Below are 120,193 nucleotides of genomic sequence, written 5' to 3' on the forward strand. Positions count from 1 at the left end.
AGAGTCTTCATTGCTTGACGGCATTTCAAACACAACAGAGCCAGCAAGCCAGTTTTAATCCACAATACGAAATAAGGTTTTTTTTAACAAGTGATGCTGAGGAAGATTTTGGTCTGGAAATGTCACAATTATAGAAGATGTGATGTTGACAGAGATGCATTTGAAAATCAAATTGACTTTCTAACGCACCTAGGTCTTGCATTTGAATTATTGGTGCAAGGAGTGGAAAAGCCAATGTAAGCATCACTTGTGAAAATATAGCCTTGAAGCGCAGTTGCTCTTGGCTATAACTAAACATTAAAAGCTTCCCCAAAGAGGGTTGCCTTCAGATGTCTTCTAAAAGTCTGGTAGTGGTTTTTCTCTTTGACATTTGGTGGGAGGGCGTTCCACAGGGTGGGCGCCACTACCAAGAAGGCCCTCTGCCTGGTTCCCTGTAACTTGGCTTCTCGCAGTGAGGGAACTGCCAGAAGGCCCTCAGCGCTGGACCTCAGTGTCCAGGCAGAATGATGGGGGTGGAGATCCTCCTTCAGGTATACTGGACCGAGGCCGTTTAGGGCTCTAAAGGTCAGCACCAACACTTTGAATTGTGCTCGGAAACGTACTGGGAGCCAGTGTAGGTCTTTCAAGACCAGTGTTCTGTGGTCTTGGCGGCCGCTCCGTCACCAGTCTAGCTGCCACATTGTGGATTAGTTGTAGTTTCTGGGTCACCTTCAAAGGTAGCCCCTCATAGATCGCATTGCAGTAGTCCAAGCGAGAGATAACTAGAGCATGCACCACTCTGACGAGACAGTCCGCAGGCAGGTAGGGTCTCAGCCTGCGTACCAGATGGAGCTGATAAACAGCTGCCCTGGACACAGAATTGACCTGTGCCTTCATGGACAGCTGTGAGTCCAGAATGACTCCCAAGCGGCGCACCTGGTCCTTCAGGGGCACAGTTACCCCATTCAGGACCAGGGAGTCCTCCACACCTGCCCGCCTCCTGTCCCCCAGAAACAGTACTTCTGTCTTGTCAGGATTCAACGTCAATCTGTTAACCGCCATCCATCTTTCAACCGCCTCCAGACACTCACACAGGACCTTCACCGCCTTCACTGGTCCACTGAACAGACATAAATCCATCCAATGTTGTCCCCTCCACACATCACTGGAGAAATGCAGATGGTGGAAGACAGCAGTCTTTGAATTCAGCATATTCTCAGTTTTGGAATATGCTTGGAAGATCTGTTAACATAAACTGAGAATGCATGCTAGAGGAAACATTGGCAAAAGAGGATAAGCTGTCTTTCTTGCAACTCCTCTGCCTGCAACTAATCATCTGATTGTGGATCTCTTCGTAAGTTTGTGTTGAACTCCCAGTTGGGTCTGAACAATACTACTGGAAATGTGTTAAATCACATATCTAACAGACTTAATACAGAATAGAAAAACATAAGCATTTCTGGTATAACCCTCTAGTTTTACTGATTTAAAATATCAAAACAATGCTTGCCCTCCTTTTTTTGTCTTCAAACACAATGACATGATCCTTTTCTATGTGGGCTTTTTCACTACTCCCCAGAACGTGTGAACAGGTGTGAATTCAATAGTTGTGATAATAGCAGCTCTTGGGGGGTGTATTTGCTTTGGGAAACTCATACATGGGGAACAGGTTACATGCCATGACCCCTGTGCAAATCAGACAATCTGTGACTGCTTTTCAGAAAAGTATATCAGAAGATCCAGGCCATAGCTGTCAACCGTCCCTTATTTGGCAGGAAAGTCCCTTATCCCAGCGCCGTGTCCCACTGCTGTCCCGGATTGATGATGTCCCTTAAATTCCCCGGGTTTCAAAGGAAGCAGCTCTTCTCCCTCCCTCCCTCCCTCCCTGCCGGCCAGGGAGGAGGGAGGCTCCAACTGTGTTGCTTGGCTGCGTTGCTCACCCAATAAGGAGTCTAAGAACGACTGGGGGGTGGAGCTTGCATGCCTTGTGCCGATCAAATTGGCCGTGTTGCCTGGGGACTCGCCTTTGCTCAGCACTTCCCAGCGGAGAGGCGACGGTGGTTTTCCTTGCTGCATCCCCTTTGCCGGGTTGCTGCGCTGAGGGAACCACCGCTTGAGGCTTCGTTTGCTGCTGGTTGACTACAGTCCCTTATTTTGGCTGCTGATCCCTTATTTTCGAGGCTGCTGGTCCCTTATTTTCAAATCTGTGACAGCTATGATCCAGGCACAGATGTTAGATGCATTTGGCCCTCACTGGAAGACTTCAAAGGTTTAAGTAAGAAAGAATGAGGTGCGAAAGGAGGCAATTTGCTACAGGCTGTCCTTGCAAGCCTGAAATGTTTGTTTTTGTGATTTTAGAAGTCAATGCACTAGTTGTTCATTGACAGTGCAATTATAGGAGTCGCCGTTTGCCTAAAGCAGAAATATAAAATTATTCCTAACTGAGCATCAAAACTGTAGACCCAAGGGACTATGAAATGAGGTTCAGCAATAATGAAAGAGGAATATAGTCTGGCAAAGGTTGTTGTATTGGAGATTTGGAAGAATGGCAAGAATGGTATTATGGGGAATCTGTAAAGATGGGAGATTGTGAAAGGCAGTTCCAGCTCTCATTCGTAGAAAGATTCAGCCTTCCGTTTTGTTATTTGGGCATGCACATATTTGCAAGCAAGATAGGGCCAAGTTTAGAAACCATCTGAGCTAGTGGCAACCCCCATATTTTGTGATGATGATGATGATGATGATGACGACGACGACGATAATAATAATAATAATAATAATAATAATAATAATAATAATAATAATAATTATTTATTATTTGTACCCCGCCCATCTGGCTGGGTTTCCCCAGCCACTCTGGGCGGCTTCCAACAAAGATGAAAGATACACTAAAATGAAAGATACACTAAATTATGATTTCCATATGCCAATTCTGCTTCACATGAAGCTCTTCCTTTTGAGTCCTTAACCTATCACAAATCAACTTAATCTGAAGGACCTAAATTCTAATACTAAGAGGTTGAAAAGCTTTTTTCTGTCCACTGCAGCCAACCACTCAGTTCATAATTTCTGGTAAACATTCTACTCACTCATGTTCAGTTTGATTGTGCTGTGGTGATAGTTTCTGAGTGGCTAGACAGCACTGACATCCTGCACCAGATCAGATCTGACAGTTCAAAGGCAGCTCACTGTTCTAAGGCACCATCATTTATCACAACTTTGGTGGGGCAGACCAGACAGGACCTCACAAGTTCAACCGGGGAGAATGGGAATTTTTGCCCTCCGGAATCAGGACCACTCTTCCTAGCTTGAAAAATAATAATGGCGAAGACAGTTTGTCTCAACAAGATCCTGAATCATGGGACAAAGCAATGTAGAGGCTTTTGGAAAACTGACACAACCGCTTCCCCCGATTCATGACGGGAAAGATCAACAGTTGGAAGTATGAAGGACACAACACCATTTATGTTGGGACAACATCATGGGGGGGGGGTGAATTACCACACTCAGGAAAGAACCATCAATCCAGTCGGAGTACCTCACTTTATAAAGTACTTAATATATTAACATGAATTGAAACTGTAAGATGGTAGCCGTGGTATAAGGGATTATTATCTTGAAGGGAATGTAATTGAAATTATTAAGCTCTTGGAACGCAGAAAATAAAAAAAACAAAGAGGAAGTCATCAAATCTAGCACATGAGGAGGCCACTTTAACTAAATTGTAGAATTTGGTATATAAACAATTGGTTTTAATGATTGTATTAACTGGATAAAATTGGCATTGCTATAACAAGGCTGTTATTGGAATGATATTGGAAAAGCAATAAAAATATTTATTCTTAAAGAGAGAGAATTTTTGCCCTACACAAATCATGGCACCACACCTTGTGTAAGTGTAAGTAACCCATTCATTCCCAGATTTAGGGTTGAAATAATGGCCAGACGAGGCTCTTTGGGTTTGGTTGGCTATGTCATCTATACAATGCAACAGAAAGAACTCCCATCAGCTGTCACAACTGTCTTTGGCATTAGCGAGACAACGGCTGATTGTGTGAGAGAGGTTCTGCCACCGATACGCAGCCAAAGTATTCAGAGTACCAGCAATTTAGCCACATTATTATTTAGAGTTCTATGGTGGTGGAAGTGGCAAGGTCAGGTTGAGAACACTACTGAAAGCCCATAGGCACATATGTACATTTAGGCAGACTTATTAGGGTGCCATTCACTTTCCGTAGACAGGGGCTATGGCAACCAAAAGCAATGCTCATTGCCAGAACACTAAAAAAGTATAAGGCAGACACTGCTGAATCTACAGGCCAGATTTGCCTCTTCAAGAAGTAGGGGCAGGTTATACCAAACTTACGGATGAGCAGAGATAGCTAAGCGCAAGGTTTGGTTCCTAGGCTGAGTTGTGCATTGCATAAATGTGTTCAGAGGTTGTTATGCCACCCATATTTGGGTCCTGTTCCAGTGATGACACACAGACACGCAAAAATGAAGGCACTTTATGAACAAAATCCATTGGGTCATTAGAGGGGTTCCACACTAGGAGAACTTAAAAATGGAAAGCATAGTGCTGGTGGTCAACAAGGCAAATCTTTAAAAAAGGTAGTATAAACACCAACAATTGGGAAACACTGGCCTGCGAGCGCTCCAACTGGAGAACAGCCTTTACCAAAGGTGTCATGGGCTTTGAAGACACTCAAACTCAGGACGCAAGGGAGAAACGTGCTAAGAGGAAGGCATGCTTGGCAAATCCACACCATGATCAACTCCTGCCCGGAAACCTATGTCCCCACTGTGGAAGGACGTGTGGGTCCAGAATTGGTCTCCACAGTCACTTACGGACTCATTGTTAAAACCGTGTTTATGGAAGACAATCTTACTCAGCTCTGAGGCATCATCGAAGAAGACACTAGGAGAACCTTTTTGCCCTTTGAGACGTAAATGTTTGCTTGTAGAGCTGCTGGCTCCCATGGCTACTTCATTCCAGTTATGGTGAGCTGAGCTTGGTATTGTTAACAGTTTTCTATCAGGCCAATGAATAAAACCACAGATGAAGACTACATCAAAAAGAGTGCCGTGAGATGAACGGTGGCGCCGATGGCCTTTTGTCTTTGAAGACTTTAATGTGTTTTTTTATGGGTTCTCCTGAATGACATGTGGAGCATGCTGTTAGTCTAACATGATGTTGGAAATAATATTCACTTTATGAACTATGGGCCACTCTCATTCCCAACCCCACACCCCCCGCTCATTCAAATTGGGCTATAAAGCATGATTTAATTCTCTAGAAATCATTTAGCGTAGTGACAACACAGGAGGGGGGGGGGGAAGAAGATTAAAAGGCACAAGCAGTCATTTTCTTTCACTTTTTTCCTAATACTTTATATTATTCTGTGTTATGCAGTTTAATGAAATCACTGAAAACAGCTAGAAAATATTATACCAATTTCTGTACACTTTACACCTCTATTCTACACCTTCCCACGATACACATTTTAGCTTCAGGAGAAATGTACAGCATAGAAATTTTTAAAAAATACATTCCGTGTCCACACACACTCAGTTCCAATAAGTACATTCTGTAAATCAAATTTAATCTATATTACTAATCAATTTGTTTTTATTGCTGGGACATAGTTGGATGCTGCCATTCTTAGGTATAGCAATGTCTGAGGCAGGAAGAGTACCAACACTGACAAGGCATTAAGTAGTTAAAAATAAAAATAAAAATATTTTGGCTTTTGTGAATTATTCTTACCACTTTATTTGGCTGAGATCTTATTGTGTGCATGGAGGTTGCAATGGCTCCTCTTGCTCTGTGCTAGGAATAAGACTATGGATGCTTTCAGGATGTCACTATTTGGGGGGCGAGATTCAATCATATACCTGCGAATTCGGGTTGTGCAATTAAAGTTGATTTGGCGATCTTGCGCAATAAACTCCCCTCCCCTCAGATTGGACTTTTTTTTGCAGTAAGGAAAGTGATGGGGAAATTCAGTGTGGAATAACCAACGGCCTGGTGCAATCTTGTACAACTTCCCCACAAACAAATTAGAATGAATGCTCCGTGACATCACCAACGTCTAACCTCCCTGCGAATTTGTGCAAACAAATCAATAAAAAGGTCGTCTGGTAGAGACCTATCAGTGACATTTGTCTTCCATGAAATACACCCTCTCTTGGATACAGAGAAAGTAGAAGCTGCCTTCTCCATGTTGGTTGGAGGAATAATGAGGGCAACAGCCATTCTCATCTTGACCCTACCAATTTTTCTGAAAATTTTACACAGAAAACATCCCGTCTTTGCGTCAATGGGCAGAGACCTACTTTTTGCCCTTGAGCATTTCTGGTTCTAGAAAGAATCGCTTCCTCCTTTGAGTTCTTCCCTTATTGCATCTTTGAAACGGTACCCTCAAACATTTTACCTAATTTCTATCGAGGCGGTTTAAAAACAAAACAAAACAAAACGAGGAAATACGTTAAATGGGGTTTCCCTTTAAAAAGCAGACTCTTCTGACCCACCCAAACTCAGTGCAACCAGAAATGTACTTATCATTTCTGATATATCACATTTTAAAGTTTAAAACATTCTGATTTCCCTCGAGATATACGTCATGCAAAGTTGCTGTTTATTAAAGTAAGTTATAGAAGAAGCTGTAACCTTGGTTGTTGTTGCTGTTTTTTTGTGACGGGCGCTACAGACACATGCCAAATCTGTGTTGCATTGCTGCTTGCATTGTACTGTACAGTTCACAAATCTGACATCTTTAAAAAGCAGCGGTTACTTTTAATGGCAGGCTGTCTATATTTATGCCACTAGCAGTTGGTTGAAGGAGCATTTTTGTTTCCCCTGCTGCTTTCAGCCAAACTTGCCACTTAGAGTTATCTGTCTTTTTGCATATTGCTTTTCTGAAGCATAGATTTTGGTGCACATAGTAGCATACAGGTGTGTTGCCATAGAAATAGAAGCCTCCATTTTGCCTCTGTGAAACGAGTCGGCAAAAGCTAGAGCTTGAATAAAGGAAACAAAGAATAATAAACAAAGCTATACATGGTGACAAAAATATAATAATATAAAATTAAACCAGAAGGATTTCTACTGCATATACAGATGTCTGGCACAGAACTGCAGGTTATATATACATCAGCGCAGATGATATTTCAACAATTTACATATATTACACTGGGCTCAGGGTTCAAAATACTTCAAGTCTTTTTGCTGGCTTAAGAAGGAAATGAGGATAAAAGAACAGGTCATAGTTATCAGATGCACCGAGATTCTTTCAGACAGTTGACAGAATGAGGTACATCGAAAAAGTGCAAGGTCAGAGAGCCTACTTGGCAGTGCCGTGTGTTTGCATGCATGCAAAAATTTCCTCTTCATGCATTATAGCAAGCAGGTTTTTCCCCCCACATTTTTCTTTCAGTATTATTAATCAATATGTCATGGTAAAACGAATGCATACCTGTCCATGAAATACTGAAAAATGCATTCAAGTAAAATTTCTGCACTTAGCTGTATCATGAAGTATTACTATACTTTTGTTAATATTTCGGGGGGCGGGGCAAGGGGGGTTCGGATATTCTATTTACGACACACACCGGACAAGCTATATTGTTATGCGTTTAAAGTTCCTGTGCTTATGTAGGTAACCTGGGCAAGACAGAGAGAGGGCAGGAGGGGAGAGGGTGGTCCGTCCTGAACTCCTAGGCTGTCGGGCAAACGTACGCGCCTTTAGAGCAGTCCGCCGTAACCTCCTGCATTTAGCACCGTCACTCTAAAAGCATGTCAGGGGAAAAGAAGGGAGCCTTTGTTTGTACATCTGTACAAAGCAAATGAAGAGGGGTGGGATGAAATGATGGAACGGGGGGGGGGGGGGAAATAAAACAAAACAAAAGGCAACCTGCAAATAAACAATGGCAAAACTCCCACAAAACACAGGCAGAAAAGATTTTGGGGAGGAACGAAATAAACGCGGGGCGGGTTTTATTATTATTATTATTATTATTCTTCGCGCAGCTGCAGGCAGTAACGGTGGAAGCGTAGCTGGAAAAACATTCGCTCTAGAATAGAATGCGTCATCCCGGGCAGTGTGTAGTCTTCGGCGACACCCACATGCTTGAATCCCAAAGACTCGTACAACTTGTGCGCCGCCACCTTCACCGCCGTGGTTCCCAGTACAATCGACGAGTAGTTATTGACCATGGCAAACTCAACCACCTTCCGACCCAGGGCTTTGGCGATCCCTTTTCCGCGGTATTTGGAGTCGACCGACATGCGGCGCAGTTCCACCGTGTTGTCTTCCTCGTTGCCCCTCGCGGCTACGATGCCCACCACGTTGCCGTTCAACACGGCCACCCAGAAGCAGGAACCTGCAGGTACAAAGCAACATGTGAATCTGGGAAACAAAACACAAAAGGCTTCTTCAAATACACATCTCTGGGGTTTATTAGACGTTTTCCCTATTTCTTTCTGAGCTCACAGACGGACAGTCAATACCAAACAGTTCGCCCTCGAGAGAAAAAACCAAGCAGAGGCGGCACTTTTCTAGAAGGTTCCCTCTGACATTTCTGCGCTTGCGTTCCTGCGAGCTCCATCAGTGGTTCTTGATACCTAGTGTAAAAAAAAACCTGTGACCCTGAAGAACCATAAAATTGTCTGTGTAACTCTTGTCACCTGAGAATTTTATGAATGCCTCTACAGTGGTACCTTGGTTCACAAACGCCTTGGTACTCAAACGCCTTGGTTCCCAAACGCTGAAAACCCAGAAGTAAGTGTTCCAGTTGTCGAACACTTTTTGGAAGCCGAACGTCTGATGTGGCTGTTAGCTACTGTTTCCAGGGCGCCTGCACCAATCAGAAGCTGCGCCTTGGATTTCGAATATTTCAGAAGTCAAGTGAACTTCCAGAACAGATTAAGTTTGGTGCTTTTGTTTTTGCTATTTATTTGGCATTTTTGAGGCTTTTTCTGTTAATTCGTTTTTGTGGCCCTGTGGAACCCAGTTCAGCTACTGATTGATTGTATGACTGCGGAAATGGATAAAAGCCCCCCATCCAAATAACAACTATCATCAGTGCAGGTAATAAATAAAATTTTAATTCTGATCATCTACAATACTGTCTTATTTATTTTATAATACAGTACATTGATTATTGCTTTCATTTTATGGCTCAATGGTCTCGTTAGACAGTAAAATTCATGTTAAATTGCTGTTTTAGGGTTTGTTTTTAAAAGTCTGGAACGGATTAATCCATTTTGCATTACTTGCTATGAGAAAGCGCGCCTTGGTTTTGGAATGGACTTCCAGAACGGATTAAGTTTGAGAACCAAGGTATCACTGTATATTGCAGTTTTTTCCTCACTACGGTATAGTAGAGCCTCAACCTTTTTCTAGCAAGGCCTGATGAATGTCTTACTCACACAATGCAGTGAGGGCTTGGGGCTGCAATGATGGACCCGGCAGGCCAGGAAAATGTATTTTCCTGTCCAGTGGAGTTTGCAATGCTCCAATTTTTCTCATCTTCAGCTAAGAGCGTAAGATGACAGCCCTCCTCCGCAATACACCCTCATCGTCTGTTTCTATTTAGCTGTTATGAATGACAGAACTCCCTTCCATTAATTTGCTCCTGTTCTTCATTTGTAATGAGACAACGAATTTGGTTTGGTTTTTTTAAAATTTAACTTGCCAAACTGGCATCAAAAGTGAGCCGTCCTTTTGGGCAGACCGGCAGGTGCCCTTGTTTATTTTTCCTCATCCAGTCGCTCGCTTAACGTAGGATGAAACCAGTCACTTGGTCATCACCAGTTGCCTTCCCTGTCCTGCAAACAGGTGAGGAATATCTCACCATACTTCTGCAATAATCAGAAATCTAGAAGAGCAAAGAAAGATCAGCACACCTTAGCAGGATGATACAGATGGCACCAAGTGGTAAAATACGAACTTCCACGTACACCATGGCAAAAACCACAAGGTATGTTTTCCTTCTGTTATCATGGTACATACAGCACAGTTTGAATTTCTTTTTAAGCTTTGAGGTTTGTTTGCCTTTTCCTAGAAGTTACTTTGGAACTCAGCTAATGAATGATGCAATTTCTTATATTTCTTAAGCGCTTCTGGGTCTGCTGCAGAAACTAATGTACTGATGTTCACTCAGAAGTAAGCCTCATTAATCAACAAGGCTTGCTCCCAGGTAAGTGGGGATAGCATTGCAACCTAAATGATATTTTGAGAGCTCTGAGTGAACATGACCCTCTGATATCGCTCCACAATTTGATTTGATTTTTGTCTTAGAATAGATTTGAAAGGCAGGAAGAAAAGTTGTCATCCGTTTCTCACTAATTTGTGCCGTAGTAATCCAGCGCTTCTCACCGTCATAGCCCAAGATTTGAGGCTAGGCTTTGAAATAATATTCACAGGGACGAGAAACGCACGTACATTTAAATATTATTTCTGCTAAATCAGAAGGCAAACATTACGGGTAATAATATTCACAAACAAACGAATGCATTCTTAAAGAGTGAAACACCCCTGTGAAGTTTAACTTTGCTTCTTCTCTCTCCTTGCAAGCTATTTGATGGACTTTATTATAGAGGTTCCAAATCTATAAGGCCCTGGACCTTATAAAACTCTCCGAGGTCACTGATACATTATACATTGTCCCCCACATCTCACCACACAATTCAGCCAGTCCATGCCCTTAACGGAGCAAAGAGCATAGCTTGCAAATGGTTCTCTCTCAGTGTTAAGTTGTGGGTGAACATATCAGACAACAGCGATTCTTCAAACAGCTCTTGTTTATTCACAGGCCAGAACAGAACTGAACTGAAGGGTTCAGTCAGCCTGCTTATATAGAGCTCCACTACGACGTAACTGTAACAATTTTCTAAAACTATCCAATCACTGAACGTCACTTTCAATCCCTTATTTGCATAATTATCTACAGTATCCCCCTGCTGGCCCAGGGTGAGAACTTCAGTACATAACACTCAGGATCGGTTCCCACATGGTAACGATAAAAAAGGACGGAAGCTAAAATAAAAATAAACTTTGTGTGTTCGTAGTTCATTGGGATTGCTTGAGCAGGAAAAACAGCGACGGGGTCAGGATCCGGCATCCTGAGGCTGCTGCTGGGCCACAAAACCTTAACCCCCCCCCCCCAATAATTTGCAAAAACTATAAAGCAGGAAGTGTTTTATGAGAGACAATGTACGGTATCGGATCATTACAGTTGAGGACAAGCTGTGATAGGAATTTTATGGTCTTAGATATATGGTAATGTTCATAAGCGTACCAACCAAGCACATTCATAGATCAGCACAGGAAGACCGACCTGGAACCATTTTGATTCCTAAACTGAGCAAATGTTTTCTCTGCAAGGTCAAAGTGGGAAACCTCCCATTGTCTCCTTCCTCACAAATCCTGTCTTAAGGACACATTTAAGATATGAACAGGGTGTGATCCTGTGACATGGCCCAGGAACTAAGTATTTATCATTACAAAAGACTGGCAATCCAATCAAGTAACCTGCCAGACAGGAGATAAACAAGGACCGGAGAAAAACAACATTCAAATTTCTGTTTAGACCACCTTTTCTGTGATGTAGGTGTGATGTATCTGAGGGGTGGTCTTAGGTTACACCCCTTCTGTGATGTATGTATGATGTTTCTGGGGGTGGTCTTGATCTACAGGGTGGCAATTTCAAAAGTCTTTATAAGGCCTTGCACACCATTGTTCTGGGTCCCTCCTCTCTCCTGCGGGTGAGGGGAGCACCCTGTTGCAACAGATCAATAAAGATCAAGCTTACTAGCTGCTTTGCTTCTCAATATTCTCTGGTTGGCCTCTGTTTTTTTCTCCTACCAATAGGGAACCTATGTAAGGACTCTATATGGGCTCTTGGATACCCCATAAGGGAAAAGGGCAATTTTTATTTACAGCAAAGCAAGGACTTGCGCATAGAAAGTACAACTCTCAAACACTAGAGCAAAATGTGGCTTTCTGGAGTGCTGTCATAGGCTGACTGAGTTAATTACTTCTATGCTAACTCCGACTGCTTCGTTAGGCGTTTGCATTTCTATATTTGTGGGAGATTTCCTGATGTTTGCCTGTTTTGGTCTTCTGCTTGCTGCAGCCAAATGTATATACAGTATCCTGAGCTTTTACAGTTTCTTTGCTTGTTTTTCCAGGACACGGGAAGTCTTAGCAAACTGTTATCTAAAGATAATACTAGAGCAAGATGCCTATCTTCAATAACTGGATGATCTGGCGCCTTCCTTGCTTGGCGGCTACCTGACTAGTAGGTTTCAAAGGGAATGGAAGTGCAGGAAAATCCAGAAACTAATAGTAATAACTAATGAGACTGATTAAATTGCATACAACATTCGCTGAGTCTTGGTCCCCTGTTTCTCAGCTTGTCATATGGAATAGCCTGCTTCATATATGCTTGACACTGATGGAGACGTTATAGTTTTCATAGTACATCAAAATTTTATTTGTTTTCCTACAGAGCTGTTGTTTTTATTTTATTTTTTTGCCTGCTCCTCAGAAACTGGCAAAACCAAAGAGATGTTCCATTGGGAGCTGCAATTTCATTTTTGCATGCTGATGATTTTTTAAACAGATGGCGTAATGAAAACACATATGTGGCTATTTTGGCATTCTGAAATCTTTGTTCTGGTATTATTAACGATTTGCCCTCAATTTAAAATTTAAAAAAATACATATAATATTGTTTCTGACTCTACAATTCTATGATTCCACATATCTGTTTTGCCCTTTTCACGGAGGAAGGATGTAAATAAGCTAGCCGTCTTGCAAATGAACTCCAAGTCTTGCATACTACAGATTTTATAAAAATCACAGAGATCCTATAGGACTTTAGTGTTTGGTTTTTCTATACATTTCCAGAAAAGGTCTGTTAAAAGCACAATCACGAGTTACCTATCAAAGGCAGGTTAAAACCAAAAGCATCCAGGTGTATTAAAAGCTACAGAATGAACTAACTTAAGACAATTTCCCCCAAAAAAGGGGAAAGGAGCTGCCTGGGCAATAAACATTTTAAGCAGAGGCCACAGGAAAGCCTGTCTTCACTAAGGCCTAATTTTAATGTGATGCACGGTAATTAAGATGTTACTCTTGAAGCCTTGCATGTATCCAGTATTTCAACTGACCACCTCAGCCGTGAATGCAGTATTGGGATGCTAGAAATCTGTAGCTTGGTTGGGCATGTTAATCATGACAAAAGAAAGAAAAAACCGCAATGTAAAATCACACAGAAAAATTTTGTGCTCAACAGCGCCATCTGGTGTTGCATGTTTAAACAAATTTAAACATGCAACACCATGCTTTTTGACTAATGCAGCCGAGTCCATACCCTCAGTCAGAATGCATCCAAAAGAAATCAAAACCATGCTTTAAGTTTTCAATATACCAAGCTATCATGATTCACAGTTCTCACATTGAGCCATAAACTCAATCTATTTCTAGTCCCGAATCAGTACAACCATAGTCACAAGTCTGTAAACTCCAAAAGGTTAGGACAGGATGAGCTAAAATAAAAATAAAAATCTTTGCTTCTCCTAACCCAGGAAGTATTATTATTTTTAACCCTTAGCACCAGCACCCGTAACTTTTTCAACCAAGATTTCTGCACACTTGCTACCCAAAATTTCACCATACATATACTTGCCACAGTTCCCATTGATGGATTAAAAAACACAATGCTTTACTTATTAACTCATGAATATAACCCAACAAGGTAGTTCATGGCTTCTCTGGTAGATCATAGCTCATCATTGATGGAATCAAGCCTTGTCAGAGGAATGTGCCACTCTCCAGGCACCGGCTGATTTCCTTGTTGACCTCCCCGTCTGCGACTCCCGGCAGGAAACAGGCGAGGTCTCTTATCGGCGATCCTTCTCAAACGTGAGAAGAACACACCACTCCTTCACTCTCCTCCCTGCTATCCCCAGGGAGGGGAAAGAGATAGACAGAAATATATTTACATGCCTTTATTTCTGTCTTTTGCAGCAGTACAGAGAAACAAGTCTGCACTCTCTTTACATCAACAGCAGAGAGAGAGATAGACTCCACCCCTGTACTTCCAGTACAGGTCAGATGACACACTGAGCTAACATCCAGTGCTCAGTACAGTGAATGGACTGTCCCCTTTTCCCACGGTAACAGTCACAAACATCAACATCCTGTTTGGCTTTCCAGCCACCTGCTGAAGCTGATGCTCGCTGCTGCATTGCTCCTTTTTGGTAACAATCATATCGTACACTAACAGCAGCACCATTTTAAAAATAGGTTTATTTTAGGAGAGCCCTGCTAAGTAAGCAGATACGTTCCCCTTCAGACCATTATCAATATGCATAGTTTTGCTAATTTTTCAAGATGTAAAATACTGAGATACCATTTAAAATAAGACTACATTAACATAGCACAGGGTGAGAATACCTTTTATTATTTCCAGTTGCTCAGCTTAACTGAATTCCACATTTCTCTATTACTGCTTTGAATATATCACCCCAATCCTGTTTTCTCAAGAAATTGCTTCTTAAATAGAGAACTATTTTTTAAAAAGTTTTAATTTTTTTAATTTTTTAATTTTTTTAATTGTACACTCTTTACACCAGAGGATTTTACAACCCAAATAAACCACAATACTGTACAAACAAGAACATGATTTTGCTTTTCATTCATGTTAATCTCCTTCTTTTAACTCCTTGTTCTTAACCTCTTAAATCACATATATTTCCAAATGCCCCCCTATACCTCCCTTCCCCCGGTTCCCATTACCTCCCTTCACCCATCAACCTAATATTGTTTCCCATTGTGTTAACAAAAGTCTGTATTTGTTGTTCCATACATTTCATTTTATTGTCTTGTATCCTTGCGCATTCTACCTACCACATATTAAATTTAAGCTCCAAAACCAAATATTTTCATCAACTGTTTTTTATGTCTTTATTTAGGAATGTTGCTAAATAAAAACTAAAGATTATATGAAAAAATCGGAAAAAACAACAACCAAATTCTGTGTTTCTCCTCCTGTCGTTTATCATTATCATTAACTTTTCAGATAAGTGTTTACTCTCCACGCAAACATTTCAGCAAATACCGTATTTTTTGCTCTATAGGACAAACTTTTCCCCCTCCCAAAATGGAGGGGAAATGTGTGTGTGTCTTATGGAGCAAATGCAGGCTCCTTGGCTTCAGCAATAGCAACGTGAAGCCTCCGAAGCGCAGAGGGAGAGCTCCCCCCGCACTACGGAGGCTTCATGTTGCTTTCGCAGAAGCCACCTGAAGCCCCTGGAGCGCAGCGCCAACTTCTGGTGCGCTTCAGGGGCTTCAGGCAGCTATCCACAAGCCTTCGGAGCGCAGCAGGAATTCCCGCTGCGCTCCGAAGGCTTGCGGATAGCCGTCTGAAGCTTGGAGAGTGAGAGGGGTCGCTGCACACCAATCCCTCTTGCTCTCCAGGCTTCGCTTCGCTGGAGAGGCGCCGCACAGTTTTCCCTCTCTGCACAGCACCTCTTCAGCGAAGCAGGAAGAGAAATGGAAGGGGCTCCGTTTCTCCTGCTGCTTCGCTGAAGGGGCGCTGAGCAGAGAGGGGGAGAATTTTTTTCCCCTGCTCTCCCCCTCCTATGGTCCGGTGCGTCCTATAGAGCGAAAAATACGGTACATTAACCAGTTCCCAGAAAATCAGCAGACTCTTCCAGATATACCAGGTACAAGCGATGCCAAATGGGTAAGTTCACGACCACGTGGTATCACATTCAGTTGAGGGCTTACAACCTGAGCCACAGATAAAGTCATTTCCTTACAGTTGGCTTTAGCAGCCAGGATTACCTCTAAACCTGTCCCAACCAAAACCTGGTACAAATTCCAGTTTTCCAGCAACTGGGGCGAAATTGTGATTTGACATTCAAATAAGTGAATTCAAATACGAACTCAAATAATAAGAATTCAAAAAAGTGGTACTTTTCTATTTTCCGGTGTGTTTTTTCCCCCAGTGAGAGAGCGCAGGCAGTATATAATTTCTAAAAGAAGCAGATATGTATGCATGTATTTTTTTTTATTCAGGGGTGACCAGTTCATAATAGTCCCAGTCGTTGTCTCCCCCACACCCAGCCTCTTCCAGGTTATAATCCAGGCACAGGCAGCCTTTGGCCCTCCAGATGTTTTGGACTACAATTCCCTTCATCCCTGACCACTGGTCCTGTTAGCTAGGGATCATGGGAGTTGTAGGCCAAAACATCTGGAGGGCCGAAGGTTGCCTATGCCTGTTATAATCACTCATACACCACTGGTCTTCCTGCTTAGAGTATACGTTGCAGTGGCAGCAATCCCACTTGCTGTTCTGGCTTCTGTGATAGCTGCACAGCCTGCATTCGCTCCATAAGACGCACAGACATTTCCCCTTACTTTTTAGGAGGGGACAAGTGCGTCTTATAGAGCGAAAAATACGGTACGCCTTCTGCATGGAGTCCCTGAATCCCGTCAGAATTTACTCGAGATTTTGCTGATCTCACTGACGCTGCAATTATGATCTCAGCGAGAGCAGCTCAGCCGACATAGCCCTCTGGAGACTGGGTGGGAAGCAGCGGGCGGGTTTCGTTGCTTTGGCACAGATCACAAGAAGAGAGTTTGCTTTCCTGGGCTCTCCCTCCTGCTGCCCCATACATTCGCCTTGCTCTTTCTTATCCCACTTTCAGCCCCAGTGTTTCTGCCCCCTCTCAGCCCCCTAGTCTTGCTCTTTCTCCCACAGCCACCAAAATCCCACACGTGGGTCTGTGCCAAGTGTGTGCTCTGCCAATCTGACCCCAGGCCCCAACCTGTAACCCCAGGTACCACTGTAAAGTTGTGGCCTATTTGACCCATTCATTACTCATTCCCCTGTCTGGTTTTTGCACTAAATGTAAAAAAAGAAAAAGGTAAAGGACCCCTGGACGGTTAAGTCCAGTCAAAGGCGATTATGGGGTTGTGGCGCTCATCTCACTTTTAGGCAGAGGGAGCCGGCGTTTGTCCACAGCTTTCTGGGTCATGTGGCCAGCATGAATGAACCGCTTCTGGCGCAATGAGACACCGTGATGGAAACCAGAGCGCACGGAAACGCTGTTTACCTTCCCGCTGAGGCGGTACCTATTTATCTACTTGCACTGATGTGCTTTCAAGGTGCTAGGTTGGCAGGAGCTGGGACAGAGCAATGGGAGCTCACTCCATCGTGGGGATTTGAACCGCTGACCTTCCAATCAGCAAGCCCAAGAGGCTCAGTGGTTTAGACCACAACGCCACCTGCATCCTGGTTATTTTTCTATATCAGGGAGTCACAGGGCCCTGCCATGCAACTATTGACCTTGTGAAGTGACCCATGGATCAAGACTTGATTTTAAGTTTCAGTATTCTGAAAACTGGGACGCGGGTGGCGCTGTGGTCTAAACCACTGAGCCTAGGACTTGCCGATCAGAAGGTCGGCGGTTCGAATTCCCACGACGGGGTGAGCTCCCGTTGCTCGGTCCCTGCTCCTGCCAACCTAGCAGTTCGAAAGCACGTCAAAGTGCAAGTAGATAAATAGGTACCGCTCCGGCGGGAAGGTAAACGGCGTTTCTGTGCGCTGCTCTGTTTCGCCAGAAGCGGCTTAGTCATGCTGGCCACATGACCCGGAAGCTGTACGCCGGCTCCCTCGGCCAATAAAGCGAGATGAGTGCCACAACCCCAGAGTCGGCCACGACTGGACCTAACAGTCAGGGGTCCCTTTACCTTTATTCTGAAAACTAGACTGGAAGGGAGCTATATTAGGGGGAGAGAACGAAAATGCTGAGAAGTTGCATTTTCTCCTCAACTGAGGCCAACAGCAACTTGGTGAGGGTTAAGTAGGAAAAAGCTGTAGTAGATAGTCTCTCAGCTCTGCTGCTCTGACCCAATTCAAGTTTCTTCTTCTTCTTTAAGGTTTGGACAGTAATGGAGGGCAGTTTTTTTTAAAGGAAGGAGATTTCACATGCAGAGACACTTCCTCTTCCTTCTAAACCAGGAGGGTTGATGGCAATGTGGGGAAGGAGCTGGAGGAAAAAACCTTTAAATGTAAACAACACTTGTAAACAGGCAGAGAACCAGTGGGCGCCCCCAGGAACCAGCATTGCTGGGTCGGATTGCCAGGGTGCCCCTTCATGGCTGATTCTTCGGCGATCAGCCTTCTTTATGGTCCAGCTCTCACTTTCATACATCACTACTGGGAAAACCATAGTTAAAGCCATGGTTTTCCCCGTAGTGATGTATGGAAGTGAGAGCTGGACCATAAAGAAGGCTGATCGCCGAAGAATTGATGCTTTTGAATTATGGTGCTGGAGGAGACTCCTCCTGAGAGTCCCATGGACTGCAAGAAGATCAAACCTCTCCATTCTGAAGGAAATCAGCCCAGAGTGCTCACTGGAAGGACAGACCCTGAAGCTGAGGCTCCAATACTTTGGCCACCTCATGAGAAGAGAAGACTCCCTGGAAAAGACTCTGATGTTGGGAAAGATGGAGGGCACAAGGAGAAGGGGACAACAGAGGACGAGATTTTTGGACAGTGTTCTCGAAGCTACCAGCATGAGTTTGACCAAACTGCGGGAGGCAGTGGAAGACAGGAGGGCCTGGCATGCTCTGGTCCAGGGGGTCACAAAGAGTCGGACACGACTAAACAACAACAAATTGCCAGGGTGACAGTATGGTCTGTGAGCCAAGCCCTGAGATCAGAGGTTTCTGCTGGGTGTTCAAATCATCTGTTGCAGGTGTTGCTGACAACCCATCAGCTTGCGATGCAGACAGAAAGTGATGGAGCCAGCAGTCACTGGAAGAGGGTTACTGCGTTCCTTGGAGACCGGGGAAACTGAACGGGCGAAGAGACAAATGCACACGCAATCTGTTAATTTGGAAAAAGGCAAACTCCGTTTTTAATACAAAAAGAGAATTTCTAATAATAACTTGAAGAAACTTTGAAAGAAAGAAACGGGGTGGGGGGAGCCTCTGGAACGTATACTGTACAAATATGCATTGCCTTTTTCTGCAAAATAGTCCGTAGAATATTCTCTGTGACGTCCTGGAGATTTCCTTCAAGAAAGGCAGGCTCTGTAGGTGTGTTTGGTTCAGCAGGAGCATGGGGGTGGTCCTTGATCTCCCCGTACCCCAAGGATGCTGGTTCTGCAGGAATTAAAAACCCACCGTGTTATTGTTTCCGCTGCCCCTCAACACCAGAATACACTGCTGTGCGCATTTCTATCCCAGGGCGTGTGGTTCTTATTTAAGCTACTGGACTCGGCTCGAAGAACATTATCTGGAAAGCCCTTCTGCTCTTAGCTATTTGTAAGGTGCAATCCTACACCCAGCTGAGGGGCCGCAAGAAGCAACGCCAGGGCCGCTCAGGTGTGCTGGTCAGGACGCCCATGGAACGTATTCTGTGTTCTGCCTGTGATGGGGCAGGTGTGTTCCAGGTGGTGTTGGCAGCGGGGAGGGCATGGCACCACGGGATCCTAAGCTTCCATGTTTTCTGACAGATGCCCAACCAGTGCCTGAAATAATGCCAGCCCTGGGACTGGTGTGGTCAACTCCCTCCCACCATAGTCCAAGGACGAGTGGAAGTTGCCTCCTCACCCCCCCCCCCCAACAATTTATTCAATACCAGCAAACTTTGCTACTTCATTGCTCTTAACATCTTGCGCTTGAGATGCGAGGGTCTGGTTGGAGCTACAGAGGCAGAGCAGACGAGCGCTCTTTGTCCACAAAGCAGATTTCAAGTAACTTGTGATACGGTGCTGGTTCTGCTGTCGCCGTTCTGGCTGCTCCTGCAACACAGGAGAGGAGATCTGGAATCAGTTGCTTTGCCCTGAATGCATTTTGTACTTAACACCCCCCCCCAAGCTTGCTTGCAAGCAGACACGCAGTGGATGTCGCCAAGAGTTAAGAGGAAGCCGTCATCCTTACTCTTCCACATCCAAAACATGGCTGTCCAGGTCTGACAGGACAGCGCAAGCATCAGCAAAGGAGGAGAAGAGTAAGAGAACGAAAGAGAGGTGAGTAGTTGTAAGCACTAGCCCAGAACTTCCCAAACTTGGGTTTCCAGCGGCTGTTGGACTACAACTCCCATCATCCCTAACTAAATAGGAGGCATAGGCAAATTCAGATGTTTTGGGACTACAACTCCCATGATCCCTAGCTAACAGGACCAGTGGTTAGGGATCATGGGAATTGTAGTCCCAAAACATCTGGAGGGCTTAGTTTGCCTATGCCTGCTAAACAGGACCAGTGGTCAGGGATGATGGGAACTGTAGTCCAAAAACAGCTAGAGACCTAAGTTTGGGAAACCCTGTACTAGCCTGTCCGTGGTCTTTCATTCTCCATATGCTTCCTGCTGCCAGTCCAAATGTCCAACCCAAAGAACAGTCAAGTTATGTGGCCTGACCCCCTTCCCACACCATTCATTTGCAGAAACCTACCTTGGTTCTAGAAGCCAACATTGGAAGGTGCTGTGGCTACTCTTTTTCTCCACCTGAAAAGATAGAAAAGAAATCATCTGCACTAGCTTCGAGAATCAACCTCTACTTTCCCCTTATCCTTTCAGGAATCTACTCCTCCCCCAGGCTCATCTCCTCCTGCCTCCAACCATCAAACACGTCCACCGTAACCCATGAAAAACGCAGCCTACGTCCACTTAACCCCAACAAAATCTCACACTACAGTTATGGACTTTCAGGCTGCCCAACCCATTAGCTTGCTGACTGCACAATAACCATTGTACTTACCAGTTGAAAGCTGATGGAGGCCTGTCGTCTGCAGCAGAGAGCTTCATACGTGGCCCAGCATCCTGGAAACCCCACATGTCTGAAGGGTCTAGGAGGTCATGGCTAGTGAAAGGTCCACGGTGAGTGGAAGCCATCACCATAGCTGATGCCTGGGGGGTGTTTTCTCCTCCGTCAGTGCTAATGACTTCTGCAAACAAAGAAGGCCTCTCTACACAACCACTCTGATGCAATTAATGCACAGTGTCCAGGAAGCAAAACGTACACCATTGAGACATGTTATGTGTGAAATACGGTTCAGGCCCAACAATGGAACCATCGGGATTCTAAGATGGGTACCCAGTAGAAAGTAATCCCATTTCCATTTCGATATTACCTAACAAACACCCCCCCCCCCCGGAAGAAGCATCAATACGACCTATAGCAAGTGAGTTTGGAAAAAAAACTGTGTGGAAATAAAAATATCAACTAAAGCCTTTGTTTTTTGAAATATCTGAAAAGAAAAGAAAATGCTCTCTTGTGACGCAGTTTTTAATCGGGATCTGCCATTATGAGACAGACTATGTTGCGAGATTAATAGTCATAGGGGGAGGCGAGCCATTACTCTGTTATCATGTTTGTATTCTAAGTCTGACTTGGCAAATCTTCCCTTGAAGGCTAATTTATGGTGCAACTTGTCTGGGAAAATTAATGATTTTATTTCATCGGAACTGAGAAAGAGGGCGTCTGCCACCCGAGGAGGACTTTTGGATCAGCGTCTGAAGATTTATTGCAAACAAAAGACTTACCAGCTTTAAATAAAAGGGAGAGCCTTACAAAGTTCACACAGAAGCATAATATTGCTTACTTCAACTCGCCTGTGGAAACAACTCAGAGGCTATTAAGAAGAAAAAGGATAACAACAAGAAGATTGAAAGATGGGACTGGTGAACACTAAGAGCAGCAGAAATATGAGATGATTGGACCCTACTGAACTCGAAGCATGGGGACCAACAAAAATTTATAATTTGGCAAAATATTGGATATGTATTGGTATAATTTGGAATAATTAATGTGATATGATTGGACTGTTAAATGGAATACTTAATAAAAATTATTATTAAAAAAAGAGAAAGTAATCCCATTTCCCACATCGTCAGATTGGAATAAACATCAAACTCTCACCAAGATGAAGAGAAGAGTCTGGATTTGATATCCTGCTTTATCACTACCCTAAGGAGTCTCAAAGCGGCTAACATTCTCCTTTCCCTTCCTCCCCCACAACAAACACTCTGTGAGGTGAGTGGGGCTGAGAGACTTTGGAGAAGTGTGACCAGCCCAAGGTCACCCAGCAGCTGCAGGTGGAGGAGCGGGGAAGCGAACCCGGTTCATCAGATTACGAGTCCACCACTCTTAACCACTACACCACACTGGCTCTTTGATGCTTCCATGCATCTCGGATGTCCCAAACGATTTGATGGTATAGTCTGAAACTGACCCAAATGTCCTTATCAAGCCATGCTTTCCCTGAAAATAAAGGAACAGAGGGAGCATTTTTCACTTAAACTCCTAGTCATGTTTGGTGTGTATGTGGTCTCCTTTCTGATCTCACTGGGAGGGTGCGGAGAGGGCCTCCCCATCTTAGGCACTGCCTTCAGAGTGAGTCTCAATCTCTCCCACCCCTATAATTACTGAAGAAAACAAGATACAAAGGCTGCTTGCAATCCATTTGTGTATAGCTGGCCCCAATTCTCGAGTGAGTCACTGGTGGCAATTTTAATTCTGATTCACTGTACACAGGCACACAAAGTTGCATCTTTCACCAACACTCGGGGGGTGGGGTGGTTTGTTCTTCAATAGGCCTCAGTGTAGCACCATCGGCAAATTTTAAGGCCAGATTGCTTGTGCCTGGTGGTCTCTTAGTGTAGGTACATTGAAAGAGAGAGAGACTAAGAGAAGAAAATAGGACCAGCAGCCAAACATTATCTAAGACAAAGCTGACAATTCCTGTATAACGGGTGGTGCTGTGGGTTAAACCACAGAGCCTAGGACTTGCCAATGAGAAGGCTGGTGGTTCGAATCCCCGTGACGGGGTGAGCTCCCATTGCTCGGTCCCTGCTCCTGCCCACCTAGCAGTTTGAAAGCACCTCAAAGTGCAAGTAGATAAACAGGTACCACTCCGGTGGGGAGGTAAACGGTGTTTCCATCCGCTGCTCTGGTTCGCCAGAAGTGGCTTAGTCATGCTGGCCACATGACATGGAAGCTGTACGCCGGCTCCCTCCGCCAATAAAGCGAGATGAGCGCCGCAACCCCAGAGCCGGCCACGACTGGACCTAATGGACCTTACACCTTTCACTCAATTTTGCAATGCAAATTGCTTCAAACATTTGCTAAATCTTGGGTCTCCATTGTCTGAAGTGCAATATATTGTTATATATTGCCAGCTTTTCTTCTCTGCAGTACCCATGACAATTTCTAAGATTTCCAGATGTGTCCCCCAGGCCCATAATATATTTGTCTACAAACCATCCGTTCTTGCCTCTCCTACGTCTGAGGAAGATGCAGATAAAAGTCTGTGTGAATTATACATTATCCTTTAGGGTCAACGAGATGCCCTAGTCCACTTGCCCCATATGAACCTGACCCCAAACACCGTTCCACTTTGGAGAACCTCCTCTGTGTTTGCTTGAAGTAGGGGAGATAGGCAGGGCCCTCCTTTTCGTCACGTGATGGCTCTGTTTTTACTACAATAAGGTCTGCATTTCAGGACAGAGTTCAACATCAGGAGGAGCCAAATGCCTTCTGAACATAGCTGTCAACTTACAGATTTGAAAATAAGGGACCAGTAGCCTCGAAAATAAGGGACCAGCAGACAAAATAACGGATTTTCCAAACACAGGTATGTTCAACTTCTGAGGCCCTCTGAGCCAAAGGCAGAAAGCCCAGCCTGCAGCCAAACGTAGCCTCAAGCAGTGGTTCCCACAGCGCAGCAACCCGGCAACCTGTCACCTCTCTGCTGGGAAGCGCTGAGCAACGCGGCCGATTTGATCGGCACAAGGCATGCAAGCTCCACCCCCCAGTCGTTCTTAGACTCCTTTTTGGGTGAGCAACACAGTTGGAGCCTTCCTCCTCCCTGGCCGGCAGGGAGGGAGGGAGAGGAGCTGCTTCCTTTGAAACCTGGGAAATTTAAGGGACATCATCAATAAGGGACAGCAGCGGGAAACGGCGCTGGGATAAGGGACTTTCCCGCCAAATAAGGGACGGTTGACAGCTATCCTTTTGAATCCGGCCTTGTTGAGTAACCTAACAGCTGTTTTTCATAGTAACCAAAGTACCCAAGGTGTTCAAAGGTGGTCCCATGTACAGCATATTGCAATTGGCCCGTCTAGAGGTTATCCACCAACAGGTGTTGTGAGCCAGAAGTCAGCTTCACCTGCTAGAGGAGGCGAAGGGACTCCACCTGCCGCTGATCAGCCTTCAAGGAGACCGAGAAGGCCCTGATGGGAACGAGTTGGCTCCGGCCTTCTTAAAGAGAGCCCTCAGCAGCAGTGAGATGCTGGAAACGATTGTGGTCCATGGCTCTAGCTGGCTGCATTTTGCTCTCCATCCTGGACCCTTGGGCTCTGTGATCATCTGGGTTCCCTGACCTCTGGACTGTCTGACTTTGAATGCGGAGTCTGCTTTCAGGCGAGTGTTCCTTAGAGACTCCCAACACCTGCTCGCTCAGCAATGGGACTCGAATAATAATAATAATAATAATAATAATAATAATAATAATATATTTTTATTTATACCCCACCCTCCCTGGGCTCAGGGACGCGGGTGGCACTGTGGGTTAAAGCACAGAGCCTAGGACTACAAGGGAAGTCCTATTTATACCCCTTCACTGCTTTGAACAACATCAGCAATGGACGCTAAAATCATCTGCCTCAAAAGATAGACACTATTTCTTTCCTGCTTTGCACAGGTAATTCCTACGGCTCCTTAACCAGGTGTTAAGAGATAGAATGATGCAACATAGCAAACAAGTCATTTGTCGCAAGGCCAAAGTTCCTCTCACAATGCTTAGACGCTCCTGCGGCGCTTTTTCAAACTGCTTTGACCTTTTCGTTTTTTTGCTTTGTTTTCAAAGGCAGTCAACACGACTGCTGCTCGGGGGTGTATTTTTACAGCTCCCAGTGAGAAATGGGACGTACCAGCCATGTTAAATTTATGTCAAGCTGGAAAAGAGGGATGTCTACGGGGTGCGCCAATCTGCTGCACAATGAGTAGAGCTGATATGGCAAGTCTGTGCCTCTGCTTTTGATGTATGTTTCCGCCATCAGTCAGGTCGCAACTACGCAACGGTCTGGGTTGAAAACATTTGCACATTTCAGATGAGACAGTTGCATCGCATCAATGTTGTGTGAAGCTGCTGTCCACCCCCCCCCTGAGTGTGAGCCCACCCCCAGGGTTGTACAGTCCCTGAAGACCCCTTAATGTTGAGAGATACCGTATTTTTCACACCATAAGATGCACCTAGTTTTTAGAGGAGGAAAACAAGAAAAAAAAATATTCTGAACGAAACAGTGGATGTATGATTTTTGTGGTTCATGCTGTGGCCACAGACATGATATGTGATTTGACGGCCTGTTTGGGGTAGCCCAATGCAAAAATCCTGAGAATCCATGTGAATCCGTGCCATTGCGACCCCACGAAACAGTAGATGTGTCATTTTTTTGATACAGGCTATAGCTATGGACATGCTATGTGATCTGATGGTGAATTTGGTGTGACCCAGTGCAAAAATCGTAAGGATCCATGTGCTTTTACCTCCCTCCTCCCAGGTAGCCTCCTTTATCTCTAGAGTCCCTTATCTCCCCTCCTGATCACTTGCTGATCAGCTGCTCAGTGGCTTCGTTTCAACACCCCTTTCCCTCTTTCTAAAAAAAAAGGCATGATCTGCTTTTTGCCCCTGGGCAATTCGGCTCCAGGGGCCATGCATACACTCCATAAGACGCACAGACATTTCCTCTTACTTTTTAGGAGGAAAAAAGTGCATCTTATGGAGCAAAAAATACGGTAACTGTGGAAGCAAAGAACCTTTTATCCATGTACAATTGATAAGCCTGAACTTTCAGATCCATTGCGTAACGAATAGAAGAAGAAGAAGAGTTTGGATTTGATATCCTGCTTTATCACTACCCTAAGGAGTCTCAAAGTGGCTAACATTCTCCTTTCCCTTCCTCCCCCACAACAAACACTCTGTGAGGTGCGTGGGGCTGAGATACTTCAAGAAGTGTGACTGGCCGAAGGTCACCCAGCAGCTGCATGTGGAGGAGCGGGGAATCGAACCCAGTTCACCAGATTACAAGTCTACCGCTCTTAACCACTACACCACGAGCAGGTTTTGAGGTGGAGCAGGTATTTGACCACTGTTAACAAAACAGAAGGAAAATGCCTTTTAAAGAGATTTGCCCTTGGGCAAAGCACCAGGGAGAGACAAGTCATTACCTGGTGGTTTTTTTATTCCATACTGCCCCAGCCTGGTGGGCTCCAATGAGCCACTTCCATTTATTACAGTAAATTCAATTTGAATATTGCCAGCTGGCTGGACATTTTGTATTTTAGTTCCCATCTTTAATAAAGACAATCGAGATGTTCCTCCAAGACTATTGCCCAAGAAGACTTCTTGATGTTCCCCCAAAAATATATACAGGACATTACTTCCTTTTAGGTAAATTAGGATAAGGGGTTGAAGACAACCAGGTCTAGCTCCAGGCAACTTTTGCAAGGGACATGTTTGATTGGTCCTGGTAATCACAATTTGGCTTAAAATGTAATGCGAATCAAGCTATTCTCCAACATAAATGTCATCGTTCAGGAGCTTTCCCCTTCATGCAGGTGACACGGCCCTATTATATCAAGGGGCACCATTTTTTAGAAGCAATGGGTTTTGTTGCTAAAACCACAACTTGCTGTGTGCAACAATCTAGGGGTAGCTCTAGAAGAGACAAGCTGGATATAATCCAAAGTAAGTTCTTACATAAGGGACACGGGTGGCGCTGTGGGTTAAACCACAGAGCCTAGGACTTGCCGATCAGAAGGTCGGCGGTTCGAATCCCCGCGACGGGGTGAGCTCCCGTTGCTCGGTCCCTGCTCCTGCCAACCTAGCAGTTTGAAAGCACGCCAAAGTGCAAGTAGATAAATAGGTACCACTCTGGCGGGAAGGTAAACGGCGTTTCCGTGCGCTGCTCAGGTTCTCCAGAAGTGGCTTAGTCATGCTGGCCACATGACCCGGAAGCTGTACGCCGGCTCCCTTGGTCAGTAAAGCGAGATGAGCGCCGCAACCCCAGAGTCGGCCACGACTGGACCTAACGGTTAGGGATCCCTTTACCTTTACCTTTAAGTTCTTACATGCACTGCTGAGTCCCAAATAATGCACCCAATATACAATTAAGCGGAAGTAGGCTGCCGTTCTCTAAATGCACGCATTCATAAATCCGTGATTCTATAATAAAGAACAAAACAAAAACTGCCTAATGTGAGACCTACATTTAGCAAAACTCTAGTTTTCAGGCCTGCAAATAAAGAAACTTGGGCCCAATGTTGTAACTTTCAAAGCAGAGTTACTAAATTTCCTCCATTACATAACTTTTTACAAAACATGCCAAAATGGATTTAGGATTCTGAAGAATTCTAAGTCCTCTGTCTGGTATATTAAATCTGAACGTGAAAGAGCTGCTTATCAATGGGAAATAACACCCTGTTCTGTTTAGACCTGGTTTTACTCTGCTTAGATGGCAAACTGTGAGCACGCAGTTATTTAACGTGACAACAATGGATTGCCTGCTTAGATAAACAGGGCCAGGTCCAAGACAACGCCCTCTTTTTACATATTATGTGTGCCATGCCCTCTTTTTGCATATTCTTCACACAACTCAGCTAGGAAATAGATTAGTTGGGGAGTTTCAAAATTAGATGGCTGTGCCTTGCTTGTCTTTGTGAGTTACACTGTAATGGGCAAGAAAATGTCTGACCGAACTTTGCCCACCCCCAGGGTTGGCACTGTTTATCCCTATGTACACATTGATGGGACGCGGGTGGTGCTCAGAAAGTCGGCAGTTCGAATCCCCGCGACGGGGTGAGCTCCCGTTGTTCGGTCCCTGCTCCTGCCAACTTAGCAGTTTGAAAGCACGTCAAAGTGCAATTACAGTGGTAACTCGGGTTAAGTACTTAATTCGTTCCGGAGGTCCGTTCTTAACCTAAAACTGTTATTAACCTGAAGCACCACTATAGCTAATGGGGCCTCCCGCTGCCGCCGCGCCACTAGAGCCCGATTTCTGTTCTCATCCTGAAGCAAAGTTCTTAACATGAAGCACTATTTCTGGGTTAGCGGAGTCTGTAACCTGAAGCCTATGTAACCTGAGGTACCACTGTAGATAAATAGGTACTGCTCTGGCGGGAAGGTAAACGGCGTTTCCGTGGGCTGCTCTGGTTTGCCAGAAGCGGCTTAGTCATGCTGGCCACATGACCCGGAAGCTGTACGCCGGCTCCCTCGGCCAGTAAAGCGAGATGAGCGCCACAACTCCAAAGCCGGCCACAACTGGACCTAATGGTCAGGGGTCCCTTTACCCTTACCCATTTATCAAAGCTATATTAAGGATGATTTTGATTATAATAATCACTATTACTGTTTACCTGCACAGGTCCTGTAGCAGGATTGGAGAGGAAGTATCTCCTCCTGACTGCCCCTCTATTCTCCAGAGGCCTTTCCTATTCCCTCCCTTTAGCTCCATCCACTTCCTTGTCCTCTCCATCTCATCTTTATTTCATTCCCCCTCTTTCCACCCTCCTCCTCCTCTCTTTTTCTCTGCTTCTTCCAGCCACCAACCCTCTCCCACACATTCTCACCTCCTCCAACCAACCTAACTATAGCAGCCTAACTCTCCTCTCCACCTCTCTGATGTAAGTGTTTGGATATGATTTTAAATTTCTAGCTCGGAGGAATACCCCCAGTTTGACTGTCTGGCTTTGTTACTGATCTTTGTGAGCGGCACCAGAGACATTTTCAGGCTGAAGGGGTGTGTGTGAAATGCTTCGTGTTTCTGCCCATTGTATAGTACAGCGGTACCTCAGGTTAAGTACTTAATTTGTTCCGGAGGTCTGTTCTTAACCTGAAACTGTTCTTAACCTGAAGCACCACTTTAGCTAATGGGGCCTCCCGCTGCTACCATGCCGCCGGAGCACGATTTCTGTTCTCATCCTGAAGCAAAGTTCTTAATCCGAGGTACTATTTCTGGGTTAGCAGAGTGTGTAACCTGAAGCGTATGTAACCTGAAGCATATGTAACCCAAGGTTAAGAACAAAAAGTATGCGGAACAAAAAATATTCATGTCTCGGAACAGTGAGGTTCGCAAGGTCCTGAAAGCGCTGAGTTGTGTTCACAGGTTAGCAGAAATAGAAAATAAACCAGACCCAAGAAACCACATGGAAAGCAGCAGTATTTTCTTGAAGGATTAATAATAATAATAATTTATTATTTATACCCCACCCATCTGGCTGGGTTTCCCCAGCCACTCTGGGCGGCTTCTGACAGAATATTAAAATGCAATAACCTATTAAACATTAAAAGCTTCCCTAAACAGGGCTGCCTTCAGATGTCTTCTAAAAGTCTAGTAGTTGTTTTTCTCTTTGACATCTGGTGGGAGGATGTTCCACAGGGCAGGTGCCACTACTGAGAAGGCCCTCTGCCTGGTTCCCTGTAACTTGGCTTCTCGCAGCGAGGGAACCACCAGAAGGCCCTCGGTGCTGGACCTCAGTGTCTGGGCTGGACGATGGGGGTGGAGACGCTCCTTCAGGCATACAGGACCGAGGCCGTTTAGGGCTTTAAAGGTCAGCACCACACACTTTGAATTGTGCTTGGAAACGTACTGGGAGCCAGTGTAGGTCTTTCAAGACCAGTGTTATGTGGTCTCGGCGGCTGCTCCCAGTCACCAGTCTACCTGCCGCATTCTGGATTAGTTGTAGGAGAGTTTGTGGGGATCCCTTTGTAGCAGGCTCCTCTGGGATCCTCATTGAGGAAATCCAATCACTGGTGTGGGAAGGGGTGGAGGAAGAGGATGCGGTGGGAGCGGGCCGCCACGGGTGTCACCACCGAGGGGGGGTGACAAACTGCCGGGTGGCACTCGCCTGAGCCACGTGTCTTTCCTGGCAGTGATGTGGTGGCTTGGGCACCCACAGCCTCTGCACTGCCCCAAACGGTCTGCCCACCACCCACCTGTCAACTGTAGGGCAGCCGAGTGAGAGGAGGCAAGCAGAATTTGCAGAGGCCCCGCCGAGCATCCTTGCCCTGGACTGCCCCACCCCTGGGCACAGGGCACACACGTGCTGCTGGGTGTGGGGCATTGCAGCAGCCCTGTGGGTCCCCTTCCTGTCTGCCAGCAGGGCCATACCCATGAGCAAATTGTAGATAGATTAATTGATCAAAATAGTAAAACTCATATGATTACCGTATTTTTCGCTCTATAAGACGCACCAGACCACAAGACACACCTAGTTTTTGGAGGAGGAAAACAAGAAAAAAAATATTCTGAATCTCAGAAGCCAGAACAGCAAGAGGGATCGCTGCGCAGTGAAAGCAGCAATCCCTCTTGCTGTTCTGGCTTCTGGGATAGCTGCGCAGCCTGCATTCACTCCATAAGATGCACACACATTTCCCCTTACTTTTTAGGAGGGAAAAAGTGAGTCTTATAGAGCAAAAAATACGGTAGGTTCTCGGGAGGACCTTTTTCTCAAATCCTGTCCTAGCAAAAGAGAAACGTATTCTGATTGAGTAAATGTTTGTGTACTTTTTAGAAGATTCTCTGTGTGGTTATTTAAGGGGGAAATAGCAGGAGAATCCTATCTGTGTTAAAGCATCCTGGATTACTTAAACAAAAAGGCTAAAACCAGCCCCTCAAAGCTTCCCTTTTAAAGCTGTGAAAAGGATGCACTCTGCTGAACTCAAAGACATGAGGAAGGAAGGATAACATCTAATAATAAGGTGTATCTGAAGAAGTGTGCATGCACACGAAAGCTCATACCAAGAACTGACTTAGTTGGTCTTTAAGGTGCTACTGGAAGGAATTTTTTTTGTTTTGACTATGGCAGACCAACACGGCTACCTATCTGTATCTAATAAGTATATCCTTCTCCTTGCATCTATACACATCCCTACAAAATTAGATGTGTCTTGTGTTTATTTTTAGACTGTACGCCTGTGGGCAAATCTGTCTAGAAATTGTAGGCATTTTATAAGTAAAAGTTTAAAATACAAATAAAATACGAAATCTAATTCAGGTATTAACAGGCTCTGAAGGAACCAGGTGGCTTTCTGCTTGCTCTTTCTGGCCAAGCGACTTCCTAAACCCAACAAAAGCCATTCCAGGCTTGTTGAAGTCACAGTGGGCCTTTGTTACTTTTGCAAGTCGAGTCAGCTGTCCAGTTCTCCTGTTCAGAACTGGCCCCCCACCCTGAACTAGAACATCCTAAAGAGATTAAGTTTTGCCGGCTGCTATGGAGCCAAGAGGAAAAATGTAATCCTCATTTCAGTGGGCAACATTTTGCAACTCAGGCATCAAATGCTGCGCATTGGTTTTGGATCGCTTTGGTTTTGGAACGGACTTCCAGAACGGATTAAGTTTGATACCCAAGGTACCACTGTATAATAAATACAAATACTTAGCAATCAGCTGAGACATGGAAAGAGTGAAGTAAGCAAACCTCAGTGGCTTTTGCACTGAGATGGGAAGAAAGGATGAGAAAGAAAGGATAGTATCTGGTCACAAGTTACTTCTTCTTCTCCTTTTACATTATCAGTATAAAACTGCAGACTGTTAGATTTCTGAAAAACCTGATCTTGCAGTGCAATCTTATGGGCCTCACTCTCAGAAGCAGCCCAAGGCCCCTAATGACTCGCCTATAAAACCACAGTAACAGTAAGTTCAAGTCTGAAGCAAATTGGATTGCTTGCATTATATACAGTGCAAACGATCAACTCAGTTTTGCTGCAACATGGCTTGGAACCGGGGCGGGGGGCGGGGGGGGGAGAGAGAATCATATTCCAGATACATTAAGGAAATAGCTCAGCAGAATTATACCTTGAAAGCAGTTGCAGGTGGCAGTTTCAGATAACTATACATATATGCGAAATTTGAGAAAGCGCTCACACAGAGCAAATATGCAAATGGTTTTTTAAAAAGAACAAGCCATTTTAGAGGTGGCTATCTTTAAAGAAAATCCACATATTATTTCACTATATGCCATATATATATATATATAGTCAGGAACGCAGTACTGTTTTCAAAACCACAAGCTTTTCTGGAATTTGCTATGTTCAGGAAACGGGCTCACGCACTTGTCAAAAGAAATCACTGTCAAATCAATTATAAAACGCATTTTAATATGCTGCAAGTTCACTTCCCAGTACCATGATCCTGACTATTGGCTGCAAAAAAACCCCCTCAAATCGACATAATCCAAAACAGCTTTCCTCCCTTTAATAGAAGTAACGTTTTTTGTTTCTTTTAGGAGAACCACAATTCAACTGCTTTAACAACTTTGCATTGAACACAAGAACACTGTTCCTCTATTGACATGTGCATTTCTACAATATATTTTGCTTTCAGACTGAAAGGGGAACATGTGAGAGACTGCAAGCACAAAAGACTTGATATTCAACATTCCTTCCATGGAGACACAAAATAGAAAACAAAAAAAGTATGTTTCTGTTAAGGTAAAGGTAAAGGGACCCCTGACCATTACGTCCAGTCGTGGCTGACTCTGGGGTTGCGGCGCTCATCTCGCTTTATTGGCCGAGGGAGCCAGCGTACAGCTTCTGGGTCATGTGGCCAGCATGACTAAGCTGCTTCTGGCGAACCAGAGCAGCGCACGGAAACGCCGTTTACCTTCCCGCCAGAGCGGTACCTATTTATCTACTTGCACTGGTGTGCTTTCAAACTGCTAGGTTGGTAGGAGCCGGGACAGAGCAATGGGAGCTCACCCCGTCGCGGGGATTCGAACCACCGACCTTCTGATCGGCAAGCCCAAGAGGCTCAGTGGTTTAGACCACTGCGCCACCCGCATCCCAGCAGACAGAGCCATGGATATGTGGACTGGAGGCAGAGGTTCCAAAGGCCTCAGTCCACCTGTAGCCTCTGTTGGGGCTAGTGTCTCACTTAGGAGCTCTCCGTGGTGCTGCAACACATTGCCTGGCCAGCCTTGCCCTGTGGAAATCAGACCCCCGAGCTGAAAAACATTCCCCAATCCTCCTCTGCTTCCACTTCTGGAAGAGTGGAGGCCCCGCTGCTTCAAGGCAGAGGGCAGCATTCCACTTTCTTTCAGCTTTTCACTGCAGAGCTACAGTTGGCACGAAGCACAACCGTCACCCTTGCCAGCTTTCCTTCCCCCAGAATCATCTGGAGGGGGTGGGGCTGCCTGAAGCTATCACAACACATCTGCTCTATAGTAAAAAGTTAAAAGGAAAGAAGGTGCAGGGAGTCAGGGGAGGCTGCTGTGGCGCCATGTCCTTGTGCCCCATGGTTCAGCCCCCAAGGATGAACAGAATGCTTTGTATATGTAAGTGGCTTGTAATGTTGGAAGCATGTGGTAAATCATGAAGATTGGCTTTGGACCACGTTTGGTGGAGCCAGCAGTCAAAGCCAGGTCTTCTGACTCAGATTAAAGGTGTAACGACCAGATGCAATATGTTATGGCTTAAAATGGGTATCTTTATTTTGCTAACGAGTAATTGTCGGATCAAGTTTACTGATACTCCACATACCTTCAAATAAAAATAATAATTGATTTTATTATTTATTTTTTATGCACCACCTTGTCTCCGATGGGACTCCATAATAATAAGGGGTAAAGGAACCAAAAAATTGCAAGGAAGTATAAGAGGAAGCAGCACGTTTTTCTTCATTAAAAATGCAGGAAAAAATTAAAACCAGAAACTCTTAAGGATTCTCTAAAAGTTGCTTTAGGAATCATACTACCCTGAGACACAAATTTTGCAAACTCATTCAGTAAAGCAGTTAATTTCATGACCCGAAAGGCTGTATGCTACTCTAAAGACCATCCTGGGATGAAAGCAATCAAGGGACAAAGAAATCTGCTTTCTCTATAAAAATTACGAATGCAGTATAGTTTCTAACTCTTCCCTAGCACTTTGGCAAACAGGATTTCACATGGAATGCCATTAAAATGTCCTCCTGAAATCTTACACATTCCTTCCAAAATAGTTGAGGAAGAACATTACAGCAACTTCATGTAAATGCATTCCTATATTTTGGAATAAATAATGACCCTAAGTAATTAGCTCCTTGTGGAGCCATAACACCCCCCAACTGTAATGTAGAACAAATATTCTGGGCAGAGGCAGTTTTTGGGTTATTGTTATTGGGTTCTGATCATTAGTATATTTGGTCCACTGTGCTAGAAGATATTTTGCCTTATTCAAGTTCAAGTTGGGGGTGGGCGGGACGGAATATAGTACTGATAAAGCAGAAGTATAAAATTTGTTTTCCAGGGAATTATTCTAATCAATGCTATAAGAATCTTCACACGTTAAGTATAGCAAATTAAAAATATCCTCCAAAAGTGAAAACAGCAGCCAACAAAACCCAAGCTTTCCTTTCTACCGAAATAAAGCGAGCTTATATCCTAAGCAATGTTAAAGTCACACTTCCAGGAACAGCAAGCATTTATCAAAAAAATTATAATAGATACCTACATATATATGTATATGTGCGTATGTTTATATATATATACACACACACCCCTACAATATGTACAAGTGACAAAACTGCCTCCAGTTTAGAATTTACACTGATATCCCACTCCTCTCCCCCCCCCAATAATTTTTATTATTTTTTCCCAAATATCTTAAATACAATACAGCTTAACAATACTATTCTCCCACATCCCACTCCTGTAGACCAAGCAAAAGCTGAATTGCTGGTGATGCAACACTAACTTCCTACCAACCATGGTTATCAAACGCAGAGCCCGCCACAGAAATTCACTCCTTCCTTGTAGTCTAGAGGAATAAATCATCTGCCAGACCACACGATCCCCATTCGTACTGCAGTCCTTCCCTAGGGCAAAATCTCTTTCCTCTTCGGTGGGAGCAAAGCAATTCACAGTCATCAGTGTTCACGACAGTTAAATGCTGAAAACATTCACTAGTGGCAAAAGAAACTCATATCTCCCAGATTCCGCGCATGATAGTGCCCGTGCTGTTTCCAGGGTGAAAAACTGAACATGCTTTGATAGCTGGTCACTAATTAAACAGATTCAAGTGTTAGGGTTTTTTTATTCCCGATCCATAACATGGTTGAGCAAAATTACTAGACTTTGAGCTGATAGCAACACCATTCCAATGTATAGCTCTGCACACAAATGTGTTCCAATAATTACCTGAGAGGCTCAGTATGCTTACTGAATACAAGCGGGTATATATTGGTAGATATATGAATAGATAGCAGAGAGAGTTTTTAAAATAATTCAGCACTCTCAAAAGAGGAGCAATGCTTTTAAAACCAAGCCCTCAGCTGTTCTTACTCTAGCAAGTGTCTCAAAGGAGTCCTTTATCCCCACAATGAATGAGAGCTGAACACTCGTTGCACAAATCTGTCCCAATTACAGTTAAGGAATTTCCAAAGAATAGCGCCATAGATGGATAAATATTCCCTGTGTCTGGCTCACATGCCTTTTAGATGTGCGGGAGCTGACCTGAACACAGATAATGCACAAAAAGAACTAACTACTGGAATTTCCAGGCCTAACCCAGAGTGTCTCTTCCATAGATCTGTGTCCCGAGAGTTTCTTTAAGATTTTGTGTGCTACTGTTATGAAAGACTTACAATTCACTTGAAAGGAGAGAGAAACTCAAGTTCCATAAAACAGAACTATGTATATTTTCCAACAATACAAACCAAGGAGGTTTCAAACTTCCATTTGAACCCAAGTACCAAATAAAAAACAGATGAGACGTTTCCACCGATTTTTGGAATCCTGTTTAAATATAAACACTTTTCTTCTAGAGAAGAAATTGCCGTGTTCTTAGCAATTAAAAGAACCCCCTGTCATGACGACACAATGAAAGATGTTCATTTACTGATCCTTCCATGGACATATTACTCACCTGGCGATTTCATGTAATATTGCTCAATATCAGACATGTCCGTATTCAGTGCGCACTCCAGATAGCTGAGGATAACTTTTCTACTGAAGTAGTACCTCATGCCCATTAGAAAGAAGGGCAAACAGCAGGTCAGCAGCAAGGACTTGGTCACAACAAAGCACATTACTATGGAGATAAGGAAGAGAAATAAACGATACCTGTCAGAAAAGAGAATTCAGTGTTGATTTTGGAACACAAACCCAAAAGTCACAGATATTATACAGCAAATATTCTCTGCACAATGTATTTCATTTTGCTTATAGAACAGGCCTTTTAAACAGTTTTAAAAATGTGCTGCTTTGTTCACTTAAGAGAGTCTTCTAGCTTCAATTACTTTTTAAAACACATCATCTCAAAACAGAGGCCTGTTCAATGGTTATAAAAACTTGAACTGCACATTCCTCCCCCCTCCCAGAATGGCTGTAAGGAGGAATCTGGGATCCTCCACTTCTGTTTTAGATTAACCTATCCCCCCACCCCATGTAGTTTCAGAACAATTGGATAAAAATAAATTCATGGATTATATTTTTTAAAATGTGGTTGTATAGCTTGTGGCAAAGACTTCCCCCCTAAGGGTCTGAGAGCAAACTGGGAGCTATGGGGAAAACTGAAGCGGGGTGGCCTTTGTGACAGATTAGTCAATCCTGAACACTTTAATCTCCAGTTACAGGTAGGTAGCCGTGTTGGTCTGCCGTAGTCGAAACAAAATTTAAAAAATCCTTCCAGTAGCAACTAAGTTTGTTACTGGTATGAGCTTTCGGAGGTATCTGAAGAAGTGTTCATGCACACGAAAGCTCATACCAATAACAAACTTATCTGGTCCCTAAGATGCTACTGACTGCAAGAAGATCAAACCTCTCCATTCTGAAGGAAATCAGCCCTGAGTGCTCACTGGAAGGACAGATCCTGAAGCTGAGACTCCAATACTTTGGCCACTCATGAGAAGAGAAGACTCCCTGGAAAAGACCCTGATGTTGGGAAAGATGGAGGGCACAAGGAGAAGGGGACGACAGAGGACGAGATGGTTGGGCAGTGTTCTCGAAGCTACCAGCATGAGTTTGACCAAACTGCGGGGGGCAGTGAAGGACAGGAGTGCCTGGTGTGCTCTGGTCCAGGGGGTCACGAAGAGTTGGACACGACTAAACAACTAAATAACAACAAAGGTGCTACTGGAAGGACTTTAATCTCCAGATCCACCCATCAATGGCTCTGTTTGTGCCAGAATGTGACCCCCCTCAACCCTGAGGTTTTCAATGGAAAAAGGGTTGCCCACTGCTGCTAAACTGCCATTTTCACAGCTGGGTTGACATATTCATGGAGCTATCCACCACAACCCAAAGGTCTTGTTCCTGGCCAGTCACTGTCAGTTGAGACCCCACAGGACTGCACATGTGAAATAATGGTTTTAAACACCACCATGCCTGCTTTTACACTTGTTTACACTGAGTTGCATTCGCCGTTTTGCCATTCCCTCCGTTTGAAGAGGTCCCTTTAGAGTTCTTTGCAAACTCTTTTGGTTTTAACGCCCCCAAAATATTTCGCAGCATCAGCAAACTTGGCCACCTCACTGCTCACTCCTAACTCTAGATAATTCATGGGCAAGTTAAAAAGCATATTGTCAGGGAACTGCCATCAGCTCAGAGGCGAGAGGTGGAAGGGCAGTTGTGTTACAGGGAGCCTCCGAAGATCTTGCGAAGCAGTTCTTCCTCTGGCGAGGAGGGAAGCCCCACCTCCAGTGGGGAAGGGGCGCAGGGACCAGAAGATGCGAGGGAGAGCCTCAACACCGGGCCTGAGCAAAGGGGAGGGGAGGTAAGTCCCCCTTTGCCAGCGCCCACATTGCGCAGTAGGTTTGCACGCAGAGAGAGGAGAAGGATGGGGGTCACACGACTTATGCTGGGGAAGGTATAAGGACCACCCACTCCCAGATTCTGCTAGCGACTGAGCAGACATAGACTTGCGACGCTCTGCACTGTAAAATAGTTTGTACAGATAATAAAGACTGGAAAAGACAGGTTGGAGTCTTGCCTGTTTGCTCTTGAGCCACCACACCACCACCTGACACATATATACCATGGGTAGGCAAACTAAGGCCCAGGGGCCGGATCCGGCCCAATCACCTTCTAAATCTGGCCCGCGGACGGTCCGGGAATCAGCGTGTTTTTACATGAGTAGAATGTGTGCTTTTATTTAAAATGCATCTTTGGCTTACTTGTGGGGCATAGGAATTCATTCTCTTTTCTTCTTTTTTTTCAAAACATAGCCAGCCAGCCCCCCCCCGCAAGGTCTGAGGCACAGTGGACCAGCCCTCTGCTGAAAAAGTTTGCTGACCCCTGATATATACCAATCCTTGGGAGACTCCACTTTTACAACTTTCCATTCAGAAAACTAACTGTCTTCGCTTCCTGCAACTTAACCAATTTCTGATCCACAAGAAGAACTTTCCTCTTATTCCTTGACTGCTAAGGTACAGTGGTACCTCAGGTTAAGAACTTAATTCGTTCTGGAGGTCCGTTCTTGACCTGAAGCACCACTTTAGCTAATGGGGCCTCCCGCTGCCGCCGCCACACGATTTCTGTTCTCATCCTGAAGCAAAGTTCTTAACCTGAGGTACTATTTCTGGGTTAGCCGAGGTACCACTGTACCTTGTTGAAAGCTTTTTGAAAGCCTTAAGTCCATTGTGTTCTAAAATCATTGAATTGTAGAGTTGCAAGAGATCCCAAGGGTCATCTAGTCGAACCCCCTGCAATGCAGGAATCTCAGCTAAAGCATCCGTGACAGGTGGCTATCCAAACTCTGCTTCAAAAACATGCAAGGAAGGAGATTCCACCACCTTTCAGCAGAGTTCCACTGACAACTGGATCACCTCTAGCTATCAGCTTGTGGACACTCTCAAAGAACTCTTATAGGTTTTTGAAACAGGACTGGCCCTTGCGCGTTGAGGTCCCCAAGCCACCCTCAAATAAAACACAATTCACACAGAATTTTTGTTTCAGGTTTTTGGCATAATTTATGGTCAATTTGTGGTCCCTGGTCCTGAATGGGGTTAACTGTGCCCCTGAAGGACTAGGTGCGCAGCCTGGGAGTCATTTTGGACTCACAACTGTCCATGGAGGTGCAGGTTACTTCTGTGTCCAGGGTGGCTGTCTACCAGCTCCATCTGGTCTGCAGGCTAAGACCCTACCTGCCCACGGACTGTCCTGCCAGAGTGGTACATGCTCTAGTTATCTCCCGCTTGGACTACTGCAATGCGCTCTATGTGGGGCTACCTTTGAAGGTGATCCGGAAACTGCAATTAATCCAGAATGCGGCAGCTAGACTGGTGACTGGGAGTGGCTGCCGGGACCACATAACACCAGTTCTGAGAGATCTGTATTGGCTCCCAGTACATTTCCAAGCACAATTCAAAGTGTTGGTGCTGACCTTTAAAGCCCTAAATGGCCTTGGTCCTGTATACCTGAAGGAGCGTCTCCACCCCCATCGTTCAGCCCGGACACTGAGATCCAGCGCCGAAGGCCTTCTGGCGGTTCCCTCATTGCGAGAAGTGAGGTTACAGGGAACCAGACAGAGGGCCTTCTGGGTAGTGGCGCCCACCCTGTGGAACGTGCTCCCTTCAGATGTGAAGGAAATAAGCAGCTATCCTATCTTTAAAAGACATCTGAAGGCAGCCCTGTTCAGAGATGTTTTTAATATTTGATGCTGTATTGTTTTTAACACTTGATTGGGAGCCTCCCAGAGTGGCTGGGGAAACTCAGCCAGATGGGCGGGGTATAAATATATTATTATTATTATTATTATAGGCACAACTCTGGCTCTCTAGATATCCAAAGGTCATTCCTAGAGTGTAGCACCCAGAATTGGGCACAGCAATTAAAATGAGGTCTGACTAGTGAGGAATAAAATGGAACTATTGCTTCATGTGTCTTGGAAACCCTGGTTCTATTAATACAGCCTAAAATGGCATTAACCTCCCCCCCCCCAGCTGCATCACACTGCTGACTCATGTTCAGCTTGTGATCAGATGCAAAACTGAGATCCTGTTCAAATTTACTATTGTGAAGCTAGCTAGGTCCTCTCCCAATCCTATACACATGCACTGAATTATTTTGCTTTGCCATAACACAGAGGTTTGTATTTCTCTGTTTAATTTGATTTTGTTTGTTTCAGCTCAGCTTTCCATTCTATCCTGAACGCTTAATTTATTCCAACATGTTTCCCTCTCCGTTTGACGTCATCTGTAAAACTGGGAAGGAGAGTTAACACCTCTGAAAATCTAATTATTTGTTATTAAAAGAACTTAAATACAGCCTTTCTGATTTAGAATTTGAACCACCCAGAGCAGCTAAAAAAAAAGGGTTAAAACATAAAAGCGTGAGTCGTAATTAATAACTGATAGATGGAGTAGCAAACAGCAACACCCCTACAAAAATAACCTCAGCCTTTATATATATTTATATGAGAAAGTATCCCTCCTAGCCTCAGGATCATTCAGCCACAAGGAATCGTCTATTAAAGATGTTTGGTTTTTTTTCTTTTTTGGCTTCTGACTTAATGTCTGCTTTACTGTATTAATCTGCATTTGTGCCCATGTGTTTCTATATTTGAAAATAAACAAACATGTTTTAAAACAAACACACACAGAAAAACAACAACTGAAAGGGTGTCAGCAGGCAAAAAAATATATTAACATAAAATAATATTGAGTATATTACAGAATGTCAACAGCAGGGGTATGATATACTGGGGAAGGGGGTTCCAAAGGCTGGGCGCCACCACTGAGAAGGCCCTGTTCCTTTCCATCTGGACATCTTCTGCAGATGACCTCAGTGAATGGGCAGCATCATTAAAGGTTCCTTTGGAGTTTGGGGGGCAATTTTGAATTGCATTTGCAAACAGACCAACAGCCAGTGCAATTGATGTCAAAGAAGAAGTCAAAGGCACACTGTGGCATTTGCCTCCTAGGTGGGTCATAAGGAAAGGGTTAAATGAGTGTGAAGTGATTGGCCAGTGGGAACCCAAGGGGAGGAGTTAGATTTAGAGTCAGCGTTGTGTGGAAGTCAGTTGAGAGTTGGGAGTTGGAGAAGGAAGAGGGAGGATATGTCTGTGGGTTGGTCGAGTTGTGTTGTGAGAGAGTGAGAGGAACTGTTAGGTGGAGTCAGATAGATAGTTGGGATAGTCAGTTTGAAGTTGTTAGGAACATATAGGTCAGTAAAGAAACTAAGATTAAGAAACTGACAAGAAATTTAACTGAAACTATAAACTTGTTCATGCTTATAAAAATAAACTTGATTATTTGTTAATGTTAACAACCATCTGGACTCAGTGTGTACCCGAGAGAAACGGGTTGGTGGCAGTGGGAAAGCAATCACAGTGGTGGCACAGGGATCAACAGACCGTCAAACGTCTGGGGACCCTGTGTGATCGCCGCAAAAGTGGTGTCAGCGGTAGGATCACATCAATACTTGCCACCACAAAAGTGGTAGGCAAGCGGTAGGATAACAGCAATACCTGCCACACAAACCAAAAAACCAGCACCAGTCAATTGTCCAGCAATAGCATTTTGTCCTAGCAGCAGTTTCTGACAAAGGAGACCAAGTTACAGTGGTCCAGGCCATTTGACTGCGGCCAAGTCTGCCATTCCTAGAAACGGGCACAGTTAGTGAAACTGTGCAGAAACATTCCTGGTCACAGCTGCCCCCCGAGAATCCAGGAATCAAGTCAGATGCAGAACATTGGGAACCTGGTTTTTCAACGGTAGTGCAACCTTCTTCAAAACAGGTTCTGATTCTATTGCTGGATTGGCATCTAGATAACCAGATTCATCCAGGAATGGCTGGAGCTGTGTAGCTACAACTCATGGCTCACTTAGAAATGGCACATAGGCTCGTAGGTTTCTGGTATGACGGGATCAAGGTAGTAATGGTGTTAACCACTACTTCACTGAAAGAAACATTTGCAATATTCACCCTCTTCTGACTGCTTTACACAGCCAAGACTGGCAAGCTTTTGGTGTGCATGGCTGCCTTCCTCTACCCACCACCTACAAAAAGTCTTTGAGAGGTGAACTGCCATCATTTTGGTTTCCTCTACTATCTGTCTCTACTGAGTACCATTTCAGAGTGCATTAGGGGGCCCACAAGTCTCCACCAAATAAAAGAACCTTCTTCTTCTTATGCCACCCATCTAACTGGGTGGCTTCCAACAAATTATAAGGTAAAGGTAAAGGGACCCCTGACCATTAGGTCCAGTCATGGCTGACTCTGGGGTTGTGGCACTCATCTCGCTTTCTTGGCCAAGGGAGCCAGCATACAGCTTCCGGGTCATGTGGCCAGCATGACTAAGCTGCTTCTGGAGAACCAGAGCAGCGCACGGAAATGCCGTTTACCTTCCTGCCGGAGCGGTACCTATTTATCTACTTGCAGTGCATGCTTTTGAACTGCTAGGTTGGCAGGAGCAGGGACCAAGCAACGGGAGGTCACCCCTTCACGGGGATTCAAACCACCGACCTTCTGATCGGCAAGTCCTAGGCTCTGTGGTTTAACCCACAGCGCCACCCACGCCCCTCTCCAACAAATTGTAAAACCACACTAAAACATCACACACAGTAGAGTAGGTGTTAGGGAGAAGGCTACTAATCTAAACTTCTCGCTGCCATTCGAGTTCTCTATATGCAGTGGTTTTTATAACAGCAGTAGTAGCTGTAATAACAATTGGCAACAACAACAATCTGTATGAAGCGAGACCTTTGTCTCAATCTGCCTACCTGGTCAAAAACCTCTTTAAAACCTCTTTCTGATCCTAGTTCTTGCCCAAGTGACCTCATATTCCCTGTAAATGCTCTACCTATTTCATTCTTCCAGATTATATGTTAAGACACCATCTCATCCTATCAGTACCCCTAACAACAACAACAACAACAACAACAACAATAATAATATTTATACCTGGCCATCTGGCTGGGTTTCCCCAGGCACTCTGGGTGGCTTCCAACCGAATATTAAAAGCAATACAGCATCATACATTAAAAACTTCCCTAAACAGGGTCACCTTCAGTTGTCTTTTAAAAGTAAAATAGTTTTTTAATGCCTTGACATCTGCTGGGACGGCGTTCCACAGAGCAGGTGCCACTACTGAGAAGGCCCTCTGCCTGGTTCCCTGTAACTTGGCTTCTCACAGTGAGGGAACCGCCAAAAGGCCCTTGGAGCTGGACCTCACTGTCCGGGCTGAATGACGGGGATGGAGATGCTCCAGGTATACTGGGCCAAGGCCATTTAGGGCTTAAAAGGTCAGCATCAACACTTTGAATTGTGCCCGGAAACGTACTGAGACACAATGAAAATATTTCAGGACCGGTGTTATATGGTCTCGGTGGCCACTCCCAGTCATCAGCCTAGCTGCTGCATTCTGGATTAATTGCAGTTTCCCATATATCCCACTTTTCCTCCAAGCAGCTCAAGGTGGCATATATGTTTCCTCATTTTATCTTCACAACAACCCTGAGAGGTAGTTTAGGCTGGGGTAGTGACTGGCCCAACCTTCAGGCTAACTGGGGATTTGAACCCTGGCTCTCCAGGTCCTAGTCCAATACCTTAACCACTGTACCACACTGGCCTTCCTTGGAGGAATAAAATTAGGTTAAGGATATGGGGGACGTACTCTTTGAGGCACAGTTCCCTTGATTCCAATTTCTCACCCCAACTTTACCACAGAATTTGGGGATGGAAAGGTAAATATAAACTCCTAATCTCTATCATTCATCATGCAAAAGGCTGGGCTGGATGAATCCCAAGCCAGAATTAAGATTGCCTGAAGAATATCAACAACCTCAGATGTGCAGATGACACAACATTGAAGGCAGAAAGTGAGGAGAAATTAAAGAACCTTTTAATGAAGGTGAAAGAGGAGAGCACAAAATATGATCTGAAGCTCAACATCAAAAAAATGAAGATCATGGCCACTGGGCCCATCACCTCCTGGCAAATAGAAGGGGAAGAAATGGAGGCAGTGAGATTTTACCTTCTTGGGCTCCATGATCACTGCAGATGGTGACAGCAGCCACGAAATTAAAAGAAGTCTGCTTCTTGGGAGAAAAGCAATGACAGGCCTAGACAGCATCTTAAGAAGCAGAGACATTATGGTGCTGGAGGAGACTCTTGAGAGTCCCATGGACTGCAATAAGATCAAACCTATCCATTCTTAAGGAAATCAGTCCTGAGTGCTCACTAGAAGGACAGATCGTGAAGCTGAGGCTCCAATACTTTGGCCACCTTATGAGAAGAGAAGACTCCCTGGAAAAGACCCTGATGTTGGGAAAGATGGAGGGCACAAGGAGAAGGGGACGACAGAGGACGACATGGTTGGATACTGTTCTTGAAGCTACCAGCATGAGTTTGAACAAACTGTGGGAGGCAGTGGAAGACAGGGGTGCCTGGCGTGCTCTGGTCCATGGGGTCATGAAGAGTCGGACATGACTAAACAACAATAACAATCTCTATCAGTGATATATGGCAATTGCTGAGACTGCTGAGGTTTCAGGGTAGACTGTTAGGAATCTAACTGACGTCTTATATCTCTATCCTCTTTGAAAAATTGGCAATCTGATCTAGGAAGGCATCATCCAAGTATTCTGACCGGCTTGCCAATCTGTAGCAGATCCCGGTCCAGTCGTGACCGACTCTGGGGTTGCAGCGCTCATCTCGCTTTACTGGCCGAGGGAGCCAGCGTACAGCTTCCAGGTCAAGTAGCCAGCAGGACTAAGCCGCTTCTGGCGAACCAGAGCAGCGCACGGAAACGCCGCTTACCTTCCCGACGGAGTGGTACCTATTTATCTACTTACACTTTGACGTGCTTTTGAACTGCTAGGTTGGCAGGAGCTGGGACCAAGCAACGGGAGCTCACCCCATCACGGGGATTCGAACCGCCGACCTTCTGATCGGCAAGTCCTAAGCTCTGTGGTTTAACCCACAGCGCCACCCACGCCCTCTCCAACAAATTATAAAACCACACTAAAACATCACACACAGCAGAGTAGGTGTTTAACCCACAGCGCCACTCACATCCCAAGAGTAAGGAGTGATTAAAACACCTCACAGTAACTGGCAGTAAATTCAAAACCGCGTCTAGAAGCAGATTTGGTTCCCACGTGCCTCAGCAGGGAGGGAAAGTGGTCAGTGGACTTGATGAACCTGGACTAGCTTTCTGGCACAACCTGGACAACTCCTGCAATTAAAAATATGATTTTCCTCTGCCTCTGCGTTTTAACGGACCAGGGCTCAAACTTCATACCGTTTCACAGCCCATGGCTTGCTAACCACCGTGTTGATAGTTCCTATTTTCCATTTTTATTTTACACCTGCTTTCCCGACACGGGTGGCACTGTGGGTTAAACCACAGAGCCTAGGACTTGCTGATCAGAAGGTTGGCGGTTCGAATCCCCGTGAAGGGGTGAGCTCCCGTTGCTCGGTCCCTGCTCCTGCCAACCTAGCAGTTCGAAAGCACACCAGTGCTAGTAGATAAATAGGTACCGCTCCGGTGGGAGGGTAAACGGCATTTCCGTGCACTGCTCTGGTTTGCCAGAAGCAGCTTAGTCATGCTGGCCACATGACCCGGAAGCTGTACGCCGGCTCCATCGGCCAGTAAAGCGAGATGAGCGCCACAACCCCAGAGTCAGCCTGCTTTCCCAGCTAGAAAAGCTAAGGGCTAAAGTAGACACGAGAAGAGATCTGCTTGTTAAAATGCAGAACAGAACTTAAGTAAGAATATAAAGATGAGCCTTGTTGCATTAAGCCTACCAAGTTCAAACTACTGTTTTTTTGCAACCACAGTTCTTCAGATGCCTATGTGAAACGCACAAGGGAGATGTGAATGCAATGCACTTTCTGCTTTGTTCCCTGGCAACTGACATTCAAAGGCACACTGCCTCTGAACTTGGGAAGGAACAAACAGCCCCTGCGCCTAGTATCCATTAATAGCTCACTTTTCCATACATTTGTCCACCTCCCTCTCTCCCACATACATATCCCTTTGCATCTAAAGCTAGCCAAGATATATAAAGCAACGGGGCTTTAGGTCTTAACTTCCAAGAGATGCTAATTATATGTTGCTTGATTATGATGACATATCACTATTATTTATTACTTCCTCCCCCGTGATTACTCTTGGTAGCAAAGTACCATATTTTCTGCTCTATAAGACTCACTTTCCCCCTCCTAAAAAGTAAGGGGAAATGTCTGTGCGTCTTATGGAGCGAATGCAGGCTGCGCAGCTATCACTGAAGCCAGAACAGCAAGACGAATTGCTGCTTTCGCTGCGCAGCGATCCCTCTTGCTGTTCTAGCTTCTGAGATTCAGAATATTTTTTTTCTCGTTTTCCTCCTCCAAAAACTAGGTGCGTCTTGTGGTCTAGTGCGTCTTATAGAGCGAAAAATACGGTATATCGAGAAGGAAACCAGAACCCTCCTCTCCCTTGCCAGGATCTTGAAGAGCACTCCCGCTTGCATGCAGCAAGTCTTTGGGGCCAATGGGAGCCTTTCCCTATGCCTATCAAATGGGGAAGGGGGGGAGGGCTATGCTTGTAATTAAATAAAGAAAAACTGACTGCAAGCAATGAAATTAGTGTCAAGTATAGTTAGGCCCTTAGGAGCAACCTCAGCATTATCGTATAAATTTAACTCTTTCGATTCTGGCCTACAATTAGTTCTGTGTACAGTTTAGCCCCAATTATCTATTTGGGTGGACGCGGGTGGCCTAAACCACTGAGCCTCTTGGGCTTGCTGATCAGAAGGTCGGCGGTTCGAATCCCTGCAATGGGGTGAGCTCCCGTTGCTCGGGCCCTGCTCCTGCCAACCTAGCAGTTTGAAAGCACGTCAAAGTGCAAGTAGATAAATAGGTACCACTCTGGCGGGAAGGTAAACGGCGTTTCCGTGCGCTGCTCTGGTTCGCCAGAAGCAGCTTAGTCATGCTGGCCACATGACCCGGAAGCTGTACGCTGGCTCCCTCAGCCAATAAAGAAAGATGAGCGCCGCAACCCCAGAGTCGTTCATGACTGGACTTAACAGTCAGGGGTCCCTTTACCTTTACCTATTCAGGAACTTGCAGCTTCATCTCTAATACTGGGCATATTTGTAATCATACTTATACTTTAAAAAACAAAAAAACCTCACACATTATGATTTTCTCGCTAAGTTTATACATGCGCAATGCATTTCATGTTCATTCTGGGACAATCCTGTTTACATTTACTTGGAAGTAAGTCCAAATGGTGTTTAACTCAGAGTGGCTTACTTCCATGTAACAGGATTACCACACGAAAACAGTATATTAAACTGAAGTTGGAAAGAAATTGAGTACATCCATCATTCAGTCAAACAAAATCTTAGCTGATTAAATACTCGACTAATTTGACACTTGAATAAAAGCGAATTGTTCCAAAGCAAAACCAGGCTTCCTATGTTCTGTCATTGTAGCAGGCATTATTTTGGAAGAAGCGTCTTCTCCTCTGTAGGAAAGGGGGAAATTCCTCAAAAGGGAACTTTTGCAGATACGTGCATTAAATAAAATACTTGAAATTAATTGTTGCTCAATTAGTCAGGGTACCTTTTTAGGCAGTAAGAGATTTTACTTTATTGGGCTCCATGATCACTGCAGATGGTGACAGCAGCCACGAAATTAAAAGATGCCTGCTTCTTGGGAGAAAAGCAATGACAAACCGAGAGAGCATCTTAAAAAGTAGAGACATCACCTTGCCAACAAAGGTCCGTATAGTTAAAGCTATGGTTTTCCCAGTAGTGATGTATGGAAGTGAGAGCTTTACCATAAAGAAGCCTGATTGCCGAAGAATTGATGCATTTGAATTATGGTGCTGGAGGAGACTCTTGAGAGTCCCATGGACTGCAAGAAGATCAAACCGATCCATTCTGAAGGAAATCAGCCCTGAGTGCTCACTTGGAAGGACAGATCCTGAAGCTGAGACTCCAATACTTTGGCCACCTCATGAGAAGAGAAGACTCCCTGGAAAAGACCCTGATGTTGGGAAAGATGGAGGGCACATGGAGGAGGGGACGACAGAGGACAAGATGGTTGGACAGTGTTCTCGAAGCTACCAGCATGAGTTTGACTAAACTGCAGGAGGCAGTGGAAGACAGAAGTGCCTAGCGTGCTCTGGTCCATGGGGTCACAAAGAGTCGGACACGACTAAATGACTAAACAACAACAACCTTTTTAGGCAATCACTTGGGAGAATAGGGTGGGGAGAGAAATGTGACCCTGTTGGATTCTCCTGGAGCATTCAGTGCCTTTCTTGACTACTGACTATCTGTACGATATCCTTCTAGGATGCCTTGCAAGGATGAGATTAGGAGGCACTGTTTGGCAGTGGTTCCACTTGTACCTGCGAGGCTGATCCCAGAAGGTGTGCTGGGAGACCTGATGTTCCACCCAATGGCCATTGGCTTCCAGCTTGCCACAAGGTTCCATCTCGTCTCCCTTGCTTTTCAACATCTACATGGAAACAGTGGGAGAAGTTATCTGAAAGTTTGGGCTGAAGAACCATACGTTTGTGGCACTTCTCAGGGTTTTTTTTTTAATCTTCTATTGTGTGGAAAACCATAGCTTTTACTATACGGACCTTTGTTGGCAAGGTGAGGTGGGTATAGTAAAAGCTATGGTTTTCCCAGTACTGTAGTGATGTATCAAAGTGCGAGCTGGACCATAAAGAAGGCTGATCACCAAAGAATTGATGCTTTTGAATTATGATGCTGGAGGAGACTCTTGAGAGTCCCATGGACTGCAAGAAGATCAAACCTATCCATTCTGAAGGAAATCAACCCTGAGTGCTCACTGGAAGGACAGATCATGAAGCTGAGGCTCCAATACTTTGGCCACCTCATGAGAAGAGAAGACTCCCTGGGAAAGACCCTGATGTTGGGAAAGACAGAGGACGAGATGGTTGGATAGTGTTCTCAAAGCTACCAGCATGAGTTTGACCAAACTGTGGGAGGCAGTGGAAGACAGGAGTGCCTGGCGTGCTCTGGTCCATGGGGTCACAAAGAGTCGGACTCGACTAAACCACTAAACAACAAATTGTGTGGAGGTAACAGAAGCAACACTCAATTAATTCAGGAATGAGAGAGATAAACAAACGGAACTTGAACCATATAAGATGGAGACACTATTGGAAATTTGTGCGAAGATTTTTAACCTATTCTGAACAGGACTGCACTACTCCTGATGCAGCTGGAGCTTAACTGGAGCTGGTTGTCTATCTGTTTCATTGATTTAGAGTGCAGGGGCTGACCTTTAAAGCCTTAAATGGCCTCACAGAGGCCCGGTTGGTTCATATGGGGGTTTTTGAAATAAAATGTGTTGTCATCCCCCAGAAACTCCCATATGAACTCATGAAATTGAGGCAAACGGGGGAGAAAAATGCAGTCTTCTGGGTTGCGGTATTTATTCTCTCCCAAGTTAAATCCGCTAAGGTAAAGGTAAAGGTACCCCTGCCCATACGGGCCAGTCTTGACAGACTCTGGGGTTGTGCGCCCATCTCACTCAAGAGGCCAGGGGCCAGTGCTGTCCGGAGACACTTCCGGGTCACGTGGCCAGCGTGACATCGCTGCTCTGGCGAGCCAGAGCCGCACACGGAAACGCCGTTTACCTTCCCGCTGGTAAGCGGTCCCTATTTATCTACTTGCACCCGGAGGTGCTTTCGAACTGCTAGGTTGGCAGGCGCTGGGACCGAGCAGCGGGAGCGCACCCCGCCGCAGGGATTCGAACCGCCGACCTTTCGATCGGCAAGTCCTAGGCGCTGAGGCTTTAACCCACAGCGCCACCTGCGTCCCTTAAATCCGCTAGGCTCCCTCTTATTTTTACAGACAAGAAGGATGACAATATTAGACTACCACTACTCATTATTGAGAGATGAGAGGACCCACAACTGAACTGACGCGCTGGGGAGTAATTCAGAGACAGAGGCATTTTTACTTGTTTCAGGGTGGATGCAAATACACTCATCGTTTCCCAGTCATCAGAGGCATCTGAAGTCTTTGCACCCCCAGAATTGAATGCACCGGAGCCGAGGTAGATCCGTTCTGAAATTCCCCCTCACAACAGTGTTGTCAAATGTTATCTCCCCTCCTTGGTCAGAGAAAACCTTTTCTGCCAATTTGAAGCAGAAGTCAGTGCCAAATGGCTGATAGCTGTGCAATCACAAATTCTCCTCTGTCCCCCCCTCCACAGTCCTCAGAGCAGTTTTGCCATTTGCTACAAACTTCAGTTTTCCTTTCTAAAAAATATGTCTATTAAAATTAAAAGCAGGCAAGATTGCTGGTAGAACGGAGGGTAAAATAAAGACTGAAAATGCAACCAGTAAGTTCTGGACACTAATCGACAGCTGGGGGGGGGGGGGCGGACTGCACCAAAGTCCCTTCAGAATGGGACCATGAAGGTCCCATTTCCTGCAAAATTATAATGTGCAAGGCTGGATTTTCTAAGGAAATGAGCAACCCAAGCTCATTTGCTGTTCATAATCAGGTGGCATGGAGGGGAGGATAAACTGTCTGGAATAGTCAACGATAATTAGTGCTTGCTGCAGTTTGTGTGCATAAGCTTTAACAGGGCAGGTTGATCTGTTTAACTAGCAAGCACTTGGCCTTGATGGTCATATAACACTTTGAGTGATCACTATGGACATTTATAACGGCTAGTTAGCCAGGCAAGTTATCGTGGTCCAGGCATCCTGGTGTGTGGCTGGTAGTGTCCTCTCGGGTCTATGCTGAAAAAGCACCTCTCTCTGAGCTCTTCCACCAGCTGGGGGAGGCGCCTGCCATAGGAGGCATGCACAGAGCACATGTAAAGGAGGCATGCACAGGCAAAGAGCTCCCCTCTCTGCCACAAGATGCGTGTACTGCACAGAGTATGTAGCGGTTTGAGCACACCTGCCAGAATGGAATGTGCATGGATTTGGCTCCGATTGCAAAAGCTAACTCGGGGCCGCAGTGCTTGCATGCTCTCGGCTGCAGGAGCTTCCTCCCCTGGAGGCCGCTTGCCAACTTTGCACTTCCGCGAAGCGAAACCTGCGACAGTCCCCGCTTGGCTGACCCCGTCTGCAGCCTCCAGCCACGTCCCTGGGAAATAGGAGACTCCTAGACACAAGGCGGCTCCCTCTGCCCGGCAGCTGCTCTGCTCTTCAGACATGCTGCCCCCTCCCCCAAACGCAGCGAGGCAGGCTCGCCCGTCCGCTGGTTGAAAGTGGCAATGCTCGCCTGGCGCGCGTCACGTGTGAACGCTGCCCCGCGAGGTCTCAAGGTGCAAGGGCTTGCGAAATCCGAGTTCTGCGCCGAGCCGCAGTAAACTCGCGCAAAGGGCCCTTCGCCCAAGTTTCCTTGCCCCGCCACTGCTGCGGAGTGACTCCGAATCGCTGGCGTAAAGAGGAAGGCGCGCATCTTCCGCAGGAGGGACCTTGCGGAGGAGATGCTCTCTTTTCTCCCACCCGCAAGCAGGAACGTGCCCGGCGCTGGGGGGAGCCTAGCCCCCGATCTGGAGGCGATCAGGCCGGCTTGGCTTGGCCCGGAAAGGCGCCCCATCTCCGGCCCGCAGAGGGCCCCCTTCCCTCTCTCGCGCGCGTCTGCTGCGCGCTCCGGCTCGGAGATGGAGATGCAGCCGGGCGCGCCGTCGGTGCTGCGGCGAACGGAGCATCCGCCGCCTCCTGCCGGTACCACGAAGGCGCATCCAGGCTCCCCCGATCCTCCCTGCTGTGCACCGGGAGATGCGTTGGGGAGGGGGGAGTTAAGGCGATCGCTTCCGGTTCTTTCCCACCCCACCCCCGTGTCCGCAACCGCGATCGCGCTTACCGGCCATTGTCCCGTAGACCATCTGCGTCCAGGGCTGGTGTTTGAGCCCTCGGAAGGCGGTGTTCGGGATCCTCTCCATGATGCCCTCGTAGAAGATGCGGCGCACCGCTTCCTGCTCGGAAGGGTGAAACTCCCTGATGCAGACGCCCTCCTTCTTGTCCTCGCCGTCGGGCGCGGGGCTCGGCGGCGGAGGCTGCGGCTGCAGCTGCGGCCCCGCGGCGGGCGATCCGGATCCGGCCCTCGAGGAAGGCCACATCTGAGCGGACGAGGAGACCAGCAAGCTCTCCTTTTTGGCTCCTGAAATCGAGTCATGATCTTCCGCCACTATCTTAGTCTCACAAACCATTTTGGGAGACAGACAATGCATGCAAACCGGCCGAGGAGGGGGGGGGAAGGGGGGGCTTAGGAAATGTCGGATGGGGTGGGGGGGGAGAAAAGGAAAAGGGGGGAGAAAAAAGGGGGGGGAGAAGCTTGCCTGCCAACAGGCTGCTCTACGATCGCAGCTTTTTTTTTTAATGGTGCGGAGGCGGCGGTGGCGAAGGGAGAAAGGAGCTCCGCCGCATTTTGGAGAAGTATTTATAATGCAGCAGAGCCGCTTGCCGCTTGCAAGGGGGTCCTTTCGCCCCCCCGGGTCCTAGCGCCCTTTTCCCATTGGTTGTTGCGTTCGCTGGCTGGTGGGGCCGGGGGCGTGGCGGGCCGGGGGAAACGCCTCCTCTCCCGGTCCTCTTGGTGGCAAATTACTACAGGCTTCGTTGCGCCCCCCCCCTTTGATGTCACCTTTCAGCGCTCCCAGTTTCCTGCTGAGCATTACAGAAATCCTGTGCCAAACTGTTAGATGTGGCGCCTCGCTGGGGGAGAAGAAGGCGACTGACTTCGCTTGCTAGGGTGGGGTGGGGGGGAAGGGGGGAAGGCTCGGGGGGGCGGGTCGTGGGGGCTGCAACTTCCAGCAGCTTGCCGTGTTTCCACTTAAAACGACACTCGAGCAAGGGGAAAGGGAATCTAGGAGCAGAATGCTGCAAACGAACTGCATTCTTCATTTCAGCGCGAGGACATGCATGTACACATATACAGGCGCGACTTTGGGTTGCTGCGAACGAGGGGGGAGACAATTTATTCGAATGCACACTTCAGATATAAATCAGATCCGCAGCCTTTTTTTGCAAATTTTTTGGTTTGAATTAATTTCCTGCCGTGGGGATTTAGAAGATACATTTGTGGTAGCCCCAGAGCGGATAGTGGTGCTCTGCAGATGTGGTTGGACTATTCTTTATTATTATTATTATTATTATTACAGTATTAAAGATTTTCTTGTTTTACAGAAGTATGTGTAACGTCTCTCGTATTTTTTCCGTGTAACGTTTTTACAAATCAGTTTCATTTGTTGAGATATTGGGGGGGGGGGGGAGATGAGGGGGTCGGGGGCGATGTTTCTCTTTTGCTTAATGTATGTAGGGTTTGGTCTCGGCGTTTGGTGGGACTACTTCTGAAGCCCACCACCACTGATCATCGGCCACGCTAGCAACATCTGGAGCTGCCCCCGGTCCAGACTCCACATGCAGCAAATCCCTCCCCCGCGCGCGCCCTTGACTAGCCCGGATCCGTTGGCGTCCACTTGGTTAAGTTAATCCATCTAAGGTGAGCGCGCGTCCGGGATGGCGGCCTTTCAGAAGACGCGAGATCCTCGTCTGAAGGGTTCCTTTAGGATCCGCGCCCCTCTTGAGGGATGATGAATCCCACCCCCGTGGGGTTCCCACGAGTGAAAGTGACATCGCTTATTCTCTTCCGCGGAGACTCCGATCCCAGCTGCTCTCCTCCTGCTCCGCGGTGATTGGATGAGTCATTCACCACTGCGGTAGTTCGGAAGGGGCTGTTAACGCTTTCCTGCGCTTGTGCGCAAAAATCCCCGGGGCTCGTCGCTGGCTCCACAAGGCTGCGGAGAGCCGGGGGAGAGGCAGACCTGGAGACCCTCTCCGCGCGTGGCGAAGGCGGGCTTCAGAAAGAGGGGGGGCGGGTTGTTTTCTTTATTTTAAAAAAAGGTTACCATATTGCCTTTCTTTCCCCTCTATGCCCAGCAGAAACCTCGCAGGGTCTGCCCTTTTTGGAGAGCCCGAGACCTTTGCGAGCCCAAAGGCACAGGGGCGGCGCGAAGCTCGCGTCTCCCTTTGTCTCCTCAGGAAACGCATCCCGGACCCTCGCCTGCCCGAAATGAGCTCTCCAAAGCGCGGGCTTCTGCTCCCCTGTCTGCGTTTGCGCTGCCCGGAGCGAAATAAGAAGAGGCTCCTCTTCCTCGCCCGCTTTCCCCCTCGCTCGGGAACCCATTTCTCCCTCGGACCACGAGCGGGCGAGCTGGGGGTGGAAAGGGCGCGGGGAGAGCGAGGCGAGGGGCTGAGGCGACGCGGAGTTCCGCCGACCGGCCGCCGGCCTCCCCAGCGCGCCTGCTTTTCCTCAGCGGCTGCAATAAAACATTCGACGGCTGGTCAGCTCTTAGTACATGGCGGGGGGGGGGGGGCGAGCGGAATCTCCTCCTTTCCCTCAGGCAGCGACATTTTTCTGCTCGGCGAAACGCCCCACAGCCCGGGCAGCGCCGCCGAGCCACGGGGCTGCCCCCCGTCACTTTCCTTCCAGCGTCCTTTGGGGCAAAAATCGCCAGCGAGGAAGGGGCGACTCCTTCGGGATTCACGGAGGAGGAGGAGGAAGGGAGGGAGGGTCTCTTTCTTCTCCCCTCCTTCCGCCGGCCGCCTCCTCTTCCCCGCCGCTTTGCCTGCGCCTCCCTTGCCCCCCTCCTCCTTCTCTAGTATGTGGCCCATTTTATTTCTGCCGCAAAATCCAGCGGCAAAGCGTCGCCCCCCTCCCCAGGACTGTACCACTCCAGGTGACGCAGGAGTGCTAACTCGAATAAAATATGGGGGGGCTGAGCAAGGTAAGCTCCACCCCGCCCTATCGACCACAAGACGCTCCATTTGAATAGCGATGCCCATCGACTTGGGGGGAAGGGGCGGCAGCCCCCTCAAATATTTTATTGGGGGGGGGGCGAAGGGAGCTCGACCCTTAGGAGCTGGTTCCTATGAGCACGTCCGAAAAAACGCCCAGCCCCTTGGAAGCCCAACCTGTCGCCTGCTTTAACCGGCTTTTATTTCTGCTGCAGGTATCGCTGCGCTGGTGTCTCCCTCCATCGCAGCTCGCCTCCGCGCTCTCCTGCAGCTGACAGGCCAAGGCGCATGCGCAGCTTTGGTGGGGGGTCCCGAGCCCCGCCGCCTGCCTAGAGAGGATGCGGCGCTGCAGCGGGAGAGGGCGTGGAGTGGGGAGGGCGCCGCGCCCTCTCTTCCCCGCCCGCGCCCTGCCGGCCGAGCCTGCTTCTTTGCGGAGGAGCGGCAGAAAGCCGCCTCCTCCCGGGCGGGGAGCATGCGCCTTGGCTGGGGAGGGGGGTGCTGTCAACAGTGGCGTAGCGTGGGTTGTGAGCACCCGGTGCAAGGCAAGTAATTTGCACCCCCTAACCCGTGGAGTTGCACCCCCTAGCCCTAACCCCCAGATGTTGCGGCCGGTGCGGTCGGCCCCCCCTGCACCCCTCACGCTACGCCACTGGCTGTCAAGATGCTTGTTGTTGTTGAGTCGTTTAGTCGTGTCTGACTCTTCGTGACCCCCTGGACCAGAGCACGCCAGGCACTCCTGTCTTCCACTGCCTCCCGCAGTTTGGTCAAACTCATGCTGGTAGCTTCGAGAACACTGTCCAACCATCTCGTCCTCTGTCGTCCCCTTCTCCTTGTGCCCTCCATCTTTCCCAACATCAGGGTCTTTTCCAGGGAGTCTTCTCTTCTCATGAGGTGGCCAAAGTATTGGAGCCTCAGCTTCAGGATCTGTCCTTCCAGTGAGCACTCAGGGCTGATTTCCTTCAGCATGGATAGGTTTGATCTTCTTGCAGTCCATGGGACTCTCAAGAGTCTCCTCCAGCACCATAATTCAAAAGCATCAATTCTTCGGCAATCAGCCTTCTTTATGGTCCAGCTCTCACTTCCATACATCACTACTGGGAAAACCATAGCTTTAACTATACTTTAACCATGAGATGGTTGGACAGTGTTCTCGAAGCTACCAGCATGAGTTTGACCAAACTGCGGGAGGCAGTGGAAGACAGGAGTGCCTGGCGTGCTCTGGTCCATGGGGTCATGAAGAGTCGGACACAACTAAACGACTAAACAACAACAAGAAGGGGTAGTGATTACAGTGGTACCTCGGGTTACAGACGCTTCAGGTTACAGACTCCGCTAACACAGAAATAGTACCTTGTGTTAAGAACTTTGCTTCAGAATGAAAACAGAAATCGCACGGCAGCACTGGGAGGCCCCATTAGCTAAAGTGGTGCTTCAGGTTAAGAACAGCTTCAGGTTAAGAATGGACCTCCAGAACGAATTAAGTTCTTAACCCAAGATACCACTGTACAACTACGGTACTCACCTCTCTTTATTTCTCTTAAGCTTCTCCTTTGCTAATGCTTGTGCTGTCCCATCAGATCTGGACAACCATGTTGTAGATGTGAAAGAGTAAGGATGACAGCTTCCTCTTAACTCTTGGCGACATCCACTGCGTGTCTGCTTGCAAGCAAACTTGGGGGGGGGGGGTTAATACAAAGTGCATTCAGGGCCGAGTTTGCCTATGCCTGTCCTAGGGGGCCAAGGTCCCTTCAGCACCCCACCTCCAGTCAATTATTTGAGGGGGCCGGGCCTCCCCAAAGTTGATGGGTCAATGATGTGAATGTGCCGCTTCTTGTGATCAATTATGCAGGGCGGGGCTTATCTGCCCCCTGTGGGGATGTTCAGGGTGGCAGGAGAGGATATATTGTTTATTAATATCCTTCCTAACTTGCACCAGCAAGTCCTTTACTTAGCAGACTGAGTGCATTCCCCTTCACCCGGTGGATAGCTGGTTGCTGGCTTGTGTGAGCCTCTCACTATTATACAGTTCAATCTGTCTCAGATTGAATTGTGAGTTCCTGGTAAATTCCCTTGAATAAAGACACCACATTCTTATTCAGAGTTAATAAAAGAAGTTTACTCACATCAGTTCACAGTTGGATTCCTGAAGGCAGACTTAGTTACAAATATGTTCATGTGGGTCTATCCATTATAGGGGAATAATCCCAGTGCTTCTGCTAGCTAAAAAGCAAGCAGAGCATTCCTAGCTAAAAAGCTGGTCAGACGTAGAAGGAAGTCCAAAAAGAGACAGTGCTGCGTGCCTCATCCTTTTGTTACCTGGACAGGTAAAGTCACACCCACCTATCATATGCAGAAGGAAGGATGTTCCTTTTTAAAAATATTTTAATTAGTTTTTTTAACATATCATTTTCAACAGTAATTAAATATACTTTTACATCTTATTCAAATTTTTGACTTCCATCAATCCTGTCTGAAAATTTTCCAATCTGATCTCTCAGTATGCATTTCTTATCTTCCCTATTACATTTCAAACTCATAACCAATATCTCTATCTTTTTCTACATTGTAACACTTCGTATATTTCTGCTTACAAAACCTCTTGTAGTCCTACTAGCGTAATTTGTTGGTTACAGTTGCTCTTCAAATAATTCATATACTTCTTCCAATCTTCTGTCAATCTCTGGTCCCGCAGGTTTTGAATCCTTCCTGTCATTTTGTCCAATTCTGCATAGTCCATTAATTTCGTCTGCCATTCTTCTTTTGTCGGAATTTCTTCTTGTTTCCATTTCTGGGCTAACAATACTCTTGCCGCAGTTGTTGCATATAAAAACAATTTAACATCTTGCCTATTAATGTCCTGACCTATAATACCAAGTAAAAATGCTTCTGGTTTTTTTTAAAAAAAATATATTTCAACAAAAGGAAGGATGTTCCAGCCAGGAGGAACAGGACATTTTGACTGGCTGGACCAAAGATCCCCCCCCCCACGTGTTTTCTCTAGCATTACAAGGAATGTTGTACTTGACTGCTCCTCGTGGATCACATCCCCCACACATACCCCCCCAATATTTTATTCAAGCTGCCACCCCTTGATATAGATAGGTATATCTGCCCTCTCGGCCAATACGGTAACAATTGGATCAGTAGTAATTCCTAATGAATCCCTATTTATTTGACTTCTTTAAAAAATGAAAGCCATTCAGAACTATTCCCGAAGGGTCCTCCCTTGCATGCAGCTGTTCTAACTGCTAGATTTTTTTTTTAAAGAAAATATGATGACTGACCGCACAACTGTGAGGCAGGTGCAGAACTTGACACAAATAGGTGTAGTTCTCGATTATTATTTTTTAAATGCAGGAAGCTCTTCGCTGTTTATTTTTTAACACAGATCACCTGAAATCCAAGTCCAGTGTAGTGTAATGGGAGACCAGGGTTCGAATCTCCTTGAAGCTCCCTGGGTGACCATCTCTTAGCCAAACAAGGTTGTTGTGCGGATGAAATGGGGAGGAGGGGAACTGTGTACACCACTTTGGAAGATAAATGCCACAAATAAGAGTTATTTTGTCTGAAATCTGGGACAGCCCCCTTGATTAGGAACAAATTAGGATCACGCTAGCAGGATTTTCCAACAGTATGGATTTTCAAAACAGTATTGCAAGTTCTGTAGTTACCAGCGTGAGAAATGGTCACATTAGTTTGTTGCTGCAAAAGCAATAAAGTCTTGTGTCACCTGAAAGACTAACAAATATATCGTTGCAAACGTTTAAAGGTAAAGGGACCCCTGACCATTAGGTCCAGTCGTGACTGACTCTGGGGTAGCAATGCTCATCTCGCTTTATTGGCTGAGGGAGCCAGTGTACAGCTTCCGGGTCATGTGGCCAGCATGACTAAGCCGCTTCTGGCGAACCAGAGCAGCGCACGGAAATGCCGTTTACCTTCCCGCCAGAGCGGTACCTATTTATCTACTTGCACTTTTATGTGCTTTCGAACTGCTAGGTTGGCAGGAGCAGGGACTGAGCAACGGGAGCTCACCCCGTCGCAGGGATTCAAACTGCCGACCTTCTGATCGGCAAATCCTAGGCTGTGTGACGCTGCAGTAAATTAGTTAGTTTTTAAGTTGCCACAGGCCTCTGTTGTAAGTTTTTAAAGACTGTTTCTGCTAAGACTTCAGCCCCATATAGCCTTTGAATTCATCCAGTTTACTTTTTAAGTAAACAGAGCGTTGTACTTGCAGGTTGTAATTTATCAAAAATTCAAAATATCAGCATCCAAAGTTTTTTTGCCTTTCATTGCATGTCAGTTATTTCCCCTGGTCTGATGCTTATAAAACAGTATAATCGTCGTTCTGCAGATTACTTAGTTTGCATAGTTTATGCAAATCAATGGAAACATTTATTTCATCTTCCTTTCAAACTATTCTAGTTATAACGATAGCCCACCCTGATCATTAGTGCTACCCTGGAAATGTTTTACCACTTAATTCTGCTGGTATAATTATCACTAGCATATAATGGAGCCCTTGAAAGTGGCTTTGATTTATTGACATCAAATTCAATGACATCAAATGTGTTGTTGAGTTGTTGTTCTGGGAGTGTATTCCTTCCAAGCCAACGGAGGTGTGTGTCCCAGTTTTGACTGTTGCAAAGAAGTCTGGAAACAGGAAACGAGATTCTTGAAGATCTCGTGCAGCTTTGTGAGATAACCATCCGCGTAGTCCTCTTATCACTTCCTGAGGTGGAGGGAAGTTTGTGCACACGCTAGCCTGGTGGCTGGTCTGGTGTAGATTGGACTGCTCTTTGATGGAAGGGCAAATATCACTCTTTAATAACTCCTTGGTGTTCTTTGGTTTGGGACATCTGCTATGAAATTAAGACTAAGGTTCCCTTTAGGGAGCCCATGGCAGACCCAGAGGAGTGTTAAGAGAGCAGTGCCCACAGAGAACACAAGCCTTGCAAACCTTGTTCTTCTGATTTGAGGCAAGAGTTTCTTTTGGAAGCAGGATAGAAGGAGGAGGAATTTGGACTTGATATCCCGCCTTTCACTCCCCTTAGGGCAGGGGTCAGGAAACTTTTTCAGCAGGGGGCCGGTCCACTGTCCCTCAGACCTTGTGGGGAGCCAGACTATTTTTGGGGGGGAGGGGGAATGAACGAATTCCTATGCCCCACAAATAACCCAGAGATGCATTTTAAATAAAAGCACACATTCCTCTCATGTCAAAACACCAGGCAGGCCCCACAAGTAACCCAGAGATGCATTTTAAATAAAAGGACACGTTCAACTCATGTAAAAACACACTGATTCCTAGACCGTCCGCAGGCCAGATTTAGAAGGCGATTGGGCCGGATCCGGCCCCTGGGCCTTAGTTTGCCTACCCATGCCTTAGGGAGTCTCAAAGCGGCTAACAATCTCCTTTCCCTTCCTCTCCCACAACAAACACTCTGTGAGGTGAGTGAGGCTGAGAGACTTCGGAGAAGTGTGACTAGCCCAAGGAGGAGCTGGGAAGTGAACCCGGTTCACCAGATTACGAATCCACAGCTCTTAACCACTACACCATGCTGGCTTCTGTTTTTGTTGGCTCTGGTTTTTGTTAATAAGGGATAGGAGTAAAGGCAATCCTTATATGTTAACAGGAGCTTTGTTTATTCCCACACTGTCCCCTACCCCACACTGTCATTTTCCCCAGAACCGTCATCTCCTGGAGACTCTCCAGCCTTCTCAAGTCACGTCCACTTTGACCTGAGTGTCCTATTCCCTACCCTTGTCCTTGTGTGTACTTTGCAGGGAAAATGCTGAGTAATTCTGCACCATATTGGTGGCGCTGTGGGTTAAACCACAGAGCCTAGGACTTGCCAATCAGAAGGTTGGCGGTTTGAATCCCCACAATGGGGTGAGCTCCTGTTGCTTGGTCCCTGCTCCTGCCAACCTAGCAGTTTGAAAGCACATTAAAGTGCAAGTAGATAAATAGGTACCACTCCGGCGGGAAGGTAAACGGCGTTTCTGTGCACTGCTCCAGTTCGTCAGAAGCGGCTTAGTCACGCTGGCCACATGACCCGGAAGCTGTACGCCGGCTCCCTTGGCCAATAAAGCGAGATGAGCGCCGCAACCCCAGAGTCAGTCACGACTGGACCTAATGGTCAGGGGTCCCTTTACCTTTACCTTTAGGCAACCTAAGGCCTGGGGGCTGGATGTGGCCCAATCACCTTCTCAATCTGGCCCGCAGATGGTCCAGGAATCAACGGGCTGGGGTGGGGGGAACCTGGGCTTCCCTCGCCAGCCTCGACAAGCTCACGGAGCAGCGGGAAGGCTGTGTGCAGCCTTTCTGCTGCTCCCCGGCCTGCTCTTTGGGGCTGGTAGTGGCTTTCCCCAAAGAGCAGGTCAGCATGCAGCCTTCCTGCTGCTCCCCGGGGCTGGCGGTGAGGGAAGTCCGGCTCCCCACCGCCAGCCCCACAAGCACAGGGAGCAACGAAAAGGGAAGCTCGGCTTTCCCCACCGCCAGCCCCACAAACGAAAGGAACCCGAGGCTATCTGGAGAGCGAGAGGGGTCTGTGCGCACCGACCCCTCTCGCTCTCCAGGCTTCAAAGATAGCCGCCTGAAGCTGTGCAGCGGGAGCTCCCACTGTGATCCAGAGGCTTCGAATTCCTTTCGCTGAAGGGTAGGTGCCCCTTCAGCTAAGGCGCAGCGCCCCTTCAGCTAAGCGGGAGGAGAAATGGAAGGGGCTCCATTTCTCCTGCTGCTTCGCTGAAGGGGCGCTGTGCAGAGGGGGGGGGGTTTCTTGTTCTCCCCCTCTAAAACAAGGTGAGTCCTATGGTCGGGTGCGTCCTATAGAGCAAAAAATAAAGTACATTTTGCCCTTCCCACACCCCATAAATATATTCTTCTTGCTTTCTGACACCATGTCTGCCTGACTTCCTCTGGTCTTTAGCTGTTTCATGGGCAAAAAGCTGAGGGTGGTTTTTTTTTGGGGGGGGTCAGCAGGGGAGGTGTCCATCCTTGGTTCAACTCTTACATATGCATTTACAGTATTTATCCCCTCTTTCCCTCAGTTATTTTCTTTTCTCATTCTTTGGTCATTGCACTTCATCAAAATCTGTTCTTTGCACCCCACCCATCTATTCTCTCTCCTTAATCTGCTTCAAAGTTCTCTGACTTATACAATTCTTTGGTTTGTCTCATAAGATCTGTGCTGAACATTTATCTTTCTCTTCCCTCTGTTTCACAATTGCACACTAGTCTCTAATTTTCTCTCTACTATCTCTTCTCTTATGTCACATCCTCTAACTGAATCTCAACAAAACATAATTCCGGCCTCTCAATGATCTTACTCTTCACTCTCCTACGTATGCACGCAACTGGTGGTGTGATTTCGATATTTCCCTTCCCTAAAAGAGCCAAACTATGCAAAAGGCACAGGGCCATCTCAAGACATTTTGCTGTCTGAGGCGAACCAGAAAACGGTGTGAGTCCCTCCCCCCCCCCCCCGGGAATTGTAGTTTGTTAAGGGGGCTGGATAGGGAATATCAGGCTCAGAGACCAAATGCAGCCCTCCAGACCTCTCTGTTGGGGTTTAGAAAATCCTGCTTCGCACCCTCCTTTAGGTGGGTTGTTTTTTGGTTTTTTTATAATAATAATAATATAATAATAATAATTTATTCTTTGTACCCCGCCCATCTGGCTGGGTTTCCCCAGCCACTCTGGGCGGCTTCCACAAAGACCAAAAATACACTAAGATGTCACACATTAAAAACTTCCCTGAACAGGGCTGCCTTAAGATGTCTTCTGAATGTCAGGTAGTTGTTTATCTCTTTGACATCTGATGGGAGGGTGTTCCACAGGGCGGGCGCCACCACCGAGAAGGTTCCCTGTAGCTTTGCTTATCACAATGAGGGAACCGCCAGAAGGACCTCAGCGTCCGGGCAGAACAATGGGGGTGGAGACGCTCCTTCAGGTATACTGGGCCGAGGCCGTTTAGGGCTTTAAAGGTCAGCACCAACACTTTGAATTGTGCTCGGAAACGTACTGGGAGCCAATGTAGGTCTTTCAAGACCGGTGTTATGTGGTCTCGGCAGCTGCCTCCAGTCACCAGTCTAGCTGCCGCATTTTTACTGACTGTAATGTGTCTGTGGGTGGAGAGAGGGAACTGTGGTGGTGATAGGGTGCTCACCTCACCTCCCTTCCTTGGCCCCCCCTTTCCATTCCACCGACTGACCTCTCTCTCGCCTTTGCACCATGGCGTCCCTGCTGGAGACGGGCGCTGCTCTCTTGCAAAGCTGTGAGCTTGCCTGTCAGGGACAACTGCACATGCAGCACCGCTCTTTAGCGGGACTCTGTGGGTTGGTGGTTTCATAGGGCTATGGAAAGGAAGATGCTGTGAAATGGGGAGGATAAATGCTATGGGCAAACAAAGGGATGAACTTGGAAAGAAAATGGGGAGGGGGAGGAAAGGGAAAGCAGCAGAGGGACAGCGAGTGGTGGCGATGGGGGGGGTACAATGGAGGAGAAGGAGGAGGCAACAGCCATCAAGCAGGGTGCCATAGCTGTCAACAGTCCCTTATTTGGCGGGAAAGTCCCTTATCCCAGCACTGTGTCCTGCTGCTGTCCCTTATTGATGATGTCCCTTAAATTTCCTGGGTTTCAAAGGAAGCAGCTCCTCTCCCTCCCTCTCTGCCGGCCAGGGAGGAGGGAGGCTCCAACTGTGTTGCTTGGCTGCGTTGCTCACCCAATAAGGAGTCTAAGAACGACTGGGGGATGCAGCTTGCATGCTTTGTGCCAATCAAATTGGCCGCATTGCCTGGGGACTCACCTTTGCTCAGCACTTCCCAGCGGAGAGGTGACGGTGGTTTTCCTTGCTGCATCCCCTTTGCTGGGTTGCTGCGCTGTGGGAACCACCGCTTGAGGCTTCGTTTGGCCGCTGGTTGACTACAGTCCCTTATTTTGTCTGCTGATCCCTTATTTTCGAGGCTGCTGGTCCCTTATTTTCAAATCTGTAAGTTGACAGCTATGCAGTGTGCCCTCCACACAGGTGGAATGTGCTGCCCCTCCCAGCTTTCTGAAGCAGACCACCTTGAGGCAACTGCCTCACCTTGCCTCACAGCCTGTAAGGGATCTTTGGGGTAGGAAACCAGCACATTCCCCAACTTCAGTCCCATTCTGCGCCCCACAATTTAAGAAGGATATTGACAAACTGGAACGTGTGCAGAGGAGGGCAACCAAGATGATCAAGGGTCTGGAAACGAAGCCTTATGAGGAATGGCTGAAGGAGCTGGGTATGTTTAGCCTTGAAAAGAGGAGATATGATAGCCATCTTCAAATATCTGAACGGCTGCCACATGGAAGATGGGTAGGACTCCAACCAATGGCTTCAAGTTACAAGAAAGGAGATTCTGGCTAAATATCAGGAAGCGTTTTCTGACAGAGCTGTTTGACAGTGGAACGGACTCCCTTGGGAGGTTGTGGACTCCCCTTCCTTGGAGCTTTTTAAGCAGAGGTCATGGGTGCTTGCATTCTAGGGGGCTGGACTAGATGACCCTCAGCCCCCCTTCCAACTCTACAACTCTGATTTTATGAAGCTGCTTTCCAGAGTTGCTTATCACCCAACTCTGTGCCTGGATAACTCTGTTGGTTAGAGCATGGTGCTGATAATGCCAAGGTTGGAGGTTTGATCCCCATATGGGACAGCTGCATATTCCTGCCTTGCAGGGGGTTGGACTAGATGATCCTCAGGGTCTCTATGATTCAGCCTTTCTGGCTTACAAATATTCACATTTTCCGTCACCATTCGTGATTACAGATGTCGTTTTTAGGGGGTGGGGTGGGAGGCGACAAAATGTCAATTACACCCCAGCCAGGGGCAAATTGTTCTTCACTCATTAACCCACTTCAGTTAAATGGACAACAGATCGCATAATTATAGGGACTTCGGACTCTTGCAGAAACCAGGCTTATATTCCACTAGAATGTGGGTGTAGAACAGCGAGTGCATTGTTAGAAGTGTTGAAAAGCTTTGACGGGCCACAAAGTTGTGGTGCTGGGCGATGCCGCGCTTTTCACCACGCCTTGGAATGCAAGAGCTACTTGATACCTTGTCGGGAAAGGGATATGCCTGCATTGGCTTTTTATTTAAGACAGAGATAGCTAGAAGAATGTCAACTGGCTTGAATGAAAATTGTCATCTGCCATTCCATTTCTTTCCATTCAGCATTTGGGAGAAGGGTAACCTTTCACGGGTTGCCTGTGTCAGCATATGCAATGCTTTGGAGCATCGTCGTTGTTTTTTAACACTCTGCCCGACTTCTTTTGAACTTTTGCTGAGCTATCTCATTCCCCAGACCCCAGGCTTTCGGACTGCGAGAGGATACTCCTAAGAGGCATATGGAATACCAACAGGGGGGCATTCATTTCCTAGGAGAAATAAGATCCAGAGACATGGAGGAGTCTTCCTTTCCAAAACCATGGTTTGGCGTTGCAGTCACTGCTGACATCCAAGGGAGAGAATGATAGCCTTGGATTAAGAAATGCCATGTGAGTGTTTGGAATGAAGTCTCAAGAAGGAAAAGCAGAAACTCCTGTGGCTCTGTGTTTTAGGGAGAGGGAAAAAGGTGATTTTCAGACCCCACTGCATGAGCAAAACGGAGTCATCAGCTTATACACCGATGACACAAAGTAAAAACCAAAACAATACCAGTAAAAAGAAGAAATAGCAGACCATCACCCATCAATCACAGTGTTGCCGTCTGGCAATGTCACGTTTTCTAATGTTAATAATGTTTCAACTTATACATGTTATACGCCGCTCTCTGAGCAGTGAAATGTTTAAGGCAGGGGTAGGCAACCTATGGGATGCGGGTGGCACTGTAGGTAAAACCACAGAGCCTAGGACTTGCCGATCAGAAGGTTGGTGGTTCGAATCCCCACGACGGGGTGAGCTCCTGTTGCTCGGTGCCTGCTCCTGCCAACCTAGCAGTTCGAAAGCATGTCAAAGTGCAAGTAGATAAATAGGTACCGCTCTGGCGCGAAGGTAAACGGTGTTTCCGTGCGCTGCTCTGGTTCACCAGAAGCGGCTTAGTCGTGCTGGCCACATGACCTGGAAGCTGTACGCCGGCTCCCTCGGCCAATAAAGCAAGATGAGCGCCGCAACCCCAGAGTCAGTCACGACTGGACCTAATGGTCAGGGGTCCCTTTACCTTTAGGCAACCTAAGGCCTGGGGGCTGAATGTGGCACAATCACCTTCTCAATCTGGCCCGCAGACGGTCCAGGAATCAACATAATAATAATAATAATAATAATAATAATAATAATAATAATAATAATAATTTATTATTTGTACCCCGCCCATCTGGTTGGGTTTCCCCAGCCACTCTGGGCGGCTTCCAACAAAGATAAAAGATACACTGAAATGTCACATATTAAAAACTTCCCTGAACAGGGCTGCCTTAAGATGTCTTCTGAATGTCAGGTAGATGTTTATCACTTTGACATCTGATGGGAGGGCATTCCACAGGGCGGGCGCCACCACCGAGAAGGCCCTCTGCCTGGTTCCCTGTAACTTGGCCTCTCGCAGTGAGGGAACCGCCAGAAGGCCCTCGGAGCTGGACCTCAGTGTCCGGGCAGAACGATGTTTTTACATGAGTAGAATGTTTCCTTTTATTTAAAATGCATCTATGGGTTATTTGTGGGCATAGGAATTCATTCTTTCTTTTTTAAAAAATATAGTCCAGCCCACCAATGGTCTGAGTCATGGTGGACCATTGGTTTAAGGGATTCCTGCACATACCTTGAGTTTGGTTTCCTTTGAAGGTCACCAGAGAAAGCTCAGTATACCTGAAGGAGCATCTCTCCACCTCCATCGATCAGTCTGGACACTGAGGTCCAGCTCTGAGCGCCTTCTGGCGATTCCCTCACTGCAAGAGGCCAAGTTACAGGGAACCAGGCAGAGGGCCTTTTCGGTGGTGGCACCTGCCCTGTGGAACACCCTCCTGCCAGATGTCAAGGAAATAAACATCTATCTGACTTTTAGAAGACATTTGAAGGCAGCCCTGTTTAGGGAAGTTTTTAATGTTTGACGTTTTATTGTGCTTTTAATATTCTGCTGAGAGCCACCCAGAGTGGCTGGGGAAATCCAGCCAAATGGGTGGGGTATTAATAAGAAATAATTATTATGATTATGATTTGCACGTACAGTGGTTTGAGCATAAGATGAAAACTTCACCGCATTAACCTCCAATAGATAAGGTAAATGTAAAGGGACCCCTGACCATTAGGTCCAGTCGTGGCCGACTCGGGGGTTGTGGCACTCATCTCACTCTATTGGCCAAGGGAGCCGGCGTACAGCTTCTGGGTCATGTGGCCAGCATGACTAAGCCGCTTCTTGCGAACCAGAGCAGCACACGGAAACGCCGTTTACCTTCCCGCCGGAGTGGTACCTATTTATCTACTTGCACTTTGATGTGCTTTCGAACTGCTATTTTGGCAGGAGCAGGGACCAAGCAACGGGAGCTCACCCCGTTGCAGGGATTCGAACCGCCAACCTTCTGATCGGCAAGCCCTAGGGTCTGTGGTTTAACCCACAGGTTTCCAGGGGCTACTAATGCCATGGTATTGGATTTTCACTGACCACAAATCAGACCTCTCTACCTCTCAGACCCAGTTCCAAGACTGCTGGTCTACTGCACACGCGGCATTTTAATGACATCACCCGAGCTTGGCAGGCGCTGGGAGAGAAGGAAAGCATTCAGCCTTCCAGAAGCATCTCCAGGTTTTTTTTTAGTTTCCGTGGCAGAACATCCCCTGTACTTGACCCTCTCTTTAGTTATGCAACCAAAGAGAATCTGCCAGGCTAGGGTTACCCTCCAGTTCGACCTCATTAGGTTGAACGGGGAGGAGGCAAGAGAAGGCTCGGATGCGGGAGGGAATAATAATGGGGGAAAGAAGAGAAGAACCTTTGTTTTACAAACAGGTTTGCAGGGCTGGAGGACCCCTAAACCCCCTGAAGTTCAACTCCAATCTCATTACAATGAATTGGTGAGCAACACTTCAGCACAAACATCAGAGGCTGCGATCGTTTGGGGTAGTTTTGTTCTGTTCTTGGTTACTTAGAGGAGCATGGGTAAACGGGTGGGGGCAACTGCTGGCACCCATTAACGTGCAAGAAAAAAAGTAAGCATGTGGTCGTGGTTTTGTTCAATCTAGGGTTATCAATGCCTCCATAATTCACACAGTAGGAATGATCAAAAGGATGAACTTAAAATCTTAACAGAGAAAGGTGAATAAGATTTAACAGGCATTACCGAAACCTAATGAAATAAGACTCATTATGTGAATGTAGGGTTTGGAAGTTACAATTTATTGAAAGGGAACAGACCAAACAAGAAGGGAGTTGCAGTATATACAACAGATGTGTTCACATGCAAGGAAATACATGAAATCGATGGACAGGCCAGTTATCCCAAGTGCCCAACAGCCAAGCCTGGGGCTGGCAAAGCTGATTTTTGCAGGAGTCATGGAGAACTTTTGTCATGCAGCAGATCTGCCCTACCTGCCCCACTCCTGACGTCACGTATGACATCAGGTGTGGGGCAGGTGGTTCAGGAATACAGCCTCATGACTTAGGCAGCTGCATCAAAAGAACTTTCTGATGGAATTTAGATTTGAAAGGGTCATACGTAGCAAAACCAAAGGAGGGGGGAACCATCAAAATAAGTACAAAACTTGTGGGGAAAGTGTCTGGAGTGTATTGACTATCCTAGACTGACCATATGGGATAGGATAGGCAATAGAAGGCAAGACTTGGAAGAGAGCGCTGTATAACACTAACTCGCCGACTTGAAGGTTGAAGTTGGGCCCAGACTAGAATTTACAATTGCAGCATCTGCTGTATGACAGCAGCATGTCGGAGCAGATTGACATAAAGCAAGGCGATTTAAACGAACAAATTACCGTATTTTTCGCTCCATAAGACGCACCTGACCATAAGACGCACCTAGTTTTTAGAGGAGGAAAACAAGGGGGAAAAAATTCTGAATGAAACAGTGGGTGTATGATTTTTGTGGTTCATGCTGTGGCCACAGACATGTGATCTGATGGTGAATTTGGGGTGACCCAATGCAAAAATCCTGAGGATCCATGTGGACCCATGCTTTGTAACCACGTCTTTGCATCATTGCGGCCCCATGCAACAGTGGGTGCATGGTTTTTTTGGTGCAGGCTGTAGCCATGGACATGCTATGCGATCTGATGGTGAATTTGGGGTGACCCAATGTAAAAATACTGAGGATCCATGGCCTTTACCTCCCCCCTCCCAGGCAGCCTCCACTAGCGTCCCTTATCTCTCTTCTGATCCCACCAATCAGCTGTTTCCTTTTAACACTCCCTTCCCTCTCGTTTGCCTTAGTGTCTTTTCCTTAGCTGGAGAAGTTTTTTGCTGCTCTTCTTCTAATTTCTCTCCTTATTACTTTAGTCTTCTTGTTTTCCCCCTTTGTAAGTTTGCCGTCTTTACCTCCCCCTTCCCAGGCAGCCTCCTTTATCTCTAGCGTCCCTTATCTCTCCCCCCGATTGGCAAACGATCAGCGGCTTTGTTTCAACACCCACTTCCCTCTTTCAAAAAAAAGAGAGCATGATCTGCTTTTTGCCCCTGGGCAATTCGGCTACAGGGACCACACATTTGTGCCATAAGACGCACAGACATTTCCCCTTACTTTTTAGGAAGAAAAAAGTGCAACTTATGGAGCGAAAAATACGGTAATAATTTAAATCAGCTATAACACTCCAGGAGGTGCTCTCAGGGGCTAGTCTCTCATCCTAGGAGGTACCTGCCAACACATCCAGGGTTGAAGAGGTGGCACAGTCCCAACAAGCCAAGGTCAAGTACAGTGTATTGATCTAGGTCTAAACATAATCCAGAAACAGGATCAGGCAATGGCAAGGTCATTATCACGGGGAATGCAGGCAATTATACGTCACAGCAAGGTGCTGAGGACAGGGGGAACTATGAGCTAGAGACCTGGGTTGCTTCTAGCAAGACTCGAGAGGAAGACATTATATACTCCAGAAATTGTGTGAGTTTCTTGCAGAAACAAAAAATAATAACCAGTGAACTGGATTTTAAGAAGTATTAGCTCTCCATTTCTGGAGGGCTGATGTTCTTTCATTTTGGAAACTCAAACTGGGAAGTAATGTTTGAAAATAAGCAATATGCAACTAGTGGTAGAATATGAGGTCAGTCAAACTCTTTAAGTCCACCTGTGTAAATCTGTGGAAGTTAACCAACAAAGTGATTAGGAGACTATACGACACTAGGACGGCAGAGTACACCATATATCCAGGTACACAAATATTAGCAACAACGTGGTTACAAGGGGACTTCCATACATCTGTGATGAGACGGTGGAGATGGTCTTCCCAAATTTGGTCTCCACCTGTTGTTGGACTACAACTCCCATCATCCCTAGCTAGCAGGACCAGTGGTCAGGGATGATGGTAACTGTAGTCCAAAAACAGCTGGAGACTCAAGTTTGGGGAAACTGCCTAGAAGACCATCCCCAATAACCTCTGAAAGGCTGTAGGCTGCTCAGTTCCTGAAGACCCACCAGTTGTTTTAACATTCACTTTCTTGTGATTCTTGAGGATGCTCAAAATACCCTCAAGCCAAGAACTACTGTCTTAGGATTTTAAAAATAGTTTCTACAGCTGTTCTTGCTAGCAAGTAGGGCCCTAAAGACAGAATATCAATGGTTACTGAAGTGGCAAATATTATTTTTTCATTGAGAAATCTGACTCATCACTGTTTGGTTACATTTCTTTATATTAGTGCAGTCGTAAAGGATCTGGGGTTTGGGGTTTTTTTCTCTCTTCTACGCCACTATGACAGTAACACCTACCTTGGGAGGAGCAGCAGGTGTTTGGTGCAATGTATTGACTAAGAGTGTCAATTCCTTATTTTATTACTATGATTATTATTTATTGAACTGATATACCACCCTATACCCGGAGGTCCCAGGGTGGTTCACAGAACAAAAAAAGTTCAAACTTATTGGAATCAATTACCATATTTTTTGCTCTATAAGACTCACTTTTTCCCTCCTAAAAAGTAAGGGGAAATGTGTGCGTCCTATGGAGTGAATGCAGGCTGCACAGTTATCCCAGAAGCCAGAACAGCAAGAGGGATTGCTGCTTTCACTGCGCAGCGATCCCTCTTGCTGTTCTGGTTTCTGGGATTCAGAATATTTTTTTTCTTGTTTTCCTCCTCCAAAAACTAGGTGCGTCTTGTGGTCTGGTGCGTCTTATAGAGCGAAAAAACAGTAATCATATGAGTCTTACTATTTTGATCAATTAATCTATCTAGAATTTGCTCATGGGTATAAACGATATTTTTGAAGCCACCATGTTAGACGACATAGACCCCATCTTGCATGTGAGGGGGGGGAAAGACTTTCCTAAAACATTAGAGGGAAATGTGTGTTAGGGGAAGAAATCCCAGGAATAATGATGTGCTCTGTGTTTTGCTTTTCGTGTGTGGGGGAAATGTAAAGTTAAAAAACCCCAGGGCTTCCCCAAATAAGATTTTAATATTTTTGCAATAAATTAGAACCGCGCCCCTTCCAGCTTTTCCCTTTCTTTGGAAAATATCTTAGAGCTCATGATGACATCAACACAGGTGAAGACAAAGAATTACACAAGCATTCAGACAGGAGAGACACATCAATATCACACCCAAATCCTCCACCTAGTTGCTTAAGTGCCCTGAAGCTTACATGTTCGCAGTATTTTATTTCCTAAATCTGTCTGCATTAACAGCAGCATCTTAAAAGCTGTTGACGAACCAGCTGCTGCTAGGTGGGTCTCCAGTATTTAATTCAGTGCATTTGCAGTTAAACAGTCACACAGAGTCCTCTTCTCCACTTTAAAAAGCAAGGTCTCCGTCTGTAGGAATAGAAAGGGGGGGAGAGAGGAATAAACGTTGGGGGGCAAACTTAGCATAAACCAGTTGCATCACAATCTCCTGCATTTTGTCACAAACAAGGAAGCTGGAGAAAAGGAACCAAACTTGTCATTCATGGATCCGAGTGGAAAGGTAAAGGTAAAGGGACCCATGACCATTTGGTCCAGTTGTGACCGACTCTGGGGTTGCGGCGCTCATCTCGCTTTATTGGCCGAGGGAGCCAGCGTACAGCTTCCAGGTCATGTGGCCAGCATGACTAAGCCACTTCTGGTGAACCAGAGCAGCGCACGGAAACGCCGTTTACCTTCCTGCCGGAGTGGTACCTATTTATCTACTTGCACTTTGAGGTGCTTTCGAACTGCTAGGTTGGCAGGAGCTGGGACCGAGCAACGGGAGCTCACCCCGTCGCAGGGATTCGAACCGCCGACCTTCTGATCGGCAAGTCCTAGGCTCTGTGGTTTAATGAAATTGGGTGCACAGGAATGAGCTGCCCCATGCAATGCCTGAATCGGCAGTGCAAGCTTTGGCAGCTGCCAGTTTCCAACTGGGACAGGTGAAGAGTTGAATAATGGGTTAACTTTCTCCGATGCCTTCAGTTTCCTACCCAGTGAAAGCTCATCACCAAGGGGGTATGGGTGGTGATGTCCAGTGCCAGATTGACATATAAGCTAAACAAGCTATAGTGTGATGGCCTGGGAATCCGATTCAGAGGCTGAACTGAAGGAATCCCAGCCTGCACAGGAGTCCCCACCTCCAGGGCCGGCTGAACTGGGGCAGGGCCTTGATTCTGAAGCGCCTGCACCTGTGCCGGATCCTCAGGAGCAGGCACCAGGTGAATCCACTCTGGCTCCGGAGGTGGTTGAGGGCTCAGTGCCTACAGGTGAGTCTCCCCCTGGGTCCAGTAACTCCCCAGCCTCTCCTGAACTGCAGAGGCTCAGGGCAGAGAGGCGAAAGGACCTGGTTTCTCCCAGGAGGAGTGCTCGCCTTCAGGCCAGGAGAGGCGGGTCTCCTGGGGGCCGGGACCGCCCCTGGCCTCAGAGAAGATAAAGGCCAGTCAGCCCGGTCCCAGGTTGCGGGAGCAATGTTGTTGATGAGCTGTTTTGGCCAGCATCCAGTCCTGTTTCCCCCAGAGTTCCTGTCCTTGCCCGGCTTCCCGCTGTGGACCCTGCTTCGCCCGAGGAGGACTGTCTGCCGACCCTCAACTCAGGTCCTGGACCTCGCTCCACGGTAACCTCCCCCCTGGACCAGCACATATAGCTTAGGGCCCCACTCTCTTGAGGGCTCCCCAAAAAATTAAAGGAAAAAAACCTGGATGTACATTTCCAAAATATAAGATAAAAAACCAACAAAATAAAACCTACATACAGCAACAGTGTTTTGTGCTGTGTAGGCTCCTATGATGTAAGTAATGGTTGTAATCCAAAAACAGCTGCAGACCCAAGTTTGGGAAGCAGTGCTTTAGTTGAAAAATATCCTGAGGCAGGGTGACCAGGAGGAACACTCGTGGATTCCTACGGTAATTCACCCCAGTTGACATTCCTGAAGAAACCAGGACACAAATATGAGGTATTTCGTGGGCTGTTTAGGACCAGTCTCCCAACCAGTCATGACTGCTGTTGAAGCTCAAACTTCTACTGGCACCTCCTCAGTGCACTCTTAATTCTTGACTCCTTCATTTCTGAAGTTGCATGGAGCTCAATGTGCACTGTGTACAACACAACTGAGTTTATCAACACAACAGCAAGCAGAAGAGCTGAGCAGACAATCAGAGAAGTCAGCATTCAGCCTTACGAGCTTTGGCCAGCCACTCGCTTTGTGTGTGAGTAAATTGAGAAGATGAGGGAGATGCCTGCTACAGTTGTGGCAAATAGAAGGGGAAGAAATGGAGGCAATGAGAGATTTTACTTTCTTGGGCTCCATGATCACTGCAGATGGTGACAGCAACCACAAAATTAAAAGATGCCTGCTTCTTGGGAGAAAAGCAATGACAAACTTAGACAGCATCTTAAAAAGAAGAGACATCACCTTGCCAACAAAGGTCCGTATAGTAAAAGCTATGGTTTTCCCAGTAGTGATGTATGGAAGTGAGAGCTGAACCATAAAGAAGGCTGATTGCCGAAGAATTGATGCTTTTGAATTATGGTGTTGGAGGAGACTCTTGAGAGTCCCATGGACTGCAAGAAGATCAAACATCTCAATTCTGAAGGAAATCAGCCCTGAGGGCTCACTGGAAGGACAGATCGTGAAGCTGAGACTTCAATACTTTGGCCACCTCATGAGAAGAGAAGACTCCCTGGAAAAGACCCTGATGTTGGGAAAGATGCAGGGCACAAGGAGAAGGGGACGACAGAGGACGAGATGGTTGGATACTGTTCTTGAAGCTACCAGCATGAGTTTGACCAAACTGCGGGAGGCAGTGGAAGACAGGAGTGCCTGGTGTGCTCTGGTCCATGGGGTCACGAAGAGTCGGACACGACTAAACGACTAAACAACAACAACAACAGGGAGTTGCACACCTAATCACCCAATCTAGCCCAGACAGACTCTAACGAGAAGGAATCAGCTAGCAGCAAGTACCAAACCAGACAGGAGGACGGTCCTTGTGGATTTAGCGACCAAAATAATTCTGAACACAATTGTGGCATTTCCCCTACAGTCCAATCCTTTCTGTAAACTCAAAAGATGACATTTTCGTTGAGCTTCCATCTTGGTTTCCTGGCCCTGTTTCAGTTTTCTGAATGAGAAATCTGTCCCTGCCCACAAACCCTGTTCAGCTTCAGTTGTGGGGAGGGGGCTATTTCAGGGTTTTTCTACAGGGGAAGAAGATCAAGTTGATGGGTCTCCTGCTGGCCCCAGGTGCGGTTGCAGAGATCTCAGCCCTGAAAGCAACTGCATTGCAGCACAAACCTATTCAAATCTACTCAGAAATAATCCCCAAAATCTGTATAGGAATGCAGCTCTCCTCAAATGCGCTGTGATGCTAACAGTATGTGCCTGCTTCTAGTTCTCTCCCTGTCTTCTGAGCACTTGCCCAATTATTTAATCAAGATGAAGCTGAATTGAAGGGCACAGTAAGGTTACTGCAGCGATGGAGCCTTGGCCTGACCAAGGGATAAGGCAGATCTCTCTCTTTCCCACTAAATGGGCTCCTTTGAAATGCAGGCAAGGTGAAGTCCTCAAGTTACCATCTCAGTGGCATAACAGAAGCAGCGAATCTTGACTCAGCATCCCTTCAGCTAGCATGTAAATGAGCTCCAAGAATGTGTCAGCAATTTTGTTGCAGGAGTTAAAATTGAGGCAAACGCGCTTGTCTTGTTTGCCCATCTCTCGGACAGCCAACACAAAGCACATCTAGGGTGGTGTTCAGTGAAGTTTCACACAGAGTGGACTGGCTGAAACGAAGGGATGTGACTGCTAGGTCCACTAATATCAATCGCCTGAGTAAAACTTACTGGATTTTTCACTCTATAGGACGCACCGGACCATAGGACGCACTGGACCATAGGAGGGGGAGAACAGGGGGAAAAAATATACCCCCCTCTCTGCTCAGCACCTCTTCAGCAAAGCGGCAGGAGAAACGGAGCCCCTTCCATTTCTCCTCCCGCTTCGCTGAAGGGGTGCTGCGCAGAGAGGGAAAACTGTGCAGCGTCTCTCCAGCGAAGCAAAGTCTGGAGAGCAAGAGGGACCGCTGCGCTCCAGGGTCTTCAGGCGGCTTCAGCGAAAGCAACGCAAAGCCTCCGGAGCGCAGGGGGAGTTCTCCCTCTGCGCTTCGGAGGCTTCACGTTACTATTGCTGAAGCCAAGGAGCCTGCATTCGCTCCATAAGATGCACACACATTTCCCCTTAATTTTTGAAGGGGGAAAAGTGCGTCTTATAGAGTGAAAAATACGGTAGTTGGATGCAACCAATAAAATAAATTAAAATGTCACCTTTGCTACCTTAAATAAGGTTCTGCTGTGAACTGAACTGAATTATGACAAGGGCACAAAGTTCATCTGTTAAGCTGTGCGTACAGTTTCTTTCTTTAAACATTTGTGTAATTTAAGGGGCAGATCTTTATTTTAGATGACTGCACTTTTATCCTTCTAATATTCAACATATTGATAGAGATTGTGAAAAAGGAACCGTTTAAGAAGGGTCAGGAACATAGGAGCCAACTCCTAGGGGCTGAGATCCCTTTGGCCCTCTTAAATTTTTTTTTGAGAGGGCCAGACCGCTCCCAAAGTTGATGAGCATTGCCATTCAAATTGTGATCAGTTATGTGGGGGCAGGGCTTACGTGATACTTCCCCAATATTTTATTAAAGTTGGCACCCTTGACCAGGAAACAATGTCCATTTCCTTCATCTTTCCAGTAACCTGTGGTTATTTTCCAGGAAGAGCCACAACTCTGGTTAAAATTCAAATTCTACAAAATACTGCATATGCAAATGCTATGCAATTTTATGTCCCTGGGCCCAGACCTTTTGAGAAACTTGTAGTGTCCCTGCAAGGAACAGCATTTACACAGATAGATCACTAGATTTAAGTGAAAGGAGAGGCCAGGAAAGGCGTTGGTTTCGAACTCTCGATAGCATCCCGTGTTGCAGATGGGAACCTTCTCGGTTAGTGTGCAAAGGAAATGGGAATAGATCGGGATGGCTCTCTAGGAGAGAAAAAGGGAGATGGTGGGTTGCCTGAAGCCTCTTTCACTTAAGTGCAGGCATAGGTAAACTCGGCCCTCCAGATGTTTTGGGACTACAACTCCCATCATCCCTAGCTAACAGGACCAGTGGTCAGGGATGATGGGAGTTGTAGTCCCAAAACATCTGGAGGGCCGAGTTTGCCTATGCCTGACTTCATGGCTAATTTTTTAAAAATGAAAATCCTCTCTTAGGACACTTTAGTTGGGACTGGGAAAAAGCACCAAAGTGGCTTGGAGCAGTGGTTGAAATGAGGAACTGATTTCCTCTTCCCTCACAAAATAAAGTTGCTATCTGCCCTGGAATTCCTGTTCTTTAACTCTGGTGACCAAAAAGGTACTTTGCACATGCATTGGCAATATTCTAAATGATTAGTGCACGTATTCCAGATCTCAGCTTAGCAGCACATTCTGGGTCTCATCCAGTCAACAAATTAAATTCCCAGGGCCCCGATCTTAGGGACGGAAAAGAGTGAAAATCCAGCTGAAAAGCTCTAATCAGCAGCATTTGTGGGAGCTGAAATGTGGGATCTGTGGTAATCCACTCAGCCAATGGAGGGTGTGTTTGCAGCCTCTGCTGTTGCCAGGCAAACTTTGAATCCAGTTAACAACTATAGTAACCATTGCTGTTCTGCTTAATTGAGTATATACTTGAAAGCAGCTTGGGAACCAATACTGAAATCAGAGAGTTAAAAGAAACCCCATTCTGTGAGAACTACTGTACTTATTGTTTTCAGAGCAATGTGTTGGTGCTATATGGACATTTTATACCCCAATTTTATATCTGTTTAATTCTTACGGCGTCTGGTTGTAGAACGTTTGGGATTCTATTTTTGTTCAGCAGCCAAAGCTATCAAATAATAATTCTCAGCATCCTCAGCAAGCCATGCCCCCTAGGTTCTTTCAGGAAAGTCACGTCAGGTTAAATTATTTGGAAACTGGCTTCAAAACAGTCTGCATGCAGATTCTCGATGAGTTCATACTTTCTCCCTGCTCAGGTTTCACAAAGGGCTTCCTCAGCTTCTGCCTTCTTTGAATATTAAACAGTTGAACCGAAGCACATAGTTTAAGAAAAAGTCATGCTTGCCTGAAGGTGCAGAACATGAACACGCATAATAAATATATAAACCAATAATCCCCCCAGCGCAGGTTTTCTTTTTGGCTGGGTAAAGTAAGTGGTTCTTGAGGAACACACTGGAACTCACTAAGAATTTTTGCTTTTCTGATATTCTGCAGTTCCACGTTAGATGACCCAATCTTTGGTCCACATTCAATTCCAAACACTTTAAATTCCAAACCAGTCTTTAAAACATTCTGTTTTTTTCTGGCGCTGGCGTTGTGTGCCCGTTTGCAAACTATTAAAACCTTTTGGATGGTTCACTGATTTCTGGGCATGGACAAGAGTTCACACACAATGGGGCAAGAGAGCACGAAATGGGCACCAACAAGCAGTGGCGTAGCGTGGGGGGTGCAGGGGGGGCCGGCCGCACCGGGCGCAACATCTGGGGGGGGCGCTCACACTCGCAGCTCTCTGCCCCCTGCTAAAATCCACGGGTTAGGGGGCGCAAATTACTTGCCTTGCCCCGGGTGCTGACAACCCATGCTACGCCACTGCCAACAGGGGTAGAGACAAACGATTAACGTGGGAACAGAGAGAGAGAGATAATGAGGACAAGGGAAAAGATCACACACACCCCACACAATTGCTCTCTTTTGGAAGAGTGTTAAAAGAAACAAAAATACGTTGTGCCCATATTAAGAAACAAGCCTTACCCGTGAGTCTAAGTTGTATGCCGTTTTCTTTAAATCTTGCAAAGCCCTCTGCATGAACTCAAACGCATGGCAGTCAACACATGGGCGACCTAAGGGTGGAGAAATGTTGGCAGACAAGCATGAAATATTAATGGAAATGAAAACAACGGGAGAAGAACCTGCTGGGCCAAACCAAAGCTCCAGCATAATCCATCCTGTTCTTCTCCCAGGGACCAATGAGAAGTCCACATGCAGAACCACAGCACAACATCAGTTGCCCTACTTGTGTTGCCTGGCAAACGGCTCTCTGAGACGCATCACTTCTGACAGTGCAGGTAAAGGGACCCCTGACCATTAGGTCCAGTCGTGACCGACTCTGGGGTTGCGGCGCTCATCTCGCTTTATTGGCCAAGGGAGCTGGCGTACAGCTTCCGGGTCATGTGGCCAGCATGACTAAGCCGCTTCTGAAGAAGAAGAAGAGTTTGGATTTGATATCCCACCTTTCACTCCCTTTAAGGTGTCTCAAAGCGGCTAACATTCTCCTTTCCCTTCCTCCCCCACAACAAACACTCTGTGAGGTGAGTGGGGCTGAGAGACTTCAAAGAAGTGTGACTGGCTCAAGGTCACCCAGCAGCTGCATGTGGAGGAGCGGAGACACGAACCCGGTTCCCCAGATTACGAGACTACCGCTCTTAACCACTACACCACACTGGTGAACCAGAGCAGCTCACGGAAACGCCGTTTACCTTCCCGCTGGAGCGGTACCTATTTATCTACTTGTACTTTGATGTGCTTTCGAACTGCTAGGTTGGCAGGAGCTGGGACAGAGCAATGGGGGCTCACCCCATTGCGGGGATTCGAACTGCCAACCTTCTGATCAGCAAGTCCTAGGCTCTGTGGTTTAACCAACAGCACCACCTGCGTCCCCAGTGGAGGTAGAATATAGCAATTCTGGCTACTATACCCTCCAACATTTTTCTGATAAAAATAGGGATGTCCTAGTCAACAACAACAATAATAATACCCCTCATCTGATTGGGTTGCCCCAGCCACTCTAGGTAGCTTCCAACATATATAAAAACATAATAAAGCATTAAACATTTAAAAAACTTCCCTATACAGGCCTGCCTTCAGATGTTTGGGGGGTCGGGTAACTCCAAACCCTCCAACGAAAAAGGGAAGTCCTAAGGAAAAGCGGAGGACGCGGGTGGCGCTGTGGTCTAAACCACTGAGTCTCTTGGGCTTGCCGATCAGAAGGTCGGCGGTTCGAATCCCAGCGATGGGGTGAGCTCCCATTGCTCGGTCCCAGCTCCTGCCAACCTAGCAGTTCCAAAGCACCTCAAAGTGCAAGTAGATAAATAGGTACCACTCCGGCGGGAAGGTAAACGGTGTTTCCATGTGCTGCTCTGGTTTTGCCATAAGCGGTTTAGTCATGCTGGCCAGATGACATGGAAAAACAGTCTGCGGACAAACGCCGGCTCCCTTGGCCTGTAAAGCGAGATGAGCGCCGCAACTCCAGAGTTGCCTGCAACTGGACTTAACTGTCAGGGCTCCTTTACCTTACCTTTTTAAGGAAAAGCGGGGCATTCTGGGATCAGATCAGAAACTGGGATGGCTTCTGTAAAACCGGGACTGTCCCTGTAAAATAGGGTCTGGGCTAGTAGGCTTGGTAGCATTATTCTCAGTGAATTTGTCTAAACCTCCTTTTAAGCCATCCAAGTTTGTGTCTAATTTAAAGCCATCTAAAATTGGCAGCAGATTCCGTTGTTTTAATTATGCACTGAAGAAGTACCTCCTGAGTCTTCCAACATTCACAGGATGACTTCACAGAATGACTTCCTAGTATTTGGACAGATGGAGAAAAGCACTCTATATACGCAGTTTCTCTCTATTCATGACTTCACTGGTTTGACGAAAACAGCTTTCCCCAACTTGCCGCCTTACAGACGTTCTGAACTACCTCTTCCAGGTAGGGAGGGCTCCAGGCTGGGGAACAACTGTTTTAGTCAAATAACCAAAGCACACACAGAAATATGTAGTGTATCAATATAGGGCAATCTGCCTAAGAACAGCATGAGTCCGATAGCTTTTCCATACTCACTACAATTTCAGCTTTTGTTTTTGAGTCCCTGTGACACAGCAGAAAATTGCACAATGCCCAAGAATGTCTGCAAAGAGCTCAGCATGAACTATCCTGACATAGCAATTTTGCCACTGGGTCATGACTTCGCACAAAATAACATCCAGGTTCCGCTCAGATTTGGGAAGGAGTCCCTGGCTCACAATCTGAGAAACAGCACGTGCCTCAAACGCCCGATTAAATTGCTACCTCTAGCTGAATTGAAAAATATAAACAGTCTACCCAAATATCAAAATCAAAATTGAGCATGCAAACTAAATGAGTTACAGTGGTACCTCGGGTTAAGTACTTAATTCGTTCTGGAGGTCCGTTCTTAACCTGAAACTGTTCTTAACCTGAAGCACCACTTTAGCTAATGGGGTTCTCATCCTGAAGCAAAGTTCTTAACCCGAAGCACTATTTCTGGGTTAGCGAAGTCTGTAACCTGAAGCGTATGTAACCTGAAGCGTATGTAACCTGAGGTACCACTGTACCAGCAAAAGTTAGATAATTGGGAGTTTCCAGCAACTGAATTTAAGTGCTGCGGTCTGGAGAACGACACCAGCACAGAGATGGAAAGAGAGAAATATGATCAAAGCCAGAAGCTGCAAAATTCTTATGTGCAGAGCAACAGGGCAAGTTTATACCTCTTTACAAAAAAACCACTAATATTTAAATCAAATATTAACCGTAAAATATATTCAGAGCTATGCTTCACGGTTTTTGGATAAACTTCCAATAACAGTGCAAATGAAGTGTTTGGGGCAGTACTTTCACTCCATTTCCTTCCACCGTGATGATTTCCAACACCTCCCACACAGACTCTCTCCTCCACCCTCATTTTTGCTACCAATAGGACGTTCCTTGTGATTTGCCGATGAGATACATGCACATCCAAAGGATGTTCTTGGGAAGTTGTCCTGTGCCTGGGAGTTAAGTGTGCATACATGCAAAAATCTCGCCTTGAAATGAAAATTAGCTATATAAAAGTCACTGGGAAATACAAAAGCTGGTCAAACAGGCAAACAGTACCACATTCCCTTTCACCACCCTGAGTTCAGATAAGCTCCCCAAAGTAGTGCATGCAAGTTTCTGCCTTTGGGCAACCCACATGCAGGATTCAAGCACAAGAGTATTATTCCCTCCTCTGGTCTCCAGCAACTCGTATTCTCCAGCTATGGAGGTATAGCTTAGCCATCATGGCTAAGTAGCCTTCAATAGCCCTCTCCTCCATGAATTTGTCTAATCCTTTTTAAAAGACATCTAGATTAGTGGTCATTGCTACCTTCTGTGGGAGCAAGTTCCATCATTTAATTGCACTCTGCATGGAAAAAAACTTTGTTTTATCTACCCTGAACCTTTCAACGTGAAGCTTCGTTGATATCCCACTTTATCACTACCCGAAGGTGTCTCAAAGCGGCTAACATTCTTCTTTCCCTTCCTCCCCCACAACAAACACTCTGTGAGGTGAGTGAGGCTGAGAGACTTCAGAGAAGTGGGACTAGCCCAAGGTCACCCAGCAGCTGCATGTGGAGGAGCAGGGAATCGAACCCGGTTCACCAGATTACGAGTCCACCGCTCTTAACCACTACACCACGCTGGCTCGTTAGATGTCTAAGAGTTCTAGCGTTATGAGAGAGGAGGCGGAGGGGGGGGGGACCTTTCTCTCTCTCTCCACTTTCTCCATGCCTCGCGTGGAGAACTTCATAAACTTCTATCGTGTTTCTGACTTGCCTTTTCTCTAAACTAAAAAGTCCCAGACACTGCAACCTTTCCCCATAGTGAAGTCGCACCATCTCCCTAGATCTATGCTGTAAGCCACCCAGAGTGGCTGGGGAAACCCAGCCAAATGGGCAGAGTGTAAATAATAAAATTATTATTGTTGTTGTTGTTATCTTGATGATTGCATTTGCCATTTTATTGCCCACTCACTCTGTTATGTACTGAAGTTCTCACCCTGGGCCAGCAGGGGGATACTGTAAATAGTTCAGGCCCACATATGCAAATAAGGGATCAAAAGTGACGTTCAGTGATTGGCTAGCTACAGAAAATGGTTACTCTTGCGTTCTAGTGGAGCTCTATATAAGCAGGCTGGCTGAACCCTTCAGTTCAGTTCTGTTCTGGCCTGTGAATAAACAAGAGCTGTTTGAAGAATTACTGTGTCTCTGATATGTTTGCCCACAGCTTAACACACTCAGTCTGGAGAGGTCCTTTCGGAGCTCTTCGCAATCTCATTTTTGTTTCAGTAACTCTGAACACATCCGCAAACTTGGTCATCTCACTGCTCGGTCCTAACTCCAGATCATTTATGAACAAGTTAAAAAGCAGAGGTCCAAACACCAGTCCTTGTGAGGGACTTCACTTTATTCTTTATTCCATTTGGATAACTGTCCCTTTATTGCTACCCTTTGATTCCTGCAACTTAGCCAGTTCCTCATTTCCTCTTATTAGCTGGAACCAGGGGTCTGCCTATCTGAAATTCAGCAGTTTGCTTGGTATCACTCCTCCCCTCCCTGTAGAAACTGCACAGATAAGATTTAATGAGCAGTTGACAGATTTATAGTCCTTTTATTACAGCACCATGTTGCAAGCACAAGCACACAGCTCTCTGCAAGAGAAGGAGGGCAGTTGGCTAGTTTAATCCTCCTTCCGGCTTCTGCAGCATTTTGGGTGCCAAACGGGAGTTCCTTGCACCCTCTGACCCCTTTGCCCTTTGATACTGTAATGGTTATATGGGGTTGCTCATGCGTAAGTTGCCGCCACTCCTGGCTAGGTTGCCTGGTTAAACCTTTTCCTGGCTGGACAGCCCTTCACTTCGTGGCTGTTTCAGTCGCTAGCAGAATCCGTCAGTGGGCGTTTCTTGAACTTCTTCCAGCAAAGAAGTTCTTTGACGCCAAGTATACGCCTACTTTCCCTGCGCGGAAGTCTTCTGCGCAGGGTGGGTGTGGGTAGCGGAGGACCTGTGCTCTCCCCGCTGGTCTCCAGCGAAGAGTCCTGGAGCCCTCTCTCCAATTCCCCCATCCCCCTCCCTTTATCCCTGGTGTTACGCTGATTTCCTTCCCCAGCCGATGAGTTCCCTCTCTCCCTGCTTGGCCCTTCTCCGGCATCTCTTGGGAGCCTTGCCTCCACTTCTGGCTCCGATGTCAGTTCCCTGACAGATACATTCAGACTTCCAAGTCCCTGGTGAGGGGGGGGGGGTCCACCCACATTCTCAAGTGATGTTTCAACTAGCTGCCCCCTCCCTCCTGGTTCTGTTGTCATGATCTCATAACTGGGCAACTCCCTCCTAAGCTGTTCATCTCCTCTCTCTCTCTCTGCTTCTGAACATGCTGTGGACAAGGAGGGAAACTCTTCCTCCTCCAGCTCTCCACCGGAAGAAGCTGGTCTGCCATAGAATGCATTCCCCAGTCCTCATCTTCAGACCATTCCAACACTTGGGAAGGATAACAGAAGGCCTCAACATTTCATACCAATAGATGGGAAACATAGACAAGCAGGAGAACAGTGGAGTCTTGAACTGAAACACATGGAAAGCCTATAAGAATGTGTGATGGGTTCGATCACGATTTGTAGCTTATGCAAATCGCTTTTCTGACAACACTCAGACTATGGATGATGTTATCACATCACATGGGAGTGTGGCACCATAGATATCCTTCTACTACAGAAGAATACGAATCAATTGAAATAGTTTGTGTATAACTTGAGATATATATCCATGCCTGCAGTGCTTTCTTTCCCTAAAAAATGTTTAAGGGGTACTCTCATTTTCCTACTCATATTGAAATACTGCCCCTCAATGAGGCCAAACTTAGATTCACAAAATGTTTAGGGGTATGCGTACCCCTGCGTTCCCCCCAGAAAAAAGTATAATATAATTTGCACTGACAGAAACAACCTCCAGTTCTGAGGACCTTCTGGCGGTTCCCAGAGGTTACAGGGAACCAGGCAGAGGGTCTTCTCGGTAGTAGCGCCCGCCCTGTGGAACACCCTCCCATCAGATGTCAAGGAAATAAACAATAATCTGACTTTTAGAAGACATCTGAAGGCAGCCCTGTTTAGGGAAGCTTTTTAATGTGTAATGTTTTATTATGTTTTTATATGTTGGAAGCTGCCCAGAGTGGCTGCGGCAACCCAGTCAGATGGGCAGGGTAGAAACAAACAAACAAACAAACAAACAAACAATTATTATTATTATTGCTATTATTATAGCTTACTGGCTTATCCAGAGTTCACAAATTTGCTTGCATACTGATGCTTCTTCTGAAGGATTTGGGCAGTGTTGTATTGGCAGCAACAGAATAAATTAGGACCTGCATGCAAACATGTGTACCATAGGTAAAGGTAAAGGGACCCCTGACCATTAGGTCCAGTCGTGGCCGACTCTGGGGTTGCGGCGCTCACCCCATCGCGGGGATTCGAACCACCGACCTTCTGATCAGCAAGTCCAAGGCTCTGTGGTTTAACCCACAGCACCACCCGCGTCCCTTCTCATGTGTACCATAGACACACACATAAGGAACATACATATAGGAATCATAACTGAGTGGATATTCAAGCAAGGAACTGCAGCCAGTGGCAAACTGTGATTTGTGTGACATGACCCTTGGGGTATTGGCATGAGAGACTAGATACAACGCAGTACGTACTTTCAGCAGGGATTGTTGTTCCTGATTCTTCTTCGGCTGTAGCTGGCTTGGTAGAAAAAAGCCCAACTACAAGCATTAAAGGCACTAAAACGATCACTTTGCTTATGCAGGGCTTCACCATTTCGCTAGTGGCGTCTTCCTCCTTCACTAGGGAAAACAGGAATTCAGAGACAAAGTAGCATTTTGAAGTAGTAAATTATATGGAAGGACGATGGGAGAAGCATATATCCTGGTAAGCAAACCCAAGTTTTTATCTACCGAATAGCCAGAGCAGCACCAAGAACACATCAAAATCTCCAGCTAATTCCAAACATCTTAATTAGACCCCTCTCTAGTCACATCCATGAAACTGCAAACAAATTAATAACTGACACAGGGCCAAACAAATATCATATGAAATACAATACGTACTACAATTTTGTCTAGCCCTATACCATCTGCTACTTTGTCTAGAGTTGCATGGATGTGCCTGAAGATGTGGGTCGATATAAATCTCTTAAGGGTTTGTTAGTAAAGGTAAAGGGACCCCTGACCATTAGGTCCAGTCGTGGACCACTCTGGGGTTGCGGCGCTCATCTCACTTTATTGGCCGAGGGAGCCGGCGTACAGCTTCCGGGTCATGTGGACAGCATGACTAAGCCGCTTCTGGCGAACCAGAGCAGTGCACGAAAACGCCGTTTACCTTCCCGCCGGAGTGGTACCTATTTATCTACTTGCGCTTTGACGTGCTTTCGAACTGCTAGGTTGGCAGGAGCAGGGACCGAGCAACGGGAGCTCACCCCGTCGCGGGGATTCGAACCGCCGACCTTCTGATCAACAAGTCCTAGGCTCTGTGGTTTAACCCACAGCGCCACCCGTGTTCTGTAAGGGTTTGTTACAGGTGGCCAAATTATTACCTGAGAAGCTGTGAAACTTCAAGTCTTACAAACTTCACTGTGCAATTTTATTTATTTTTAATTGAACTGTTAGATTTCACAGGTACAAGTATCACACAGCTGAAAATGTGTTTCCGCATTGCACAAATGTTTCGTGACACCAAAACATCAGGTGGGCTTGAGGATAATAATCTCTGCTGCAAACTATCCTAACTTTTTTAAAAACATCCGTGGAAATCTGCATGTTCAATATTTGCTTTTAACATTTTAGAAAGGAATTGTGACAGACACATGACGTAGCAAAATACCACTGTGGCAACTCACACAAACTCTAAACGTCTTGACACCTGAGATACTTGAGCAATTATTCATTTACAAACCCAGAATATCAACAGTGTGCTACTATTTAGTTATTTCTTAACACCCTATTAACCCCCCCCCCTTTCCTCATAAAAAACTCAAGGTGACAAATGACAAAATCAAACCACAGTTTTAAAGTTACCAAAACATTATACATGAAGTTCTTGTGGTATGTGAAGTGACATTGTTTACTACAACAGCTAGTCATTTTAAAATGTCACAAACTTTCAAAGGTTATTAGAATGTTCTTCAGGCACAAATGTTCAAAGCAAAACGATGGAACGTGTTGCCATGGGGGGGTAGGTCTCACAGTCAAAAGCCATGAAGAAGTGCTGTGAGGGAAAACAGCATCTATACATTATGATGTTATATAAGAATGCTCATTTGACATGCACAGAGGGCAACGCTGGAATTTTCCCCATTTTATATCAAGAGCCAGTTACAAAGATGCAGTTAAACAACGGCAAAGGCAGTTCTTCCAGTATGTGGCTTCTGAACCACAGCTGCTGCATGAAAACACACAACCGTCAGGGGTACGGCTACCTGCAAAAGCCCTAAGAATACCAATTTTGCAATTCCGAATAAAATTGCTTAACACAAACGTATTACTCCGCATAGTTTTCATTCTTTAAATAATATTGACTGAAAACCTGAGTGCATTTTAAAACCAGCCGTTTGCCAATATATTACATTTTAATCCTCACTATAATTCTCTGCTATAATTCTCCTACCCGTATATGTTAGGAATGATGAAGTGACTTGAGCTTCATGGAAGTCTTTGTTGTCTGGAATGATGAAAAAGCCTTCTCATTGCACCAGTAAAACAAACATTGTCTCAGCAGGCCAGCTTATCACAATAGCTCCGGCAAGGAAAGATGGCAAGAAGAAATCACCTGTTTCCTGCCAGTTACCTTGCCGTTTATTTTTTGCACAGCCAGCGATAGCTATTCAGGGACAAATTATAGCATGTGATGAGCCAGTGCATGACATCTTTTCAGTTTTATAAAACCGGGGGGGGAACCCCTCTGCAGCAAATCATAAAATAGAAGTACCTGGTGTCTCACTTGCCTTTGTGATGGTCTCTTTGAATGGCTGCAGCAAACTGCTAGTGAGCATCTCTGAGCATGTGCGCTGCCTCTCTTTATCCTTCCCTGAAAGGGGAGAGAATCTACCATGGCAACGCGGCTGCACAGCGCTCTGCTCAAGGAGAGGCTTCAAGAACAATGGGCTGGGTATTGCTGCTTTATTGTGAATGGTATCACTTTAAAGAGGGAAGCAACACCCCAGTGAAAAAGACTTGCCTTCGTTTTAATCCCAAAGCCACAGTACTGTAATATCTCTACCAGGACTCTCTAAAATATGGCAGAATCATGAACATTTGTTTTTTCAAGTTCTCCAGAACTCTTTACCAGACGAGATGCTGAACCTCCTCACCCCCACCCAAGGATGGGAGAGAAAATAGGGGGAAGGATTTTATCCCTAAGTTTGCTGCTTTTGAGATGGAGTGTCCAAGAGGTAATGAATCACAACAGGAATGGAAGAATAAATTCAGTTTAGCTATCTTTTCTTGCCACCAGTCTCTTAACCAATCAAATCCAATATTCAGAATGCTTTTTTTATACACAATTACACCCCCAACCTCTGGATGTGATGGATGAAAGAGTCAGCAATTGTAAAAAAAAAAAAAAAAAAAGCATTACAAATTGTAAGAGAACCCTGGATTTCATGGAGTCTCCACATTGGCCATCTGATCAGGGCCCCAAAGCGTATATGTTGCTTCCCATACATGTACAGAGTAAGAAATATACTGTATTTTTCCATCTATAAGACGCACCCATGTATAAGACGTCCCCTATTTTTGGGAACTCAGATTTAAGAAAACAGGGGGAGTTACAAGGGTAGAAAGTTTTATGCTAAGAAAGATAAAGGTAAAGGGACCAGTGGCGTAGCGTGGGTTGTCAGCACCCGGGGCAAGGCAAGTAATTTGCACCCCCTAACCCGTGGCTTTACGCCCCCTAACCCATGGATTTGCACCCCCTAACCCTAACCCCCAGATGTTGCGCCCGGTGCGGCCGGCCCCCCCTGCAGCCCCCACGCTACGCCACTGAAAGGGACCCCTGACCATTAGGTCCAGTCGTGACCGATTCTGGAGTTGCGGTGCTCATCTCGCTTTATTGGCCGAGGGAGCTGACGTACAGCTTCCGGGTCATGTGGCCAGCATGACTAAGCCGCTTCTGGCGAACCAGAGCAGCACACGAAAACGCCGTTTACCTTCCCGCCGGAGTGGTACCTATTTATCTACTTGCACTTTGACGTGCTTTCAAACTGCTAGGTTGGCAGGAGCAGGGACCGAGCAACGGGAGCTCACCCCGTCGCAGGGATTCGAACCGCCGACCTTCTGATCGGCAAGTCCTCGGCTCTGTGGTTTAACCCACAGCGCCGGTCAAATAATGGATCAAATTGTCTGTGTGGTGGATATTTTTTTTTAAAAAAAGCTTTATTTTATTTACTTGCCTTTTACTATAATGAATCAAAGCAGGTTACAGTACAGTCTTTCCCCCACTTACGTGAGCATTAAGTGAAAATCACGTAAATAGGGAGCACCCTCAAAACACCCTCTCTCTCATTTTCTCTCCAATCCAGGCAAAAAATGCCGTATCCAAAAATATCCACAACTAGAATTGAAGCTCTGGGACCAGCTGCTACCCTGCACATTAGCAGCTAGGCAGGGAGGCGGAGCAGCCTAAACAAAGCCCCAGGCCTCCTCCAGTATCTTTGGGACTTCCTCTGCCCTCACTGACGTCCTCCTTGGGTTTTGGGGAGGGTCTCCTCGTGAGCTACGAGGACTTTTCAGTTCTCTCCTGCCATTTCCAGGTTTGAATTGAATTTTTTATTTATTTCCCAGCACCGCGCGTATGTGCAGTCACATGCAAGTCTGTCACATATAAGTTGGGGGGGTACACACATGGTGCAATGTACAGTTGCAGAAACAAGTGACACTGTTCCAAATGTAGAGTTCCCTCAGGACATGAAGAAGAAGAAAAAGAAGAAGAGGAGGAGGAGTTTGGATTTGATATCCCGCTTTATCACTACCCTAAGGAATCGGTGGCACTGTGGGTTAAACCACAGAGACTAGGAGTTGCTGATCAGAAGGTTGGCGGTTCGAATCCCCATGATGGGGTGAGCTCCCGTTGCTCGGTCCCTGCTCCTGCCAACCTAGCAGCTCGAAAGCACCTCAAAGTGCAAGTAGATAAATAGGTACCGCTCCGGCAGGAAGGTAAACGGTGTTTCCGTGTGCTGCTCCGGTTCGCCAGAAGCGGCTTAGTCATGCTGGCCACATGACCCAGAAGCTGTACGCCGGCTCCCTTGGCCAATAAAGCGAGATGAGCGCCGCAACCTCTGAGTTGGCCACAACTGGACCTAATGGTCAGGGGTCCCTTTACCCTTTACCTTAAGGAGTCTCAAAGCAGCTAACATTCTCCTTTCCCTTCCTCCCCCCCAACAAACACTCTGTGAGGTGAGTGAGGCTGAGAGACTTCAAAGAAGTGTGACTGGCCCAAGGTCACCCAGCAGCTGCATGTGGAGGAGCGGAGACTCGAACCCGGTTCCCCAGATTATGCATCCACTGCTCTTAACCACTACATCACACTGGCTCCCAAGAGTAGCTTAGAGAGTGGAAAGCTCTCTTGAGGTAGGTAAATGGTATATGTAGTGTGTGAAATTCATTAATCACCTGTTATTTGACTGAGGCATTGGAGAACCAGATAAGGTAGGCCAGAAGCATTTATGCCAGTCTCCTCTTTTCCAGGATAAACATACCCAGCTCCCTCAACTGCTCTTAGAAGGCTTGGTTTCCAGACCCTTGATCATCTTACTCATCCTCCTCTGAACATTTTCCAGCTTGTCAACATCCTTCCTAAATTGTGGCACCCAGATCTGGACACAATATGGTCTGACCAAGGCAGAATAGAGTGGTACTATTACTTTCCTTGATCTGGACACTATGCTTGATGCAACCTAGAACAGCATTCACCTTTTTTGCTGCATCCCCCTGTTGACTCATAATAAGCTTGTGGTCCACCAAGACCCCTAGATCCTTTTCACATGCACAACTAGTACAGCCAGGTGTCCCCCATCCTATATTTGTGCATCTGGTTCTTCCTGCCTAAGTGCAAAACCTTACATTTGTCCCTGTTGAAATTCATTTTGTTAGCTTGCGCCCAGTTCTCCAGTCTGTTAAGGTCATTCCATGCTCCAGGTCATGGATTTCTTCACAAGTGTACACATCTTTTATGTATAATGCTCCTCCTTGCCAATTCCTGTTTGGTCTGTTCCTTTTGAACAGGTTATACCCCCCAATTCCTACATTCCAGTCATTAGTCATTCCACCAAATTTCAGTAATGCCTACAGGTCATATTTGCCATCCTGTATTAAAAGCTCCAGTTAATCTTGCTTGTTTCCCATACTTGACAATATGTTTTAGACTGTTATTATTTTCCAGAACTGACCTTTCCAGAAGTGTTTTGACCTTGAATAAGTGTCAACCAAGAGACTGGCTACTGCAGATAGAATCCAGAGGGGACCTCAACTAATTAGAAATGCTAATTTTCCCCTTGGAATCCACTTTTGAGAACAGAGCATTTTAGAGCTAGTTATCAGACCAAACACTTAGCAGCTTCCTTAAGAAATGCCTTTATTAAACTGTGTTTCCCAGTGACGCCCACTGAAGGCTTAGATGGCTGCTACAAGGTCCCATACACAGACAGACTTTGTATTTGTGGTCAACCTCAGGTGGAAGATACAACTCATTATCTGTTAGTCTGCTGCTTATATAGAGACCCAAGAGATTGTTGTTGTTTTTTGCATTTCCCTGGCACAAAAGGTTCAGTTTCTTTTGAGTGACATTAATAGCTTTGTAACACACAGAGCAGCCCTCTGTGAACTGCCTGGGGGGGGGGGGGAAGGAACAAAAAGGAGTTATATAAAATCCCTGTAAATTCTTGTGGCGATTCAGAGGTTTAATATCAAATCAAGCTGGATTTGAGTTTGTAGGTGTGTGTCTCTGCTTTCTCTCTCTGGATTTTAAAAGGGCAAAATATTACAATCGGAGCTGTCCGAGATGCACAAGGGAAACTGTGTTTTAATGCCCAGGAACTTGGCAAAGTCTTTTCTATATTATGAAATTTTATATTATGGATGAATTACGTTCTGTATTATTTTATTAATACTGCTGCTTAGTAAATAAATTTACTTCTTTTTTATTTTTACTAATACTGCTTTAAAAACAAGTTTGCCATGGCCTCTTAGGACATGAACTTTGCAACCTGGCTACCAACTTGGATGGCTTTAAAAAAGAATTAGCCCTCTCCTCCATGAAGTTCTCGTGGGCGAATGAGCAAGGTCCCAACTAAACAAGAATGGCAACTTAAGTTGACAAAAGATGCACAACTCGCAAACTTAACATATACTCAGAGAACAAGAAGAACACATGTTTAGAGAAGACTGGTTTACTGAATATATGGGAAATAATTAGGTACAGCCGAAAACACAGGCAGCATTAAGATAAATGCAAGTGTAAATACGTTTTGATGGATGCAATATGCCTGAATGGTATAGTTTCTGTAAAATATGCAGGGGTTTATGATATGTAAAATGAACCATGGAAATAGAAGAAAGTCATTGATATTTTAAGGATGTAAAATGAGTACTTTAAATTGTAAAACAGAACATATTATACATACATACATATATATATATAATTTTTATAAATTTGTTTTACAATTTAAAGTACTCATTTTTACATCCTTAAAATATCAATGACTTCCTTTCTTCTATTTTCATGCTTCATTTTACATATCATAAATATGTGTGTGTGTGTGATTATATACAGTATATAAAAAGAAACAGCCGCTCTTCGACTTCCGCACAAGCCCATCCTGGCTGGGAGGCGCCATCTTCCCGTACGGAAAAAGCTCCATTTTGCTGCCCGGAAGGAAGCTCTCTCTCTCTCTCTCTCTTTCTCGCCCTGACGCGGGCGCCGCCATTTTGCACGGCGACCTTGCGCCGCCCGGCTCTTAACACCTCGTCAGCTTTTCCTCCCCGGCGCGTGGGCGGCGCCATTTTGCGTTACGGACGGAGAGAGAGGCGGGAAAAGCTGGCCGAGGGGCCTTGCGGCCGTACTCCTTCCTTCCTTCCCTCCCTCCATTTTTTTTTTTTTTTAGGTGTCTTCATAAAATGCCCGCCGAGAGCCTCGTCTCCCCTCCCACCCCCCCCGCTCCAAGATGGCGTCGATGCGGGAGAGCGACACCGGCCTGTGGCTGCACAACAAGCTGGGCTCGGCGGACGAGCTGTGGGCGCCGCCCAGCATCGCCTCGCTGCTGACGGCCTCGGTGGTGGACAACATCCGCCTCTGCTTCCACGGCCTCTCGTCGCCCGTCAAGCTCAAGCTGCTGCTGGGGATGCTGCACCTGCCTCGCCGCGCGGTGGACGAGGTGAGGCGAAGGGAGAGAGACCCCTGAGGAGGCCGCCCACTCCCCCAAACAGCCATGAGGGAAGCCTGGACCCCCCCCCCCAGTCGTCGCTTCGGGCCCCCCGGGGTGGGCGCCGCTTCCTCCTGTCCCCCCCCCAGGCCCATCGGAGAGGGGGGGTCCCCTCCTCCGCCCCAGGGGGGACGACACAGGGGGCTCGGGGGGGGGGAGGCACATCCCATCGCCGCGTAGGCAAAAGAGGACACTCCTGCATCGTCTCCCGCCGAGGCAGACGACAACACACACACATATAGATCTACGCGCCAAGAAAGGGCTCGAAACTATTCCTGAGGTCCGTTGCAGCCAGACCTGCAAGGTGGGCTTTCCTCCTTCACCCGGGGGGGGGGGGCTGCACTTCCTAATTGAGTGATCTTCTATTTACACACACAGAGAGACTTTTCCCGAGGTCCTTTGCGTACCCTAAGGTGCACTTTCGAAGGGGTGCGCTGCACTTCCTAATTCAGTGATCTTTTATTTAGTTACGCACACACACACTATATATATATATATATACACACACACACACACACACACACACACACACACAACCAAACACACAAATACTCGAAACTTTTCCCGAGGTCCTTTGCATACCCTAAGCCTAAGGTGCACTTTCGAATGGGTGGGCTGCACTTCCTAACTCAGTGATCTTTTATTTATTTACACACACACACATATATATTTATATATAGACACCCAAACACAAAAATTCTCAAACTTTTCCCGAGGGCCTTTACTTACCCTAAGGTGCACTTTCGAAGGGGTGGGCTGCACTTCCTAATTCAGTGATCTTTTATTTATTTACACACACACACACACACATATCATACACACACACACACACACAACCAAACACACAAATACTCAAAACTTTTCCCGAGGTCTTTTGCTTACCCTAAGGTGCACTTTCGAAGGGGTGCGCTGCACTTCCTAACTCAGTGATCTTTTATTTATTTACACACACACACATATATATTTATATATAGACACCCAAACACAAAAATTCTCAAACTTTTCCCGAGGGCCTTTACTTACCCTAAGGTGCACTTTCGAAGGGGTGGGCTGCACTTCCTAATTCAGTGATCTTTTATTTATTTACACACACACACACACACACACATATCATACACACACACACACACACAACCAAACACACAAATACTCAAAACTTTTCCCGAGGTCTTTTGCTTACCCTAAGGTCCACTTTCGAAGGGGTGGGCTGCACTTCCTAATTCAGTGATCTTTTATTTATTTACACACACACACACACACACAGTGATACCTCAGGTTACATACGCTTCAGGTTACAGACTCCGCTAACCCAGAAATAGTGCTTCAGGTTAAGAACTTTGCTTCAGGATGAGAACAGAAATTGTGCTCCGGCAGCAGCAGGAGGCCCCATTAGCTAAAGCGGTGCTTCAGGTTAAGAACAGTTTCAGGTTAAGTACGGACCTCCGGAACAAATTAAGTACTTAACCCGAGGTACCACTGTATAGACACCCAAACACACAAATACTCAAACTTTTCCCAAGGTCCTTTGCTTACCTTGAGGTGCACTTTTGAAGGGGTGGGCTGCCCTTCCTCACTGAGTGATCTTTTATACACATACACAAAAACACACACAAATACTCAAAACTATTCCCGAGGTCCTTTGCAGCAGTATGGGTTTTCCTTGTTCACAGGGGTGGGCTGCAATTCCTCATTGACCGATCTCTTATTTATACACATCCACAAACACACACATACTCAGAATATTCCTGAGGTCCACCTGGCTGGGTTTTTTTACCCCCTTTTCCAAAGCAAGGCTCCATAAGTTGTGACCTTTTAATCGGATAAGGCAAAATGTTAACCTCTGGACGATACCCTGAGAGAATGCACTCTTGTTTCCGAATTTTTTACAAGTGCTTTTGGGGGAGGGGAAATCGGACGGAGGTGTGCTTAATTCTTTGGGGGGAGGGAAATATTAGTAGCCAGTAGGCACTAGGTGATTCAACAGAAATCACTGCCTGTTTCTGCCATATCACATCACCGATGTACATTCAGTCTGGCCCAGCCCATCTCTTGCAAGAGTTTGAAGCAAGATTCCCTTCCCAACTTCATCCCAGTCTTGATTTATGCATGCAGTGGAGCTGAGTGCTAGTGCTTTACTTGGGCTGTTCTGCTTAAGACCACAGGAAGGCGTTTGTATACCGTATTTTTTGCTCTATAAGACACACTTTCCCCCCTCCTAAAAAGTAAGGGGAAATGTGTGTGCGTCTTATGGAGCGAATGCAGGCGGGAGGCTCTGCTCAGCACTTCCTTTAAAGAGCCGCCTGGAGCATGTGTGCGGCTCTTTAAAGGGAGTGCGGCTCTTGGGGGAGCCATAGCCGTGCGCAGCCTCTCCCGGGAATGGCTGCGATCCCGCTTGCTGTCCTGGCTTCTTGCTTAGCCGTGTAGCCTCCCTGGCTGGGAGAGGCTGCACGCAGCTATCCCATAAGCCAGGACAGCCAGCGGGATCACTGCGCAGCGATCCCACTTGCTGTCCTGGCTTATAGGATTCAGAATATCTTTTATCTTGTTTTTCTCTTCCAAAAACTAAGTGCATCTTATGGTCTGGTGCGTCTTATAGAGCGAAAAATACGGTACTTTTCATACAGCTTCAGGGAAAGACTCAGTACAAATGTCTGAATTGATCTCATGAGCATCTGTTGCTCACTCAACCCCCCAAACATCTCCCTTCCAGAGAGGAGCACACCCTTTTGCTGAAAGCAGTAGGCACTTTTCTGAAGTGTGCGTGTGTGCAACAAACCAAATTTTGGAAAAGGAAACCTTGGTTTATTGAAACTAAAGAATAAAAGCACATAAATCACATAGTGCAATGTTACGACTAATTTATGTATGGCAACCCAGGCATCTTTAAAATTTCAAAGGCCCACTAGAAAACTCTTACTACTGTTTATAGGCATGGGCTCTGGCATTACATTTATTTAATACTGGCTTGGGAGTGTAATATCTATTAAAGTCTTTATGACTGCTTTAGAGAGGAATTCCCATTTTTAGCTAGTATTGATTTGCTGGTCATAATTAGGAAGTAAGGTCTAGTGCTACAGGGTGTGATTTCCAAATGGCTTATGAGCCACATCCCAGGATTATGTGATCTTCCAAACCTAATGGTTTATTTCAGTGGGTTCCAGCATTCTAACTCTACATAGTATTATACTTTTAGGTTTATGCAAGATCATTTTGAAACATTGCTCTACTAGTATGGGCATGCATTACCGTTTGTGCTGTTAGGGCATTGGTGATTGTTTCCATGGGAAAAACAAACTATCAGATATAGTGATAGGTCCAGAAAATAGATAGCTAACCATTCAGAGGAAAGCTGGAAGTAAATACTAGTGGTGATGTGTCTCAGTCAACTGCAGTTACTGGTAGACGTAATAACTGATTTGAGCATCCCAGTTTTTGTGAGCTAGAGATGGATTCCAGGTGCATGCTAAATGGTACTAAATAGTTGCTAGAGCAGTGAAAGCATACTGATTTGCAACTAAATACAGTGGTACCTCGGGTAACATACGCTTCAGGTTACAGACTCTGCTAACCCAGAAATAGTGCTTCAGGTTAAGACCTTTGCTTCAGGATAAGAACAGAAATTGGGCTCCGGCGGCGCAGCAGCAGCAGGAGGCCCCTTTAGCTAAAGTGGTGCTTCAGGTTAAGAACAGTTTCAGGTTAAGAACGGACCTCTGGAACGAATTAAGTACTTAACCTTAGGTACCACTGTAGAGCTTTTCCACAATCTAGAAGCAGAATCCAAAACTTTTGGTTTTGCAGTTGCATTTCTTTTGCACTGCATTTACGTCTTAGAAGCAAAAAGGCAGATTTCTGTCTAAGCAGCATCACTTTTAAGGCTGCAGTTTCATGTACACTTACTTTCAAATACGTGTGCATGAACCACTGAAACAATTGGGCCTCTCTCTGGAGTAAATGCATATAGGAAACAGTATGTGAATCTGGTCTGGGACCGTAATAAATTTCATTTCAGTTCAGTTCAGTTCACTTAGGAACTTTCTGGATTCAGTAAAACTGGTCTCTGTCCTACAGCTTGACATGTGACAACTTGGCACCAGCACTTTGACATCTCCAGTAATGCTCCCAACATATGCCACATGTGTAATACCAAAATATGCAAGAAAGGTCCTAATTCTAATTCCCAACATTTTTTATTGCTGAATCTCAAAACAATCTCTCAAGCTGAAACTGTATTGCCACCTACTGAGCTTTTCTGAGCAGGAACTTGAACCTAAGGATTCCCCATTCTTAGAAAATGTGTGCGTAGGAATCCAGTGGATCATCAGATCCAGTGCCTTAGTCTGGAACAGGTTGCCTGCTGCATAGTCTGTTAAGGTTAGATGAGCAGGCATCTATCTGCAAAGAAAGGTTCACAGGTATCCCTAGTCACCTTATATTGATCTAATTTATACACTGTTCCTTGCCCTATCCTCAGAAGAGAGGGAGAAATGTTTCTTCTCTGTAATGCTTTCATTATATATAGATCACCTAACTCCCTTAGCACTCCATTTTGCTTCAAAGTCTATTTTTCATTTGTGTAAAGCTTCTGAACTTTTCCAATGCTGGTCATACCTCTTTGTGTTAAAAGCTGAATATAGTAATCTTAAGTATGACATCACAGATCTTCTCTACAACCATGTGACTCTCCTTGGACTTGATAAAAATGCATTTGTTAATACTATCCACAGTTTAAGAATATTTATGTAACTTTTCATTAACACATCTCCCAATTTTTCAGCTTATACTGTATGATTGCTTTAAATTGTTTTCCTTAACAGGATTTTATCATATATTTCCTTTTTCTAATCAAGCTTGGTTTTGTTCTAAATTGGAGCTATGTTGTAATAATTGTGATTCTTCCTGCTCTGATTTTTAAAAAGCAAATCTGTAGCTTTTTTTAAAAAAATGTGTCTCTCAAATATCTGTCATTGCAGTACCCTATACAGTGGTACCTCAGGTTACATACGCTTCAGGTTACAGACTCCGCTAACCCAGAAATAGTACCTCGGGTTAAGAACTTTGCTTCAGGACGAGAACAGAAATCGTGCTTCAGCGGGAGCCCTATTAGTTAAAGTGGTGCTTCAGGTTAAGAACAGTTTCAGGTTAAGAACGGACCTCCGGAATGAATTAAGTACTTAACCCTAGGTATCACTGTACAGTGGTACCTCGGGATGCGAACGGGATCCGTTCTGGACCCCCGTTCGCATCCTGAGCAGAATGCAACCCGTGTCTGCGCATGCGCGTGTCACGATTCACCGCTTCTGCGCATGCGCGTGATGTCATTTTGAGCGTCTGCACGTGCGCGAGCGGCAGAACCCGGAAGTAACCTGTTCCGTTACTTCTGAGTCGCCGCGGAACACAACCTGAAAACGGTCAGCCTGAGGCTACTTTAACCCGAGGTAGGACTGTATAATGGACCATTTTATAAAATGGACCGTGTTGGAGTAACGTTTAGTTAAAATGGTTTGCATTCTGTTTAAGTAGAGGAAAATCATTCCTCAGTGTGCAACAAAGTATCATTCAACCTCTGTTGTTCAGAAAAAAATAGAAGACCTCATTGCTATTTAAGTGATATCAGGGTGTGGTTGGGACTGGCTCAAAACGTTTTGCTATCTGAGACCTCCCCCTGTGCACTCACACCTGCTTCTGAGACCTGCTATAGAAAAAATTTGCCACTGCATTTGGGGCAGCGGCGTGGGCATTCCTAGACCCTTTGAGACACGCTTACTTGTGAGGAAGGGTCCTTCTTCACAGGGAGAGAAATTGTGGGTGAGTTGACCTGAGAGCCTCAGCGGGTAAAAGCCTCAGCGCCTAGGGCTTGCCGATCGAAAGATCGGCGGTTCGAATCCCTGCGGCGGGGTGCGCTCCCGTTGCTCGGTCCCAGCGCCTGCCAACCTAGCAGTTCGAAAGCACCCCTGGGTGCAAGTAGATAAATAGGGACCGCTTACTAGCGGGAAGGTAAATGGCGTTTCCGTGTGCGGCTCTGGCTCGCCAGAGCAACGATGTCACGCTGGCCACGTGACCCGGAAGTGTCTCCGGACAGCGCTGGCCCCTGGCCTCTTGAGTGAGATGGGCGCACAACCCCAGAGTCTGTCAAGACTGGCCCGTACGGGCAGGGGTACCTTTACCTGACCTAAGAGACCTGCGCCTTTGCCATTGGTGACAAATACCGTTTAAAGTTTCACAGTTTACTCGTACTAAACTTTAAACTGGCACATTTGGGGGGCAACCTTGCTCACATTGCCTCACTGTAAGGAAGGGCATCTACCTTGGAGAGAGGGCTGTAGAAGTGCTGCTGCCCATTTTCCTTCAGTGGTCAGTGGACAGATGTAGGGATGGGCAAATTTGCCTCTGTATTCCCTACTCCTTATTCTACATCTTTTACCCCAGCGAATGTGAGCTGCAGGTTTGGTCTATTCAGCAAAATTTTGAGAAAGCAGCTCTTAACATGCTTTGAACATCCTACTCTTGATTTGCCTTCTCCTATTTTGTTAGATGAAAAATGCACTGACAGAAATCATCCAGCTTGCGACCTTGGATCCGGACCCCTGGGTCTTAATGGTGGCCGATATCTTGAAATCATTTCCCGATATAGGTTCCCTGAACCTTGATCTGGAAGAGCAGAATCCCAATGTTCAGGATATTTTAGGAGAACTGCGAGAAAAAGGTAGGTCTCCTTTCATGTAACTTCCTGTGAAATCGTTGTATTGTGCTTGCTTTGTAAAACGTGGATTGGGCGGTGTTTAGATTAATAGATTAATCTTGTGTTTCTCAGGATGTAGGAGTAGAATTGCCAGGTGTTCTGGGTCTGAGGCTCAGAGGAAAGATTTTTGGAGGTGGAATCTAGGGGAGTTCAAAGGGAGCATTTGACAGAAAATGTCACCCACCTAAGGGGCAGAGCATGATTGTAGAGTCGGAAGGGACCATGAGTATCATCTAGTCCAGGAGTAGGCAACCTAAGGCCCATGGGCCAGAAGCAGCCCACGGGGGTTGTTTAACCGGCCCACAAGCCGCCCCTGAACTGAGTCACCTGCTTGGTGAGTCACTGCGTGCTGCGCTAAACCGGCACGGTGTGGCATGGGGACTTTCTTCTGTGGTGCTGGAAATCGCATCTGCGCAGATGCAGACATTGGAAATTGCGGATGCGCATGCACGCGCAATCCGGCCACAGAAGGATCTCCGCCGGAGTGAACTGGCCCAGGCGAGGTAAACCTTGCCGACCCCTGATCTAGTCCAACCCCCCGCAATGCAGGAATATTTCACCCAACGTGGGGTTCGAACCCACAACCCTGAGATTAAGGGTCTCATGTTCTGCTGGCTCAGTTATGCCTCAGGATACGTCTGACGACTTGGTGGTAAAGCCCAAGGGACGTGAGATGGTCCTAATATTTAAGGGTCAGATTTAAGGTGCTGGTTTTGACTTTTAAAGCCCTTCACGGCCTAGGACCCTCGTTCCTACGTACCTCTCCCAGTATGTCCCACGGAGAGCCTCAAGGTCCATAAATAGCAACACCCTGGTGGTCCCGGGCCCTAAGGAAGTTAGATTAGCTTCAACCAGAGCCAGGGCCTTTTCAACACTGGCTCCGGCCTGGTGGAACGCTCTGCCTCATGAGACCAGGGCCCTGCAGGATCTGATTTCTTTCCGAAGGGCCTGTAAGACAGAGTTGTTCCCCCTGGCCTTTGGCTTGGAGCCAATTTGATTCCCTTCCCCTCTTCCTTTTTTCTTTTTTCTTTTTCCTTTCTCCTCCTGTGATGAGGCTGCATTTTAATATTTTAATGTTGTATTTTAATCTTGTTTTTAAGTTTTATTCATTCAACTTGTTTTTATTATTGCTTGTTAGCCGCCCTGAGCCCAGCCTTGGCTGGGGAGGGCGGGGTATAAATAAAAATTATTATTATTATTTATTAATACAGTGGTGCCTCGCAAGACGAAAAGAATCCGTTCCGCGAGTCTCTTCGTCTTGCGGTTTTTTCGTCTTGCGAAGCAAGCCCATTAGCGGATTAGCGCTATTAGCGGCTTAACGGGCTTAGCGGATCAGCTGATAAGCAGCTTAGCGGATCAGCTGATAAGCGGCTTAGCGGATCAGCTGATTAGCGGCTTGGGAAAAAGGGGGGGAGGAAAAACCCCCCGCAGGAACTCGCAAGACATTTTCGTCTTACGAAGCAAGCCCATAGGAAATTCGTTTTGCGAAGCACCTCCAAAACGGAAAACCCTTTCGTCTAGCGGGTTTTCCGTCTTGCGAGGCATTCGTCTTGCGGGGCACCACTGTATAGCCTGTGCTCTTGCCACTTTTCCTTGAGACTGAAAAGGAGGCTAAAACCCCATACCCGGTCAGCTTATCAGACCTGGCCCACTTATGAGGCAAGGTGAGGGGCCTGCCGGTGGAAAAGGGGCGTTGGCGGCAGCACTGAAATCTCACGAGATTTCAGTGAGATCCCACTGGAAGCTAGTGCTTTGTTGGCGTTGCCACAACACAGGTGAGAGAAGCCCGTTGTCGGCAGGGGGGGAGCACATTTCTGTTTCACTCCTTGATGTGCCTCTCCTGCAGCTTACACAATGGGAGAGGGCTGTTCCAAAATATAAATCTCTTTGCACAACAAGTTGCTTGAATTGATGGGTGTAAATCATAGCTGTCAACTTAGAGATTTGAAAATAAGGGATCAGAAGCCAAAATAAGGGGTTTTAGTCAGCCAGCTGAAATACGAAGTTAAAAGGGACCAGATAATTTGGGAGAGCAGCGCCGGTTTTTAGCCCTTCGTTTCCAGAGGTTGCTGCTCAAGACACCAGCCGATGAAACGCTGCAATTAAATAACTACAAGCAGCAACCACTTTTCACGCAAAACGAAGTCCAAGCTACGAAGATGCTGTTGCAGTTCTGTATCTTTTCTCTCGTGCTCCATCTGCAGCTCTCAGTTCCATCAGGTGGGGCGGGAGGAAGGGGGCGGGGAAATAGCGCCCGAAGTAAACCCGCAGATCAGACCATCTATGCTAGTCTACCACTACAAATCTATGGGAGAAGCGCTTGCGGTCCTTCCTCCGCTTTCCCCCTCTATGGTTAGCCCTTGGAACATCTGCCAGCGCCTCCTCCTCCTCTCTCTGAACTGCTTTCTCTATGGTTGCCCCTACTCTCCTCTCAAGGCTCCTCAGCAATTCATAGGCCGCGCCAGGCTGCCCATCTCATCTGGGTCCTTCGGCAGCACAGCCACAGTACGGCCCAGCGGGAGTGGCGGCGATGGGCAGAGGCCCCAGGCAGAGATGCTCAATTTGGCGGCCGCGAGGAGGATGGCAGCGGAAGGGCCTGAGGCTCCCGCCAGTCCCGGCGGGGAGGGGCTCCCAGGGGCCGAGGCTGGTGAGAGGAGGGCCGGGCCGGGCAGCCAAGCAACACAGTGGGAGCCTCCCTCCTCCTTGGCCGGCAGGGAGGCAGGGAGAGGAGCTGCTTCCTTTGAAACCCGGGAAATTTAAGGGACATCATCAATAAGGGACAGCAGCAGGACACGGTGCTGGGATAAGGGACTTTTCCGCCAAATAAGGGACGGTTGACGACTATGGTGTAAATCAGGGTAGGGAGCCTCTGTCCTCTGGTCCAAAGTTCACCCAGCGCAAGTATCACAGGAAGCCGTTTTCCCCAAGCCATGCCCTTCTGTCCCCATATGTGACCTCTGGTGCAAGACATGTAGAGACAAAGCCGGCTCAGCTGCACAGCTGAATTACACGTGGGGAACTCAGCTGATCTCTGGAGAAAGCTGGGATGAAGTCATGGGCCATCAGTAGTCCAAGCCTGCTGGATTAGCTGTGCAAGTGAGCTCCCCATGGGGAACGTGCTGGACAAGATGAAGATAACTTGAGGAAATTGAGAAAACGTTTGGTCTTCCAAGTTGGAGGAAGGTGTAGTTGTCTGCCCAGAGGACGAACGCTTTTCTTAATGTTGGTTGTTACAAGAACTAATTTCCTATGTGTTTTCTCATTACATGAAACCATTAAAACCATGGAGAGACCTGGTCTGAACAAAGACATTGGATTCTTATCTCATTATACATGACAAAGCCATTTTTCACCTTCTCACCCCTTGCTTTTTCCTTTAAGACCTACTGCAGTCGTTAAGAGTCAACAGGCTCATCACAGCTATCTGCCAATCACCCATTCCCACCACCCTTCTGAGTAATACCCCTCCCCACCTTCTCACTATATAGAAGGATCTGGTAACTTCTGTTTCAGTGTATCTGAAGAAGTGTGCATGCACACGAAAGCTCATACCAAGAACTAACTTAGTTGGTCTTTAAGGTGCTACTGGAAGGAATTTTTTTTGTTTTTTGTTTTGATTACATAGTGAGTGAATGTGAATCGTCAGCTATGCTGCCGCTGGAGTGCCAGTACTTAAATAAGAACGCCTTGACCACATTGGCTGGACCACTTACTCCTCCGGTGAAGCACTTCCAGCTGAAACGTAAACCAAAAAGCGCTACTCTCCGAGCAGAGCTGCTGCAGAAGTGTAAGTATCAAGACACCTGTTAAGAAAAACACCAGAGGAATAGCCTCAGTATTGTACAGCATTTGAAAAAGATGCAACATGCACAGTAGAATTTGAGATGCTGAAACCAGCCTTGGAGGAAGTCTTGATGCTTTGTAGTCTAGAACTTTGATCTTCAACTGGTGGGATGGGGCTCTATTTAATATATTTAATATATGGGTGACACCAGTTGGAGCCCCACCATTCTCCCCTTACCCAATCTCTCTCTTTTTAAAAAAGATAAATGTAGAACAGCGAATTTTGACAGCTTTACGTTTTTCTTCTTCCGCTTCTGATTTTCAGGCTGCACACCATAAAATTTCCCTTTGTTCTGCAGAGTTGTTTAAAGGGGCAAGAATCATATCATGTGTGTGAAGGGGAAGGGCAGGAGCAATACAAAAGGTCCTTTGGAATGGGTGGGTTGAGAACTGGTGGCATTGATTAATAGCAACATATTTTAGAATGAAAATTGTGCAGGTGCCCTAGGACCCAGGGGTTCTTCCTGTTCCAGGTATAACACTAAAAAGGGGGAAGCTCTGTATGTAAATTCAATCTGTGCATCGTTGAGCCGTATGATTTCTTTCCGTAGAGGGTCAGGTTTTAATTGTTCCATGAAGAATGTTTAAGAATGACTTGATATGTTTTCCTGGTGGAGTATTAATTAGAATTATTTTTTGTAGCTACTGAAACTGCACAGCAGCTCAAGAAGACAGCTGGAGTGCCATTCCATGCCAAAGGAAGAGGACTAGTCAAAAAGATCGATACAACAAGTAGGATTTTTATTTTCTCTTAGAGACACGTATATATGCAAAGCATGAAACAGCTATTTTGAAGGACATATATAGAGAGAGAGAGAGAGAGAGATAGAATGAGTATTTAATCTTGCAGTCGCATCCCCCCCTTTCTTGAATAATACCTTTGTGTTATCTTAGAACATTGAAAATCCCACATTTTTATTTAATCAACGCTAGGTATTTCTTGTTCTTCTAAAATATTTTATTGACTTGTTTTTAAAAAGTGCAAAGATAACAAAAAGAAAGAAGATCAAGAATAAAAAAATGTGAAAACATAAAACATTGCAGCCTAGAAGGACAAAAGTGCAAATATACAGAACAGGGATAATAAAGTATTAAGTCATTCAAAGATTCCCTTATAAAATAATAAAGATAGATAAAAAAAAAGTATTCTCCACATGTGAGTTAAATCATTATTGAGCATTAAGTTCTATAAAGTCTTAGATGAGCCAGAAGTTTGCATATATTAGTGGCACCAAGTGACCTTGTGCCTCAATATTCATAGAAGAATTCTGATAGCAAAGAGATGCTTTTGGTGTATGAGATACCTTTTTCAAGAAGGGTAATTTGACAGGCACTGTTTCTAGGTCTTGCAGGTAAGGCTGAAAATGGTGAACAAATTTCTCTCTGGCCCCCTGTGAAAAATGTTGCTGCCTCAGGTTTTTGATAGTGTCACCAAGTTGGGTTTTTCAGTAGCATTTTGTCATTCAGTGGTATATTATTAAAAGATAAATAGCCATGCGAGGTTTTGGAATACTGGAAAACCAAGTTCTGCGTTAGCGTTCTACAAGTGTTCCACAGAATATTGAAATAAATCACATATGCTTCTTCTCAAGAATCATATCCTGTTTCCTAGAAGGTACTGTAGGCAAACATGCAGTTGGAGTTTTTAGAGTTTTTATCTCCAAAGGTGTAAGAGCAATTAACTGTCCAGCTACTCAAATTAAATGCTGTCCTAAATGTAGATTTAAAATAAAAATTGGGTTGTCTAAAAGGATGGGAGGGGAGGATGAGGAATGTAGCTTGCTGAAAGCTTTTCATGCAAGTTAATGTTCAGGAATCCTACTTGTGCCTTTGTGGTTCTGGCATTAGTATTAAGTGTAATTGGTTATTCCCAGAAAATGAATTCCTCTTTTCACATTTCCTTGCCTTCTGTTACCTTTTCTTTCTGATTTTTTCTGTTCTATATTTCATGGCAACATCTTTTCATGCAATCCAGGCATCAACTGTATTTACCTAGACAGGTGCTCTGTATCTCTGTAGCTTATTCCTTTCTCCCCATACTTAGTGCATGTATTTTTTCATTGCTGCTGCTTCTCTCACAGAAGAACAATTCCAGCCATAAGCTGCAGTGTTACAACCTGGGAAGATTTTTTCCCCATAGACAAGATTAGCCAGCAACTCCAGTGGAGGTGAAATGGCATCTTTCCTTTATGGACCATTTCACTTGCTTAATTAAGCCAGCCATGATCGCTCAGCCTATCTCTTGTTGCCTGGGATTTTGCTCACAGCTGCATGTTGTGATTTCAGTAATAACAGTCTGAATACTGACTGTCCTGTCTCCATACTGGGGACTGAACTTCCTGAGACCTTAATATCTAGGGCACAGTCATACCCCCCCCCCTTCACTGATGAGCATATTTCACTCTTACGTATACAGAATAATGAGCAAGCATGGCCATTACAATGTACCTTGGTTCTCAAACTGAATCCATTCCGGAAGTCTGTTCTAAAACCAAAGCGTTCCAAAAACAAGGGGCGCTTTCCCATAGAAAGTAATGCAAAATGGATTCATCCGTTCCAGACTTCTAAAAACAACCCCTAAAACAGCAATTTCACATGAATTTTCCTATCTAACAAGACCATTGGTCCATAAAATGAAAACAATAAACAATGTACTGCTGTCACACAATCAGCCAGTAGCTGAACTGGATTCCACACAGTCACACACCAAAAAAGAGCCACAAAAACACAAAATAAATAGCAAAAACAGACAGACCTCAACGTAACACTCCAAACAAAAGTGTGGCACTCAAATCGGAGCAAGTTTGCCTTCCGAAAAAAGTTTGCACACCGGAACACTTACTTCCGGGTTTGCAGTGTTTGGGTTCCAAGCTGTTTGAGAACCAAGGTGTTTGAGAATCAAGGTACCACTGTACAACTACAGGTAATCTGCTTCCAAGCATCCTGGCTCACCTTTGCCCAGCTACCCTGATCTCTGGGCACTGTTGATGCTTATAGGTGTCCTGTTCAGGTGTACTGAAGGCTGCATTACAGAGAATCCTGCCACATCCTTTTTGAACGAAGTAGCCTATCCACATGCTGGAATATATTGTTGTATTGCCTCAGGGGGTTGTAGGGTGCATTCTTCTCAGATCTCTTTATACTTGGGCTCTCCAAATGGAATAGGCACTGGCTGTGTTGATTCCAGGAAAAAGCAAAGTTGCTTATCCTCTGTCCATTCATTCATTCATTCATTCAGTCCATTTATACCTCAGCTTTCCTCCAAGGAGCTCAAAGTAGTGTACATGGTTCTCCCTCTCCTCATTTAATCTTCACAACTGGGGTCAGCAAACTTTTTCAGCAGGGGGCCGGTCCACTGTCCCTCAGGCCTCGTGGGGGGCCGGACTATATTTTGAAAAAGAAATAAATGAACAAATTCCTATGCCCCACAAATAACCCAGAGATGCATTTTAAATAAAAGGACACATTCTACTCATGTAACAACACGCTGATTCCCGGACCATCCGCGGGCCGGATTGAGAAGGCAATTGGGCCGGATCTGGCCCCCGGGCCTTAGTTTGCCTACCCATGCTCCACAACAACCCTCTGAGGTAGGTTAGGTTGAGATGCAGTAACTGGCCCAAGGTCACCCAGTAAAATTCATGGCTGGGGATCTGAACCCTTGTCCCCTTAGGTCTGACACTAACCACTATAGCACCCCACCTGCTGCCTCCCATAAGAGATGGTAAAATTTGGTAATGTTGTGTACTCTGATACCTTCTGAGAGCTACTTCGTTTAGATGTTAACTTCTAATAGTGAGGAATCGCCCATTTCCATACTTGGTGTCTTAAAACTGCCTTCCTTCCCCTAAGCATTCCTGGGTTGCCAAAGTAATAGCCATACAGTGGTGCCTCGCAAGACGAAAAGAATCCGTTCCGCGATTCTCTTCGTCTAGCGTTTTTTTTCGTCTTGCGAAGCAAGCCCATTGACAGCTTAGCGGATTAGCGCTATTAGCGGTCTAGCGGCTTTTAGCGATCAGCTGTTAAGCGGCTTATCAGCGGATCAGCTGTTAAGCGGCTTAGCGGCTTAGGAAAAGGGGGGGGAAGCGAAAAAAACCCACGGGGACTCACAAGATTTTTTCGTCTTGCGAAGCAACCCCATAGGGAAATTCGTTTTGCGAAGCGCCTCCAAAACGGAAAACCCTTTCGTCTAGCGGGTTTTCCATCTTGCGAGGTGTTCGTCTTGCGGGGCACCACTGTATTTTCCCAATTTTTACAGAAGTGTGTTAACAGTATTTGAGAGTTAATGGAGTAGAATGAGTACTGTGTTGAGAAAGTAAGATTATGGAAGTAAGCTAAGCAAAGGGGAAAAGGACATTTAAAAAAGCAAAGAGGAAAAGGACATTTAAAAAAGCATGCATCTTGTATGTGTTGCTTCACAACACTAATGTCCTCTGGATTACATTTGTGAATTCATCTATATGTATAATCAGTATTGCTTTGAAATGTTTTGGTCTTCAGTAGGAGTCTTACCGCTGTGTTCAGTTCGGTGATTTTCCCCCCTTTTGTTTTTGTATAGCTCCACTCAAAGGGATACCTAAACAAGCACCTTTCAGGAATCCCACTACCCCAAGTGTATTTAGCCCCGCTGGAAACAGAACTCCGATTCCACCCTCGAGAACTCCTCTGCGCAAAGAGAGAGGAGTAAAGGTATTTATGCAGCTTCAAGTGTGCTTTCCTTGACACTCTCCCTTGGCTTTTGAATATTCAGCCTTTTCAAAGTTAAAAAACAACAGCCCTGTGTATTTGTCCAACTAGCTTGGGTGTTATTTCATCATTTCATTCCTGTTGTGTTTACACAGTTTTGTTTTTTAATTTAAAAAATCACACAGTACTCTTTGGTATGGTGAGGTACAGTACAGATACATATACTAAATTCGTTTCCCCCCTGTTAATATTGTATATGGGAAGTAGCTCTAACACGATGCATGTATGTAAAGGGTAGACAGGGCAATCCATGCATCAGAAGCTAGTAAACTCTGCAATAAATGTGTAAGTAAGTGTTCGTTTGGTGTATTTGTAGTTACTCGACATCTTGGAGCTGGATACGGTTGGTGCTGGCCGGGAAGCCAAAAGAAGAAGAAAAACCTTAGGTTAGTATATAGGGTTATAAACTGGTATATAGGGTTAAGTACAAAGTCTTTTGTACTTAATCTGTCAAATTAAATTCAGAGCTAAAGGCTCATTGTTTGCTTTTCTGTTCATTTGCCACTTATTAAAGCTGCTGTTAAATTATAGGGAGTTGAGATTTGATAACATGGAATAATTGTCTGTGTTAACTTGTGATAGGCTTGAGAGAGTGAACAATTCACAATAGGGCACTTGCTTGCAGACCAGCGGAGAGGTTTGGAAAATAGCAAAACACATAATTTGAAAAATATATGCAGGGAATCAAGAGGGAATATATAAATGATTATTGATTAATCTTATCTAAATTTGTTTTCATTAATAAAGAAAAACTACTATATGAAGACTGCTGTGCGCTTGGACTTGCCTAGTGAGGCAAATTGAATTGTTCTGTTGTATTTGGCTGGATCTGAGAGTTAGCAAAACGAATAGAATAGAATAGCCATAGGCCACAGCGGAATAAAACAACATACAAAACATTAAAACTTCTGTAAAGGTGCACAGATCATAGTTAAGATTAGTACATGAGAATGAATACAGTACATGAAATAGGAAATGCTAACCCTACACAAATCCAGAGTGAAGTCCCTAAGACAGTTGGATGGTGCCTAGTACGCCTCCTTCCGGCAACTCCTGCAGCTGAGCTGGTGCCCAGCATTATTTGTCTGCTTTCCTTTGGACCACATCAGGGAGGAGGGCTGCTGAAACCACATAACACCAGTCTTGAAAGACCTACATTGGCTCCCAGTACGTTTTCGGGCACAATTCAAAGTGTTGGTGCTGACCTTTAAAGCCCTAAATGGCCTTGGTCCAGTATACCTGAAGGAGCGTCTCCACCCCCATTGTTCAGCCCGGACACTGAGGTCCAGCGCCAAGGGCCTTCTGGTGGTTCCCTCACTGCGAGAAGCCAAGTTACAGGGAACCAGCCAGAGGGCCTTCTCGGTAGTGGCACCTGCCCTGTGGAACACCCTCCCACCAGAGAAAAACAACTACCAGACTTTTGGAAGACATCTGAAGGCAGCCCTGTTTAGGGAAGCTTTTAATGTTTCATGGTCTATTGTATTTTAATATTTTGTTGGAAGCCGCCTAGAGTGGCTGAGGAAACCCAGCCAGATGGGCGGGATATAAATAATTCTATTATTATTATAAATAATTCTATTATTATTATTATTATTATTGTTGTTGTTGTTGTTGTTGTCGTCTGGGCAGCCCAGGACCTCCATACACACTGCCAAGCCTTGCACCCCAAGGAAGTTACTTTGCTTTCTTAATTTCTATTGTCACGAGACATAATGGATATTATTTCATACTGATGCTGTCATTTTGCACACGTTAATCATTTTGTTGGTTCTTGAGGACGTGAGAGCATTTATGTTTGTTCTGAGTTCCTGCAGCCCAAACTTTACTTCCAGCTGTTTCTTGTACCATTCCCCTGTGGAATCAGTGCTTGTACAGAGAATTCAAAATTCGGAAGTAGTTTTGGATTTTTAAAAATTCTTTATTTGGGTAACCAAAACAAGGCAGCAGTTATGGCTAACTAGCTTCTATGTTTGTTAACGGTGTAGATACAGAAGTGGTGGAAAAGCAAGCGAAAGAAGAGACAGTCGTCAAAAATGCTACTCCAGACTATGCTGCTGGACTCGTATCTACTCAGGTAGGATTTAGAACAGTATTGTATATTGGGCTGCTTTCTAAGCCTCATCCATGTAGGGCTCTGCTCTGCAATCACAGGCATGAACAATGTACCCTGAATTGTCAAAATTATTTTTGAAATAGTTTAAGGATGCATGTGCTGTTTTACAGAAAATTGCCTCTTTGAACAATGACCCTGCCTTAGCTTCTACAAGCTATCTGCCTGCAGCACCCAGTGTCGTTCCATCTTCCTCTTATGTTCCAAGTTCCGACACCACGCAGCCCGGTAAGTGACACAATTTTCCATTATTGCACTTCTGAATATGTTCGTTACTGGTATGTTCCACATTGTAAAAACGACGACACTCAAAAAGGCTATGGCAAGTACTTTCATCAGAATAGGTTTATTTAATGTTTTAAAACAGTGCGCAGAGTGCAAGTCAAACGAGGACACATCACCTGCAGTAAGCTTTGAATCTGTTCTGTATTCAAACAGCCAAAAATACCTGAATTCAAGAAAGATGCACAGGGCTTCGGTTTCTATAATAAGCCCAAAGATAATAACAATATTGCCTAGAGCTGAGGTGGGAAACATTTTTGGCTCAGTAAGCTCGATCCTTATCTACACACACACACACACACACCCCGGCAGGTGGAAGGATCAACTCACCTGCCAATCATCCAACATCAGTTGATTGGCACCTGTCAGAGTCAGTTTGTCAGTGTTCCCCAACCAGCTGGCTGTCTGGTGCTTCAGAAGCCCGGCGCAAAGGCATTGCAAGCCGCTGGGAAGCCCTGTGCATAGGGTTGTAGGTGGTTCTCAGCCGTGCCTGCTAAGCCACTTTGAGGGAGGCCCCACCACCTGACCCACATGTATGACATCAGGTGTAGGGCAGATGGGCATGGCTTGCCAGAAGCATCCTCCCCGGGCCAAATGGGGAGGCCTGGTGTGCCGGATTAGGCCTGCAAACTGGAGATTCCCTAGTAAAAGGTAAAGGGACCCCTGATCATTAGGTCCAGTCGTGGCCGACTCTGGGGTTGCGGCGCTCATCTCGCTTTACTGGCCGAGGAAGCCGGTGTACAGCTTCCGGGTCATGTGGCCAGCATGACTAAGCCGCTTCTGGCGAACCAGAGCAGCACAAGGAAACGCCGTTTACCTTCCCGCCAGAGCAGTACCTATTTATCTACTTGCACTTTGACGTGCTTTCGAACTGCTAGGTTGGCAGGAACAGGGACCGAGCAACAGGAGCTCACCCTGTTGCAGGGATTCAAACCACCAACCTTCTGATTGGCAAGCCCTAGGCTCTGTGGTTTAACCCACAGCGCCACCCGTCTCCCCAAGAGATTCCCTAGTCTGTACTAAAGTTACAATGTAAATGTATGAAGCAGTATCAAACTTGTGAATAATACTTACTGAGACTTTGAATCCTTTCTGGGCATGGCCTGTGTGCTATCATGTAGAGACCTTGCTTGGCCAGTGATGGATGGAGGAAGTTTCATCTTCCTTTAGGTTAGTTATGTCAGCTTCTGCCCGAATTGCCACATCCACTCATTTCTGTAAAAAGACAGGATTCTCTCAGTTAACATCCCAGGATGCAAAAATGAGGCTCCTCAAAGGTTCCTGAAAAAGCACTGAGGAAATTAGTGCAGCAACAAAGGACACTTGGTCACTTTGTGCTTCTTTCTTTATTACATTTCACAGCATTTATTAGGCTGCTTGATTGTAATAAAACCTCAAAGCAGGTTCATAAATTTTATAGGATCTTGCCTTTGTGTGGTGCTATTTTATATATCAGGGACGCGGGTGGCACTATGGGTTAAACCACAGAGCCTAGGACTTGCTGATCAGAAGGGTGGCGGTTCGAATCCCTGCAACGGGGTGAGCTCCCGTTGCTCAGTCCCTGCTCCTGCCAACCTAGCAGTTCGAAAGCACGTCAAAGTGCTAGTAGATAAATAGGTACCGCTCCGGCGGGAAGGTAAACGGCGTTTCTGTGCGCTGCTCTGGTTCGCCAGAAGCGGCTTAGTCATGCTGGCCACATGACCCGGAAGATGTACGCCGGCTCCCTCGGCCAATAAACGAGATGAGTGCCGCAACTCCAGAGTCGGTCATCTTCTTTGAAATTAGAGTTGTGAGTGTTTGTAGGGAGGGATGTGAGAAAAGGTTTCAGATCTGAGAAACGAACATAAGCTTCAAGCAGCGATTGGCGATTTCAGATCTGACAGGAAGCAGGTGTGCTGTTTCTCTTTCTGGGGAAAGGCTTCAGCTGAATAATCTCAGTTTGTACCCAAATGGTGTCTTTCAAGCCCCCGCAGCACTCAGGATTTTAATTTCACGTATGGCCTGAGGAATTCTGGGTTTCTGCACGCACCTGTGTTTCCTGTGCTGTGGAGGCAAACAAGGAAGACAGAAAAGCAGACAAGCAAAAGCGAGGCTTTAGGTAATGAAGGCAGGGCATCAGGAAGAAGGTGGAGAGACTGTCACTGCCTGTTGGAGGGAGACCTTTTTGCTAAGTTACATGTTATCCTTTAGTGACCCTTGGAAAAGAAAGTAAGGTAAAGGGACCCCTGACCATTAGGTCCAGTCATGACCGACTCTGGGATTGCGGCGCTCATCTCGCTTTATTGGCCGAGGGAGCCGGCGTACAGCTTCCGGGTCATGTGGCCAGCATGACTAAGCCGCTTCTGGCGAACCAGAGCAGCGCACAGAAACGCCGTTAACCTTCCCGCCGGAGCGGTACCTATTTATCTACTTGCACTTTGAGGTGCTTTCGAACTGCTAGGTTGGCAGGAGCAGGGACTGAGCAACGGAAGCTCTCCCCGTCGCGGGGATTCGACCTTCTGATTGGCAAGTCCTAGGCTCTGCGGTTTATCCCACAGCACCACCCGCATCCCTTGGGAAAGAAAGTAGGGAAGCGTTAAAATTTGTAATGAGAGTAAACCATACGAACACCATTTTGTTGTTGCTGATGACATCTTTTGCTGCAAACAGCTGGCTCCATCCGGGAACCCTTGCAAGCGAAAGAGGAGCCTGCGACACCCCCTGGCACTGCTGTCCCGACTCAGTTTAAGCAAAGGACACCCATGTATAACAGCAACGCAAACACAGCTGCAGCGACGCCTACCTCTCCTGTGACTCCTTCCACCGCCCCTCCAGCAGTGCAGGCGCCACCGGCAGCTCCTCCTCAGCAAGCGCCGCCCAAGAAGAACCTCTCTCTAACAGTAAGCCAAGAGAACTCTCTCACAGTGTATAGAGACGATTCGCTTGGATCCTTACCGTTGCTTCTACAGAAATAGCCAGGCATTTGCAATCTTGTTTATGAATAGGAGGGTCCAGGTGGTACTAAACCATAAGACTGCTAACATTCCAGGGTATGGATGCTAATAACCTTGTTGCCACATTGAAAAAGTAAAAACCAGTATGCCCCGAAAGTTGTTGATTTTTCAAGATCCAGGGCAAAGCACCGCCTTTCAAAAATCCACCCCCCCCCCCGTGTCAATTCTGCCTTTGAAATCCTGGTAATGTCTGGGAAAATCCGAATGTATGACAGGCCTACCTTGTAGCTCTTTAAGAACGCTTTCAGGATTTGCTTTGATTACAAATAGACCTCAATACTGATGAGAACTGATGGATGCCCTGCCTGTACGACTTCTGACCCACTAAGGAGGTTCAAGTGGCACCTTCATTATACACCTTTAGACGCCAGGCAACAACATTCTTCTTTAACAACGTCTTTGAAATGTGTTGGTGGGGTTATTGGGTTGTTCTAGTTTTTAATTTTATTACGTACTTTGTGTTTTTATGTTGTGAAAAACCCATCTTCCACCCGTGCCCATGAGCCAATTTTGAGAAGTGGGTAAGACCGCTCACCTGTCAGTTAAGGTAAAGGTACCCCTGCCCGTACGGGCCAGTCGTGTCCGACTCTAGGGTTGTGCGCCCATCTCACTTAAGAGGCCCGGGGGCCAGCGCTGTCCGGAGACACTTCTGGGTCATGTGGCCAGCGTGACGAAGCTGCTCTGGCGAGCCGGCACCAGCGCAACACACGGAAATGCCTTTTACCTTCCCGCTATAAAGCGGTACCTATTTATCTACTTGCACTTAAGGGTGCTTTCGAACTGCTAGGTGGGCAGGAGCTGGGACCAAAAGACGGGAGCTCACTCCGCCGCGGGGATTCGAACCGCCGACCATGCGATCGGCAAGCCCTAGGTGCTGAGGTTTTACCCACAGCACCACCCGCGTCCCTTCACCTGTCAGTTACCAGATGTCATAATGGCTTCAGGTCATTGATACCTGCCAAGGGCTTGAAGGAGAGGTTGCTGCAACAGCCCTTTAGCTGAATGGTGGTTGCAGCAAGCTCCTTTGAAGATGCGCCATCAAAGATGGTGCAACCCTGATCATGGAACTCCTTTGAAGTCTCTTTAGAGCGGGGGGCGGGGGGGCATGCTCTTAAAAAGCAGAGATTTTCCCTTCCACAGAAAGAGCTGTTTGGATTCAAGGGTCTTCCCCCAGAAAAATAATAGCTACATTTTCAAGTGGGGCACTTTGTACTTGGAAGCAGCTTGGATTCATAGAGCACTGGGGGGAGAAGCTAGAATCCCGGTTGGCTCTTCCAGGCCCCCTTGGTTACACCAGGGAGTTCAGCTGGTTTTCGGTGCTCTCGGTGAGCCCTGTTCTGCTCTTTAAACCCCAACAATTGGCTGATGGTTGGGGCTTCCGTGTATCTCCCAGAGGGCTTTGCATTCATTTACCTTTCTATTTGGGTACTTGGGTCAAAGACCCTCAGAAAGATACCCAAGTGATGGCCTACTCTGTACCTCTATCTTGGAATATAATGGTAGATTTAAGACACACACAGAGAGAGAGAGAGAGAGAGAGAGAATATCAGCTGCAAGAATATGAAGAGCTCTGGCCAATGTACCGCTCTTGACTATATGAAAATTAGATTAGAATGAAAGCTCTGAGGTTCTGTCGAGGGGCACTGATGCTTTTTCTATTCCAGCACAAGATAAGGGATTTGTCAACTGAGAAACAACGAGGCTGGGTGCTTGAAGTTATTTTCTGTTCTCCCGATCATTTCCTCTCCTGAAATAAAATCTTACTGACTCTTCTTTGCAGAAGGAACAAATGTATGCAGCGCAAGAAATGTTCAAGACCGCAAACAAAGTCACAAGGCCAGAGAAGGCTCTCATCCTTGGCTTCATGGCAGGATCCAGAGGCATGTATTCTGAACCGTATTTCTTTGCCTTGAATATCAAAGCCAGGTGCCTGGATATTGTGGCTGGCAGGATCAGGGATAACTGGCAAGGTCCGATGAAGGCATCCTATGCAGAGACCCGGGATGCAAAAGGCTGCTTAATGATCCCAGAGGCATTGCAGTGACCTTCCTCTTGGGGGTGGAATGGGGGATCTGTGTGCACTGAGATACAAAGCTATCCTTGAATGCCGTAGGTGCAATTTTTTCAGAATAGCAGCACACACTTTTCACGGGAGGGAAAATAAGTATATGAGGGTGGCTGGTGGTGTGTACCAGAGCAGATCTTGTTTTCTGCATTGCTCCTGGCCTGAACCGTTTTCCATTTGCTAAGCTCCCACCCGTGACGTGTGTCTCTTGTTGCCTCCACAGAAAACCCTTGTCAAGAACAGGGCGACATAATTCAGATCAAACTGAGCGAACACACGGAACTGCTGCCAAAGGCTGACGGCACAGGAAGCACCACGATGCTGGTGGACACGGTTTTTGAAATGAACTATGCCACTGGCCAGTGGACCAGACTGAAGAAATACAAACCGATAACTAACGTTTCTTAAACAATTCAGTAATAAAGTGTAGACCAAACAGACCATAGAATAAGCCAGCATTGTACATAGTGTGTTGACTAGGCAGAACAACATTCCCGTTTAGGCCTCGTTGTAAACCACCCAGAATACTCGCGGCGATCAGTTCCGGAAGCAGAAGAAAAAGAGCAAAACGCCAGTGCTTGTCTTTATTATTCTTGTCTAAGAGTCCCGGGGTGTGTGTGCGTGCGTGTGCAGCGATTGCAGCAGATTGAAGAAGAGCTGAAATGCTTCTACCTTTTGCAGAAAGATTTATCCTCAGATGTCTTGAGAGGAATCGCCTTCCAGTTGAGACCATTTTTTGCAGCAGCAATGCCTAGTTTGACTCCAGGTTCTGCGTTTAAAATGGGCAATGCTGCATTTCTTTTCTTTGGCTTAGGGCAAGCTGGATTACACCCCCCCCAATAGTGATTGTGAAAACATGAAGGGTAACGCTGTCTGTTTGTTTGTTGTGTAAAGCCCAACAACACAGTCGATTCATAGGACTGCATAATGGCAGATAACTTAACACGCATCTGTCCTGTAAACGGGCTATCTTTTTTTACATGTATACATTTTAAAAAATGTAAAGTAGCACTAAAGACCAAAAGGTTAAGGGGTTTGTTTTGGTCTGGATGGCACCTAATTTCTTCTGTGTGGAAATGCAGGACTCTTGATTTGCCCTCTTTAAAGGTTCAACTGTGCTTCAGGGTCACTTAACTAAGTTCTGAGAAATTGAAGCATGTTGCTTTTATGTTGGAACCAGTCCTTCTTCCCTCCTGCTTTTTTTTTTGCCCAGCTGGTACCTTTTGAATCTACCAAAGACTGGCCTTTGAAACAGTGTCTGTGAATGTCATGGCATGAAGTTACTTTGGAACAGCACCCCTGTGTCCATGTTGGAATGTGTTAAATACGAGTCATATTGGCAATTGGCTGGCTCGCCCCTGATTTTTCCAGGGTTAATTTAGCTACCGTTGCTGAAGATGGATTTATCAAGGAATGGCATCCTTCGGAATTTTTCCCCCCATCCACATGGACGTTACCTGCAGCTTTGCGAGACTGGAGAGCACCTTTTAGCAGCGGTCCTGTTGCAAAAAACTCTTCTCAGAGGGAGAAACGGAGGAGACTGCTTTGGAGCAGTGTCCTAACTGCTGTGCTTTCGGAACTTGATCATTTCAACTGTTTATGCTTGGACGATAATAGAGAAGGAATCTTACAACTGGCATTTCCACAAGAAATGGTGGGTACAGTTTTTTTAAGAATTAATAAAGCCGATGTCGAAGACAGGCACAGATCAGTCCCAATGTAAGATACAAGAGAGCTTTGTGTCGGCCTGGGCTTTAAATTGGAGCAAACTAGATGCTAACTTTTAAGCCAGGCTTATATTGGCATTTATCAAACTGCACCTGATCGGAGAATCCACTTAAGAGAATCTAAAGCTAGGGAAAGAGACAAAGTCTTATTTTACATTATATTCTGATGTAGCCAAGCTGTGTCTCAGTGGTCTTTGGTTTGATGTTACTTGCCACGAACTTGGAGGTGGGAATGAGTATTGACAACAGAATAACCTTTGTTCTGGAAGAAAAAAAATTGCTCCTCAGCCAAACGATTATTAGGGATCAGTAGCAAATGTAAGGTTTCAGAAAGGTCAGATATTTATTTAATTTTGTAAACAGCTAAAGCTAGACTATGAAGTAATAAGGATTAAAAACAGGATGGTGGGGTTTTATTTGGCCATTTGTTTTGGTTTCACAGAAAAAACCCCAAAACATAACTATCAGTTTGGATAGCCTTTAATTCAGAATCTTTTATAGATTTTATATTTTTGAAATTAGAAGCTACGAAAAGGTTAGTATGCTGAGCGTTTTAAAATGGCAGCTGGCAAGATGTAAGAGACCTGAGCTCTTTGCTAGATCCCTCACATCTGAATTTCAGCTATGATAGGAAGGCCAAGTGTTTAGGACATAAGATTTTTAAAAAAGGTTTAGCAGCTATCACAAAAACGATGTGATTGTTTTTAAAATGTTAATTATTTTGACATGTTTATCTTGTTCCTTTTTTTTGGTCAGTTTTGAGTATGGCATGAATGTTAATGGCAAATTATTCAGATGGAAATGTTTAAAACATAAGCTACAAGTTGCAGGTTTAATCTTGTAAAGATTAAAATGATATAAACCAATGGATCAAAAGTTCTGCATGCCACAATAATTAAACATTGAGAACGTGATCAGACAGTTCTAGAAGTGAGGATAAAGAAAGCATTTGAATGTCTGAATATTTTGGAAATAACAGTACAGATGTTTGAAATACAGATGTGCTTGCCAGGGCAGACAATAAATAACAGCACTAGTTTCAACACAACACCATATTGTATTAGCCACAATATGCCACACATCTTGGCAAATGGAAGTTTGCATTCCCTTTTCTGATGTTTAGTTCATTTAGTGGGTACAAAAGTGCTTACTGGGGGGGGGGTCTGGTGATGTTTAAATTTGCTGGAAGGAAGCTAGAAGTGAAACTACATTAGCTAAACACCACCAGTTGAGGTGCTTAAGAGGCAATATGCTCTGTAAAGAGATTTTTTTCGTGAAACCTCCCATCTTTTGTAACCTGTTGACATACATAGCCAAAGCTGAACAGCTTGTTTCGTGGTAGGAGGAAGCCAATTCATGTTACAATTTGAAGGTAGGGGTGTCTCCAGAAGGTCTTGAGAACATGCTTTTTACATGTGATAACCATTCCCAATTCTTTTTTGTCACCCATCATTGACGTGGGAGGACTTCTTGCCGGTTTCGAAATAATATATGAACCCTCTCATTAGGGAGAGAAATTGTTAAGTCTCTTCAAAGGGGGAGATCTACAACAGGCGAATACAATCTAAAATGTGCGACCCAGTTGTGATGCAACGAAGATCACCGCTGCCAGACATAGCAAGACAAAGAGGCTACTCCTTTCATCGCTGGCAAGTTCCTTCCGCTCATCCATCCTGGATCTTCAGTCTGAGTGATGAAAGAAGCCAGATGCGAACGGCTGTCACAAAATTTCAGTTTCTTTTTGCCCAGTTATCAAGAGCAATTGAAGCCCACCGGTTCAATTGACAAAGCTTTAATGCAGACCTTAACCCTAAAGGGTTAACTGCACTTTGAAAAATTCAGCTTTGGCTCTTGCCTTTGGTAACCACACAACTCTTTTCCCCACGGATCATGTTGAAGTGACACTTGCCAAACTCATCGAAGGTACTTTGATACTGTAGCTTGGAATTGCATTTTCACAGCAAAATCTGAAATCGGAGAAATGTTTTAAGACCAGGCAAAAGTTTTAAGTCGGAGCCCTCTGGGAAACTGGTACCTTTATAACAAGCAATGTTTTGTAAAATGTTGCATGTTTTCTGATCTATTTTGTGTTTGTACAGATGTAAATTCAAAACCTCATGTCCTTGGGTACATATTTTCAGCATAATATAGTATGTATAATAAAGTTCAGATTTTTCTAATAATCTTTCCTTCTTGTAGCATGATAATGTCCAGCTATTCTTTCTAATTTGTTTCTATTGGGTTCTTTGTTTTACACTGCTCCCTGTACCTGTTTGCTTTGTTGTCTCCACTTTCAATTCGTAGTCTTTTTCACGGTTTGTTTACATTTGTTGAGACATTTTTGTCATAGACATCTTTGAATTGGGGGAAGGGGAGGGGGGAGGTGGGGGTATTGTTCTTTTGTTCCATTGCCTATTCGTAGAGGTGGGTTGTCAGCATCACGGGGTGGGTCCTTTGTGTATTTTTTATTGATATTGTGAGAAGTTGGGGTTCCCGAGCTTGGTTGGTTGTGTTTAGTCGATTGCGCTGTGTCTTATTTGTGTGAAGGTTGTTGGGTCAGGTTAGCCATATTGATTTGTATGCTGTTGGGGGGTGGGTAGGTCACTGTCCTGCATATGTAATAAAGGGGAACTTCACTGGGGTGAGGGACGCGGGTGGCACTGTGGGTTAAACCACAGAGCCTAGGACTTGCTGATCAGAAGGTCGGCAGTTCGAATCCTGCGACGGGGTGAGCTCCCGTTGCTCAGTCCCTGCTCCTGCCAACCTAGCAGTTTGAAAGCACACCAGTGCAAGTAGATAAATAGGTGGGAAGGTAAACGGCGTTTCCGTGCGCTGCTCTGGTTCGCCAGAAGCGGCTTAGTCATGCTGGCCACATGACCCCGAAGCTGTATGCCGGCTCCCTCGGCCAATAAAGCGAGATGAGCGCCGCCACCCCAGAGTCTGCCACGACTGGAGGACCTAATGGTCAGGGGTCCCTTTACCTTTTACACTGGGGTGAAGGCATCCTCCTTAGCTTGTCCCCATGCTAGTTTGAGTTGGTTGGTTAACTTTTCTAGTACAGT

The 120,193-nt window shown here is 46.0% G+C and overlaps 3 protein-coding genes and 1 long non-coding RNA gene across 10 annotated transcripts; 1 reads left to right on the forward strand and 3 right to left on the reverse strand.

The window, feature by feature from the left end:
• Window positions 1–7,399: 7,399 nt before the first annotated feature.
• NAT8L (N-acetyltransferase 8 like) lies at window positions 7,400–52,661 on the reverse strand. 5 transcript variants are annotated; one of them, XR_014564044.1, is made up of 6 exons: window positions 51,787–52,661; window positions 35,907–36,071; window positions 20,765–20,951; window positions 20,459–20,511; window positions 19,676–19,807; window positions 18,892–19,166 (listed from the first exon to the last, which is right to left on the reverse strand). XR_014564044.1 is itself a non-coding variant. In XM_083738518.1 (5 exons), the coding sequence occupies exons 1-4, from the start codon at window positions 52,151–52,153 to the stop codon at window positions 20,466–20,468; spliced, it is 765 nt and encodes a 254-aa protein (XP_083594644.1). In that variant the 5' UTR covers window positions 52,154–52,661; the 3' UTR covers window positions 18,892–19,807; window positions 20,459–20,465. The 5 variants fall into 5 exon arrangements, 2 of the variants coding, with proteins under 2 accessions (XP_083594643.1, XP_083594644.1); XR_014564045.1 differs by having other exon boundaries at window positions 19,661–19,807; XR_014564046.1 differs by having other exon boundaries at window positions 19,645–19,807.
• Window positions 52,662–68,036: 15,375 nt separating this feature from the next.
• On the reverse strand, window positions 68,037–87,245 carry NICOL1 (NELL2 interacting cell ontogeny regulator 1). Of its 2 annotated transcripts, none has more exons than XM_083738570.1 (4): window positions 87,139–87,245; window positions 84,852–84,998; window positions 78,105–78,193; window positions 68,037–71,632 (listed from the first exon to the last, which is right to left on the reverse strand). In XM_083738570.1, the coding sequence occupies exons 1-4, from the start codon at window positions 87,200–87,202 to the stop codon at window positions 71,561–71,563; spliced, it is 372 nt and encodes a 123-aa protein (XP_083594696.1). In that variant the 5' UTR covers window positions 87,203–87,245; the 3' UTR covers window positions 68,037–71,560. The 2 variants fall into 2 exon arrangements, with proteins under 2 accessions (XP_083594696.1, XP_083594697.1); XM_083738571.1 differs by having other exon boundaries at window positions 84,852–84,993; window positions 87,155–87,204.
• LOC310844447 lies at window positions 68,037–94,888 on the reverse strand. Its single transcript, XR_014564136.1, has 2 exons — window positions 94,831–94,888; window positions 68,037–70,781 (listed from the first exon to the last, which is right to left on the reverse strand). It is a non-coding gene; the product is annotated as an uncharacterized lncRNA (long non-coding RNA).
• NELFA (negative elongation factor complex member A) lies at window positions 92,147–119,311 on the forward strand. 2 transcript variants are annotated; one of them, XR_014564041.1, is made up of 12 exons: window positions 92,147–92,578; window positions 99,158–99,329; window positions 102,991–103,152; window positions 103,851–103,940; window positions 107,767–107,897; window positions 108,271–108,340; window positions 109,940–110,028; window positions 110,178–110,292; window positions 112,996–113,225; window positions 115,120–115,219; window positions 115,628–117,058; window positions 118,640–119,311. XR_014564041.1 is itself a non-coding variant. In XM_083738413.1 (11 exons), the coding sequence occupies exons 1-11, from the start codon at window positions 92,369–92,371 to the stop codon at window positions 115,810–115,812; spliced, it is 1,554 nt and encodes a 517-aa protein (XP_083594539.1). In that variant the 5' UTR covers window positions 92,194–92,368; the 3' UTR covers window positions 115,813–119,311. The 2 variants fall into 2 exon arrangements, 1 of the variants encoding a protein (XP_083594539.1); XM_083738413.1 differs by having other exon boundaries at window positions 92,194–92,578; window positions 115,628–119,311.
• Window positions 119,312–120,193: the final 882 nt, after the last annotated feature.

This window comes from Podarcis gaigeae (genome assembly GCF_964106915.1).
Source record: "Podarcis gaigeae genome assembly, chromosome: 5".
Classification (NCBI taxonomy): Eukaryota; Metazoa; Chordata; class Lepidosauria; order Squamata; family Lacertidae; genus Podarcis; species Podarcis gaigeae.

Coding starts and splice junctions, on each gene's coding strand:
- NAT8L (XM_083738517.1), bottom strand. CDS start 52,153: ATGCATTGTCTGTCTCCCAAAATGGTTTGTGAGACTAAGATAGTGGCG. Junction 36,072..51,786: donor GGTCTACGGGACAATGGCCG/GTAAGCGCGATC, acceptor TTATCTCCATAG/TAATGTGCTTTGTTGTGACC. Junction 8,362..35,906: donor ATATTACATGAAATCGCCAG/GTGAGTAATATG, acceptor TTGTACCTGCAG/GTTCCTGCTTCTGGGTGGCC.
- NICOL1 (XM_083738570.1), bottom strand. CDS start 87,202: ATGCTCACTAGCAGTTTGCTGCAGCCATTCAAAGAGACCATCACAAAG. Junction 84,999..87,138: donor AAAGGCAAGTGAGACACCAG/GTACTTCTATTT, acceptor TGTTTTCCCTAG/TGAAGGAGGAAGACGCCACT. Junction 71,633..78,104: donor CATACAACTTAGACTCACGG/GTAAGGCTTGTT, acceptor CTATTCCTACAG/ACGGAGACCTTGCTTTTTAA.
- NELFA (XM_083738413.1), top strand. CDS start 92,369: ATGGCGTCGATGCGGGAGAGCGACACCGGCCTGTGGCTGCACAACAAG. Junction 103,941..107,766: donor CAAAAAGATCGATACAACAA/GTAGGATTTTTA, acceptor GTTTTTGTATAG/CTCCACTCAAAGGGATACCT. Junction 110,029..110,177: donor CTGGACTCGTATCTACTCAG/GTAGGATTTAGA, acceptor GCTGTTTTACAG/AAAATTGCCTCTTTGAACAA.